The sequence below is a fragment of the Ceratotherium simum genome, chromosome 37 (genome assembly GCF_057802395.1).
Source record: "Ceratotherium simum simum isolate JZ-2026a chromosome 37, ASM5780239v1, whole genome shotgun sequence".
Classification (NCBI taxonomy): domain Eukaryota; kingdom Metazoa; phylum Chordata; class Mammalia; order Perissodactyla; family Rhinocerotidae; genus Ceratotherium; species Ceratotherium simum.
Genome location: NC_141936.1, coordinates 28,003,615 through 28,131,922, shown reverse-complemented (window position 1 = coordinate 28,131,922; position 128,308 = coordinate 28,003,615). Strand labels below are relative to the sequence as shown.

Genomic DNA, 128,308 nt, shown 5'->3' with positions numbered 1-128,308 from the left:
AGCAATATGTAAATATTATACTACACAATGACCAAGTGGGGTTTATCCCAGGAATGCAAGGTTGGTTCGATCTTCAAAATTCAGTCAGTGTAATCCACTATATTAATAATCCAAAGAAGAAAAACCACATGATCATATTAATCGATGTAGAAAAGCATTTGACAGCATTCAATATCCATTAATGATAGAAGCTCTCATCAAATTAGGAATAGAATGGAATCTCTTCTGACACAAACTCAAGACAAGGTTGACATAAGAAAAGCCATACTGTAGAAAAGAAAAACCCTATAGTAACTTTGAATGACCTCTGACAAACTAAGCCAGCTGGATATGCACCCTCCAGGAGATCTAACTGCTCTGTAGATTTTAGGACCCCTGCTTGTGCATGTACCTCCCAGCCATGTTAAGATGACAACTTTGTTCTTTTGAGTTCCTTAGGAATGTGATGACCCTCAAACAGAGAGTCATCATCAATGAAAACTGAAAGATCTGGTGTTGCACTCCCAGTCTGTAACACCAGAGGGTCAACATTCCTACCCCCCCCATAACACACTGGCCTATATAACTGCTGTAAGATTTTGTGCCCCTTTAAGATGGTTCTTTGAGACAGTAGTCGGCCTTCTTCTCCCTTGCTAGCAAGCTGTAATAAATTGCCCTTTATTTTCCACCATCTTGCGTCTTGACGATTGGCTTTTGTCTCACAGCGAGCAGATCGTACCCTTTGTGCGGTAACACTTCCACCTGATCAAGTGCATCTACTAAAAATATACTTTAAAAATCATACCTAATGTGAAAGGCTGAATGCTTCCCCTCTAAGGTCAGGAACAGATGTCCTGACCTTAGAGAATGAGATGAGAGAATGAGATGTCCATTCTTACCATTCCTATTCAATATTGTAGAGGAAGTCCTAGTAAGCACAATAAGAGAAAGAAAGGAGGGAAGGGAGGGAGAGAGGAAGAAAGAAAGAAGGAAATAAAGAGAAAAAAAGAAAAAGAAATGAAAGGCATACAGGTTAAAAAGAAAGAACACTGTCCCTATTCATGGATGACATTACTGTCTATGTAGAAAATCCCAAAGAATCTACCAAAAAACTCCTAGAATTTATAAGTGAGTTTAGCATACCATAGGATACAAGGTCAATAAACAACAATCAATTATATCGGCAATAAAAAATTGTAAACCAAAATTAAACTTCAATACAATTTACCGTAGCCGCCAAAAAAAAAAAAGAAACACTTAATTGTAAATATAACAAAACATATAGGATCTCTAAGTTTAGAACTACAAAATGCTGAAGAAATAAATCAAAGAGGATCTACATAAACTGAGACATTCCCATTCATGGGCTGAAGAGTCAACATATTAAAAATGGCAATTCCCTCCAAAGTGATTTATAGATTTACTGCAATTCCAATCAAAACCCCAGCAGGAATTTTTTGTAGATATAGACAGGTTGATTCAAAAATTTATATGGAAAGGAAAAAAAATTAGAATAGCCAAAACAATTTTGGAAAAGAAGAATAAAGTTAGAGGAATCCCATTATCTGATTTTAAGACTTTCTATAAAGTTACTATAACTAAGTCAAAGGGGGAGATACATAGATTAATGAAACAGCACAGAGTCTAGAAATAGACCCACACAAATACGGTCAATTCATTTTTGAAAAAAGTGCAAAGGCAATTCAATGAAAAAAATTGATACTCTTTTCAACAAGTGGTATTGGAAGGATTAGACATCTACATGCCAAAAAATGCACCTGAACATATATCTCACACCTTATAAAAAATTACTAAATGGAACATAGATCTAAATGAACAATGTAAAATATAAAATTCTTAAAAGAAAACATAGGAGAATATATTCATGACTTGAGTTTGAGCAAAGAGTTCTTAGATATGATACCAAATGCATGATCTATAAAAGAAAAACACTGACAAATTGGAATTCATCAAAATTAAAAACTTTTGCTCTACAAAACCCACTGTTAAGAGAATGGAAGAACCAGCTACAGATAGGGAGAAAATCTTTACAAATCACATATCCAACAAAGGACTTGTATCCATAGGGGAACAGCCAGAGCCTGGTGAGCTGGCACATTTCTGCATAGACCACATAGGCGGCTGAATCTTGACAGACAGCCTGTGACCCCTCTAGAACATGAGAGCATGGGAGACTTGTGAGGTGCTGCTACCAGGCCATTTCTTACTTGCTTCCCTATCTACCCAGGGGGTGTCATGAGACAGCTTCTCATCATTTCAGGGTTCTGATGGGGTATGAGGGTTTCTGCTTTGCCACCCTTAAGGCACACCTGCAGCTATAAAACTGATTAGCAGCGTCATGGGACAGAATCCTCAGCAACAGTGTCCCATCATTCTTGTGGCAGTCATTTGGCCTCTTTTGTTTCAGTGTCATCCTGCACAAAGGCACAGACAGCTGGCACCTCTCTATGTAAGCAATAAACTGAGTCCACAAAGGACTCCTTGTTTCTTTACTGGCTGAATCTGTCAGGCGGGCTTTGCCTTGTGTTTGACAGTATCGGAATATATAAAGAAATCTCACAGCTCAATACCAAGAAAATAAGCAACCCAACTAAAAAATGGGCAAAAGGTCTGAACAGACAATCCACCAAAGAAGATATGTGGAGGTCAAATAAGCACACGAGAAGCTGTTCGATATCATAAGACATTTGCATCAAATGCAAATTAAAACCACGAGATACCACTACACATCTATTAGAATGGCCGAAATAAAGAACACAAGTGCTAGAGAAGATGCAGAGCAACTGGAACTCTTACCTTGCTGGTGGGAAGGCAAAATGGTACGGGCATTCTGCAAAAACAGCTTGGCAGTTTCTTATGGAGTTAAAAGTACATTTACCTTCATGACCCAACAATTCCTCTTCTGGGTACTTAATCTCAGCAACCACAATGTCCTTAAGCAGGTGAAGGAACAAACTGTGGTACGTCCATACAGCAGAATACTAATTAGCACTAAAAAAGGAATGAGCTGTTAACTCACACGATGTGCGTGAATGAGTCTTAAATGCATTTGTGCTAAGAAGCCATTCTCAAAAGTTTACGTACTATTTGAGTCCATTTATGTGACAGTCTCAAAATGACAAAACTATAATAGAACAGATCAGTGGTTGTCAGGGGTTAGAGGTGCAGAGAGGGTGTGGCTATAAAGGGCATGAGGTACTTTTTTGGGGTAATGGAACTGTTCTGTATTCTGATTGTGGTGGTGCTTGCATGAATCTATATACATGCTAAAATTCAAAGAACCAAAAAGGCAATTTTACTGTATGTATGTATACCCAAAAAAGGTAAATTTGCTGTACGTTAATTTAAAAAATAAGATTTAAAAAGAAAGAGAAAAGTAAAAAAGAGCGAAAGGTGGACTGTTATTAAAAAAAAAAAAAAGGAAAAGAAAAAGGGGCCAGCCCCGTGGCCTAGCAGTTAAGTGCACGCACTCCACTGCTGGCAGCCCGGGTTTGGATCCTGGGTGCACACCAACGTACCGCTTGTCGGGCCATGCTGTGGTGGCGTCCCATATAAAGTGGAGGAAGAAGGGCACAGATTTTGGCCCAGGGCCAGTCTTCCTCAGCAAAAAGAGGAGGATTGGTGTGGATGTTAGCTCAGGGCTGATCTGCCTCACACACAAAAAAAAAGAGAGAGAGAGAGACTTAGGAGACAATACAAAAAAATGCAACTTGTGCACCTTGCTTGGATCTTGATTTGAACAAACCAACTACAAAAGGCATTCTTGATATAACCAAAACAAATTTAATGTCAATTTGGAACTGGTTAAATCTAAGTTTTTAAATTATGATAATGTCCTTGAGGTTATATACAAAAACCCTCATCGGTTGGCTATCTATTCCGAAATATATATGTGTGTGTGAACTAAAGTTAAGTCTGGTTTTGCTTTAAAATAACTGAGCAAAAAAAAGTGGGAGAGATAAACTGGCAAATGTTGAAGCTAGAGGTTCATTATACTATCTTCACTATTTTTGAGTATGTTTGAAGTTTTCTGTGATTTTTCTTAAAAATGGAAAATGGAACTTCAGAAATAGAGAACTTCTTTTCAACATTTATTATAAAGCAGTGGAAATCATAGGCCTACAGTTTGTTTCCATCTCAATGTCAAATCTTTCCAATGACTCCAAATAAATAAATGCTGTGTGTGCCAAAAATAATACTGACGTATGAAAAAAACCAGTCTCCTGGAAATCTTATACCTTGAGCAATAAACTACTAAAATTACTAGATTAGTAAAGATTTGCAGTTAAATTTTAAATAGCAAATCAAAACAGCTTCTTTTACATGTTGTCATTTTCAGTGACACCATCAAAGAAATAAAGGGCAAAAATAATTTTAAAGCAAGAATTATGATTCTAAAAATCTCAGCCAAAACCCAAAATTACTCAGGCTTTTTGATTCTCATTAATTATTTACACAGTGTGGCTTTCTTGCTGTGTTGGTCCAGTCTGTTCTTTTGAGCATTATTGTTATTTATTGTTTCTTGAGCAGTTAGCACTGCATGAGATACGGATGATAAATCCCCTCCCTAGGGGACAATCAAAGCCACACAAGCAAAACACTAAGACCAGCTATTTAAGAAATGAAAACCAAATGGGAGGTTAAGAAACACATTCTGAATTCCCTTTTTTCCTTTCAGCTTTAAGCCTATGATACAACAGATGCTTCTTTCGGGGGTGCAAAACCAGACTGTGGTTGGCAAGACAAAGACACTAACCGGCTTAGAAGAGACAGAAAACATCCCAGAGATCATTCCAAGAAAATATCCTACCTCGGAAAGCCTTTCACTTTCTGACATATAAAGATTACTGGAACCTATTCCTAGCTCTACGGACTGTAACAGCTCTGTCCATGTGTGTGAGGATGATTTAGGTCTGCCCAGCAGACTTTTCTCATCCATCTCTTCTTTTTTGTTTTTCCCTTTTTCTCCCCAAAGCAGAGACAGAAAACATCCCAGAGATCATTCCAAGAAAATATCCTACCTCGGAAAGCCTTTCACTTTCTGACATATAAAGATTACTGGAACCTATTCCTAGCTCTACGGACTGTAACAGCTCTGTCCATGTGTGTGAGGATGATTTAGGTCTGCCCAGCAGACTTTTCTCATCCATCTCTTCTTTTTTGTTTTTCCCTTTTTCTCCCCAAAGCCCCAGTAGATAGTTGTATGTCATAGTTGCACATCCTTCTAGTTGCTGTATGTGGGACGCGGCCTCAGCATGGCTGGAGAAGCAGTGCGTCAGTGCGCGCCCCGGATCTGAACCCGGGCCGCCAGTAGCGGAGCGCGTGCACTTAACCACTAAGCCACGGGGCCGGCTACCCATCCCTCTCTTTTGGTAATTCACTCCCTGCTTCAGAAGCTGCTTCCCCCAGTCCAAGTGTTCCTCATGGGACTGTCAATCACAGGGCACCTTTCCCCTCCCTTATAATGACATTGTGCTGAAAGACACAGGCCTGGAGCAGCCCAAGGTCATATTTACAGGCCCTGTAATGAAATTTCTCTGCAGTGTTCATTAGGCCAATTTGCAAAGAAAAGTAAAAATAAGTGACCACAGTGTAAGTTCTGGCAGTTCTAAACCGCAGAACCGGGCCCTTGAGACCCTAGTTCCTACAGTTCTTTAGACTATGTGAGCTACTCCACAATCCTTTAAAGCTAGTACTTTTGCTTAGGATGGTGTGAATTGGGTTTCTTTTGTCATTTGCACCTGAAGGAATCCTGAGAAGTTAAATAACTTGCCTAAGGTCCAATGGCTCCTAATGGTAGAGTCATCATTCAAACCCAGGTCTGTCCATCTCTACATAGTAGGCTGTTCCTACGATGTTAATTTACTTGTTATCCTACACGTGTTGTACTCCTAAAATCTAGTTTCCTTTAAGATTGAGAAAAACGGGAAAGGAACTGTGGGGGAGGTAGTCTGTGTAATCCTGTTCACTTCCAGGTAGTAGGAGGGAGGTGAAATCAGCAAATACAGTAAAATCTAATAAAAATTTATTTTATCCCATTTTGCATGGTATTTAATGCATATAAGCAAGAACTCAAGCTGGCAATCATACAAACTTCTACCCAAGAGCAAATCAAAACTCTGTTAATTCTAGGAAAGAAGGGTATCAAAGTATTTTCTCTTCCTTCTGCTCTATCCAGTTGCAACAGTTACATAAAAATGTTTCCCATTTTCCTATTTTAAATGATTACTTTATTTCTTTTATTGCACTTATCATGATTTGAAATTATCTTGTTTATTTACTTCTCACTCTATTTATTACAACTTATTTGTTTATTCACTTATTAGCAGGGATCTTGCCAGTTTCGTTTGCCATCATATTTTTGACAGCCTGGCTTAGAGAAGACACAAAGTATTTGTTAAATTAATTTGAAAAAGTACATTGTTCCAAAATAAAAGTCACTGTTTTGATATCTATAAAACCTACCAACATCTTGAAACTAAAGGTTGATGGATTATTCTGTGTTCTCCTATATACTAAACTGGGTTGGAAATCTGTTGAAAGCCCAGGTGTCAGTAGATGAGAGAAGCAACCACATTCTCTAGTTGGGGTTAGGCAAATGCTGCTTCCAAGGCTGTAGGTAGGGAGGCTTCCTGCCTCAGCTAGAGCAGCTCTGTATTCATCAGCATTTTGCAGGGACTCTCTGCATAGCTTTCGTTTGAAGAAAGGGTTCCATTGCTTACAGAGGCTTAGGGTAGGGTGGTAGAAACCACTCTTTCTGGAGAATTTGGAGCAAAAAACAGCTGAAATTATTTTGCATTCTAAATTATATTTATTTTTTCCTTTCAAAGTCAATGTGCTTTAAGTATTATTAGTGTTTTTATAGTACAATAAAATTATTTCTGCCTTAGTTTTAAAGATTTGAGCAATTATGCTTTTGAAGAATTTTAGGGATAAATGAGACACTAAGGCTTCTCGAATCAGCAAATCTTTGCCTTTTAGCTATATAAAAGTTAAACTTTATATTGGAGAATTTTAGAATTTTTGGATTTCTCCTCCCACTGAGTTAATCTTCTGTTTGCATTTGATTTCTTTCCCTATAGAAAGAGCATACAAAAACATGTTTAGTGTTTCCTCCCTTTCCAGGTTGCATTTTATCTTGAGTAGATTTAAAACCAGATTAGTTGTAATAGGATTCCAGGATGTGGGCAGACGTCTACTTGTCCCTGACGATCTCTCTTGCAATCAGTTCCTTCATTATTTCATTGGTACCACAGATTGGCTGAGCTGGGGCATCCTCATAAGCTCTGGATAAATCAAAAGATGATCAAATGAATAAATGAAAGATATTAGAAATTATAAGTTTTGTCTCACCAGGTAACTATTAAAGTATTCATTTATTTAAATCCAAACAATAAAAAAGTTCTTCATAAATTACTTTTTTTTCAGGATGGCATTCATCCTAGATTGGTATAATTATAAAATCCTATTAAGATATGGATCATCTGCCGTAGCTTTGTTTTAGTTTGCTTAAGAGACAACAAATTCAAAATAACTTTTATAAATATGTTTCATTTGATTTAATTTTGTAAAATTCAACACATATAATAGCATTCCAAAAAAGGCTGGTTTAGATTTAGAAAGGGATGGAATGTCTTAATTTCTTGTTATCTTTGTTTCTCCAAAAAGTTTAAATCCACTGGTTTTACAGAAAACAAAAGAAAAAAGAAAGTACATATTTTCTAACATCTTTTAGATTCCCATCACCTCTGCTGCCATCAGGGGTATAAACTGATGCTTCAGAAAATATTACTTCCCACAAAGTTAACAAGTAACTTATTTTTTGGAAATGCTTAATAGTCACTCCAGTAACGTACGAGGTTAAAATACTGAGTGGCTGAGTCCACTGCCACAAAAAAAAACACAAAAAAATGTTATCAGGAATTCACCTTTGGTAGCGATGACAGCAACCATGACACCGTACAGTTGTTTTTACCTGTTCTCACCTCATTTTATCCTCTTAGGTCTGGGATCAGGGAGGATAAATATGATCATTTTGCAGGTAAAGGAACTGAGGGGCAGAAAAGTTAATACATTTACTAATTAATGGTGGCTATTCAATGGTTACATAACAGATCACTGGCAGATTGGAATGAGAAGGTGGGTATCCTGGCACTTCGGCAAGTATCTTTTTTGTTATATCACAATATTGTCACTGGCCCAGGCATGCAGGACTCATTACTGAGCTCTGGACTTTCCTAGCAGACAAATGCAAAGGCATTTTTTTTTAAGCATAAAATCTGTTTTTTTTTTTTTAATTTAGTTTTTGAGACAAATTCAATGTGCCAGCTCTCTAGGAACATGACCCATTCTGCTTATTCTGCTCCATACTCATCATGGTACCGTGCAAACAGTAAGCACTCGGTCAATATTTACTGATTTGATTTACTGTATTACAAGGGAATTTTAGAGTCTCAATACCTACTCTCCGATGAAACTTGAAATCTAGAGACATTTGTGTTTCAAATATAATTCTTTGGAACAGATTCCATTGTTGACCACGAAATCCAGCCCCCGCATTTACTGGACCTACCTAGCGTTTCAGCCAACTTCAGCAATCTCAGAGCTGGACTTGGCTGGGCATTCTTTTTCACATTAAAGAAGTTCCAGTGGAGTAGGTAATGACAGAGACCAGTGGACCTTTCATAGGTTACTAATTAAAATCAGTCATCAACTAAAATTAACAGAGAAAGGCAGCAGAAGGAATGTTTAGCCACACAGTGATGAAGCTCTATATCTCTGCTCTTCCCAGCACGGCAGAGAAGTCCAGGAAAATGGCAAACCATAAGCCTCACTTCTCACAGGCCCCAAGCCTAGTGAGTGAGACTAAACAGACTCACATGCTCAAGACCAGTTATTTGAATAAAAACACACACACACAAAAACTCCCCAAAATGAAATGAAACAAAACAAAAAAGCAAAAAAAGTATCTCCTTTATCGGTGAAACCAAGACTCAGCAACGCGCCTGCACGCGCATACACACACACACACACACACACACACACACAATATGGCTTAATCTGAGGATTTAAGAAACACAATTAGAATGACTTTTTTCTATCAAATCAGAGTCTGCACACTGCATCCACATAGCGCCTAATGTGTCGGATTAGCTTTTTTGATATTATCTACTACTCTCTCTTTTGTTATAAAAAGTTTCTTCCCAGTGTCTTTGGGTAGAGAAACAGCAGTCTAGTTTAAAAGTTCATACAATCTTTGAACTAACAAGCTGGACAACAGGGGATTATTATTCCCCAAGGGAAATATAAGTCTCTCAAATTGAAACCAGGGATTTCAAAGAAGCCATGAAGCTACAATTTTTGCTTGCTACTGACCTGAAGGAATTGCCTCTGAGAAAAGAGACCAAGACTGAAGCTATACTCTGATCCTGGGCCCTGTAGATGGCCGACCCCTCCTCGCCTGCTATGCCTTTCTTAGAACCGAAACTAAACTAGACAAACACTGCACCACATGTCTACATTCCCAGCAGCAGTTGTAACAGCACAGTTAAGTAGAAAAACATAAACATCCATTATTTTACTTTCTCAGCATTGTGAATATTGTGAATAAGATGAGTTAATATTGTGAGTAAAACATGAAAATGCACAGGAAAAGTTCCACTGATGATTTAATTTGTGCTAGCACAACTCAGTGTTTACTTCTGGCTTCATGACTATACAAAGATAAAAGAAAATAAATCTGCTTCTGATTAAGGCCTATTTGAAGTAGTTCTGAAAGGATATACCAAAATCCAAGTCCAAGGATGGATAAAAAAAGAAAGCATTTAGCTCCTTCATGCCTGCATTCCCAAGGAAGGGAACAGCCCTCGTTGTTGCTGAGTTTGTAAAGATTGTAAATTATACACACCCTGTGATTTAAGTTTTCTGAGCCGCCCAATTGCTACAGAAAATTAGTTAATTATATCTATGATGGAGCTTCTGTTCTTAATCTAACTTCAATAAAATGTTTATTTTCCTCATTAAAGACTATCAAATGTTTTCAATTATGATGGCCAAAATGACAGATTTGAAAGTCACTTTGAATACTAGTTTGATCCTTTTTCCCTTTAGATACTCTGTATTTGGATTAAAATTAGAAAGTTTTTAGAAGCCCATACCATTCTCAGTCTCAGATTCAGAACTAAATTGGACTTCTCTCTATATAGCAAAAAGCTCCTTGGGAAAATACTGCTAAATAAGAGGAAAAATACATTTTCTAGAGTGATGAGGAGAACTGCCATGGGGAGATTATCAAGGGAAAAGACTATGGGAAGAGGGAAAGGAGAAATTTTGGAGATGGAGGAAGAAATAGGGAAGAGGATGCTGCCTATTGACAAACTAGGACTGCTTGGAACTAATGACAGGAATATTCATATGCGATACAATAAAAAAGGGTGCATTTAATTCCCTTTAATTTGAAGGAAATAAAAACTCTAGTCGGAGAAAATTAATACTTTTGATTTGTTTTTTAGAGCAAATAAATAATCAAAAATTTAAATATGACAACTCAGATCCTCTTCATATGCAGGTTAATTTTTCTGTAGTGTCATGTTTTTTCTTTAGTTTTAAAAAAGTGATATTTCCAAAGAAGACATATAAATTACCAACAGGTATGTGAAAAAAAATGCTCAGTGTCACTAATCATCAGGGAAATGCAAATCAAAACGACAATCAGATGTCATCTTACACCTGTCAGGATGGCTATTATCAAAAAAACAAAAGACAAGTGTTGGTGATGATATGGAGAAACTGGAACTCCTGCACGCTGTTGGAGGGAATGTAATCGGTGCAGCCGCTATGGAAAACAGTGTGGAGGTTCTTTAAAAAATTAAATAGAACTACCATATGATCCAGAAATCCCACTTCTAGATATTTATTCAAAAGAATTGAAATCAGGACCTCTAAATGATATTAGCACTCACACGTTTATTGCAGTATTATTCGCAGTAGCCAAGATGTGGAAACAACCTAAATGTCCATAGACAGGTGAATGGGTAAAGAAAATGTAGTATATACATACGATGGAATTCTATTCAACCTTAAAACAGAAGGAAATTCTGCAATCTGTGACAACTTGGATGAACCTTGAGGACATGCTGCTAAGTGAAATAAGTCAGTCATTGATTCCACCTATATGAGGTATCTAAAAGAGTCAAATTCACAGAATCAAACAGAAACGGTGGTTGCCAGCGGCTAAGGGGAGGGGGAAATAGGAAGTTACTTATCAATGGGCATAAAGTTTCAATTAAGGAAGACGAATGAGGTCCCGCCCCTGGCTTAGCGGTTAAGTGCGCACGCTCTGCTATTGGCGGCCCAGGTTTGGATCCTGGGTGCGCACTGACTCACCGCTTCTCCGGCCATGCTGAGGCCGCGTCCCACATACAGCAACTAGAAGGATGTGCAACTATGACATACAACTATCTACTGGGGCTTTGGGGGAAACATAACTAAATAAAAATTAAAAAAAAAAAGAATACTTTAAAAAAAAAAAAAAAGGAAGACGAATGAGCTCTAGACATCCACATACAACATTGTACCTATAGTTGACAATACTCTATGGTACACTCAAAAATTTTTGAAGAGCATAGATCTCATGTTAAGCGTTCTCACCACAGTAAAAATAAAATAAAATAATTAATAGTCAATGCGAATTAAAGGAAGAATGATAACTTATTTTTACCCATTAGATTAGCACAAAGTTTAAAAGGCAATAACTTTCATAGCTCAAGAGGATAAGTCATCCTCAGACATTGTTCATTTGAGTATGAGTTTCTACAAACTGGAGGAAGTAATCTGGCAATGTGTTAATATTTAAAATATGCATACTTTCCAACTAGCAATACTTCTTTTCGGACTCTGTCCTGTTGTAATCAAAAACATGTATCTAAGATAAATGTATATATAAAGGTTTTTGTTGCAGCATTGTTGTCATAGTAAAAAGCTAGAAATAACCTAAATAATTATGGTGAATCAATAAAATATTATTCAACTATAAAAAAAGTGCTCTTAGTCCTTCTGTATAATGATTCAAATAAAGCCAAGCGTCAAGCTTTAGTATATTGGTCTCTTCACTTTTCCATGAAAATGACAAAATCCTAGTGGTGAGCTGATAACATAAAGCCATTTCCATCCGTTTGAACACACTCTGCAGTCATTTGAAAAATGCAAAGATTTTGTACCTCCTTTCCCTCTATACTCAATGTACAAAGTACAGAAAAGAAATTTTTTTTCCTTCCCATCATCCTGGAGATGTAACACAATAGCCATACTCACTTTGCGACTGGGAACTCCGACATGTATCCCCAGCCTCCGTGGAGCTGTACAGTCATAAGCTACGCTGTTTTGTAACTCAGATGCCCTAGACGACCAAAAAAAAAAAGCAGAAAGGGACATTTGAAATGGACTTTCATGAGGTGCTTCACAATCAGGAAACAAACTATTGATGAGCGTTTAAATGCATACATTTTCAAACAATTAAAATTAGACATATTAGTTAACCAGAGAAAATTGGTATAAATTACATATGAAATAAATCTCAGGAGAATTTTCACATAATGAATATTTTCTTCATCAACTATACTTCTGGCTGGGTTTTTGTTAAGGCTAGAAACAAAATGTAGAACGCTTAGATTATTAGCTTTTGGCTACATTAGACCTGAAAAGGATACAGTAAAAACTTGAATTTGGTCTAATTTATTTAGATTCTCTATATGATCTAAGTTAACTGCATAATTATATAGCCATCTATTTCCTTTTGCCTTTGTAATGTCTTTTTTTCCTCCAAAGATGTCACTTCCTACCTGAAGGTTGCAATTCTGAATTTCAGTAACTGTGAAAAAAAATTTTTTTTAGGGTTTTCAGAAATAAACTGAAAGTAAAAGTGAAAACCTAAGGGCAGACTCTTCAAGTACCCACCATCATAGAGGAAACTCATTAAAGGTGATTTGGGAATTATTATTCCTGAATTATATGTGTATTAATATGAAGTACTTGAGAAATGTTCTTTTCTGATCTTATCACAGCAATCTTAATTATTCAAATCCATAAGATACCTGGTAGAGATTTTATTCATCTTAACATTTAATAAAATTTAGTTCAAAATTCTTTTCAACTTATTTTTCGGCAGTGGGAAACAGAAAGCAAAGGTAAGCATAGACACATTTTCCTATTTAAAATAATTTTTAATTCAAGCCAAAGGACAGGTGAGGATATTCCTAAGAATACAGTAACAATATAATGATTAACAGACAAGACTCATGGGGCAACAATATTTGGAATTCTATAAATTTTTGTGGTCGGTAAGTATTTTAGTGAAATATTTACTGGGCCATAACGAGTTGCTTCCGCCGCTTCAACGTGAAATACCAATATGTCTATCAACGTGGTGTTTTCAAAGAATGAGGTCAATAGATAGCCAAATATCTATTCTTCCAAAGATATGTTATCTAAAAATTTTTTTACACTTTTTCCAACCCGTCAAAGAACCTGCTATAAAGGTAAATGTAAAATGTCTCCCCCAAAAGTGTAAGTTCCTAGTAATTCCACATCCATCAATTGCAACCTGGCAACTTTATTAGCTTGGAATCATTACATAAAGCAATTTTTCTGCACATTTCCCCATTCCACTTCTGACTGAACTGAACGCAAGTTAATGAATAATGACAAGAATTTTTTCTAGGTTATTTTTGGGTTAATGAGATGTAAGAATGTTTGTTTTTTATAAAACAGAGGAAACCAAACCCACTTCCAGAATCTGATTTAAACTATGTTCTTGCATCTTAAAATATAGAATAGGGGTCTTTTTTCAATTAACTCATCTTTAATAACATTGCTAATCATCTTTAATACAAATGAAAGTCTTTGTAAAATTAATAGGACTTTTTTCCTTTCACTTAATGGAGCATGTGCAATTTTGATTAGACAGTCAATTCTTCAGAAATTTTTCTTAGATCTGGAAAACACCATAATAGAAAAATCCAATCCAACCTGCTCATTTCACAGATATTAAAATGTTGGCCCAGAGAGAATGAAATTTAATTATAGTTATTTAGCGAAAGAATTGGGGCTCTATCTCAGGTCTTGAAGTTTTACTCTTCCTTTTTGGTCTCACTATACTGCCACTCTTCAGATAATCTGAAATTAAACTATTACTTGAATGAACTAATCGGTCATCCTACTTCAGTCTGTTAATATTTTATTTTCAATGGCAAGCTAAAAGTTAAATACCAACTTGAGTAATTTTTAGCGCATTATAAATAGGCTTACTAGGACCTTTCAGCAATTTTTAAAAAGTTGGTTCTTACTGCTAGTTTTCGTTTACATAGCCTTCTTCCTTCGAGACCATCAAGGCTGAGACTAAAGTTAGAAGAATTCCATAACAGCCTGTGCAAACACCACATTGTAATTACTGTCACACGCATACCAATATTTCCCCACGGAAGCAGTAGCAGAGGCCAGACATTTCGCTTCACACAGCTGGAGACAGCTGTCCACAAAAGCTCTGGTTACACAAATGTGTGTTTTTAATTCTGCTAGCTTATGCTGCACCGTCTTGAGTTTAAAGGAAATGAAAGAAAAGAATGAGCACAGTAGAAGAGCATATTTTGAGTCAACTAGCATATCAAAAATTATATAATAAAAGATCTTTAGAGCAAAACAAAAGTGGAATTCCTGAGGTTTTTTTCCTCCAAAAAAGAGGCACATGTTAACCAAACAGCTTAAATTTAAAACCCACTATATTTCATTGCTAAGCAAACTTGTACTAAAAGATGCAAAAATAGATAAATACATAAATAACCTCTCATGTTTTAGATTAAAAAATTTAGGCCATTTAGGGAAACTTCTTTTTTTTTTTTTTTTTGTGAGGAAGATCAGCCCTGAGCTAACATCCATGCTAATCCTCCTCTTTTTGCTGAGGAAGACTGGCTCTGAGCTAACATCTATTGCCAATCCTCCTCGTTTTTTTTCCCCAAAGCCCCAGTACACACTTGTATGTCATAGTCGCACATCCTTCTAGTTGATGTATGTGGGACGCGGCCTCAGCATGGCCTGACAAGCCGTACGTTGGTGCGCGCCTGGGATCCGAACCCGGGCCGCCAGTAGCGGAGCGCGCGCACTGAACCACTAAGCCACAGGGCCGGCCCTAGGAAAACTTCTTGAAGAACAGCATGACTTTAATGGGTGAGCACCATCTTGTGGTACAGTCCTTTAGGTACAGGTGTTGGAAACCGATTTTCCTTCAGAATCTAAATCCATGAAGAATTTTTCTCTATTAATGAAATTAAGTATACACATTTCTCTCTTCTGCTTCTTTGTTGTGGAGTAAGGTAATAAAGTAACAAACTGGAGGGACAACATCAAAAATTTTACTTTTGTTTATTAGACATTATTATTTTATATTGCAAAGTATTTAATCTAGATCTGTAAAATGCAATAGGAGAATAACCGAATCAAAGCACTCAAAAGATCAAAGTCCAGTTCCCCCAGCCTCTTCTACCTCTCCCCACCCTCCCTCTTATCCTCTCAACAGCCGGTCCAGCACAGTCTCTAACTTGAACTGAATGGTCTGGAGCTGTCAATGTTAACATATCTATATACCTCCTTCTGCTGGCCACAGACAATCAACAGTGTTCTTGGAAATCATTCTGTGTAGTCCATCCTCAACTGTTCTCAACTGTTCTCACTTTGATCAAATTTTCCTGCGTTCCTGACTCTTGGCTCTCACATCTGGAACTTTTGAGTTTACATCTGGTCTCTTTGGTACCAATTCTCAAACCTCCTTCAGGAAACTGGCTTAGATTTGAAATACTGGCTTTCCATCTTGAGTAACCTCCAAAAATACACTCCATTGTAGGTTCAAGGCCCAGCTATGGTCAGCTGGCTCTATCTTCCTTCTGGAAATCCAGATAGAAACAGAGTTTTGAGCATTCGGCTGTGGAACTTATGAGTGAGACCTTCACTGTGGCTAATCAAAGGCATGGAAGTTAGTGACAAGAGGTGGCACAGCGAAACTCAAATTAGAAATTAAATGCACCCCATCTATGCAGTGGCAAGTCCAAAGCCATGACTGAGTTCTCCAAGGAAGGCTTTAGGGACCTTCTCAGAGGATACTGGCCCTGCCTCTACATCTGGTTACAGCAATTCTCAAACCACTAAACCAAACCTTTCAGCATCATCGTGGTGGGGACAGTTTGGGTAATTTCCATTTCTGGAAAAGAGCAGAAAAGGGGTCTAATAAGACCCAGGACCAGGCAAGACCAGGGTGCATCCAGTGGACCAGGAGCTCTGAGGGACAGACTCCTCACAGGTGTATCAACATAGCTACTGTGCTCATGAAAAATCCAACTGGCTGCCTCTCCCTTGGCTTTACCCCTCCCTGTTCTAGAAACAGACAAGGTGACTGGCATCTAATGATTCCAAAACCAAGCAGTGGGAAGGCTGGCGCCATACTTCTTCCACCTCTGTGTCTTAGCCTCTAATTCAGAACATGCTGAGTTACCTCAAAACTTTCTCCCCCTCCTTCTTTCCCTTCCTTTTTCTATGTCCCTTTCTATTCATTCACATCTAATCAGGCCAAATCTTTACTCGTTAATCAGCACAAAGTTCACACTCCCACCCCACACATCCAACTTTACTCACAGAAAATCTAAAGATGGAACAAACATGAAAAAGTGGGGAAATACTCTTCTAGACATTGAAAACAGATGAGTACATACTCCATGACAATCCCTGAAGCTGAGCTCTACACCCGCTTCTGGTTTAGTTCAAGGACATTATCTGTGATGCTTCATTTGGAAACAAGAGGGAATCTGACAAGCCTCAAGATACTTTTGCCCCCTCCCCCCATGATGGCGCATGTGAGAATTTATGCACTATTTACAGTGTGAGAGAATCAAGATGTCTAAGCCCAATTCTCTCATATGAGAGCTGTTTCTATGGGAATGCTGGGAGCTTCTAGAAGCTGAAGTTAGATGGGCTCATTTGGAATTCTTGCTTCAGTGCATTCAGCCAAGTCCACAGGTTTGAAGGAATTGATGCCTCCAAGAGTACATAATTTACTCTCTGGGGATAAAGAGATTAAATATTTACATATCCTTGGCATTGAGTTGGGTTTTACTACACAGATCTGGTCTTTGCACTTCACTGCAGACACTGCATCATGCTTTCAGAAATTATTCTCCAATGAATGGTAGCTAATAATTGTACCACACATTACTAGTGTGGTACAAAAAGTGAGGTGCTTTTTGTGAATCATCAATATGCTTGTAGCAGCATTTTAAAACATTTGTTAATAGTCACTAATAGATAATACAACAGCTAGCATTAAAAAAAAAGTCCCTGAAATTACTAAGTGGATCAGATACAGTCTCTTTCAGAGTTCTGAAAGGCAAAATTCTTAGAACCATAGAATTATGGAACTGGAAGATGCTTTGGAGAGGTTGTATTCCATTTACACAACACCAATAGTTGTACTCCACTAAATTATGACTCAAATATAAAATATAACAACTTAGGTTTGCTACCTGTTTTTATAGCTAATTAACCTCAAGGTCTTAAGAACTAGATATTCCCTTTCTGGAGGAAAGTAAGGAAGAAGTGTTATTTTTCACCTCTCCTAATCCTTTCCTAAAACTTTGTGCCCTTAGAATCAAGAACACATACTTCACAGGAAATAACTAAAGCTTGCATTAGAAAAGAACATTGACTTTTCACTTCATCATCTGTGGGTGAATTGTGGGGAAAAAAGGCCTATTCTAACTTTCTGGGTAGTAAAACTAGTGGATGGGTTAAGAGTGTAGGTCCCAGAGTGAGAATATTTTTGTGATCTTGTGCAAGTTACTTAACCTCTGTATGCCTCAATATCCTTATCCATAAAATGAGGATAAATATAATACTCACTATATAGAGACGTTGTGAAGAAAAAAAAAGTGGGACAATCCATTTAGCACAGTGCCTGGCACACAGAAAGTGTCAACGACAGACATTATCGTTATTTAATATCTGGATTTTACTATTTTATTGTCCATTCCATGGAAAATCATAAGACGACATCAACTACGGAGAGTATGGATGAAAAGAAATGAAAATCCTGTAACTATTGCTACTTTAGTTTTGTAGGACTCCATTCTAAAAAAAAATAAATAAATAAGTTTGTGAAACTCATCCAAATGGTCAGAAAGGCCCCAAACGTTCAAAATTCAAGGATAACAAAGAGAAAGGAAACTGAATAGATACATGACCATAAAATGACATTTGGCCAAGTATAATGTGACATTTAAAGGTCGTCTATTTCCATGCCACAACTGAAACCACTGTGTATCCAGCTCTAGAACAGGAGATGTCGGGGAGTACTGGTCACTCATCTCCTCTGATACATACCTAGATTGAATACGAAAATATTATTCAAAGATACTTATTTACATGAAACACGAAGACCAGAAGAAATATCTCAGAAATCTCAGAACATATACATTTACTTGGAAAACATACTACTACTCATACCAATAACAAACCTGTGGAAGCAGAATGCTACTGCCCCCTAGAGAAGTTTTAGTAAACTACCTTTGAAAGAAGGCAACAATAAAATGACATGCTTGAAAAGGATTAAAACTACTTTTTCTCTTTTTGCTATCAAAATACATACACACGTACATATATATACACAGACATATTATTAAATAAATAAATATTTTAGAATAAACTTTTTCTCTGATGGGAAAACAGTATACCAATTTTCTATTTCCTTCATGGTTAAATGTGAAATCACACTTAACATTCTGAGCTAGTCATCTTGTAATTTAACATGAAGTCCATAAACACAGGAAGTGTAGATTTCCAAGGGGATGGAAAATAAGTCTATTTGTTTCACTTTTTATAGTATCCAGAATAGAGCTAAAGGCCTGAGCGTTTTAATTAACAGTTTTGACGTAAAAGTGGTGGTGGCTGAATTTGTGAAGCAAATGACAATAATTCCACCTTGGGGACAGTTGGGAAAGTCACAGATACCAGTGGCATCACTCCCTTCACATTGTCAGAAGCCTGTAGTGTGTATTTCCAGATTTACACCCATCACATTACATTTGAGCACACAATGTGTAGAAGGCAATCAATATATATTTGCTCAGTGAAACAAAAAAGAATAAATCACGTTACGTCAGTATTTCTCAACAGGAGACTACCGGCATTTTGAGTGGGACAATTAGTTGCTATACAAAGCTCTCTCTGAATTACAGGACATTCAACAACACTGGGCTCCAGGGCCCCAAATACCAAATACCCCGCGCTGTGCACCCCTACTCTGATATTTCTAAATGCCTGGGGGAAGAGGGCAGTCACTGGGGATCACTGATATGTGTCAATCAGTCACGCATAAGTGAAAGGAAATATAAAGTATAACAACCCTGCTCTTCAGGAAATCACAATTTAGGCAAGTCATACTGTTTTTTAAAATGTTTTCTTGATTAAGTGTGTACATCATTTTTATAGATTCAGAATAACTGTTTTTAGATGTATTATGTCAACAAGAAAGTTAGGGTCTAAAGGAGTTTTTTCAGAATGGAAAAAGTTAACTTGATGAACATTTGGTAGCAAATAGTTCCCAAGATGACATGGAGTAAGTCCAGACTAGGAGCAAGAGGAGCAGTTGATAAAAACTCCCCTTATGGAACAAAATGGGGGAAGGCGTTATGTAAGGGAAAAAATAATCATAATGCTAACTTTAATGAGAGTTTACTTTGCCAGGCAATATTCTAAGCACTTTATGTGTATTAGCCCATCTAATCCTCACAGTAGCCCTACAGAGGTAGCTAATGATATTATTAATGTCTTACAAATAAGAAAATGCTTCTGAGAGAGAGAATACAGCTTGCCTAGATCACAGAGATTCAAGTAGGTGTTCTAGGATTTAAACCACACCTGAACATAACTTCTATAATGCTGGTCCTGAAAAGCTACCAAAGTGTTTCATCTCTCCCTTCCCCTTCACAAGTGTTTCAGCCAAGTCATTCTACTTAAAACCATGTCCAATATGTTCAAAGTAAGCACCTTTGCTGTGGACATCTTTTCCAAAAACATTTTCACTGCAAACATTTTCACCACGTAACTAATTGGACGTTAAGGCAATTTTGCGTAAAAGATAAAACAACTGATTGACAGTTTGGTTAAGATAAAATAACTGGGTGACAGTTTGGTTTCATTCCTCCATTGACATAGTACTTCCATGTTTATATTATTGTCAAATCATTAAACAGAAATCTCATTAAATTGGATTCAGGAGGCCAAAAGGGGGAGCTCTCATGCCCTAGGATGGTTGCAGAGCCCAGCAAGAAGAAAGACTTCCTTCTCTTGACCAGCAAGAAGCTCAGCCAATGAGAGACCATCACAACTCAGCCAATGAAAAGTCGCTACACATTCAACCCTCAATTCCTGCAACGGACTGTTTATTTCCAATAGCCCCCCAACTTCCTCTTCCCTTGCTGCTGGGGGACTTGCACCTTCTTGCAGTGGTTGCAGACCCGGAATTGTAATTCTTTGCTGATCCTAAATAAACCTGATTTTGCTGGAGAAATAACTGGCTATTTGTTTAAGGTCAACATTTTTGGTGGCTCATCCAGGGATCTAGGGAAAACCCCCGAGGACTCCACAGCAGGTAAGCAAACAGGTGCAGTTCCCACAAAAGAGCCCATTGAGCTCGCTGCTTTTCTCGTCAACCCTGGAGTTTGAGGGTAAGTGTTGCTCCTGGCTCTGAGCTTCCACCCTCTTTGCCTCTGAGGCGCTCCAGACTTTACTCAAGATATGGTTTAAGGTTTTGTCCTTTTCTGGTTAAGGCCTTGTTTGTTTGCAAAGTAGTTGGGTGGCATTTCCGCCTGACTCTTTAAATCAGGCTGTTCTTCTGAACTGTGCTGGCCTCAGTCCAATTCCTTTTAGAACTGGATTGTTCCCATACTTGGAACTGGTTAGCCTTTGGTGCAACTTTTGGACTGATCATTGGAACTGTGCCAGTCCAGCCTCCGGCCTGACTCCCTTGGGAGCAGACTGTCCCCTGGAACTGCACTGATCACCTTTGGTCCAATTCTTTTGGGAACCAGACTGTTCTTTGGAGCTACATTGTCCGTAGTGTCCGTAGGAACTGTGTTGATTTGACCTTTAGTCCGTCTTAATGAAATTGGACTGTTCTATCAGGCCTGGCTGGTATTAAGCCTACAGGCTGTTTGAGCTGTTCAAGCTGTTTCACTTGCAAGCTGTTTAAGAACTAAGGGCCCCGTACATGTGCATTTTTTAACTAAGTGGGCCAAACCAACCAAAAGTAGTCTGGAATTACAATGGCCATGAGGGGGAATTTTCATCTCCTCAAACTCCTTTCTCTTAAAACCAAACTGGAAGACTGTGGCTCTAAAATTAAGCAAAATGAGAGGTACATTTATTGTAATTGGTACCTGGAGGCTTCTAAACACACACAAAACTCTAAAATGCCTCACTACAAGATGCCATGTCTAAATTAACTGAAATAACTAAAAAACCAAAGGAGAACAAAATGGCTTCTGCAGCCTTATGGTTCCCTCTTCCTTCTCCTTTGTCTCAGGCACCATCTTGTTTGTCTTCCCAGAGTCCTTTGTCTTAGGCTCCACCCTGGCGGCCACCTTGTCTCACGCTCCACCCTGGCGGCCACCTGGTCTCACGCTCCACCCTGGCGGCCATCTTGTTCTCAGGGTCCACCCTGGCATCGCTTTCCTCCTTTCCCCTCTGTGAAAACCTGCCCCTTTAAAATCGGACCCTCTGAGGATTCAAATGCTAAACCCCTAATTACTATTTCTAAGTTAACTGAAGCAAATAAACAACTAGAAGGAACATTTTAACTAGCAATTATCCTAGAGTTTTGATAACAGACAAAAATACTCCAAAATTCCTAGGAGAAAGCTTGCTTTCTGTTTCTGTTTGTGGAAGATTCTTGGTAAATCACCCATCGTGTTCAAAAAGGGGGAAATGTGGAAATTAGCGAAAGAAACCTCAGCTAAATTGGAGTTGGGAAGACCTGTAGGGGGAGCTCTCACGCCCTATTGTACATCACCCATTACTCCAAATAGGAAAAGACGATGCTTGTATCTCCAGCGAGAAGTGCAACTGTTTTACTGCTGAAGGAAGTTTTCTCTCCCCTCCTGGCAGCAGCTCAGCCAATGAGAAGCCATTGCCACCCTAAACTGTTACTTTCCTCCAATGGAGTTTTGTTTAGAACAGCCCCTTCCTAGTCCTACTAATTGTCTTTAAGGTTTTGTTATATACCTGTAAGCTCTACCAGATCCTAAATTCTTCTAGTTTCCTTAAATATCTGGCTGCAACATTCCAAACTAACATTTCCAATATTTTACTGCCCTTGAAGTATCCTTGGAAGGGACTATACCAGGTCCTCCTCGTTACCCGGAGGGCAGCCAATCCTCAGGGACTGGAGCCTTGGGTACACATCTCACAGCTACAGGAGGCTCCACCTGACATCTGGTCCTGAACAAACACTGGAGACTCCAGATCAAATCGACTAGGAAGAGAAGCAGCCGACAGCCGAGGCAGACAGCTTTCCCAAGACGACTGGAGCAGGCTTGTGTACCTTTTTCTCACTGTTGCTTTTACTATATTTTCTTCCTCTCTTTCTTGGAAGGACAATGATCTTCTCCATTCCCCAATCCTCTGCAAAAAGGAGAAATCCCTCTGATTGCTGGATTTGCGATCAGAAACCTCAGTCTGTCCAAGACGTTAATGATCCCTTAGGAATTTCACTGGGATTCCAAATGCCGTTGTCTGTTTAAATTGTTCCACAGTCCTCCTTTATAATTAGGGTGCTAAGCCTGCCTAAACCTGTACCTTGTTTCAATTTAACCCAGCCTTGGGAGGGGAAGATATTCTGAATATTGTATGAAAGATATGGTGGGGCCACCAATGCAACTTGGGCCATCTATAAATTTCTTGATATATCTATATATTTAGGCAACCTCTCAGTATGTAACAACATAATGTCTGAGCCTTGGTTAGAATATGTTAATGCCTCTATGCCAATGAATGAGTCTATAGATACCCCCACTTATGTGGGAGCCTTATGTACACCCCTTGGTTATACTTTCACATGTGGAAGTTTTGGTAATGGCCTTTATGCTTAGGCAACTCATTGCCTTGACAGCTGGAGAATACAAGGACAGGGTGCCTTTGCTGTATTCCCTGTCCTACTCTCTCTACATAACCAGACAGAGGCCTCTCACTGGTCTGTCCCATTATACCTCTATAAACACTTTAAACAAGAACTTCCAGGAAGTGTGCATGATTCTGGGTTTGCCTCCGTGGGAAAAGCTTTCTTCCCACGGGTCAGAGTGAGTGCCAACAAACAAATGATCAGGAATCTCTCCCTGAAATAAGACAAGTTGGCTGAGTTGCCTGACTCCACAGCCAAAGCAATTTAAGCTCAGCAATAATTGCTTAACTCATTGGCCAAGGTAGTTTTGGATAATTGTATAGCCTTTGATTATCTACTTGCTGAGCAAGGAGGTGTCTGTGCAGTGGCAAACACCTCCTGTTGCACATGGATAAATGCCTCTGGGGAAGTAGAGACCCAATTACATAAGATGAGAGACCGAGCACATTGGCTACAAGTTTCACCTAATAATCCACTGTCTTTTGGTTTGTTCAGCTGGTTACCTTCAGGTCTAGGCTCCTGATTTAGAACCATCCTGCAAACCGGGCTTAGAGTATTGCTCTTAATCCTGCTTTGTATACTTATTGTAAAATTCTGTACTTATTGCCTGTCAAACCTTTGTAAAGATGATGTACCTAATAAGGTGATAGTTCAACAATTTGAAATGATTTCTGATGCTTAGGACCTTGGCCAACTATAGACTCTAAATAAGAAATTCCTGAGAGTTCTCTCTCCTAACCTTCCTTGTTACTCAAATGTGGCCTAAATGGTTTCCAACCACTATACACTTTCCCTCCAACGTGGAACACACAGTCAAGAAGTGTCTTTCCTGGCACCAAGGGACAAGACCATTATGTGCAGAGAACCTGACTGTTGATCAGCAACGCTTTTGGAGAAAGATCTTGATCAAAAGGAGGAAATGTGGAAATTAATACAATAAACCTCAACTAAATTGGAGTTGGGAAAGCCTATAGGGGGAGCCCTCATGCCTTATCATATATCGTCAATTACTCCAAACAGGAAGAGATGGATGGCTTGCATCTCTGGCAGGAAGTACAACTATTTTACCGCTGAAGGCAGATTTCTCTCTTCTCCTGGCAGCAGCCCAGCCAATGAGAAGCCATTGCCACCTTGAACCGTTACTCTCCTCCAATGGACTTTGGTTTAGAACAGCCTCTCCGTACTCCCCTTTTGCTCTATAAACTCAAGCCCCTTCCTTGTCTCTCCAGATTTGCCTATGGTTTGCCATAGCATGCACATCCTGAATTGCAGTTCTTTGCTGATCCCAAATAAACCCATTTTTGCTGGAGAAATAACTGGCTGTCTATTTGTTGAAGATTAACAGTATCATACCGGAATTTCTTTCTCCTGAAGGGGAGAAATAATTTTAGAATTTGAAAGTAGTCATCAAAACAGCCAACTAGGTGAATTAAATGACCCTTTAACACCTTTTACTTGCTCCATCTCTGATGGCACTGGAGCTGATTCTGGAAACACTGATCATTTGTCCCTATTGAATCAGATACCACCCTCCTTATGGGAAAAATCTCCAATTGATACTGGTAAAATTCATAGTGCACCTTCCATCAAGATTCAAACAGATCCCTCAAAACCTCTCTCCAGAATTAATACCTTATAAGCAAAGAAACCTTTCAAGGTACAAAGCCTGTAAGAGAAGATTACAAGGCTCAAGGCCTCATTATCCCATGTACTAGTTCTTGTAAATTCTTATTTTATCTGTGAGAAAACTCAATGGCAGAGGATGGAGATTCATCCAGGACCTCTGAACAATAAACAATAGTGTTATCCTTTGATGCCCTGTTGTTCCTAACCTTCATACGCTACTAACATCCATTTCCACTAGAAGCAAATTCTTTATGGTAACTGATTTATGTAGTGCACTCTTTAGCATTTCAGTTGATGAAGGTAGTCAATACCTTTTTGCCTTCACTTGGGAAGGAAAACAGTTCACCTGGACATTAATGCCTCAAGGCTTTACTGAGAGCACTTCTTATTCTTCACAAATCCTAAAGGCTGATCTGGATGATATAAGTTCCCTAGGGGTTCTACTTTCTTGCAATATGTGAATGATTTGCTTCTTTGCTCTCCCTCCCAAGCTCCCTCACAGGAAGACAGCATCCACTTGCTAAAGCTTTTAGCCTTAAAGGGACATAAGGTCACCAAGGAGAAATTGCAGTTTGCTGAAACCCAGGTGCCATATTTAGGGCACCTGATATCAGAATAAGGGCTACATCTAGATCCAGATAGGCTTCATGATGTCCTAAGTTTCCCAAAACCTAAAACTAAGTGCCAACTACAAGATTTTCCTGGGCTAGTTGGTTATTGCTAAAACTAGATTCCAATTTTCTCTCTTATGGCCAAACATCCCATATGTTTTGCTAAACAACAAGAACCCCAGCCCAATTTTATGGGAAGAATCAGACAACATAGCCTTAAGGCCTTAAAGAAGAATTTAATGAACCCACTTGCCCTTGGACATCCCAATTATTAGACTCCCTTTTTCTCTTTGTATATGAAAAGGAAGGGAATGCCCTTGGTGTACTCATCCCAAAACACAGGACCACCATCAACCCACAGGGCATTGTAGCCAGCAACTGGATCTTGTGGCATGAGGATACCTCCCCTTGCCTTAGAGCCATTACTACCACTGCCCTTTTGGTTAAGGCCACCAAAAAAATTGTTGTGGGATCCCCTTTAACAATTTTTGTACCTCATGCAGTAGAAGCCCTCCTGAATTCTCATCACACTAAACATATTTCAGCAAGCCACCCCATCTCTTATGAAATCCTTTTGTTAACTGCTCCTCAACTCTTTTAGCTGTAATAAACTTAACCCTGCTACTCTTCTCTTCTCTATTCCTGACAAAGTCCCTCACAACTGCTTAACACTGACAAATCACCTCCTGATTCCTCGTTATGATCTGCAGGAAACTCCTTTGGGTAACGCCGACTTCTCATGGTTTACTGATGATCCTTATTTAAAAGATGACAACGGCAAACACTGTGCTGGGTAGGCTATTGCCACTCCTTTTGATATTGTTGAGGAAGCACCTTCACCTAAGGCTACTTCAGCCCAACAGGCTGAATTATACGCTCTTACACAGGCTTGTACTTTAGCCAGGGGCAAAACTGCCAATATTTATACTGATAGCAGATATGCTTTTGGAGTTAAGTAGCTCATGATTTGGGAATGTTGTGGAAGCAACATGGCTTCCTCACTTCCAGCAGAAATAAAATTAAAAATGGCACCTATGTTCAGGAATTATTGGATGTTATACATTTACCTGCCACTTTAGCTATCATTAAGATCCTAGGGTATCCTAAACTTGACTCTCAGGAAGCTGAAGAAGATCACCTTGCTGACATTTCTTCAAGAAATGCAGCCCTTAGAGGAACCAACAAGAGCCAAGCCTCTGTTATCGTGCAAAGGGATATTTCCCCAGATGATGACTTAGAAAAACTGGCCAAACAATTGGCCCAAGAGGAAAAACAAGATTGGAAATTCAACAGTTCTTGGTTTGATAAAAAGAGAAAGCTCTGGTTTGTACTAAATAACAACCCAGTCCTACCAGACTCTAAAATTCCCACTCTTCACCACTGTACCTGCATTAACTCATTGGTCTACTGACAAAATGATAGCATTCATGATTCAATGTTGGTGAGGAAATATTAATGAAGGCACAAAAACTGTCTACCTCACTTTTCCCACTTGTCCAGAGTACAATCCAGGGAAGCTTGTTTGTACCACTTCTGGATATTTTAAACTGCCTAATGGACCATTCGAGGTTTGGCAAATGGATTTCATACAACTTCCCCCATCTCATGGATATAAATATATTTTAGTCCTGGTTTGTATGTTTTCTCACTGGACTAAAGCCTTCCCTTGCAGACAGGCTACTGCCTCTTCTGTGGCTAACATCCTTTTGGAAAGGATTATCTCTACCTGGGGAACTCTGCTCGAGCTACATAGTGATTGAGGAACTCATTTTACTGGTCAGGTACTCCAACCAGTCTGTGCTGTTTGGCTGGCTTTACAACACTTTCTCTGTGCTTACCACCCTCAATCCTCCGGTTTAGTCAAATGCACTAATGGCATTATTAAGATTCAACTGGTGAAATTTGTAGAGACCCTACAAATACCTTTGCCAAAAGCATTGCCATTGGTCCTTCTAAATCTCAGACCCACCCCCTTTAGAACTCACAAACTCTCGCCCTTTGAGAGTCACAGGATGCCCAATGCACTTGGCTCCAGCCTCTTCTGACCCACAGCTGATAAAAGGAGATATACTCCAATATTGCAAAGGCTAATTGCTTCTATTAAAAATAACCATGTTTTGGTAGAGCAATCTTTTCACAGTGCACTTCAGGGAGAGGAAGACCTTAAGCATCACACTTTGCAACCTGGAGATTTTGTCTGTTGGAAAAGACACCTTCAGAAGGACTCTCTTCAACCTCACTGGAAAGGCCCCTATGAAGTACTGTTAACTAAACCTTGTGCCACAAAACTCCAGGGAACAGACCTCTTGGATTCACATGACACACCTAAAGAAAGCACTAAACTCTGACTGGACCTGCATATCATCTGGTGACCTGAAAGTAAAGATTTCCCACAATTGAAGGAGACGACATCTGATGATACAGCTTGCCCAAGATGTCAGGACCAGGCCTGTTGGAATTTTGTCTGCCAAACCTTTGATGATGATAATGTTTCAGGTAATCTCCGATGCCTACGATCTTGATAACATATGGATTTTAGAAAAGAAAAATGCAAAGAGGTCTCCCTCTACCCCTCCTTGTTACTCAAATGTGGCCTCAATAGGTTTCCAATCTATGCACTTTTCTCCCATAGGACACTGAGTTCTTCCTTGCATAAAGGAAAGAAAAGCTGCGAAACCAGAAAAACCTGACTCTTGATCAGCAATGCCTTCAGAGAAAGACCTTGATCAAAAGGAGGAAATGTCAAATTAACAAACAGAAACCACTACACATCAAACTCTCAATTTCTCTCATGGACTCTTTGTTTCCAATAGTCCTCCCAACCTCCTTTTCCCCTCTATAAAAGAGTTTCTCCTCCCTTGCTGCTGGGGGACTTGCACGCGGCTCACCATGGCTGCAGACCCCGAATTGCAATTCTTTGATGATCCCAAATAAATCCATTTGTGCTGGAGAAATAACCAGCTGTCTATTTGTTTAAGGTCAACATTATTATATAAATCTTAGCTTCACATTTCCCATAGAACTTTGGAACGTCTATCAATGGACATGTGACAATATGCCCAGAACAGACAACATTGTAGAGGGCTTTCACAACACAATACAGAGCTCAGTTACAAATATGCCTCCTAGTATTTGGAAACTGATGCCTCTCAAAGAAGGAAGAAATTTTAGTGAAAAAGAAAAAGTGCAATGGATGCCGAGTGAGGAGATGATTCACAAGCAAAAAAAAAAAAAGTATAATAGTATGAATGGAAGACTTCAAAGACAAATGCTTAGGTACAATCCACAAAATAAAATCAGTTATTTGCACAGTATTGCCATGAATCTATACACATTTTAAATGTACTCAAATATTTTGTATTTCACAATAAAGTCTTCTTAATTTTGTTGTTCATTTTTCATTATGTCCTTTAAAATGTCCTTCTTTTATTTTTCATTATTTTACCCATTATGACAAAATTACCTTGCAGCCAATTAGTTATGTGGCAAAAATGTTTGCAGCAAAAATCCTTGTGGCAAATATGTCTACAGTAAAGCTGCTTATGGCGAAAGTACCTAGAACCTTAAAACTTTTCAAGTAGATTTCCAATTCCAGGTTTTTTGCTGTAAAATGTTTCAGCAATTTGATGACTGCATTGTTTATAAACTGTTCCTTCATTTAAGAAGAAACTAGAGGGTCTAAAATTGATTGGCATGGTTAGAGATTAAGGCCACTATATACTGAATTCTTCTGCACATACCTTTAACTTCCTGGTAAAACCCAACCTTAATTAAACACAATCATCCACCTTCTCTATGCTTGAACCTGGGCAGCTGAACTCTTCTAGTAAACTGATGCACAAAAAAGCAGAAAGCATCACTGTAAATTCATGGTCAATAACCTCATCTGAGCCCTCAATACTGCACGCAGGCTTACTATGTTTTTCTAGTTAGTTCAGTCTCTCACTCAGAAAGGGTATTTCAAACCTTCCTCACTCTCTTTGGACACCTACATGCCCTCTTCACTTCTATCTCTTTCAAGAACAGACTTTTCCTACTGTTATTTAAGGAAATGGAAGTCTTCAGAAGAGAGCTTTTGCAATTTTCTATCAACAGAGCTGACCTCCTGCCCATCCTTTCCTCTTTTCTTCCTGCTACAAAGGAGGAAGGACCTCTCCTCTCAGGGTGGGAAGGTCTATCTTTCCAGGTGCTTTGGCACCCACACCCTCACACTTTCTCAAATATCATACACAGCTAATCATCCTCTCCATATTTAACAATCTTTCCCTCTTTACTAAATCCTTTCTCTAGGTATTAAAATATTCTCCAGTATTCTCATCCTAATAATAACAAAAAATTGTTTGTTTCTTGTGCCCCAGTTACCACCCTTTCTCTCAACTACCATTCACAGCCAAACTCAGGAAAGAGTTGCCTGCCATCAGTATCTTTACTTCCTTGTTTCCATTCCCTCCTCTACTCACCCAGGCCTGGCACCACCCCCACACCAGTCCATCAATGGCTCTTATGAAATAACCTCCATGTCATTATGTCCAATGGGCACTCTTTGAACCATCTTATTTACCCTCTAAGCAGCATCTAGCCCCACTCCCTCCTACTTGAAGTCCTCTTTCTCTTGGCTTCTGTGACAACACTTGCCTGATTTGCTTTCTCTTTTCTGCCTGCCCATTCTCAGTTGTCTTTGTAAGCTCTTCCTTTCCTATTCTACCTTTAAATATTGTAATCTTTGTCAGGACTCTGTTCTAGGACCCCTTCTTGTCTTATTCTCTACCCTCTCTCCCTCAGTGACCTCATCCACTCTCATGGATTCTAACACCACCTATATTAAAATTACTCCATATTTATGTCTAGCCTAGACCCATTTCAGATGAGTAAACTGATATCATCTAATAGTAAACCATGACGACTAGCTTACCTGTATATGCACAACTGTTTTCCCAAAAGCTTTCTTTGTTTAACGTAGTTCCTCATTTCTTCAAATGTGAATTCACTGACTGAAATTCCCAACTCAGCAACCAACAGCCTTTCCTGTAACCCCCAAATTAGGTCTTGAACATTATTCTAATTACAAAAGTGATTTTTACCTGATTCCAATAATAATAAATTCTATAAATCATCTTTATAAAAATCCTAAAGATTAATTTATTTCTTAACTCTTTATAACAAATGGCTCCCATAGACATTTATAAGAATATTTTAACATATCTGTAATAATTCTCTAAAGCAAACCTTTATTTTTATGAGTGACTGTCTTTACTATATATAGATATCTATGTAATTTATTTAATGCTCTCATCTCTTTACTCATTTATGAGAAAGGAAATTTCAAAATTATTGATCTCTGCACACCACATATCCTAATATATCTGTGGAAACCAACATCTTAAAGTGCATAGTTTAAATTTTGCCTATTAGTGCAAAAGTATCCATAGTCAGTTTAATTCCATCTTGCTGGTGATTTTCATATTCTATGTCCATGCCAGTGTTCCCAGCCCTTGTCTCCAGTTTCATGTTTAGCTCATGCCATGGAGTCACTAGGCAGGTGCACCCTCTTATGTTGGCATGTGAGGCTCAACGATCACTCAGAAACCACACCCAAAACACAGATGTGAGGGCTGATCCTATGTGGCCAAAACTTTTCAGTCTGAACTTAACAGCTTTCCCCTTTGATTTTTTTTTTTTTAAGGCTACACCCTTTGTTTATTTATTTTTGTGAGGGAGATCAGCCTTGAGCTAACATCTACGCCAATCCTCCTCTTTTTGCGGAGGAAGACCGGCTCTGAGCTAACATCTATTGCCAATCCTCCTCTTTTTTTTCCCCCAAAGCCCCAGTAGATAGTTGTATGTCATAGTTGCACATCCTTCTAGTTGCTGTATGTGGGATGCCACCTCAGCATGGCCGGACAAGCGGTGGGTCAGTGCACGCCCAGGATCCGAACCCGGGCCGCCAGTAGCAGAGCGCACACTTAACCGCTAGCCATGGGGCCGGCCCCTCCCCTTTGATTCTTAAGTATTATTAAAAAAACCTGCCAAATGTCTTGGCTGATACTACCTTACAAAGAGGTAAGAATTCTTGACTTGTACTTAAGAAGCTAAAATCATTCCAAGAAAGAATCACAGAACTGAAATATCTATTTTCTCTAACTCACTTATAAGCTTTGATTGGATACCCCTGAGTTCAGTTATTTACTTATCTAGCCTACAAAACTCGTATTTTTATTTACGACTTTAAATTATACTCAAATGATTGGCTATATCACAAGTTTTGTATGCATAGGTTTATATAGTTCTCTATTATTCTATTGCAAGTCCATTATCTAATGGAAAGATAAAATCTTTAATACTTCTGACCTGTGGAAGCTCCTGCATGAGGTAATAGAAGCCTTTATTCTCTTCTCCAAGTAGGGCACTAGCTGGCAACCGTACATCTTCAAAGAATAATTCTACAGTATCCTAAGAGATCATATGATTAAGTACAGAATCATCTCATTTAAATCTCTCAATAACCCAATGAGGGGACTATTATTTCCACTTAAGAAAAAAACAAAACAAAAACAAAACAAACTGGAAGCCAAGTTGGAGTGGTTAATGAACACAATTTGCAAGTGGTAAACTAGGGATTCTAACCCAGGTCCATCTGATTCCAAATCTTGTGGCTTTCCCTCTGCAATACACTGTCATTCTAGCTCCAATTCTGTCCAGTCCTGTAGGTAGTGAGGACTAAGGATTTCTAATGCATATTAAGTAAAACATGTTTTTCTTTTTGGTAATGAAAAAAATAAAACATTTGCCAATTAACCAAAAAAAAATTTTCCATTCTTATTTCAAAATTTTCTTCAATCAATTTCATAAATAGAGGCCCTGTTATCATGCAGTTGATTTTGCCATTTCTAAAGCAGACATTTAAAATTCACTTCCATTGCTGACCACCAGAAGGAGACACAGTTTGCATAAATGCTGGAATAAATCTTCATTATCGTTTCTGAAAAGCATATTTTAGGAATTTAGCATAGGAAGGTATGATTGTACTATACGTAGTTCTATATATGAGGCATAATTGTGTAAACTCAATTATTTATAAATAATAATTTTTATTAATAATTGAGTAAGCTCAATTATTACCTGAATATGATTTATATTATGACTTACCTGGGCTTTTAGTCCCATTTTATGCAGCTTTTGTCCCTTGAGAAATCCTTTCATTCCATTTTCCACCAGAAAAACGCTAATGCCATGGATGGGAGAGTGATCTTCACTATTTGTGACTGCCACTACCATCACAACGTCACTTAGCCACCCATTAGTGATGAATACCTACAAAACCCCAAGTATATTGTGATGCGCCACAATAACTCAGGTCCACGTGCAGGTCATGACTGGGGGGAGGTATGTTCAAGAAGACAAAACCAGACAAGACAGGCTTCGTACGCTCTCTGTCCTCTGTCCAGGTAGCTGCAGTGTTGATTCACCACACGCGAGGTGATTACAGAGCCGGGGAAATACCCAGTGCTTCAGAGATGAAGCCTGTATGTTTTCTCTCCACTATTAGTATTGTAAATAAAAATAGTAATAACTAACAGATGTTATTATGCTCTTTTCAAATTAAAACAAAATTGTCTATAAAAGTTATAAACTGTATTTTAGAAAGAAGATGCAGATGAGCAAAAGGAATCTGCTCTAAACGCACTATACTATTAAAGTCTTTGTACTTTCAGACTTGACTTTGTACTTCAGATTTCAGTGTTTGAAAAGGCATAGTTTCGATTTTCATGATGGGTGGTCTACTTCTTTCCAAATGGTCTAAATAAGGAAGACACTGATTCAGGAGGGATAAAACAACAAACTAAATAAGAGATATTAGATTATCAAGTGATATTTATTCAGAAAACAAATATATCCAAAGCAAATATTAATACTTATCTTCTCGTTCTACATCTTTCCTGGGTCGTCTCAACCACTTCCATGGCTTTAGTTGCCATCTGTATGCTGATGACTCCAAATCTTTATCTAAGTCAAATTTCTTGCTAGGTTCCAGACCTTTATACCAACCTGCTTCTGGAGAGTTCCACCTGATACTCATGGGCAGAACATATTCCTTCCCACCTCTACCTAATCCTGAATATCAACCGATTTTCCCTATCTCAATGAACGGAGGCAATAAATCATGTCATCATCCTGCTTCATATTCAATTTGACATCTAGTTCTCTCTAATCCATTTCAACACTTTTTCATTCTACTCACTTCCTTTCACTTCCATTGCCATATCTTATTTAGGGCCCTCATCATTTATTGCTTAAGTTCCTACAAATGATCTCTCTGCAGCTCTGTTATCCATCATGATGTCAGAGAGATCTTTCTAAAATGCCATCTGATCACACCACTTTCACATTCTAAAATCTGTGAAGAGCTCCACATAAATACTAAACCTCATCAGGGCATATAAAACCCATCACAAACTGGCACTAGCTTACCAGTCCTGCTATCTCTTGCCCCACTTTTCCCTCATTCCCTTTCCTCAGGTCAGCTCTACTGAATTACTTGCTGTCCCTCATATTCCAAGGTCTTCCTTACCTATGGGTCTTTGGAAATCTTGTTTCCTTTACTTGGGAGGCCCTTTCCCAACTCTGCTAGGATGAATCCTACTCGTCCTGGACTAAGTTCAGACATCACCACTTCCAAAAAGTCTTCCCAAATTCCCCAGGCTGGGTTGAGTGCTCCCAAAGCACCTGAATTTACCATCATCTTAGCACTTATCAAATTGTACTCAAATGATCTATTTTTGTCTCTGTCCCTTTGAAATAGTAGAGGTATCAAATGGTGTTGGTTACACTTATCACCTAACATCCCTGCCCTTTATAAGAAGATTTATGCTCTAAGATCTATAGTGCTGATACTTACAAATAATGGGAAATGGGCCAATGATGTAGTGTTACCTACATGACAGCAAGCGAAGGCAGTGGTGGTGGCATGGTTATAAGTGACATAACAGTAAAAGATCCCCAACATCTCTCTGTACTAGGAGCTCCTTAAGGGCAGGGACCATTTCCTAGTCATACATCTATCCTCGGTGCTTAGAATAGTTTGGCATATAGGAGGCCTCAAGGATGTTTGTTGAATAAATGAGAAAAATATATTCCTCAAAAAAATTCTATACGTCATGGTTAAAATATTTTTCTACAGTGTTGCTTCATTATTCCACTCCAGCTCAAAAACCCTCCAGGTCTCTCAATGTCCTACCTTTCTAAGATAATAATGACCATTTGTGTGGCTGTCACAGGGGAGTTCCTGAAATGGTGCTTTTTTGTTTGTTTTCAATCTCTCAGCATCCAGGAATTAGTACCTGTATGCTCTAAATCCATGGTCTTGGACATGTATTAACTATAGATAACAAACAATGAGATGGGAAGGAAGAGAGGAGCAGTCTATAGGACAAAACCTGTTCACTTTAACACTCTGACACTCTGACTTTTAATAGGACTGGGATTATCCCTACCGAGGGACATCACTTTTTCTTTTTGGTATTTATTGCCTATAATATAAGCTCATTGTAGCTGTTGTATAGATAGCATATTGTTATAAAGAAAAAGAAAAAAATATTCATTTTCACTTAAATATTAATATGATCTTTTCACTTAATATAATTATTTTCCTATACCATAATAAAAACTTTGTGTCAAAATGGTGCATATTAGGTCATCTTATTGATGTACTATTTTTACTTACTTATTCCTTTTAAATATTTTGTCATTCCTAATAGAGTTTTAGAAATACAGTCAGTGGTACTTTCCTGCCTGGTCCCCATAGAAGACTGTGTGGAAATTAATGAAAGAAACCTTAACTAAATTGCAATCAGGAAGGTCTACAGGGGGAGCACTTATGCCCTATCACACATCATAAACTACAACAAACAGGAAGAGAGACACTTGTATCTTCAACAGGAAGTAAAACTGCTTTACAACTGAAGGAAGATTTCTCTCCCCACCTGGCAACAGCTCAACCAATGAGAAGTCATTGCCACCCTTACCTGTTACTTTCCCCCAATGAACTTTCTTTTAAAACAGCTCCTCTCTACTCCCCCTTTTGCTCTGTAAAAGCAGCCCCCTTCATTGTTTGCTGGATTTGCCTACGGTTCACCACAGCATGCACATTCTGAATTGCAATTCTTTTGGTTATTCCCAAATAAACTCATTTTGAGGATAAAATAACAGGTGAACTTGCTTTTTAAGTTGACAACTGTGACTGAGCAGATTGGGTCTGCTTAGAAAGCTGCCGTCAGGGGTGCATGTATCTTTACGCATTGGTGTTTTCACATTCTTTGGGTAAATACCCAGCTGTGGAATAGCTGGATCATATGGTAGTTCTATCCTTGATTTTTTGAGGCATCTCCATACTGTTTGCCATAGTGGCTGCACCAGTTTGCACTCTCACCAGCAGTGTATGAGAGTTCCCTTCTCTCCACATCCTCTCCAACACATGTTGTTTCCTGTCTTGTTAATTATAGCCATTCTGACGGGCGTGAGGTGATCATTGCAGCGTTATTCACAATAGCCAAGACTTGGAAGCAACCTAAGTGCCCATCAAGGGACGAATGGATAAAGAAGATGTGGTATATATACACAATGGAATACTACTCAGCCATAAGAAACGACGAAATCCAGCCATTTGTGACAACATGGATGGACATTGAGGGTATTATGCGAAGTGAAATAAGTCAGAGGGAGAAGGTCAAATACCGTACGATTTCCCTCATTAAGTAGTAGATAATAACAACAATAAACTAACACACAGAGACAGAGATTGGATTGGTGGTTACCAGAGGGGAAGGAGGGAGGGAGGAGGGCGAAAGGGATAATTCAGCACATGTGTGTGGTGATGGGTTGTAATTAGTATTTGGGTGGTGAACATGATGTAATCTATGCAGAAATAGAAGTATAATGATGTACACCTGAAATTTATACACTGTTATAAACCAATGTTACTGCAATAAAAAAAAAAAAAAGAAAGCTACAGTCATAAGAGAGTATGGTCCCCATTTCACTTTTGACCAAATTCTCTACTCTTCTGTCAAAACTAGCCCTCTGTGTGCAGAGTTAACTGATTATATATCAGAGTGAGCACTTGTTTATTATAATCTTCAGGATGAATAATTTAGACTAATATTTCTTTGTGTGTGTGTGTGTGAGGAAGATTAGCCTTGAGCTAATATCTGTTGCCAATCCTCCACTTTTTGCTGAGGAAGACTGGCCCTGGGCTAACACCTGTGCTCATCTTCCTCTACTTTATATGGGATGCTGCCACAGCATGGCTTGACAAGCAGTGCATCAGTTCACTCCCAGGATCCGAACCAGTGAACCCCAGGCCGCTGAAGGGGAGCATGAGCTCTTAACCGCTACGCCACAAGGCCAGGCCCTGGAGTAATATTTCTTAAAATATATTTGAAAAACACCAGTGACTCAAGAGAGTCTATAAAAAGAGAATTTCCAGGCCAGCCCCAGTGACCTAGAAGTTAAGTTTGGTGTGCTCTGCTTCAGTGGCCCAGGTTCAGTTCCCAGGCACGGATCTACACCACTCATCAGAGGCCATGCTGTGGTGGTGACTCACATACAAAGTAGAGGAAGATTGGCAATGGTTAGCTCAGGGTGAATCTTCCTCAACAAAAAAAAAAAATAAAGAGAATTTCCTAGGGCATAAGAGCTACTGTATCCAACTTTTAGAGGTTCACAATGCATATCAGCATATCAAAGAGTGAGAAGTTGTGCACATTTTCCAAATTTACTTGATACCACAGATACTGTTTTTCTGCATAATAACTATGAAATTAGATTATGGAATGGTCTTTAGAACTGGGCTGCCCAAAATGTGTTCTTCAGACCAGTGTCAGTCCACAGATGTTATTAGTCCCCAATAGCACAAGTGCAGAAATTGAGTGTTTAGAAAGTTGTACAGCAATTTGACAGTGCCACAGCATTTAAGCTTATGATTTAGTAAATGCAAAGGAATGAATCTAAAACTAATTAGAAAATTTTTAAAAATTTAAAAGAAAACAAACAAAACCTAGTCCTTCACCAGGCCTAGAAATACATTTTCAGGAAGACTTCCTTAGTGTAGGAAAAGAGCATCTTTTCTTCTCTTAGCACTCAGTCAACAGCAAATATTTATTGTGTATATACCAGACACAGTTTTAGGTAAAAAAGAAACCTCTGCCATCAGTGATATTAGATTCTAAGGGATATATTTATTCCTAAGCCCCTGTAACTTGAGGGGCTTTCCAATTGATGTGACTCAGAAGGACTGAAAGGCTCTCAAATTCTATCAAAGACATATTTCTCACCTAAGATCTTTTGAAACTCTTCTTGATATTTACAAGAAAGTCTTTCCCTCAATTTGTCATCAACATCAAGCTTGATAACGATTAACTATTGCTTATCCTGTATCTGGACAATATGAGCCTTACCTTCCCCTTTTCTGGTTTGATAAGGACTGTGTGGAAGCTAAAACATTTTCCGAGTCAGTGAGGGAGCAGGCAAAATGGAACACGGAAGAGGAACAGATCTCATGTAACAGAAGCGTTGCAAAATTCTTACTCTCTCCAAAGCAAAACAGCTCAATTTCTGTGTAAACTCAATTCCTTTGTGAATCCCTAGATCTCGTAGAATCAATAACGAGTAGTCTTTGAGAGGGTATTACCCAGGGCGTGACTGCAGGGAAGGGCTGGGGAAGCCCCTCTTCACACACCTTGCTCCCACTGAGAATCCAGTCACTTCCATGCTTTTTGGCATTTGTTCTCACTCCTTGCAAATCACTGTAAATGGAAAAAAGGATGAAAAATTCATTAATTGGTAAAAATTGAATTACGCAAATGTTGTTATGTAAGCACATATGTAATGTAATAATTCAAACTGGTTACACCATTCTAAAAATTGGTCTTTATCTAATATTAGGAATGTTCACATAAATGCACTGAAAAATCATGTCTGATGTTTTATATTCTAGACCATGCATACAAATGGATATATGATTAAGATTACACAAATTAGTCAGCCTTTATAGAGCATAACAAGGCCCAACTAGCATTCAAGACCCCCAAATTGGACTCAGATTACACTTCTAACAAGCCTGCTCTAAAAGTAGAATAGATTATTTTCCTAAATATAAAACAGACAAATATTCACAATTAAAATATGAAAAGTATAGACAATATTCCAGACAAAGGGGAAAAAGGATTTAAAAAATAATTTTACCTCCTGGAATGAACATTTTAAAAATACACCTTCCAGTATTTTTCTATGGAAACAGACACACACATATATATATATATTTATAAAATTGGAACCATACATATGATTTTGGTATCTTAATGTTATCTAATGTTTTTCTATAAGATAATTTTTATTAGCAGCATAGAATTTCATTGTATCAATTTATCATGATTTGATTTTTTAAAACAATCTCCTACTACTGAACACTTAGGTACCTTCCAATTTTCATAAACATCCTACAATGAATAGCACCATGTATAAATAGTCCACATCATGTATTACTGTGAAATTTTTCTGGTTCTTCTTCTTGTATATGCTCTTTATATTACATATCCCATGGCACTTTGTTTATCGCTTTCTGTTTCAGGCTGAATAGTGACCCTCAAAGAGAGCAGGTCCTAATCCCTGGAATGGGTCACTGTGACCTGATATGGAAGAAGGGTCTTGCAAATGTAATTAATTCAAAGATCTTGAGATAGGGAGGTTATCTTGGATTATCTGGATGGGCCCTAAATGCAATCACACATGTCCTTTTGAGAGAGAGGCAGAGGGAGATTACACAGACTGAAGATCAGGAGTAAGGTGACCATAGAGGCAGAGACTGAAGTGATGAGACCACATGGCAAGGAACGCTGGCAGCCACCAGCAGATGGGAGAGGCAAGGAATGGATTCTCCCGTAGGACCTCTGGAGGGGGTGTGGCCCTTGATTTGGGCCCATTGATACTGTTTTTGGACTTCTGGCCTTCAGAACTGTGAAAGAATAAATTTCCATTGGTTTAAGCCACCGACTTTGTGGTAACTTGTTCCAGAAGGTATAGGAAACAAACACACTTTCCTACAGCATTTCCCTGAATTTCAGTTATTAATAAAAAGACCTCCTCTTTCCTACTCACTCCACCCACCAGACTTGAGCCTTTTAAGGACACAGTGTATATCAAGATCATGTTTATATGCCCCTCACCTAGCACGTGCTTTGCACACAACAGCCACTCAATAAACACTAGTTGAATTACATTATTAAAAATGCCAAGTGTGCAGAAAAGAGTTAATACAGCAGGCTTCAGGCTGCTATCCTTGGAAATGTCTGATTACAAGGTTGGCTCCAGGCTGGCATCTGAGAATTTGGATTTCAGGAGAGTTCTCCCCATTCCCAGAACTGGTAAGAGTGGCTCACTGTGCCTCAACTGTTTGTACCAATAGTATGGTTTATGCTGAACACCTGCTTTCCTTCTGGCAATATCAACTTATGGTGCACACTAAGCAGAAGGCGCCTGTGTGACCAGCCTCCAATAAAACCATGGGCACTGAGTCCCTCAGAGTCTACCCTGGTGGGCAACATTCCACATGTGTTGTCACAACTTGTTGCTGAAGGAAGTAAGCAATCCTGTGCGATGCCATTGGGCAAGGACTCTTGGAAACTGCTCCTGGTTTTCTGCGGATTTCAATCCATGAGGCTTTTCCTTTTGCTGGTTTCTTTGTACCCTTTCACTGTACTAAATTATATCTGTGAGTACAATTATATGCTGAATCCTGGGACTCTTCCTAACAAAATACTGACCCTGAGGGGGGTCCTGAGGACACCCGGCATTAGAATCAAGGCCACCTATTTGAAAGACAAGTTAAATGACAAAAATCTGTGACTCAGTCTGTAGCCTGGTTTTCAGCAAAAGGATGGATGCTTATAGGAAACATTTTAAAGCTTCACACTGTTGTATTCTAATATAATTTTCACCATAAACCAGTATGAAGTATCAGGTACTAATACATGGTTTATTAAAATAATTCTTTTATACAGGGACATATCAAAGGTAACAAAGGTAATGACATAGCTCAGTTTGTGGATTTTTAAAAAAACTTTTGAATGGTAAATATTAAATAACAAAAATGGCTTTAAAATATACCACTTAGTTTTGCCAAGAATTCAGACCCTCCCAATAATCCCATTAAGTAAGCGTCATTGTCTCAATTTCACTGATACAGACATTGAGGCTCAGAGATTATGCCCACAATCACACAGCGAGTGTCAGAACATCAATCTGCTCTATGCGCTTGGTTAAAGTATTTCATTTCTCATTTTCTGTTTTCTCCTTACATAGGGCTCACAATACCTCTATATTTCATACAGGTTATCGGGATGGCCAAATAAGAAAACCAGCCTGAAAGCATATGAAATGTTCCAGGATCATGCAAATGTACTTAAGTGTACATCATGGGGTCTCCTGTGTGTGTGGCAGGGGAGGGCCAGCAAAGCCCTGGATCTTCTCCAGCGAGCTCAACCTCTTTCTGTGAAGGCCAGATCAAAGCAAGAACACAGGAAGGGCCATGCCACCTCTGAAGTCCCATCTTCTTTATTCTTCCCTCCCACATGCTTTCTCTCCACTTCTCACCATAATCCCTCAACACCCTAATCCTCTCCTTCCCGAGCAGCTTTCTCCACTCTCTCGGCCCCTTGGCTTGTCTCTCCAAATATCAGACTGATCTGCTATCCTTCCGCTCCTCTCAGCAACCTTCCAAAAAATCTGCCTCTTTTCTCCACCCTCATTCTCGGCTTACTTCTTAATTACATGTACCTAACCACAGATAAGGACAGAGAACTTAAATAAACAAAAATCCAAGAAGCCTCTGTGTGTGTGCAAGTTGGGGATAAATCAAACTCTCTCATTTATTCCGTGGCCTCTAGATAAGAGCTAATACTCAGTGGCTTGGAGCTGGAACATTCTGATCACAGAGCTAAGATGATGCAATCAGAATATTGGGCACTCAGCCAGTTATCTCAGAGAATTATCTTAAAAGCAAAGGAAGAAGATTAAATTCCTACTTCTTACAGGTCACAATTTTAGGCAAAAGAAGTAAAAAAGGCCTTTTATTTTGGCAAAATTTAGTATCAGTATTGGCTTGTAATTATAGATTTATATCTGGGAAAGATAAATACAATTTAAGCATACTGCCAAGTGACACTATAGAATATTAAGACATTTAAAAACAAATTGCACTGTCAAAAAAGAAAATTTAAAACATTAGGGCCTGACTTTTGCAGAAAGAAGTCTTGGCTTTTCAGTCACTCCTTCTGCCACGTCTTCAAGTTCTTCCTCTGCACTGCCTGTTCCCTGTTGGCCCGTAGGGCACTGCTCTCTTTACCTAAACCATTCCCTTACTGCGCCCGCCTGTCCAACTCCTGCCCCCCGTCTACACTGCCTTTCAGCACCCAACTCTGAAAAGGATCAGTCTGTGTTCTCAATACCCATCTCACTGCCTTCCATAGTGACTTCTGCCCCTCCTCTCCACGGAAGTCCCAATCAAAAGATCCCCAGGGGTCTGCCATGACCTTTTCTCGGTTCTCATCTCTGTGGCCTTGACATCACGAACTCCTCACTCCTGTCCTATTGCCTTTACAAACTCACTTCCCCTCGCGCTCATGACAGAGCACTTGTCAAGATGTCCTTCAAACTCAGTCCTTCTGTCTCTGTTGCTACACCCTGTACAGTTCCAAATGACACAAGACACCCGAGGTTTCCTCCTTGGTCTCCTTTCCATCTTTTCCCTTCGCTCTGTTCTTGCATGACTGGTCCCTTCTCATTCGTCAGGTCTCAGCTTAAACATAACCACTCTTCGGAGGCCTTCTCTGGTGCTCCTGTCTAAATTTGCTTTTTCCTTCCCCACCAAAAGCATGTGCACCATTAGTCTCTAGCATAGCACTTAGTTTCCTTCACAGTACCCATCATAATCTATAATTCAGAATATATCCCTTTGTGTCTTGTCGTTCTCCTCAATAAGCACAGGACCTGCAACTGTTTTATTGACTGTATACCTGGTACACTGAAGGCATTTACTAAGTAACCATCAAATGACTGAATAAATGATCTTACTCAGTCCCATAGCTTCAATTCCTGCTTGTATATGAATGGCTTTTAAAACCTACTGCCGCCCAGTCTGTCTCGAGTTCCAAATTCACCTTTTTAACAGCCTGCTGGCCATTTCAACATGCATGTCACACCACATCTGAAATTCATCACTCCCCAAATCCAACTCATATCCCACCATTTTATTTTCGTTACCCTGTGTTAATATCTCAGTTTTGTATAAAGCAAGTACTGAGAAAATACTTGCTGTTAGACCATTGCTTCCAAGACTTCAAAACCAATGGAATGCTGAGTTACCATCCAGCCCCTGACTCTGTCGTTGCTATGGCACCAACACATTTGCCCGCCGTCATCTGGGGGATGAAGTGCTGAATCAGTTCTTCTGAGCTGTAGTCTACAATATAGGGCATGACAATATGTGAATGAAGACTAAAACCTGGGCCTCTACAATTTGAATGTGCTCTTAGAAAGAAAAAAAGAAGAAAATTTAAAGCACAAAATAGTTTTCTTATGTTTTTAGTTTCTTTGATTTTTTTTTTTTTAATATTTTGTTTATTGCAGTAACATTGGTTTATAACATTGTATAAATTTCAGGTGTACATCATTATACTTCTATTTCTGCATAGATTACATCATGTTCACCACTCAAATACTAATTACAGCCCATCACCACACACATGTACCGAATTATTCCTTTCACCCTCCTCCCTCCCCCCTTCCCCTCTGGTAACCACCAATCCAATTTCTGTCTCTATGTGTTTGTTTATTGTTGTTATTATCTACTACTTAATGAAGGAAATCATACGGTATTTGACCTTCTCCATCTGACTTATTTCACTTTGCATTATACCCTCAATGTCCATCCATGTTGTCACAAATGGCTGGATTTCATCGTTTCTTATGGCTGAGTAGTATTCCATTGTGTATATATACCACAGCTTCTTTATTCATTCGTCCCTTGATGGGCACTTAGGTTGCTTCCAAGTCTTGGCTATTGTGAATAACGCTGCAATGAACACAGGTGTGCATGTATCTTTACGCACTGGTGTTTTCAAGTTCTTTGGATAAATACCCAACAGTGGAATAGCTGGATCATATGGTAGTTCTATGCTTGATTTTTTGAGGAATCTCCATACTGTTTTCCATAGTGGCTGCACCAGTTTGCACTCCCATCAGCAGTGTATGAGAGTTCCCTTCTCTCCACATCCTCTCCAACACATGTTGTTTCCTGTCTTGTTAATTATAGCCATTCTGACGGGCGTGAGGTGATATCTCATTGTAGTTTTGATTTCCATTTCCCTGATAGTTAGTGATTTTGAACATCTTTTCATGTGTCTGTTGGCCATCTGTATATCTTCTTTGGAGAAATGTCTGTTCAGGTCTTTTGCCCATTTTTTAATTGGGTTGGTAGTTTTTTTGTTGTTGACATGCATGAGTTCTTTATATATTTTGGAGATTAAGCCCTTATCAGAAGTATGGTTTGCAAATATCTTCTCCCAATTGTTAGGCTGTCTTTTCGTCTTGTTGATGGTTTCCTTTGCTGTGCAGAAGCTTTTTAGTTTGATGTAGTCCCATTTGTTTATTTTTTCTATTGTTTCTCTTGCCTGGTCAAACGTGGTGTTTGAAAAGATGTTGCTAAGACCGATGTCGAAGAGCGTACTGCCTATGTTTTCTTCTAGAAGTTTCACAGTTTCAGGTCTTACATTCAAGTCTTTAATCCATTTGGGGTTAACTTTTGTGTACGGTGTAAGGTAAGGGTCTACTTTCATTTTTTTGCATATGGCTATCCAGTTTTCCCAACACCATTTGTTGAAGAGACTTTCTTTTCCCCATTGTATGTTCTTGGCTCCTTTGTCAAAGATTAGCTGTCCATAGATGTGTGGGTTTATTTCAGGGCTTTCGATTCTATTCCATTGATCTGTGTGTCTGTTTTTGTGCCAGTACTATGCTGTTTTGGTTACTATAGCTTTGTAGTATATTTTGAAATCAGGGAGTGTGATACCTCCAGCTTTGTTCTTTTTCCTGAGGATTCCTTTAGCTATTCGGGGTCTTTTGTTGTTCCATATAAATTTTAGGATTCTTTGTTCTATTTCTGTGAAAAATGTTGTTGGAACTTTGATAGTGATTGCATTGAATCTATAGATGGCTTTAGGAAGTATGGACATCTTAACTATGTTAATTGTTCCAATCCAAGAGCACGGAATATCTTTCCATTTGTTTGTGTCTTCTTCAATTTCTTTCAGAAATGTTTTATAGTTTTTGGTGTACAGATCTTTCACCTCTTTGGTTAAGTTTATTCCTAGGTATTTTATTCTTTTTGTTGCAATTGTAAATGGGATGGTATTCTTAATTTCTCTTTCTGCTACTTCATTGTTAGTGTACAGAAATGCAACTTATTTTTGTATGTTGATTTTGTATCCTGCAACTTTAGCATATTCGTTTATTACTTCTAAAAGTTTTCTGGTGGATTCTTTAGGGTTTCCTATATATAAAATCATGTCATCTGCAAATAGTGACAGTTGCACTTCTTCCTTTCCAATTTTGGATCCCTTTTATTTCTTTCTCTTGCCTGATTGCTCTGGCTAGGACTTCCAGTACTATGTTAAATAGGAGTGGTGACAGTGGGCATCCTTGTCTGGTTCCTGTTCTTAGAGGGATGGCTTTCAGTTTTTCACCATTGAGGATGATATTAGCTGTGGGTTTCTCATATATGGTCTTTATTATGTTGAGATACTTTCCTTCTATACCCATTTTATTCAGAGTTCTTATCATAAATGGATGCTGTATCTTGTCAAATGCTTTCTCTGCATCTATTGAGATGATCATGTGATTTTTATTCTTCATTTTATTAATGTTTTGTATTACGTTGATTGATTTGCGAATGTTAAACCATCCCTGCATCCCTGGAATAAATCCCACTTGATCATGGTGTATAATCTTTTTAACGTATTTTTGTATGCGATTTGCTAGTATTTTGTTGAGGATTTTTGCATCAATGTTCATCAGTGATATTGGCCTGTAATTTTCTTTTTTTGTGTTGTCCTTGTCTGGTTTTGGTATCAGGGTAATGTCAGCTTCGTAGAATGAGTTAGGGAGCTTCCCCCCTCCTCAATTTTTTGGAAGAGTTTGAGAAGGATAGGTATTAAGTCTTCTTTGAATGTTTGGTAGAATTCACCAGGGAAGCCGTCTGGTCCTGGACTTTTATTTTTGGGGAGGTTTGTGATTACTGTTTCGATCTCCTTACTGGTGATTGGTCTATTCAAATTCTCTACTTCTTCTTGATTCAGTTTTGGAAGGTTGTATGATCTAAGAATTTATCCATTTCTTCCAGATTGTCGAATTGGTTGGCATATAGCTTTTCATAGTATTCTCTTATAATCTTTTGTATTTCTGAGGTGTCTGTTGTAACCTCTCCTCTTTCATTTCTCATTTTACTTATTTGTGCCTTCTCTCTTTTTTTCCTGGTGAGTCTAGCTAAAGATCTGTCAATTTTATTGATCTTTTCAAAGAACCAGCTCTTGGTTTTATTAATTTTTTCTATTGGTTTTTTGGTCTCTATTTCATTTATTTCTCCTCTGATTTTTATGATTTCCCTTCTTCTACTGATTTTGGGCTTATTTTGTTTTTCTTTTTCCAGTTCCTTTAGGTGCATTGTTAGATTGTTTATTTGAGATTTTTCTTGTTTGTTGCGATAGGCCTGTATTGCTATAAACTTTTCTCTTAGAACTGCTTTTGCTGTATCCCATAAATTCTGGCATGTCTTATTTTCATTTTCATTTGTCTCCAGGTATTTTTTGATTTCTTCGTTAGCCCAGTCATTGTTCAGTAGCATTTTGTTTAATCTCCACGTATTTGTGGGTTTTCTGATTTTCTTCCTATAGTTGATTTCTAGTTTCATACCATTGTGGTCAGAAAAGATGCTTGGTATTATTTCAATCTTCTTAAATTTATGGAGACTTGTTTTGTGGCCTAATATGTGATCGATCCTGGAGAATGTTCCATGTGCATTTGAAAAGAACGTGTATTCTTCGGTTTTTGGATGGAATGCTCTGTATATATCTACTAGGTCCATCTGTTCTAGTGTGTCGTTTAAGGCCAATGTTTCCTTATTGATCTTCTGTTTGGATGATCTATCTGTTGGTCTAAGTGGAGTGTTAAAGTCCCCTACTATTATTGTGTTACTGTCTATTTCTGTTTTTATGTCTGTTAATAATTGCTTTATATATTTAGGTGCACCTACATTGGGTGCATAGATATTTACAAGTGTTATATCCTCTTGTTGGATTGTTCCCTTGATCATTATGTAATGCCCTTCTTTGTCTCTTTTTACAGTTTTTGTTTTAAAGTCTATTTTGTCTGATATCAGTATTGCTACCCCAGCTTTCTTTTCATTGCCATTTGCGTGGAGTATCTTTTTCCATCCCTTCACTTTCAGTTTTTGTGAGTGTCTTTAGGTCTGAAGTGTGTCTCTTGTATGCAGCATATATATGGGTCTTGTTTTTTGATCCAGTCAGCCACCCTATGCCTTTTAATTGGAGCATTTAGTCCATTGAGGTTTAAAGTAGCTAGTGATAAGTATGTACTTACTGCCATTTTTTAACTTTTTTTTTTTCTCAGTGTTTTAGTAGTCCTTCTCTGTTCCTTTCTTCTTCTATACAGAATTGATGGTCACTTTAGTTTGACCTATGTCTGAAAGCTGTACTCTTTAACTCCCCTCCTCCCTCTTTTTATGTTTTTGATATCATATCTAACCTCTTTTTTGTGCATTTGTATCCATTACGTTCTAATCATGGAAATAGATAATTTTTCCTATTTGTGGTCTTCTCCTTTGCCCTTAAATCAGTCCCTTTAACGTTTCTTGTAGCACTGGTTTCTTGGTGACAAACTCCTTTAATTTTTGCTTATCTGGGAAAATTTTGATCTCTCCTTCCATTTTGAATGATAACCTTGCTGGGTAGAGTATTCTTGGCTGTAAGTTTTTTCCTTTTAGCACTTTAAATATATCATGCCATTCTCTTCTAGCCTGTAAGGTTTCTGCCGAGAAGTCAGCTGATAGCCTTATGGGGTTTCCTTTGTATGTAACTTGACATTCTCTTGTGGCTTTCAGGATTCTCTCTTTATCTTTAATTCTGGACATTTTGATTATGATGTGTCTTGGTGTGGGCCTCTTTGGGTTTATCTTGTTTGGGGCTCTCTGTGCCTCCTGTACCTGGATGTCTGTTTCCTTCCTTAGGTTAGGGAAGTTTTCATCTATTATTTCTTGAAATAGATTCTCTGCCCCCTTGTCTCGCTCTTCTCCTTCCGGGACACCTATAACACGGATGTTAGTGCGCTTGATGTTGTCCCAGAGGTCCCTTAGACTGTCCTCACTCTTTTTAATTCTTTTCTCTTTTACCTGTTCACCTTGGGTAATTTCTTCTAGTCTTTCGTCCAGCTCACAGATCCGTTCTTCTGTATCCTCTACTCTGCTTTTGAGACCCTCTAATGAATTTTTCATTTCCAGTATTGTATTCTTCATTTCTGATTGGTTCTTTTTATATCTTCCATTTCTTTGTTGACATTCTCACTGAGTTCATCTATTCTTCTCCCCAGATCAGTGAGCATCCTTAACACTCTTAGTTTGAACTCTCTGTTGGGTAGGTTGCTCATTTCTGTTTCACTTAGTTCCTTTTCTGGGGTTTTGTCCTGTTCCCTTACTTGGAATGTATTCTTTTGCCTCCTCATTTTGCCTCTTTCCCTGTGCTTGTGTCTGTGTATTAGGTAGGTCAGCTACGTCTCCTGCTCTTGGATAGGTGACCTTATGTAAGTGATGCCTTAGAAAGCTTCCAGTGTGCTTCCCTCAGTTCTCAATGTTCCAAGGGTGACCCCTATGTGGGCTACTTGTGTCCTTCTGTTGTGGCCTGTTTGCTGTCCCTGTAGGCACCCAGGGAGGCCAAGTTATGCTCCTGGTCAGCTGTTGTAATGCTCAGCTGCTTGTAGTTGTTGTGGGCCCTTCAGTCTCTTTATCAGGTGTGGGGAGCCCCAGCACAGTTGGCTGCAAGTTCTAATACCACATTTGTGTTGCAGTATTTATTTTAAGTGAGTGGGCCCCCAGCGTGGCAGGTTGTTAGGCTCAGGGCCTTACAATTGCTGTAAGCCTCTAGCCTATTAGGTCTCTTGTCAGCTCTCTGAGGATTGCAGCTGGGTGGGGCTGGCCTCAGGCACAGGAGCACCCAATCCTTTCAGGCTTTGGAAGGTGGCGCAAACCTCCTATGTGGGTCTTTGAAAAGCACAAGTCTTCTGCAGCTGACAAACCCTGCCGCCCACAGGTCCACACACACAGTCAACACAGTCCTGCCCCGTGTGCGTGCCCCGACCTTCCCAAGCGCACCCAGTCTCTCCCCGGCAGGAGCCCCACATGCTCCGCCACCGCCCCACACTCTCCACTCGCTCCTTGTGCACACCCTGCCCCGATCAAGTCAGCTCAGTTGCCAGGCTGCAGAGAATTCAGTCACCAATCTATGCAGGCCCACACGTTGCCTGAGGGCTTGTTGTTGGGTGGGGCCAGTCTCTAGGGTGGGCTGCCTGCCCTGGCTGAGCTGGATTAAATCGGTGCTCTAGTGGGTGGGGCAGACCCTGGGCTAGCTGGCCTCAGGGAGAACTCCAATGGCGTCTGTGTCAGCATGCTCACACCAGGCCACAACAATGGCCGCCGCCAATGTCCCAGCCCCCTGAGAGGTCTCACCCCTCACCAAGATGCACTCAGGGCCTATTAGGTGAGTCTCCTGTCACCAAAGCACTGTGCACCTTTCTTTCTGGTGATTTTAGGATGCTTTCTGAAACGGGTGAGTTTGCGTGCGGGCCCTTTAAGAGCCGGTTTTAGTTTCTTTGTGAACCGGGTTTTCTGGGGGTGCTCCCCAATGCTTTAGTAGCAGGCACAGTCAGATATTATGCTGCTGGTGTCGATTGTGCTGGGTCCACAAAATGCCCACAGCGGGGGCGCTCCCCGGCTCAGGGCCCCGCGCCTCCAGGGAGGGTGCGTACCTGTGAGCTGCTCCCGGCGGCCGTGACGCTGGCGGCTTGTGAAGGCGGCGTTTTTCCTCTCCAGAAGGGAGTCTCTGCCTCTTCCACCTCAGTTAGGATTGTCCGTTGTTGCAGGAGTTCCTCTCATCCAGTTTTCAGTTCTGTCTCAGGGGTAATTTTTCCACGAGTAGTTGTAAATTGGCTGTGTCCACGGGAGGAGGTGAGTTCAGAGTCTGCTTATGCCGCCATCTTGACTCCACCTTCTCTAGTTTCTTTGATTTTCAATTAAAAAAAACAAAATATTAAAGATCTTGTGTGACAAGATCACATTGTGTGATTATAGCCTGTCTCCCCCCAAAACGTCTGAAGTTCCTGAAGGTTTTCTCTCTTTGTTTTTACTATTCTTTTAATTTATGTCTCTAATGTAATAATGTACTCTAACAGAGCTCAATTAAGACTTATTTAGTGAATTAAAATATAAAACATTTAAAAATATTAATCACTTACGACTGTATTACCCCAACACAGCAACTATTTTCATCCTGGCAAATTACTTTGCCATAAGGATATTTTCTAATATAGCTGCAGTCATGGTGTAAATTTTGTACTTACCTGTTTTGTTTTTAAATTTTATGAGGGCTGGCCCCGTGGCTTAGTGGTTAAGTGCGCACACTCCGCTACTGGCGGCCCGGGTTCGGATCCCGGGCGCGCACCGACGCACCGCTTCTCAGGCCATGCTGAGGCCACGTCCCACATACAGCAACCAGAAGGATGTGCAACTGTGACATACAACTATCTACTGGAGCTTTGGGGAGAAAAAAAAAACAGGAGGAGGATTGGCAATAGATGTTAGCTCAGAGCTGGTCTTCCTCAGCAAAAAGAGGAGGATTAGCATGGATGTTAGCTCAGGGCTGATCTTCCTCACACACACACACACAAAAATTATATGAGATGAAAAATATCCTATTTTTTATTTTTATTTTTTTAGGATTTTTTTAATTGTGAAATTTTTGTTGTATATTATTATTTATCAGTCACCATATAAGTGCATCCCTCCATGCTTGTGCCCACCCCCCACCCCCCTAGCCCCTGGTAACCACCAAACAGTTCTGTCTGTGCGTGTGTTGGTTTATATTCCACATATGACTGAAATCATGCAATGTTTGTCTTTCTCTTTCTGGCTTATTTCACTTAACATAATACCCTCCAGGTCCATCCATGTTGTTGCAAATGGGACGATTTTGTCTTTCTTTATGGCTGAGTAGTATTCCATAGTATATATATATCATATCTTCTTTATCCACTCATCAGGCGAGGGACACTTGGGTTGCTTCCATGTCTTGGCTATAGTGAATAATGCTGCGATGAACATAGGGGTGCATAAACCTCTTTGGATTGTTGATTTCAGGTTTGTTGGATAGATACCCAGTAGTGGGATGGCTGGATCATAGGGCATCTCTATTTTTAATTCTTTGAGGAATCTCCATACCGTTTTCCATAGAGGCTGCACCAGTTTGCATTCCCACCAGCAGTGTATGAGGGTTCCCTTTTCTCCATAGCCTCTCCAGCATTTGTTGCTTTTTGTCTTGGTGATTATAGCCATTCTAATGGTGGTGAGGTGATATCTTAGTGTGGTTTTGATTTGTGTTTCCCTGATGACTAGTGATGTTGAGCACCTTTCATGTGCCTATCAGCCATCTGTATATCGTCTTTGGAGAAGTGTCTGTTCATTTCCTCTGCCCATTTTTTGATTGGGTTGTTTGTTTTTTTGTTATTTAGTTGTGTGAGTTCTTTATATATTATGGAGATTAATCCCTTGTCAGATATATGGTTTGCAAATATTTTTTCCCAGCTAGTGGGTGCCCTATACATTTTGATCCTGGTTTCATTTGCCTTGTAGAAGCTCTTTAATGTGATGAAGCCCCACTTGTTTATTTTTTCTTTTGTTTCCCTTGTCTGAGTAGACATGGAATTCAAGAAGATCCCTTTATGGCTGATGATGAGTAGTGTACTACCTATATTTTCCTCCAGGAGTTTTATAGTTTCAGGTCTCACCTTTAGGTCTTTGATCCATTTTGAGTTAATTTTTGTGTATGGTGAAAGAAGGTGGTCTACTTTCATTCTTTTGCAAGTGGCTGTCCTGTTTTCTCAGCACCATTTATTGAAGAGACTTTCCTTTCTCCACTGTGTGTCCTTAGCCCCTCTGTCAAAGATTAGCTGCAAAAAATCCTATTTTTTAAATCACAGTTGTCACAATAATATTCTTAAATAGCTGCAAAATATTACGAATTGCTTACATACTATAATTTACTTATTCATTCTCCCACTGTCAGACATTTAGATTGCTTCCAAAGTTGGGGGATTATGATCTAACATGACAATGATTACTGTACATAGCTGCTGTTTTTTCTATAGATTATTTTCTTAAAAAAAATTCCCCAAAGTGGCATCCTAGATCAAAGAGCAGTAGTATTTCCATTTTTTAAATGTATCCATATTTTTAATCCCCAAAGCATGTATTGTTCTAATTTAAATATCACCAATAGTATATGAGTATGTCACTTTCATACTTTCATACTTTCAGCAAACTTGTCAGCACTGGGTATTATGATTTTTCATTTTCACTAACTTTTGTAGATACACAAAATGATACCTCCAGGTTAATTTAATTTTTATTTGATTGGTAGTAAGGATGAAATTTTTTCATCTAAAAAAACCTACTTGCATTTCTTTTTTGATGAATTGGTTCAAATCTTTTGCCCATTTATCAACTGAAATCTTTCTTTGTTCTCATATATAAAACTTTTAGTATGTTTGACGGTAATATTTTTCCATTCTTCTGTTCTCTTTCAAATATCTTTTTAAAAGAGGAAAATTAACCAAATGGGTCAATTAGAAATGAAGCTATCTCCTTAATTTTCAACAGAACCTATTTTAGCAACTAAAAAAGGGATTTTCCTATCTTCCCACATTCAAAAAATGTGCAAGAGGATATGAGTGGTATAATCATTTTACAGTGAATTTTCAATCTTATACAAAGACTAGAAAACATTTTATTCATCATTTCAGAACAGTGAGCGGTGTGCTTACAAACAGGACTCAACTTCAAATGTCCCCATACTTACTGCTTCACCCAAACAACAGTGGCCCAGTACAAGTCCCCACCGATGCCTCCATGATGCTCTGCCACGTTGACACCGAGCAGTCCTTGTTTCCCACCTTTTCCCCAAAGCTCCCTACTCACTTCTCCAGCTTTCTCCCATCTGCAAATAGCAAACATTTTAAAATTAGAAAAACTTTCTTTCATGTTATTTAAATGGCGACAGTTTGAATTTATGAACGATGTTATGCTGGAATGCTCCCTTAATTTAAGGTAATTGTTGACAATTACCACACTCTCCTATCTGCCTCTGGCTCTTTTCCCATTCCTCCTTCTTCTTGTTCTCTTCCTTACTTCCTCGTACTTGCCACTTTCTTTCCCCGCCCCTACTCTTGACTATTTACTGGACCTGCACATTGCACCCACTGATATTCATGGGAGTGGTTTCTCTCAGCTGGTACTCTTAGGGTGCAAGTGTAGTTGTGCCATATGGTCATGGGGATTTGCCCAACCTGTCCTGTAAAGGCAACTGTCCTCTGCATATTTCCTTCAAGTGCTGAACGTGTGGAACGAGCACATATGAAGGCTGAAGAGCAGGCAAACTTATCACAGTTTAAGTGGAAACCCCAGAAGAGCAGAAGCATCTCACAGGACAGCTCTGTCAGACGAACTCCTGAAGACATTAGATTTTTGTAGGATTGTGCAACCTCTGCTTTTGTTCTTTAAAAATGAGAAGGAGGAAAGAGATGGCAAGCTGGAGATAGTTAAAGAATTTGAGAATTTTTGTGTTTTATTTTATTTTTTAAGTGGTAGTTAGATATAATTAATAAGATATGGGGTATTTGAAGATACTGATTATTTATTTATTTATTTATTTATTTATTTATTTATTTATTTATTTATTTATTTATTTATTTATTTTGTGAGGAAGATCAGCCCTCAGCTAACATCCATGCTAATCCTCCTCTTGTTTTGCTGAGGAAGACTGGCTCTGAGCTAACATCTATTTTCAGTCCTCCTCCTTTTTTTCCCCCAAAGCCCCAGGAGATAGTTGTATGTCATAGTTGCACATACTTCTAGTTGCTATATGTGGGACGCAGCCTCAGCATGGCCCGAGAAGCGGTGCGTCAGCGTGTGCCCGGGATCCGAACCCAGGTCGCCAATAGCGGAGCACGAGCACTTAACCGCTAAGCCACAGGGCCGGCCCTGAAGATAATGGTTAAAGGAAATACAGATACCTCAAGAAATTCTAAAAGAAAGAGTTTGATTATTGTGTGTTGCTTTGGTATATTTCGTGTATTGCCTAAAGTAGCTTTGGAAATATTTTATTATCAACCTGAAATTTGTCAACTTCTACAATTTTTACTTCAAGTCCTCATCAACAATTTTTCTGGAACAAAATTTAAAATTAGTAAAGAAATAAACAAAAAAGATTCACCTAGAGTTTAGTATACTACATTTCTTTTGTCTTTAAGAAGCTAGTTGCTTTTTACCAAAGATTAGTTAGGTATGGCATCAGAGTTTAGCTAGTGTTGATCATTCTTACAAAGAAAGTATTAATAAAAACTCAATGAAACCTATTTCAAAATAATTTTTTTTTTTTGTTGAGGAAGATCAGCCCCGAGCTAACATCCGATGCCAATTCTCCTCTTTTTTTGCTGAGGAAGACTGGCCCTGGGCTAACATCCATGCCCACCTTTCTCTACTTTACCTGGGATGCCATCACAGCATGACTTGACAAGTGGTGCATTGGCGTGCGCCCGGGATCTGAACCTGCAAAACCCGGGCTGCTGAGGCAGAGCATGTGCACTTAACCACTGCGCCACCGGGCCAGCCCTAAAATGATTTTTAAAAACCATCCTAATTGTAGTAAAGTATTGGCACTGAGTAAATTTTGGAAACATAGCAAAACCCTGTTTTAATAGAATTGCAGTTTTTTGGTCAGTAAAGTCTGTAAACAGTAATTAATTAGTTAATCAATAGATATCTCACCCAGTAATAAAAATACTTTGAGGTAGCCAATTGCCTACCAAGATTTCTGTTATGGTGTCCTTTTGAGCTTTTATGTATTTTAATTCATTCATAAAATAGAAAAAGAAAGAATATGAAATTGACTAATATTTTGCAGCCACTTAACCAGAGCTTTAAAAAATACTATTCTTAGATTGAGTTTCAAATTTTCAAATTTTCTTTTTTTAATTGAGGTGTAATTGACATATAAAATTATATTAGCTTCAGGTGTACAACATAATGATTTGGTATTTGTATATATTGTGAAATGATCACAATAAGTCTGGTTTAAACATCCATCCCCTTCCATAGTTACAAATTTTTTTTTTTCTTGTGATGAGGACTTTTAAGATCTACTCTCTTAGCAACTTTCAAATATACAATACAGTATAACTAACTATAGTCACCATGCTGTACATTACATCACCAGAACTTATTTATTTTATAACTGCAAGTTTGTACCTTTTGATCTCCTTCTTATTTTTGAATTGTACATTTTAAAAATAACTTATAAAGCTTTGAACTAGTTTAAGAGCCCTATAATCTTACTATATTATACTTAAGAGCAGTAAAAATGTTTAGAAAGCGCTAAACACAGTATTTTTTCTGCAGAACAACACACAGCATTCTAGGAAATGGCCCTTATTGTACTCCTAGCATACATGACTTTAAAGGAAAATGTGCCACTTACTCTGCGTGATGAGGAATCACTTCTTGAAAAATCTTCCTTACACTTTCCTGGAAAATGTCATGCACTGGAGAGAAGATTCTTCTAATTCCTATATCTGTTAATTTTTTAGCAGAAGGAGTTTCTAGATGTTCCTCCCCTCCAGAATGAGAACACCTTAAAATGTATATATATATTAAGAAAATTAAGTGAATTGTTACTCTTCATATCCAAATTAATGTCACTGAACAACATGGAAAAATCCTGATTTTTTTCCCCAGAGACACTTTAGAGGCAGGTACAAAGAGCCTGAAATTTGACAAACCTCTTCAAATGTGAGCACCCCTTTTGATAGGATCTACCTCACTTGGATGAGACTAAGAAGTAGTTTACCCTTATTCAACTCACTCTTCATGTCCAAATCCATAGAGAGGACATCATGCCTAGAACCAACCACATGTCTGAGTTGAGGGAAAATAGTGTTGTCACATGATGTGGATTAAATTATGTAAAATTTAAATATTACAATCGACGAATAGCGATAAGTTTTCACATCATGTACAATGTTTAAGATAAAGCATCCCCCTCAAATTAATATTTTATCCAGAATCATGCAATTTTAAATGGCGGGTGTATAAGATGTGAACTATGTTGATGTTATTGCTACATTACAGAGCCAAGCTGGCTGTCAATCAAAACCAGAATGCCCACCAATCTCTGGAAGGATCAGTATGGAATTATTCAAGAGATTCAGAAATCGACCCTTCCTTCCCCCTGACCCCACACTAAGCTTAAACCGAGACTGCTATGTAGTCCTTTAGTTCAATGGTCTTCAGATATCCCCCCTGGGGTAGTCTTGAAAAGACTTTGCAAATCCGTGTACCACTTTGTACATTTTCAAGCTCACATCCAAAAAACTTTTTATCTTACATTCAAATATTGCCAATGGATGTTTTTCTATTTCGCGTGAAATTCTGTTTGGGTTTCTCTCTTCTTTAGCTGAACCCTGCTTTTTTTTTTTTTTTTTTCCCAGTCTGTGTCCAGAAAAGATTTAGTCTTGTTTCTTAGCAATTAGGTTGTTTCAATCTTTTTTTGGTCCCTGAAATGGATTATTTTGTTCTAGTTTATGTATCTTTGCTTAATGCTACGGACTGAATTTTGTCCCCCCCAGATTCATACATTGAAGCTCTAACTCCCAGTGTGATTGTCTTTGGAGGTAGGGTTTTGAGGAGGTAATTACAGTTAAATGAGGTCATAAGGGTGGGGTCCCAATCTGAGAGAACTGGTGGCTTTATAAGAAGAGAGAGAGATCCATGCACAAGCACCAAGGAAAGGCCACGTGAGGACACAGGGAGAAGGCGGCCATCTACAAGCCGGGATGTGAGCCCTCACCAGGAATGGAATTGGCCGCACCTTGATCTTGGACTATCCAGCCTCCAGAAGGATGAGAAATACATTTCTGTTGTTTGTCACCCATGTGTGGTATTCTGTGATGGCAGCCTGAGCTGACTAATACACTTAATATACATTTTGTATCACTTTGCTTTAGGTTTAATTTTTATATGCACCTTTTAGTTGAGTTTTATTTAATACAATCTGAGATGTCTTTTAAGTGGTAACCTTCGGTTGTGAAGATTTCATACTACAATTTTTATAGCTGGTCTGCGTTTTGTCTTAGAAATATCTTCCTGGTTGCTACTCTGTCACCCAAATCATCATCTTTAACGGCTTCTTCATTCACTGAGTCAACAAATATTCTGAGTGCCTATTACTCACCAGGCCCTGTTCAGGTAACCTGGGATACACCAGCTAGCAAAGCGAAGACGCCTGTCTTCAGGCTTACGTTCTAGAAGGGGAGACTGAAAAATACTAAATGATAAGTAAAGAAGCAAATTATCTAAGTTAGAAGGTGATAAGCACTGTGGAAAAGGAGAGCAGGGGTCAGGGTGTGTGTCTGGGACGAGGCAGGGACAGAGGCTGCAGAATGAAATAGTGCAGTCAGGGTGGGTTAACTAGAAAAATGAGATTTGAGCAAATACTTAAAAATGACAGAGTTAACCAAGCAGATTTCTGGAGTAAAAGAATTTTAAGACAAGAATACCATTGGAACAAAGGCTGTAAGGCAGGATGGTATCTGACGTGTTCCAGAAAGAGCAAGGAGGCCAAGTGTGGATGCAGTGAACCGAACAATGAGAAGAGGAGCAGGGGAGGGAACAGGGAACCAGGACATGCAGGCGTCTTGGACACCACTGCGAAGTTACATCAAACAGACAAAAATTTACCTTATCCCATAATTGAAATGCTTGGTTCCAATTTCTTTCCGGTAGAAATAAAACTATAATGCACACATTTGTCCATACGGCTTTTCCATACTTGGGATTTTTCCTTAAGGAAAAAGTGTGCTGAGACTAGAAAACTGGGGCTCTAAGACACTAAAGCATTTGTCAAAATAATTAGTAAATAATAGAGCAAAATTTACATTCAAGTCTGCCCGAATCTTAAAGTTTTATATCCCTGTTATGTTAAGGAAACTTTCAGAATATTTCTAAGTAAAATACACCAAGACACAAGAAAGTGAAAGAAGTTCCAGAAAGAATAAAGACTTCTAGGTCTGTCAAAGGTGTTCCAGAGAGAATATGCAGAGTGAAGAAAAGCAGAACATTTGGCAGTGAGTTTGCTGGAACATCCATTTCTTACTTGAAAGACCAAGGAACCTCTACTGAATAAATGGGCCCTTTTTCTCTATGAAGACCAGAAAATCTGTACTGAATAAATTGACTACTGTTTTCCTAAGGCAATAAACTGCTACGAATCTAACAGGCTAAGCTTTAATTATTATTATTTTTCAAAACCTCATTTACTTTATAAGATGAAGACAGTCTCCACCAGAACCTTCAGCAACACTTGGAAGCTGGTTATAAACACACAATCTCGGCCTTCACCCCAGACCCACTGAATCAGAATCTGTTAACAACATTCTTAAGTGATTCATACACACATTAGAGTTTAAGAAGGCTGTTATAATAAAACTATAGTCCCTGACCTATTCACAGGGACCCTCAGGTCTTCCTTTTTCCAATATTCTCTATACAAGAGTAGATTTTCTTCCTGATGCATAAATGACAAGCAATAGGAGATACTGGAGTACATGAGGAAGCCATTTGGTTCAAAACTAATTCACCTGACCTGTTTTTCCAAAAGGGCCTGACGTGGCCTGTTGAGCATGCATTGTGCATCTGCTTTAAACATTTACTATGTCCCAAAGACAAGAATGCTGCCCTTCAAGATAAGGATGTAACTTCACCCTATATCAGCATTTCCTTAAGGATAAGCAGCTCTTCCTGGAACTAAAGATTAATTAACTACCTGCTGTGCTCACCTTGTGACCCTTGATGCTTGCTGTGCCAGCTAAGCATCACGTGACAGTAGTAAAAGGGATATTCCTATCACACATGAAGTGCCAAGAGGGCATATAACCACTCTGCACACCCCACTTCTTTGGTGTGCTTCTTTCCTTTGGGAAGGAAGGCCCGGGGCTATAGTCCTCAGATCTGGCTCATAATAAACGCACCCTAATTTTGATTTATAGATTGGTTATGGATTATTTGCATTGACAAGGGTTTCTCAGTAAATCTCCAGTTAGCGTCCTTGTCTGATGGGTCTCTCCTGTCCTCTCCCTGAACCTCTCGCCAGCGGCAGGCCATGCTCTCTCCAGTCTGCGAGGGGCGGGGGCCGCTCCCCAGCTCGCTGCCTTCAGCCTGGAACTGACCCAAGACGGGGCCCAGCTCTCCAGATGCGCGCGGGCGCCGCCGCCCACCCACGGGCCAGACGGCCGGACCGGGAGAGCGTGGCGACCCTGCGGCTCCCCGGGCGGTGGGTCCCCCGTCCGGCTCCCGGCCAGGCCGCCAGCCCACCCGTTGCCCGGGAGCTGGGGGTCCCGCCCGGCCGCAGGCGCAGGGACCGCGGGGAGGCGCGCGGCGGGGGCGGCCCTGGCGACTCCCCGGTGACCGGCGGGTGTGCGGTCCGCCCCGTGAGCGCCCAGCGGGGCGACGCCCGGCCGCGGCGTGGGGGTGTCCCCGGTGCAGTCGCCCCTCCGGAGTCTTACCCACCGGAGGCTCTAAAGGCGGAGCTGTGCCTTTTCCCTGCGGCCTTCTTACTGGTTTATCTCAGCGGGTCTTTCCTGAGCCGCCTTGAGAAACGGGGGTGAGCCGTGGACCCACACACAACCCACGACAACTTACACGAAGTTCGTGTTATAACTTCACATAGACAGCTCTACAAACACCATTTTCAAAGAATTGTGCCGGTATCATTCTTCTGTTGCGAAAATCAGTGGCCACTTCCTGGCAAAAAGATTAAAATATAGTCAGTATGCAAATAAAAACTTCAGTTCTCCAGTAGTAGTTGATTTGAGTTCATGTCTTGCCATATCCTTTTTCCTCCTTCGTCAGATACTGTTTGATAACCTACATTTCAGTTGAATGAAGTCTGAGCTACTGAGATTTATGGATTTGGTTTTTTGGTGGAAGGAAATGGCTGAAGTTTTTTGGACTCTATAGAGTCTGCAGAGCACATTTCTGCAGGACACGAAGGCATTCTAGTAGTGGAGGACAGCTACCAAGGGCCTGAAATGGTGCAACTGAAAAAGAGACATTTTGTGTTAGAAATCAAGAACTAACAACTAACAATGCAGAACATAAAAAAGAAGTTTAAAAAAGAAAGTGAATTCCAAGCAGAAGCATGTGAATAACACTAGTTGGCAGGAGGGCACAGGGCTCCATGCAGGCTTGCTAGGATTCTAGACTTGCTGGCTGGTGGTCTTACCTACCTGGACCATTAGGAGTCTGAGCCAGGGGATTCACTGGCTTCGTAGGACCAAACTCTTGGTTGTTCAAGATGATAATTGGCTGATCAAGTAACCTGTTACTATGGGGCAATAGGAGACACTTCTCTGCATGGTCTCGCTGAGCCACTGAAACTGAGGGTGATGATAAAACACTTGTTCCGTGTGCTCAGAGGGTCTGCAAATCACTCCAGCAGCAGCACTGGCTGAATCAGAACATCTGATGACGAGGTCCAGGATTCTGTATAGTTTACACATCTCACAAGTGTTTTGTGCTTTTTTTTTTTTGCAGTTAATTCACTTTATTTTTCTTGTGTGAAAACACTATGTGGAAGCCACAGCTGGAGCCTGGGGTCTCTGTGCGGAGACTCTGCTGTGGGTCTTTACTAGAAGGTCGGTGAATTCCTGATAGGGAGACTTGGTGAACACGGCCTCTTTCCAGAGGTGGTGGAGTGAGATAGCTGTAGATCTTGGAGAGGGCATCAAAGGTGGCCTTGGCAAAGTTGCCCAGAATGGCAGCACAGCCTCTGGCCTAGGCGTAGCAGTTGTCCATACAGGGCATCCTCAGGGGCTTTGTGGCCCAGGGGCCCACATGATGCCAGTGCCTCTGGGGGCATTGATGAGGCGCACTGGCACAGAGACACCAAGAGGTGTTTGTCACCTTTCAAGGGATGGTGTGGGGCTTGCTGATCTTGATCCCCCAGTGCCCTCACCACCCTGTGTCTATGGAAAGGTGGGCCAGGAGCATGGCCCTGTGCAGGGTGATGGCTGCCTCCTTGGAGCAATTAACACCCAGAGCAACATGGCCGCTGTCATCCCTGATAGTGACAAATGCCTTGAACTTGGTCCACGGGCCAGTGCAGGTTTGCTTTTGCAGGGGCCTAGTCTTCAAAATCTTGTCTTTGAGAGATGTCTCCTTGATAAGGGGAAGAGATAGAACTCTTCCAAGGACTTTACCTTCATGTCCTTCACCACACGTCCCAGCTCAGTGACAAGGAGCAGCCTCTTGTCCTCGGCCTTGCCTCAGCCAGCTCCTTGACCTCGAGCCCTGCCCTGACCATGGCCGTGACCCAGGCCAGGATGCTGTTGCTGAACCTCCTCATATAACACTCTGTAAGTGTTAGCTGATTTTATTCCCCTCCACTCACATACCCACAAGCCCTTTCAGGTCATGGTGACTTTTAATAATGGCCTTTTATCATCAATTTGACAAAAATTAAATTTTTTTGTAATTCAAAGAATTGTCTCTAATAGTGACAGTTCAGATAGAGAAGATCTGAAAAAGATCAAGTAAAATTCATTTACCCATCAACATAAATATGGCAGGTTGAGGCAGAACTCTAGGGGAGGTATTGGGGCAATCTAGCCTTTGTGGTGCTCTTCAAATCAAGTCCTGTGGGTGCCATGCCTCTGGTCTCTGAGTATCGCCAGGGGAGCCCACGCAGATGACAGAGGCAAGATTTCTCTCCTTAGAGATTTTAGGAATTACTGCCAAAGTCCTTAGGAAATACAGTAAAGTAAGAAACCACAAGACTTCTAGTTTCAGAGGAAGTGATTAGTGGTTTATGTAGAGATGGGTTTCATTATAACTTCCATTTATATAAAGAGATAGGAAGACAATATCTGTGTGTTTGACGATGTATTTTGCTGCTTTTTCTATGACACTTCAGTGATATATAAGCCTTTTTCCAATGGAAAATACTAAACGGTTGGTTTGCATACTTGCAATACTTCTTTGATTTGTAAGCTTTGATTGACCCCTTTGACGTATAGTCTTGTTATTTTGCATCTTTATCTCTTCTTTTCTTCAATGAACTTTTCTCTTTTTCTCTTTTTTTTTCAAAATTATAAGTTTCTTTGAGCACTTTGGGTTCAGCTTATCAATATTTCACCAAAATTATTGTTTTAACTTTTTATACAGGAATGATTTAAAATTTGTGAAAAAGTTGAAAATAGTACAATTAATTCCCATACGCCTTCTACTCAGATTCCCCAGTTAACATTTTGCCGAGTTTGCCACACACACGTATTTTTTTCTGAATCATTTGGGAATAAGTTGGATACATCATGCCCCTAGCCCCCTAGCATGTATTTCCTAAGAACAAAAGGGTTCTCTCAATAACTCTAGCACGGTTATCAAATGTAAAAACTTGACCCTGATATAATATTCTTAAATAATCTACAGTCCATATTCCAATTTCAACAAGTGTCCCCATAATATCCTTTCATTACAATGAAGTCTGTTAAACTAAAAACAGAGACTAGCCTTGAAAATTCCCTGAGCAGACCAAACCAGCTTAGTCGTACAGACAAAGCTTAATTTACATATCTTGCAAGGCTAATTTGACTCGGATCATTTCTTGCTTATACCTCTGGAAATCATAAGCAAAACTTGAACTGATTCCCCAGGTTGACATGAGGTAACCACTTACCAATTCCCTATCATTTAAGAAAATTGTAATATCATAACCAATCACTGTGAAGAACAGTTACTGTCTCCTTGCTGTTATATAAGCTGCATTATAACAATATACCCCTGAGCTTCTGAAGCCAGGTACCTGAGGGTTACTGTAAATATTCAATAAGAACAGGATTACCCTTCCACCTTGTTCCCAACACAGACACAGATGAAAAGAAATTAATCTTGTTAATTTGCTGTTTTCTTGTTTAGCCTGAGGGGTGACTCAAGGGTCACAAGCATTTATGAGCTTGTTCTGCAGAAGAGAAAGAATGCCTTCAATGAAGTTACTATCATCAGATAACCAGCCCCCCAAGCTGCCTGTTGAGACCAGAAGTCTGATTGCCCAAGGGCTTATCTGGAGGGAAAGAAACACAGATTTCCTCTTTGTTTCACCAAAACTCCTCCTCCCAAGCCCCTTAGCTCCATAACACCCTCTGCTTTTTTCTTTTGTGAAGGAAGATTTGAGAGAACCTATCCTCCTATCTTCTCATTTTGGCCAATCAGAATAAACCTTTCTCCACCTCCAAGCACCTTGGTGTCTCAGTGATTGGCTTACTGTGTATCAGGCACAAGAATTTGAGATTAAGAGCTAGGCATCACTTCCTTCCATATTTTGGTTTGAGTGGTCCTGGTTCTCAAACTGTCTTTTTGGTGTGTGTACAATAAACCTTTACTAATTACTACTTTGGTGACTCATTGGTTTGGTTTGTCTGTTTCTGAACTTTCTTCAAGTCCAGGCCAGGATATTTTGTTGCTAAGTCTCTCTAGTATCCTTTAACCTGACACAGTTCCTTCTTACTTTACCACTCATGACATCATTGACATTTTTTGAAGAGTAAAAGCCACGTATTTTGTAGAAATAACTTAGTTTGGGTTTTTTGAGGTTTCCTCGTGGCAGAATTGGTACATAAGTAATGTGATGTCCCTCTCAGTACATTGCATCAGAATTTCCCTGATGCTAGTTTGTCCCATTCTTGGTGAGGTTAACTTGAACCACCTTAATTTTAATTTCTTTATTTGGTTAAGATGGTGTCCACCAGGTTTCTCTGTTGTAAAGTTACTATGTTTCCTTTTGTGAAATAAGAGCAAATACGTTTCTGAGCACAGAGAGATTTGGGCTAAAATGAAATGAAATTTTAAACAAACTACCCAGATAGTTTAGGCAAATCACCCGATATTTCATGAACCCTTTCCATTTATATCTTCCTGGCAAGAAGAAGTCACATCTTTTACCCGAGAATTCTGTAAGGCATGCTTTTATTAACTGAAATGTCGATTAGGGTCAGAGTTGTTAGGGGACATTCCACTTAGTACCTATACCTTGAACTTGGATCTTTAGGAATTAGAAGAAGGGAAAGAAAGATCAGGACACTAGATGAGCATGGAACAAAATTAGGAAAGGCTTACAGAGAGAAAGGAAGGGCGATAAGAGAACCAATCTAACTGGAGGATGTATGTTGGGAAGATGTAGACATTCAGGTTCAGTAGACAGGTAGCGCCTGGGCAGCACCCAGGAAATAGGGCTGAGTGCACAGATTTAGGTGTGAGACTAGCACATTTGACTCCTGAGGGCTCCTCACCGGTTGTCTATTGTCACCGTGGGGATTAGGTGCAGGTGCCTGGAGAGAATGTGGCCCAGGTGTTGGCTGCATTGTAAGTATTCAGCTATTCTTGGCCAGTGTTTTTATTGTTATTGAATATCACACCAAGGAATTTAGATTTGGCGGGTAGGAGATAGCGTCCCCAAAGCCTAGGAGAGTGAAATTCATTTACTTATTCATTCATTCTCTATTTAAAAAATGCTTCCTGAGTTCCTCCCAATGATGAAGGGACAATGTTGTACAAGATAAAGTCCCTACTTCCAAAGAGCTTGAAATACAGTTATGAAAATAAGACTAAGATAATTTAAAATACAAGAGAGAGTGTGATAAATGTAGGAGTGAGGTAATGTTACCAAACCAAAGTGGGTTGGCCTCCTGGTGAGTTAAAAGACTCTCCACCCAGAAGTAGTTGTCACACGAAAAGAGCTTATTTGCAGCAAATAGGAAGCCATTTGGAATTATTTCCAAAGCTGTGACTGTCCCCAGCACAGGACAGCAGGGGCCTTTTATGTCAGATGGGGAATGAATATTGAAAAGAGAGAGGTGGGTATTTGCTTGCGCAGGTGCAGTTTGCTCATCTGCTCTGGCGTGGCTCTTGTGGGGCGGCGGTGGGGAGTGGCCTTGGTCTGACTCAGGGTGGTTGGTGATTGCATCTCTCAACATAACACACACAAAAAACAATTTGGAGATACAGTTAAATGCTTCCAAAATTTCCCTTGAGTTCCTCGGGGCAATTAGTCGGCGACAGTAACAGTAGTACCAAGGAGGGAGCTGACACTGTGGCGGGCCTACTTGATTTGCTTCTCTTCCCACTTTATTTTTACGCACAGTGGAAAAAACATGAGTGACAGCATTCGAAAGACCAAGACCGAGGTTGGAACCCTCGCTCTGAGTGACTTCATCTCTCCATGTCTCTGTCTCCTTATTTGTAAAATGGAGATATTAATAGTATCTACCTCACAGGATTGTTGTGAGGCTAAAGCAAGGCAAGATATGTACAACTTCCAGGCTGGCAGCAGTCGGAGCCCAGTACATATAACATCATGACATCATAAGGTTTTCTTTACCTTAATTCTTCTGAGAGGCCGTGGGCTTCCCTAGTTGCCAGGGCAACGAATAAAACCCACAGAACCTGACCCTCCCTTCTGATTTAGTTAGCTGTCATTCATTAGGAAAGGATTTGCAGCAGCTGCTCCTTCTAGTTTTCAGTATTGAGACCAATATCTTCATTGGACACTTGAGATAATCCTTGTGTTGTGGCCTGACCCCTGGGTGAGCAAGGGTTGCCAGCGTTCGCTTTAAGTCTCTACACTGTTCATTTCTTTCAGTTGCTGGTTTTTCCCATTTTAGAAAAAGCAAGAGAGAGAATGGCAACCTCCTTTACTAATCAACACTTCATAAGTGTTGTAATCAGTTTGTAATCAACATTAGGGATTTTTAAAGCTAATACGACAACAAGATAAGGTGTGAAAGTTTCATTTGTCCAGATTCTAAAACTGAGTAGTAATTCTGGCTAAACGTTCAGGTCTGGTAGAAGCAACTGCTGAGAATGTTGGTCTTCAGACTTTCCTCACCTTTGGGGAGCACAGTGTTCATTCTTCAAAGGAGAACACAAGATTCCAGACCTTGAAGGGACAGAGGGGTTGTCCCACTCCTTGGAAGCTTTAAAATTCATTTAGCTATGACGAGGAATATGGCAGTGTCACGGGATCACAGGTCAGACAGCAGGAAAGTGGAGGCAAGAAATTAAGAGATTATTTCATGATGAAAACAAGCAAGGGAAGGTGCGCCAAGGGCTCAGCTAGAATCTGCCAGATGCTGGGAAAACGCTCTGGCTTGCCTGCATTTCCTGCAGGCCCCTTTGTACACAGGCTGATTGGAACAGGCCAGCTACTAGGGGCACGGACTTAGTAGGTACAGCGTAACTTGTCTGCATCTCCACTCACTCACCTGTAAATGAAGAATACCAGTGCCTACATCATGGAGTGTGGGGAGAATTTTTCAGAAAATGGGCATCAAGTGGTTAGAACAATGACAGGATTGTAATAAGCACTCAATAAATCGTTATTATTATTGTCATCATTGAGAAATATCCATATTTTGGAACAAAAAAAGGCAGAGCAACTCCTAAAAACACTTTTTTTTAAAAAACTGCAAGTTCAAAGAAGAAAAGAAACTACCCCTCCTTCTCCAGTTGAAATATAAAAATTCTTAACCATTTGGAGTGTGTGAAGGAAAAAACAGCTCCTAACCATGTATAGCTCTCCCCTCTGACTCTTGCAGCACTTATTGGATGTTACACAAAGATACACCATCCAGTATGTTTAAAAACTGGTGTCTGTGTGTGCCATGCCTCTTAGAGGGGAGGGGTTTGAGGATGGGGATGCTCGGCGCTTCTGCTCTGATACCTGTGAGTCAGCGTCATGTCCACATGGTCCTTTCCCGGACTGAAGAAAATGCTGGCTCCTCTGATGACAGTCACTAGGTGTCTGCCTGTTTATAAACGTATAAAAACTGAGTAATTAGGAACTATTATTATTTTATGTCTGATTTGAAGAATATCTTGATGACACATTAAGAAAACTGAATCTAGAATTTGTTTTTCTGAATTTGTCTGAAATATGTATTTTTTTCCTTGGAGAGGACGAGTTTCAAAAGTAGTTGCTGTTATGTTTTGGAACATTTTCTTAAAACAAACAAACAAAAAGCAATTTAAGTATCTTTAGTCAACATAACCTTGACAGAAAATCTAATTGTCAGGATTAAGAGTGGATTTGTTTAAACCTCAAGCTTCAAACCCTGAACTGCTTCTAAATTGCTTCCCTCTGGGCCAGACCCATAATAAAAACATTAGTCACACACATTTTTAAACAATAAATTATTGCTCAAATGTAAAAAGGATTGTAAAATTTATATTTTAGGGCTGCTCTGTTCTTTATATTCATTTTATATAGAGCTCTTTAGAAGAAGTATATATGTCCTCTGTTGCAAAGCAAAACTGATCTAATCAGGTAGTTTTATATAAGTTTTAGAGCATTACAGTCTTAGACTAAAGAAGTCTAAGCAAGTGTACTGCTGTTACACGGATCCTGGACAGCGTCAGAGGGATGGTTACCAAGCCATTTTGCTTGTGTAAGATGGGATTATTCCTCTGCAAGGCTGATTTTTATTCCGGGTAAGATAAGCCATCATGGTAAGATTTCTCCAAGAATATATGTCCTTTGCCATAGTAACTGGACGTGCTCTCAATTTGACGCTTTTTCAGGCTTTATTTGAGTAGGTAAGTTTGGCATAATTTCCATTGAAACCTGAACATCAAGACAGACTGTATCTGCCAAAAACCCCTCTTAAATTGGCAAGATTGTTTCTGTAGGGTGCACTGCTTAGGTGATAGGCATTTTAATCAGAGGGAAAATATTTAGTCAAATTGATCTATAATTACAAGCTAATATTGCCGAGCGTCAGCTTATGGACTGAAACTATGTGGATCATGAATTACACTTTAATTCAAGAGCATTACTTATTTATCTATTTTTAATGAGCCATTCTGCACTTATCTCTGTCTGCTGGGAACTCCTTCAACTTTCCATGTGCCGTCTCAAATTTATCTGCATGCCCATCCATTCTTCCCTTCAATCTATGAGAAAGGGCATCTTTTCTGTTCAAGAAATTATCAGCCTTTTCTCCCTAAGCGTTTACTTCTCTGCGGACCCCCGCCCCCCCTTACTCTAGGTACACATAGTCATATAAACACACGTTTCCAACGATAGAGTGTAGTGCCATTTTATTAACTGGCAAAGAACTGTAGTGGTTTACAGAAATAGACAGGAGTCCCCCAATCTGCAACCACAGAAAATTTCTCCCATGGTTTATATTAGAATTTTTATATGTATATCTTTGATTGCTCTGAAATGTATTTTGGCATAATGGTACAATTTTTTCACAGAGGACTCACCATTTTTCCCAGCACCATTTAATGAATAATCCATCTTTTCTACTGATTTAAAATGCCACCTCTATCATTTGCATTCCCTTACATGTTTGGGTCTTTTTCTAGACTTTCTATTTCATTCATCTGATTCATCTTCTTGTCCCTTCATTCATTCATTCATTCATTCATTCAACAGATATTTATAGGGAGCCTTACACTTGCCTGCATGCCACACACTCTTCCAGGCGCCATAGCTAAAAATAAAAAAAACATGTTTCTTAATCCTGTGGAGCTTGTCTGTGGAAGCAGACAAGAAACAAATAAATATAAATCAGATGCTGATAGTACAATGGAGATAAGTCCTGTGTCTGTTCATGAGCTAATTATCCACTGTTTTAATTATTTCTAATTTTTATCTTGAAAAGGAGATGGGGGGCCAGAGGAGGGAGGGAGGGAGAGAGGGAGGGAGCAAGGGAGAGAGAGACAGAGAGCATGTTAAATAAAGAGATGCTATAGAAGACTGAATGGGCTTTATCTACTCTACCGAATACCATCTGTAGAACCCCGGGCAAGTTGCTTATCCTGGATCTCAGAGATCTCAACTGTGAAATGGGGACACTGCAGAGGATCGTTGTGAAGCTAAATGAAATGCTAGTAAACCACCTTGCTAAATGGTTAGTAAACATTTTCTTCTTAACCATCGCACATTTTGAGTAGCTGAAGCCCCCTACCAGTCAACTGTCTCTCTTTCAAAATGGAGTTTTCAGAACATAAGGCCTGGGTTGGGGTTGGGGCTTAGAAACGTTGAATGGATGAGGAAGACTTCATTGCTTTGGAGAAAAAATGTGAAAAAACAGCTCAGCCCTGCCTGAAAATCCAGGCACAGGCCTTCCTGGTTCCTGGTTCTTACAGTAGAAGAAAGAAGGAAGAAACGCGAAGGACTTTGGTGCCAGCCACTGGCACAGAGAAAGGGTGGATAAAGACAGCTACTGCCCATGCTGAGGCCGCATCCCACAGACAGCAACTAGAAAGATGTGCAGCTATGACATATATTTACGGGGGTTTTGGGGGAAAAAATAAATAAATAAATAAAATTATTAAAAAAAAAAAAAGACAGCTACTGGGAGCTTGCTGCTGCAATGCAAGAGGTAAATCCCGGCATCCTGGAAAACTTAACTACCAATGATCACAGAGCAGGAACAGCCCCAAAGCTTGCAGATGCCAGAAGAGGCACCATGTCCTTGTTGGCTATGCAAGGTTGTGCCAGCTCCCTGGACTCTCGCTGGTGGCTGAGGTCTGCAGGCAGGTGTGGTCTCAGTCACAGGCTGGGTGGAATCTACAGATTGAGGGTGGATATTGCCCCAGCTACTAGGCCTCGCTAAAAGAGAGAAACCAGAAGCAAGAAATACCAGGGATTTTCTTTGATTACCCAGAGGATGACAGTGGTTTTCCTTTATTACCCAGAAGGAGATAGGCACTAAATAACATTTGCATTGTGAATTTTCACCCAGCTACTCCTGGATGAAATACAGCTATCTATGCTATATATGTCACTTTGAAGCTACTGAAAATTCTTAGATTCTTAGCTTCCTGGATTGACAGTCAAAGAGTTGATAAACAGTGTTCCTTATTCTCAATTTAAAGGTATTTACCTTCTGAGATATTTAACAAACTATCTTTGTGATCTATAAAGCAAGCCATAAATTTGAAGCTCATTATGTTTGAAGGTTCACTCAATTAAATAAGATATATAAATAGAAAGATAGATAGATAGATAGACCTCGATCTGCTCCAAAGCTGTGTAAACTTGCTTTAGAGATCACCTTTCTGTTAGTGTGCTATTGCAAAATTAGAGCTATCCTAAAAGTATCCCAAGAGTTCAATAATTGAACTCCAGTGGTGAAAAATACGAGGTTTTTCTTTTTTAATTTTTAAAAGTTCTTTGAACTTCCCACTATGGAGGATAATTTGATCACGGAGGATCTTTGATCACAAATAATATATTTAAATTGCTGTCAAGTAAAGTCCCTTAAAAATACAATAGCAGCATATATTGTCTCTCCATTTAAAATTAGTATAATTTGGGGGTACTAAACATGGTCTTTTATATTAGGATTTATGAAACTAGGAACTAATTGCTTGTACTTTATTTCAAATAAGTATTTTTACTCAAAGTAACTACTGTTGTGAGTGGACCTTAACCTGTTTGGCCACACACAACCCTTAAGATTCTTTTTGTCAGACCACAGTAACTGTGGACAAGTTTGAGATGGGTTTCTTGCATCACAGATTTTCTTTAATCTCTTCTATAGTTTCAATTACAGCTTGTTCTTTTTAGTGTTACCTGCATAGCAGGAGAGCCAAGTTGCTTCTAGAGTATTTACCAGTACAAGTAGTCCAGAGAGATTAAGAGGAAAAGCATGGGCTCATCATTGTGGGATGCAGAAGTAACAAGCTGTGTGACTTTAGGGGAATCACTTACTCTTTCTGTGCCTCAGTTTCATCAAGTTGTCCTGCCTTCTGGGTCTCACCAGACATGGATATCAAACCCAGATGCCTTGCTAATTGGCGAAGTGAATATCAGAAATATGTTTTCACTGATAACACTAATGACTTAATCATCATACTCATTAACCAGATATCACTGGGATAATTAGTGGTGTTCAAGATATAATTAGCTGAAATATTTCAGAAATTCTTCTCAAACTTAGCCCCTCAAGATTGATCCTCAAATGGCCCTGTGTCCACCTATTGGATTTCTGATGACAACTATAAAGTTAATAGAATCTGCCTCTGGAATATTTTTGAGTCATCTTCAAGTGGACTTTTATACAAAGGTGATTAGCACACTTAAGAAGACAAAGAGCTGGTTTTTTTTTTTTTTTTTTTATCATATAGTATGAACTGTTTTGTGCTTGCTTGAAAACACATTTAATAAATATCTGTAGAATTTGGTCTGAGACTTGCTTTTACTATAATCTGCCATCAAAGTGTGGGGAAATGGACAACCCATCTCAAGTACTAGTGATTTTACTTCTAACATTTTTTAAACTTTGCTTTCTTTGCAGTCCCACTATCAAAAACTCTGTATTAGTTTGTATTCTATCTTTACTGACGCTTTATAACAGCATCTGCAGTGGGTTGAATTGTATCCCCCAAAAGATATGTCCAAGTCCTAACCCCTGGTACCTGTGAATGTGACTGTATTTGGGAAAACAGTCATTGCAGATGGAGTTAATTAAAGACCTCAAGAGGACATCATTCTTCATTCACTAGGTGGACCCTAAACCCAATGAAAAGTGTCTATATTAAAACAACAGTGAGATACCACAACATACTTACCAAAATGGCCAAAATCCAGAACACTGACATCACCAAGTGATGGTGAGGGTGTGGAGCAGCAGGAACTCTCATTCATTGCTGGTGGGAATGCAAAATGGTATAGCCACTTTGGAAGACAGTTTGACAGTTTCTTACAAAACTAAACATACTCTTACCATATGATCCAGCAATAGTGCTCTTTGGTATTTACCCAAAGGAGTTAAAAACTTATGTCCACACAAAAACCTGCACATGAATGTTTATAACACTTTTATTCATAATTTCTAAAACTTGGAAGCAACCAAGATCTCCTTCAGTACGTGAAATAAACTATGGTATATCCAGACAATAGAACATTGTTTAGTACTAAAGATAAATGAGCTATCAAGCCATGAAAACACATGGAGTATCCTTAAATGCATATTACTAAGTGAAAGAAGCCAATCTGCAGAGGCTACATACTGTAAGATTTCGACTACATGAAATGGCTAAACTATGGAGACAGTAAAATATCAGTGGTTGCCAGATATTGGGAGAGAGGAGAGGGCTGAATAGATGGAGCACAGAGAATCTTTAGGGCTGTGAGAATACTCTGTATGATACTATGATGATGGATACATGTCAATATACATTTGTCCAAACCCACAAATGTACAGCAGCAAGAGTGAACCCTAATGTAAACTATGGATTTGGGGTGATTATAATGTGTTAATGTAGGTTTGTCAAATGTACGACTTTGGTATAGGATGCTGATAATGGGGGAAGCTATGCATGTGTTGGGGCAGGGGTACATGGCGAATCTCTGTACTTTCCTCTCAATTTTGCTGTAAACCTAAAACTGCTCTAAAAAGTGTCTGTATAAGAAAAGGAGAAGACACACAGAGGAGAAAGCCATGTGACGACAGAAGCAGACATTGGAGTTCTGCAGCCCCAAGCCAAGGAACGCCAGGAGCCACCAGAAACTGGAAGAGACACAGCATGGATTCTCCCCAGAGCCTTCAGGGGAGCACCGCCATGCTGAAACCTCGATTTCAGACTTCTGGCCTTCAAAACCTTGAGAGAATACGTTTTTGTTTTAGGCCACCCAGTTTGTAGTGATTTGTTACAGCAGCCTTAGGAAATGAATACTGCATCTATTTTGAGACACTCTGCTTTCTGCTCTGTCAGCTGCAAGCAGCCCTCTGTTGACTTTGCTAACCAGAATCTATTCACCACTTTTTCCATTAACAGCATCCATGTTTTCCTTGGAGAACCTTCACTCTCCCACTTTGCACCTGGGGTTTTGGTGGGTGTGGTAGATTGTTTGCGTCAGTGGTCCCAGTTCATCATCCCCTTCTGCATCACAGCCTTTAATACGTAACTTTGGAGTTTTTCCTGTAAAATTGGAATTTATTTCCCCAACCTATGTGATTTCCTTTGGCCAATAGAACTACATAAAAGTGAATCAAGGCCTCAAGAAGCTTTGCATGTTTCTGATTTGTGCCCCTGCTATGCCATGGAAGGCCATGAGAGGGACAGAGCCTTCCTGGCCAAATGCCAGCAGACCCCAGGCGTGTGAGCAATAAATGATTATCATTGTAGGCCTTTGAAGCTCTGTGGGTGTTTGTTACACAGCATTACTGCAGCAATAAGTAAAGGATGTAATAGGATTGCCCTTCTCCTGCAGCCAAGAACATGTGACCTGGACCTAAGCACAGTGATTATTTCAGAGCTGCACATGTTAATCATATCTTCTGAAAAGAAACTCAATTCTGAGTTGGGAAGGAGAATCTCTTTCTGCTGAACTTGATGCTGATAGAAATCAAGGCTGGAGTTGCTGGGGATCATCATGACTTGGGAATAAAACCATCACAGGGGAAAGCTGAGTAATCAGGAGAGAGACTGAGTCTTGATGAACCCCTGGATCCAACTGTGCCTGGCTTTTTAGTTATGTGAGTCAGTAAATTCTCTTTTGCCGATAATCTAACTTGAATTGGGATTTTATCCCATTAAAAGAACTTAAATTTTTATCTGGAGCACATTGCTGCCAAGCGGTACTTCCTAAAATACCTTTTTGATTGTATCACTTTTAGAAAGCTATTGTGTTTCCTTATCTTTTAGATTAGTTCATCAAACAAGGCCTTCCTGGCATCTGGCTCTCAGTTTTTCATTAGGATGGATTTCTGACTCTTTTCTTCCTTATATTTTCCAGCCATTCGATGTGTTTTCTTGCCTTTCTGCTTTTGTTCATGTGGCTCCCTCTGCCTGGAAAGCCATCCTCTTCTGTATTAGTCAGGGCATAACTGCTGTAATAAACAACCCCAAAATTTCAGGGGCTCAATGCAATGAAAGTTTATTGTTTGCTTATATCACGGTTCTTAATGAAAATGGTGGTGGGGGAGGGGGTTGACTACATGCAGACATTTAGGTATTCAGACTTTTTCCGTTTTATAACACCAATATCTTTGACTTGTGGCCTCTGGGGTTGTTGAGAAAGAGGAAAAGAGTGAACCAAAAATCTAAAGGGCGACAGATGTTAGGGGCCAGTGCTGGAAGTAGCTTACATTCTTTTGACCCATGTTCCATGGGCCATAACTCGTCAAATGATCTCATGTGGCCTCACTCGGCTCCATCTGTATTGAGGAGGCTGGAAAATATTTTCTCCCTCTCTGCTCAGGAGGAAACAGAAATTGTTGGTGACCATAGAGTCCTGACTCTGCCATATCTGCTGTCTCCATCTGGTAAAATCCTCCCAATAGAAGGTGATTTTCCATATTCTCATTTTAAAAATTTGATTTGTAGAGTGAATTCTCTGTGTGTTTACCTTATTTTCCTTTTAGGTTGATTCAGTCCATCAGGACCATGTGTAAGCACACATTTGTGAATTCCACAGATGCAGAGGTGAACCTGACCTGCACCCTGCCCACAAGCGCTCCCTGTCTTGGGATAGATATCAACAATTATTATCTGATGTAAAAGGCACAGTGATAAAGGAGTTTAGGACTTGCTGATGAAGCATGGAGGAAATGGTTTCTTGATGGTGGGGACCACGTGTTATTTGTCTGTGTATCTTCATGAGCTCAAAGGACATGTAGAGGGCATCTCACGTGTGCTCAACACACATGATATTTGATGAGTGAGTACACGTGGGTAAGTGAGCGAACAAGGGAAGGGTGAATGTGTTCCTAAGGACTTCAAGACATACAGAGGAAGAGTGCAGAGGGACCTATGAAGATGGGGGTTTTATTTTTTATAATTAAATATCAAACAAAAAATATACAAAAAGATTAAATTACAGCTTTAGGCATATACAGAAGGTAAAATGCTGAAAAATCTGAAAGATTATTGGCAAAGTACCTCCATCTGTAACCTGTAAAGAGGTAAATTTGTGAAGAGGTAAAAACTTGTTCACAAAATTGTATTTCTGTGAGTACAGAATTGTACTTTTTATGATTTTGACTTTATACTCAACCTATTCAGTTAGAATGTTTAATTTCAGTCGGTAGGGGGATTTAACAACTTAAAGTCTTAAATAACTACCAGGATGAAATGAAATGTAGTTGTTGCCTGGAAATTCTACCTCCTACATGAAATTTTGAGAGATTTCTGATCTCTCATTTCCCTACCAAAAGCTTTTATTCACGGTGAATGAATATTAGAGTCACTCGAGGAACATTTTCAAAATAACCTGCTCCCATATCAGATTTCATGACTCAATCACTGACAGGTAGAGCCCTAACTGAGAACCAGTGGTTTAGTGCACCCACCTCCTAAAAATTCTCTTCCTGTACTAGTTTCCTATTGCCAGTATAGTAAATCACCATGAATGTAGTGGCTTCAAACAACACAAATTGGTTATGTTACAGTTCTGGGGGTCAGACATCTGAAACCAGTTCACCGGGCTAAAATCAACAGTGTCAGCAGGCCTGTGTTCCTTCTGGAGCATCTAGGGAAGGGTCGTTTTCTTGCGTTTTTCATCCTCTAGAGGTTGCCTGCATTTCTTGGCTCATGGTCCCTTCTCCAATCACTCCAACATCTGCTTCTGTCTTCACATCTACCAATGACTCTGATCTCCCAGCTCCCTCTTGTAAGGACCCTTATGATTACGTTGGGACCACCTGGAATCCAGAATCCACAATCCTTAATTAAATTATATCCTCAAGGTTCCATTTGGCCATGTAAATGAGCATATTCACAGGTTCTATGGATGAGGACATGGACATCTTTGGAAAGCTATTATTCTGCCAACCACATTTCCTTCATGTGTAATTTTTAAAATATGAGAATTCATTTAGACTTGCAAGGAGTAAATGAGAAATGCATGTGAATAAAACATTTGGCATAGGATCTGACAGAGTCAGCAGCAAAGAAATGTTAGCTATTATACTTTTAAAATATCTTTTTTAACAGAATTTTGATGAGTGCAGCATCGTCTTGTCTTATTCACTGCCACATGTGTCTTGCATACGTTAAGCGGTCAATGAATACTTACTACATGAGAGAATGCATACTGAATATCTACAGTGAGTGCATATTAACTTTCCTTTATATTCCATAATCACATGAGCCAATTCCTCATAATAAACCTCTCTCTCTCTTGCACTATATCTATCTATCTATCTATCTATCTATCTATCTATCTATCTATCTATCTATCTATCTATCTATCTATCTATCTTCTATTGGTTCTGTTTCTCTGGAGAATCCTGACTAATGTATACTGAAAATTTAGAATTTAGTCAGAATCCTGGTGGTACTTGCTTCATTTATGGTCAGTTGAAACTCAATGAGTAGGGGAGGCTACGAGTGTGCCCTCTTATTTCATGCTCCCTGCTTGCATGGTCTTTCTTTTGATTTCAGTCAAGAGTAAAGCAGCAATTAGAGCTGTAGAAAGTAAATAATGCAGATTTTGTTTCTGAATATGAAGCTAGAGAATTTCTTATTGGAAAGATCCAATAATTAGAGTTAAGTAATTCAATTCCCTGAAACATATTTCTAAGGAGGGTGGATGCTTGTGAAGAAACCCATTCATGCCTAATTCAGTTTTCCTGCTCCATCTAGAATCGTTGCAATTATACCAGTGGTCTAATTCTTGATATTAGCAGGAAAGTGACATTAACTCTGACAGCTCTAAAATGTCTGAATTTGTAAATAAAGGAGCACAATCATGCACTGGCTGGCACTATAGTCCAGAGAGAAATTCCCTGCTGTACATGGCTCTCACAAGGGGAGAAAACAGGAGGCTGGAGGAGTAGGAGTGTGTTCTCTTCTTCCACATCTTGCCCAGCCAATACTAGATACGTACTCCTTATGATTCTGTGATATAGTACTGTCTCCATAACTTCCCCCATTTTTCTTTTTTACCTACCCCTGTTAGTTTTGAGGAGTGGATTCTCAATGTATATACTAGTTCTGGGTTAAAGTAAAAAGATATATGAAACTGGAAAATGGAGTAGCAGATGGCTTTTCATTTTGTCGATCATCTCTACCTTCCAGGTAGAGAGAAGAGCAGGTGCAAAGCCTGGAGGGAGAACAACTTGAGAGGTTGGTGTGTTTGGACTATAATGCAGTGAGTGGGTGGGAGAGTGGCGTGAGATGGGGGGAGGTAGTGGCAATCTGGGGCCAGGTCATGCAGGGCATTGGTGCCCGGGGTAAGGATTTGGGATTTCATTTTAGCATCAAAAAGAAGCCATGAGGAGGGAGCGTGGTTTAAGCAGGGAAGTGGAATGACTGTTTACATTTGTGGAGAAGGGATTGGTGTGTGGTTCTATGGAGCCCAGTTAGGAGGTTCCTGGGCTCTTCTGGGGAAGAGATGATGGTCACCTGGAAATAGACGTGGTAGTGAGATGGAAGGACGTGAATAGATTCTCAGTACATATTTTTTGGAGATAGAATTGGCAGAGCTTGCCAACTGTCTTAGTCCATTCAGGTTACTATAACAAAATACTATGGACTGGGTAGCTTATAAACAACAGAAATTTATTTCTCACAGTCCTGGAGGTTGGAAGTCCAAGATCAGGGTGCCAGCACGGTCAGGTGAGGTCTCTCTTCCGGGTTGCAGACTCCTCATTGTATCCTCACATGGTGGAAGCGACAAGAGAGCTCTCTGGAGCCTCATTTATAAGGGCACTAATCCAACTCATGAAGCCTCCACCTTCACAACCTAAGCACCTCCCCAAGGTCCCACCTCCTAACACCATCATATTGGGCATTTGGATTTCAACATATGAATTTGGAGGGGGACACAAACATTCAGACCATATCATCAACAGATTGGAGGTGGGGGTAATATTTCACCTGAATATTGAAGAGAGAAGATATGGCTCATTAGCTGGTTGGAAATATGGTCACTTTATAGTCATGAAATAGATTGTGGAAAAATCTGTCATTTCTTGCCACTTCTGCTCTGAACTGTTGAGCTTATCTCTGATGTGGATTCTAAGTCTGTGAGACTGGTTCAATGAACCATTCTACTCTTTTAAATAACATGTGACATTAGCTAATCAACAGTCCTGGGATTAGTGTTCTCTTTACACAGGAAGGAAATGATTCTCTCATGTTATAAACCCCCAGTGATTTAATGCAGGAATGGAAGATATAAAACGGAGAGTAAGCAGGGAGGGAGAGTGGGGAGAGGGTGGCTGAGCCAGAGGTCAGTGAGTCGGGTCTATAGAAGCCCAGCTTTTTCACTAAGTTATACAGGAATCCAGTATGGTAATGTGATTGCTGACTTTGAACTAGTGGGATGATGGTTTCACTCCAGTAAAGAATATGTCTTTTCAAAATATTGTCTAAGTGTAAGCAATTTGAGGAATAATTTTAGATGGAGGTATTTAGAATCTTCTAGAGTTTAGATCATCTGAAGACTCTGAGACAGAGATTTGTGTGAAGGAAGTTTGTCAGGGAATGCCCTAGGGATTCACTCTTCCAGGAGTATTCAGTGCAATTCTCCACTGGGGCTTTGCCATAAACTCCACATGACATCTTTTCCCACAACTGAAACTTCTAATAATATTGGATCTGCTAAGTCATACAGCCTATGTGGCCAGTGGCAGAGCCTTTTCCTCCAGCCTCTCTCAAAGTTGGCAGCTTTTTTTTTTGTCATTGGTATAGAAGTCAAAATAGTATCCCAGGTATGGAATATACTGTCTCTTTGGAGAGTGTATCTCCCACCCTCCGGGACATGTGTTTTATTTGCCATTTCTTGCTCATCTGACTGATTAACATGATGTCATTTTTGTGGTAGAATGAAGTGATGGGTGGAATATCCAGATCGTCTGGGTCCCTTCAGACTCTCTTATGGCAGAGAAGGAGAGACTTAACATAGCCTTGAGGTAAGACAATAAATGTGTACTATTCTGTTCCAAGAGAATGAAAACTGTTGGTAATCGTCCTTCTTTTTTTTTGGGGGGGGGAGGAAGACCAGCCCTGAGCTAATATCCAATGCCAATCATCCTCTTTTTTGCTGAGGAACATTGGCCCTGGGCTAACATCCATGCCCATCTTCCTCTACTTTATACGGCACACCGCCACAGCATGGCTTGACAAGCCGTGTGTCGGTGTGCACCCAGGATCCAAACCTGCACACGCCCGGCCGCCCCAGCAGAGCTCGTGCACTTAACCTCTGCGCCACTGGGCGGGCCTGGTAATCGTCCTTCTTGATAGGGATGGAAAACAATATATTTGCCAGATCATTGGCTGTATACCATGTGTATATTTGTGGTAGTTCACTGTCTTTCTCTAGCATCCACCTGACTTTTGTAGGAGCCAGACTGCTGAAATAAATGGAGATATGACTGGAACCACCACTCTTGCACCCTTTGGTTCTTTAAAGGTGGCAGAAATCATTGCCTTGGGATGTATATTGTTTTTGATCCACTATCTTGGCTGGGGCATGATGGGGCAGTTTCAGAGGCTCCTACTTGGTTTTCCCCACTGTTGGAGGTTGAATTGTGTCCCTCTCCACTCCAAAATCCATATATTGAAGTCTTAACACCTAGTACCTCAGAATGTTACCTTGTTTGGGAATAGGGGCAATAGGGTCACTGCAGATGTAATTAGTTAAGAATATGGTGGATCCCTAATCCACTCTGACTGGTGTCCTTATAAGAAGACAGACACATGTAGAAGGGATATGAAGCTAAGAGACAAAGGGAGAAAACAGCCTCTACAAGCCAAGGAGATAGGCCTGGAACAGATCCTTTCCTCATATCCCTCAGAAGGAACCAACCCTGTTGACACCTCTAGAACTGAGACAATAAATTTATGTTGTTTAAGCCAACCAGATTGTGGTATTTTGTTAAGGCAGTCCTAGGAAACTAATACGCTCACTACAATAGCTCTTATATCACAGGCCAGGGAACAAGTGTGGGGGTTCTGGAAAATTCCAAGTAAGTGCATTTCTATTATGAATTCAAGGAATGACCACTGGCTGAGTCCATGGACCTAGTGGATCCACTGTGAGCCAGATCTGGGCTAGGTCTCTATTTATTTTCTGGACCCGATATAGCACACCACTAATCAAGGGGCCATGTTAGTGCTTTGGGTCGCTTGGTATCAGTGTCAATAATCCTCAATTATCTGAGCAAATGGCCATAGGTGCTTGAGAGGAGAATGGAGGAACCATTACTGCATATTTCGCTGTGGTGTTTCAGGGTTGTTTTTCCAGCGTCTCCTCAATCACTGTGTAGTGAATCTGAAAAGTAGCTCATGCCTGGAAATTGAGCAAGGGTTTATCCTGACTTTATTTTATGGCCGCTGCCCTCAGGCTCCTGATCATCGTTTCTTGATTTAGATTTTTTGGATTGAGCAATACCATGCTGGCTGCTCATCTATCATTCTCCTAGGGAAGTTATATTCTGTTAACCTTCTCCATAGCTCTATGTGGGTCAGGTCTCTCTGGTCGCTCATGAGGATATTTGTGCCCGTCTTGATTCTCATGGTTAAGTGCTCCCATCTGGCCTTTATTATTCTAGGATCCTAACTTCTTCATTCCTATGAAGGAGCCCAACTCTATAACAGCATCTCTTGCTGTTAACCTTGCCTCTAGTAGATAGACATCATTGAACTTAATGTGCCGATGACCATCTGAATGCTCATTCTTTATCATTTTGGTAAATAGAATATCTTTTAGCATACTCATCTGTTGGATATTTCAGCCTTACATAATATGTCCACTTTAGCTTGCCAATTTCTGAGCCTTTTGATCCCTTTTCCCACTGTCTGCCACATCAGTCTGGCATTTCTAGTTCACTTAACGTGGGCAAATGCTTTCTCCAAGCTTCCTTGAAGCATCCTGGCAGCATATTACCTCCATTTCCTGGGGTACTTTGTAGGGTGTTAAGTCTTTATCATGGGAGAGTGCTCCCATATTGATAAACTCTCCCTTATCCAACTTTCTGTTCTATTCTTCTTGGTCCATCACTATCAGAGTCCAATCCCATATGTGTTCTCATGACCCCTGTCAGTACATATTGGCTTGGTCCTGCAGCTCCTTTGGGGTGTAATTCCATTCCTATACTAGTAGGCTTAGCACTTCCTCCACCAGATTATATGTTGTGACTTAACCCTAGTTGTTGTTCTTGTGGCCAGAGAGGATGTGCATAGATCTTGAGGGAGGTACATATTGTCTTTCAAGGCAAAGGCCTCTGCACCATCCCCAAGTCATCAGAGAGTGCTGGTCTTTAAGAGAGAAGAGTGAGCCACTTCTGTGGGCCCAGAGCACTCAGGAGGATTTGGGATTAAAGATTTTTGAGTGCATCAGACCAAAGGTCCTTATCCCATGCTTCAGGGTCCCAGTCCTTTCCAATCAGGGAAACTGTCAGACTTGCCATGATTGAGAATTCAGTCTTCTCTGGAGCTCTGATACCCTTGTAATTAAGCCCTGGGCCTAATCTTCAGTCTTTCCTCTCTCTGTCTAGAGGAGATGAAAATCTCTTTATATGTTGCTAAGGATGCCCTCTGGTTTATACATTTATCCTTTAATTGAGAAATATTCACCCTTAACCTTGTGTTGTCTTTCTCTGATAGATCTACCCCTCACTCCTGTTATGGGATGAATCGTGCCCCCGCCCCCGACTCCAATTCATCTGATGAAGTCCTAAATCCCAGTACCTCAGAATATGACATTATTTGGAAGAAGGACCATTATCGATGTAATTAATTAAGATAAGGTCATTAGGGTTGACCCTAATTCAACATGACTGGTATAGTTTTAAAAAGGGGAAATTTGGACACACACACTCACAGGGAGAACACCACTTGAAGATGAAGGCAGAGATCAAGGTGATGCTTCTATGAGCCAAGGGACACCAAAGATTGCTGGCAAACCACCAGAAGCTAGGCAGAAGCAAGGGACAACCTCTCTCATAGTCCTCAGAAGGCATCAACCTGCTGATACCTTGATTTTGGTCTTCAGCCTCCAGAACGGGAGGTAAATTTCTAATGTTTATGGTACTTTGTTAAGCAGCCATAGCAAACTAACACACCCCCAAAACTATCTAGTCTATAGGCTTAATAGTTACCATTTCCCCTGAAATTCTCAAATGCCTCAAATTTTGTCCCTTCCAGCACACTCCCTTTAATCAATAATCCATCATAGTTCACCACCCATGGCATTTTTAAACAACTGCACTGGCACAGCATGCCAAGGGATATTCCTGCTTCTCCTACCTCCAGTGATGTGATCCTTATTTCCAGTTGGATGGCATGTGATTGTGGAAATTAATAAAAGAAACCTTAATTAAATTGGAGTTTGGGGGCTGGCCCCGTGGCTTAGTGGTTCAGTGTACGCGCTCCGCTGCTGGCAGCCCCGGTTCGGATCCCGGGCGCGCACCGACGCACCGCTTCTCCGGCCATGCTGAGGCCGCGTCCCACATACAACAACTAGAAGGATGAGCAACTATGACATGCAACTATCTACTGGGGCTTTGGGGGAAAAAATGAATACATAAAATTATAAAAAAAAAAAAAAATTGGAGTTTGGAAAGCCTGTAGATGGAGCTCTCACACCCTATCACACATCATCAATTACACCAAACAGGGAGAGAGACACTTGCGTCTTGAGCAGGAAGTAAAACTACTTTACTACTGAAGGAAGATTTCTCTCTCTACCCAGCTATAGCCCAGCCAATGAGAAAGGCCACAGCTCAGCCAATGAGAAGCTGTTGGCACCCTGAACTGTTACTTTCCCCTAATGGACTTTCCTTTAGAACAGCCCCTCCCTACTCCCCCCTTTTTCTCTCTAAGGCAGCCCCCTTTCCTTGTTTGCTGGATTTGCCTATGGTTTGCCATAGCATGCACATCGCGAGTTGCAATTCTTTTGGCTATTCCCAAATAAACTCGTTTTGAGGCTTTTCAAGTCCACATGATCCAGCTCCAAAATTTCATCTTAGAATTTGCTTCTTCAGTCTACATCTGGAACCAATGGTCTTAGGTTGAATACCTTAGAAAAGACTGTGAGGGGCCAGCTGGGTGGCGCAGTGGTTAAGTGCACGTGCTGTGCTGCTGCGGCCGGGGGTTCGCAGGTTCGTATCCTGGGTGCGCACCGACACACCGCTTGTCAAGCCATGCTGTGGCGGCGTCCCGTTTAAAGTGGAGGAAGATGGGCACAGATGTTAGCCCAGAGCCAATCTTCCTGGGCTAAAAAAAAAAAAAATAGGAGGATTGGCACTGGATGTTAGCTCAGGGCTGATCTTCCTCACACACACAAAAAAAGAGGGAAAGAAAAGACTTTGAGATGGAGATTAGCATATCAGAAGTTTTTGGGGAGTGCTTTCAGGATCAATACCTGTGAGGAGTGAAGAAAATAAGATTGGGCAGAGGTAGGAGTTAAACTGTAACGCAGTTGCACAAAGGACTTAGCCAGTCCCACAGGGAGATCTGGAGAGGGGACAACCTTTAGCGTTGTTCTGAGTTGAGACAAGGGTGCCAGGCCCTTGTTGAGCAACATTGACTTGGTATTGGATGTGGGCTGCTGCTAGAGGTGGGGCTGAAAGCCGTCAGCTCCCAACACTTCCAGAAGCTGGGGGAAGAGTGCCTCCATCCTGAATGGGAATCTGGCCATCACACAGCGTCCATTACTCTTTCCGTTATAAAGCACATAGAAATACTAGATAAAGTATAACCAACATCCTTTGTATGCATAGTGAGACGTTTGGTATGTACCTGGGGACATAAGTCAGCTTCTTTCTCTTTCTCCTCATGAAAATCACACAAAAGCAACAGGGAGAACAACTACTCACAAACTAATCTCATAAATTAGGAGATGAGGACTTTCACAGACCTTAACATAACTACAAAATCTCCATAAAGCATCTGCAATCTGATAGAAACCTCAAAAAAAGAAGTGACAAAAAGTGCATAGAGTGGTGAGAGGGCTCAGTAGCAATGGATCTAAGAAGGTACTTGCAGAAGTATATTTCTAAATGGAGGCTTAACCTGAAATGCAAGAGATATAGCCCTTGCTTACAACCACCAAGTGCAAGATGCTATTGGGCAAGCCACAAAAATACGCTTCCTTACCTTCTGAAGGTAAGGAGCTCACTCTTGAGTGTCAAATCTTTCCCTTTTGTTTGCAAAAATAGAGTCGGATACGGTGTGAATAGGGTTGAAATCAAGCAGAAGCTTATGGTAAAAAGTGAAAAGAAGCATGGGAGAGAACGAGTGCCCAGTGGCAGCAGATCTGGGATTGTCCCAGGAAAAAGACACTTCCTAAGGTGAGGGATCCACTCTGAGAAAAGAAAATGTTTCCTGTTTGCAAAAATGGGTTGGCAGCTGGGCTGTTTGCAGAAGATCTGCATGAAGCTTTTGTTTTGCATTTTTAAAATGGACTTTGTTATTTAGAGCAGTTTTGCTTTCACAGAAAAATTGAGCAGAAAGTGCGGAGTTCTCACATACCTCCTGCTCCCACACACGCACAGCCTCCCCCACTAGCAACATCCCAGCACCAGAGCGGTACATTTGTTACAGTTGATGACTCTACATTAACACATCATTATCACCCAAAGTCCATAGAGAACCTTAGGGTTCCCTCTTGGTACTGTACATTCTATGGATTTTGACAAATGTATAATGACATGTGTCCATCATTATAGTATCATATAAGGTATTTTCACTACCCTATAAAAATCTGCCTATTTATTCCTCCCCACCTCCTAACCCCTGGCAACCACTTGTCTTTTTATTGTGTCCATGGTTTTCCCCTTTCCAGAATGTCATATAGTTGGAATCTTATAGTATGTAGCCTTTTCACATTGGCTTCTTTCACTTAACAATATGCATTTAAGGTTCCTTCATATCTTTTAATGGCTTGATTGCTCTTTTATTTTTAGAGATGAATAATATTCCTAGTTGTCTGGATCTACCACAATATTTATCCATTCACCTACTGAAGGGCATCTTGGTTACTTCCAAGTTTTGGCAATTATGAATAAAGCTGCTATAAACATCCATATGCAGGTTTTTGTGTGGACACAGGTTTCAACTCCTTTAGGTAAATACCAAGGAGAGCAATTGCTGGATCATGTGGTAAGAGAATGCTTAGTTTTGTAAGAAACCATCAAACTGTCTTTTAAAGGGGCTGTACCATTTTGCATTCCCACCAGCCATGAATGAGATTTCATTTTACTCTATCCTCACCAGTATTCGGTGATGTCAGTGTTTTGGATTTTGGTCATTCTAATAGGCGTGTAGTGGTATCTCATTGTTGACTTAATTTGCAATTACCTATTGATATATAATGCTGAGCATCTTTTCATATGCTTATTTTCCATCTGTATATCTTCTACGGTTAGGTGTCTATTTGGGTCTTTGGCCCACTTTTAAATTGGTTTGTTTTCTTTTTTTTTTGTGAGGAGATCAGCCCTGTGCTAACATCTGCCAATCCTCCTCTTTTATGGCTGAGGAAAACTGGCCCTGGGCTAACATCCGTGCCCATCTTCCTCCACTTTATATGGGATGCTGCCACAGCATGGCTTGCCAAACAGTGTGTCAGTGCACGCCCCGGATCTGAACCGGCGAACCCTGGGCCACCGCAGCGGAGCGAGCACACTTAACCACTTGTGCCACCAAGCTGGCCCCTGTTTGTTTTCTTATTGTTGAGTTTTAAGTGTTCTTTTTATGTCTTAGATAACAATCCCTTATCAGATGTGTCTTTTGCAAGCATTTTCTCCCAGCCTCTGCCTTGTCTTCTCATTCTCTTGACAGTGTCTTTTTTTTTTTTTTGTGAGGAAGATCAGCCCTGAGCTAACATCCATGCTAATCCTCCTCTTTTTGCTGAGGAAGACCTGCTCTGAGCTAACATCTATTGCCAATCCTCCTCCTTTTTCTCCCCAAAGCCCCAGTAGATAGTTATACGTCATAGTTGCACATCCTTCTAGTTGCTGTATGTGGGACATGGCCTCAGCATGGCCAGAGAAGCGGTGCGTTGGTGCACGCCCGGGATCCGAACCCGGGCCGCCAGCAGCGGAGCACGCACACTTAACCGCGAAGCCACTGGGTCGGCCCGGACAGTGTCTTTTGCAGAGTATAAGTTTTTAACTTTAATGAAGCCTAGCTTATCAATTATTTCTTTCATGGATTGTGCCTTTGGTATTGTATCTAAAAAGTCACCACCATACCCAAGGTCACCTGGATTTTTCCCTATGTTATCTTCTGGGAGTTTTGTACTTTTGTGTTTTACATTTAGGTCTGTGATCCATTTAGAATTAATTTTTCTGGTGGATGTAAGGTCTGTGTCTAGATTCGTCTTTCTGAACATGGATATTCCATTGTTCCATACCACTTTTTGAAAGACTGTCTTTTCTGCATTGTATTGCCTTTGTTTCTTTGTCAAGGATGAGTCGACTATAGTTATGTCAGTCTGTTTCTGAGCTCTCTATTCTGTTCCATTGATCTATTTCTCTATCCTTTCACTAATACCACACTGTCTTGATTATTGTAGCTTTATAGTGAGTCTTGAAGTTGGGTAGTGTCAGTCCACCAACTTTGTTCTTCTTCAATATTGTGTTGGCTTCTCCATATGGGCTTTAGAATAAGCTTACTTATATCTACACAATAATTTGCTGGGATTCTGATTAGAATTGCTTTGAATCTATAGATTAAATTGGGAAAAACTGACATCTTGACAATATTGAGTCTTTCTATCCATGAACATTGATGATCTCTTCATTATTTAGTTCTTCTTTGATTTCTTTTGTCAGAGTTTTGTAGTTTTCCTCATATATTTCTTGTACATATTTTCTTAAATTTATACCTAAGTATTTCATTTTTTGAGTGCTAATGTAAATGGTACTGTGTTTTTAATTTCAAATTCCACTTGTTCATTGCAGTTGATTTTTGTACACTAACTTCATATTTTTGTGATTTTGCTGTAATTGCTTATTAGTTCCAGGAGATTTTTTTGTTGTTATTGATTCTTTTGGGTATTGTACATAGATGATCATGCTGTCTGGGAACAAAGACATTTTCATTTCTTCCTTCCCAATCTATATAACTTTTATTTCCTTTTCTTGTCTTATTGCATTAGCTAAGACTTCTGGTACAATGTTGAAAAGGACTGATAAGAGGGGACATCCTTACCTTGTTCTTGATCTTAGTAAGACACTTTGAGTTTCTCATCATTAAGCATGATGTTAGCTGTAGGTTTTGGTAGATGTTCTTTATCAAGTTACAAAGTTCCCCTGTATTCCTAGTTTGTGAAGAGTTTTTGCCATGAATGGGTGTTGGACTGCATGCAGTTTTGATTAGAGAATCATATTTAATATTACAAAGGAAAACAATTAGAAAGATAATATTATTGACCAAAATTGACTGGTGAAAGAGAGAGGTTAGGGAATGGTTAGAGAAAACAGACTAATTTTGTCATCGTTTGTAGGAGGGACTTAATAGAGGATTAATGGGCTTTATGTTATGGTGTAATTATGACAATAATCACTAAAACAAAAATATAAAACTTCCTAGGTAATAAAATAACTATGTAGAAAAATCACTCCTATATAGTAAAAGACTTAGGAAAAAATAAGATAAATTGATTCACATATTTAAATTGGTTTATCTCATCTACTAATTTTTGAAGAAGTTTCCTGATTACTTTAGAAAGTGAAATTAACTGTTGTAGTGTGGTGTTTATATTCAAGTGTCTATGAAGCAGTCATGAAATTTATTAATATATGAAGTCATAAGAATGCTTAATATATTCCAAAGGTTTTCTTCTAATTTTCTCTGTATATACTAAAAAGTCTTGGACAAAGAGCAACAGACATTGATGAATTCTCAGTAAATTCTCAGTAAAATAGGGATTGATGGATATTTCTTCAAAATCATAAAATATTCTATCTCAGCCCTCAAATCATGATTATTGGGAGGCACTAAAGCTGTTTCATTTCATGTCCAAATAAGACAAGAAAGCTTTCAAGTAGGATATGTAAGGGCAAGACTCTTGCTTCATCTGTAATGAGAAAATCTGGATAATCAGGTTTTTGTCTGGATAAACAGACAAGAAAATCCTATTGACTTTTAGAGCTTTTGAAGAGCTGTGGACACAAAGACGACTAAGTAAACTGAACTTCGGAGAGGGATGAGCCTGATAGGGGCTCAGGGTGGCACATCAGAGAGACCTGTAACCATTTTCACCCCTAGAGGCAATTGCCTTTGGAGACAGGTGGGCGAGGAACTCTACTAGGACAAGGAGGAACCAGCTGAACTTTTCATGGCTGTACATAAGCTAGTATGGAGCACTGGAAATTGTGGGAGCCCCAACTCAGAGCTAATCATTCCTGTCCAATTTTCCACCATGGACTTTTGCTAAGGAAGCAGCAGTAGCACTAAGCAGATTATACACTCTCGGTGGTATTACCCAACAGAGCCAAAATGTGAGGCAGAGAGGCATCTCTTTTGGGATCAAAGAATTGCAATTTGCGGAGCACAGATTTGAGTAGCAACCCAAACAGTGTCCTGATAGGAAATAAGAGGTAGGGGCTTTTAAAGACAAAAGAGGGAGGTTTGCATGACAGACAATGTTAATTGGGGTTGGTGGCAGAAAGCGAATCTTGGCTAAACATAATTGATTGCTAAGGCTAGCTAGAGATATGTAAAAGTCTATCAATGTGATGAGTTGCAGGTCTCATGCTGCAGTCTCTGAATTTTTGTGTTTTCACTCAGTTCAGAAGTTTCTGTTCTGCCCGGTGAGGATGTGCCTGAGACCCATTTCATTAATGGCTTCTGAGCTCCATTTTAAATCCCTTAGACATAAGTGACTCCATTTTGTTTCACATTTCACAATGGGAAGTTCAAATTATTATGACCTCTAAGGAAGATAACTTGGTAATAATTTCAAAATCACGAATGCCTATACCTTTTGACCCAGTAATACAGTTTTTGGGAATTTATCCTATAGCTATGTTTGCATACCTGCTAAATGATCTAGACATAAATCATTCTTTGCATCATAGTTTGTAATAGAAGAAAGTGTAAATATTACAAATATAAGGAATGGATTAGCTAGATTATACTCAGTCATTCAATAAAATACGACATGGCTGTATAAAAATGAGGAAGCACTTTACGTACAAATATCTTTCAATCTCCAAGATATATTGTTAAATGAAAAAAAAAGGCAAGGTAGAGGATAATGTGTACCATATGCTACCTTTTGAGTAAACAGAGGGAGATAATTAGAATATATTTTATATTTGATTGTACAAGTATAGAGAAAATCTGGAAAGATATACAAGAAACAGCAGTTGTTACCTGTGGTTTTTTTTTGGGGGGAGAGGTAGTGTTGGGAACTAGGTGGGTGGCAGATTGGGGTAAAAGAGGGAATTTTCATGGCTTACTTCAAATTTTGTGTGCTATATCAATGTATGATGTTTTTAAAATTTAAATTAAAGTTCATAGTTGTGTTTATAAGAAAGTCAGAGAAAGCCCAGCTGTGAAAAGTGAAGAGGAAAACGAACAGCACACCAAGTGGGAATTGGAAATTTAGTTGCCTTTGGAGGCAAGAAGGGATCTTCCCTGATCTTGGTGATTAAGGGCTTGAGTTTAAGTGATTATCCAAAAGGTGAAGTGCAGAAACTGGGACTTGCATTAAATTGGAACCCTTAAAGGGCTACACGCTAAGGGAAAAGACAAAGAAAAAATTCTGCCGTTGCTGAGAGTGGATCTTTATTTTCTTTTACTATTATTTTTTATTGAGGTAACATTGATTTATAACACTGTATAAATTTCAGGTGTACATCATTATATTTCACTTTCTGTATGGACTACACTGTGTTTCCCACCAAAAGTCTAGTTTCCATTCATCACTGTAACATGTGCCCCTTTACCCCTTTCGACCTCCCCCAACCCTTTCCCCCTAGTAACCACCAATCTGTTCTCTGCATCTATGTGTTTGTTTATCTTCCATATATGAGTGAAATCATACAGTATTTGTCTTTCTCTGCCTGACTTATTTTGCTTAGCATAATACCCTCAAGGTCCATCCATGTTGTCACAAATGGCAAATTTCATCTTTTTTTATGGCTGAGTAGTATTCCATTGTGTATACATACAACATCTCCTTTATCCGTTCATCCATTGATGGGCCATTAGGTGGTTTCCTAGTCTTGACTATCGTGAATAATGCTGCAATGAACATAAGGGTGCATATATCTTTTCTTTTTTTCTTTAAATTATAATTTTATTTATTTATTTCTTTTTCCCCAAAGCCCCAGTAGATAGTTGTATGTCATAGTTGCACATCCTTCTAGTTGCTGTATGTGGGACACGGCCTCAGCATGGCCGGAGAAGCGGTGCGTAGGTGCGCGCCCAGGACTCGAACCCAGGCCTCCAGCAGCGGAGCGTGCGCACCTAACCACTAAGCCATGGGGCTTGCCCCTGCATATATCTTTTCAAATTAGTGTTTTCACGTTCTTTGGATAAATTCCCAGAAGTGGAATAGTTGGATCGTATGGCAATTCTACTCTTAATTTTTTGAGGGATCTCCATACTGTTTTCCTTAGTGACTGCCCCTATTTACATTCCCACCAGCAGTGTACAAGTGTTCCCTTTTCTCCACATCCTCTCCAACACTTGTTATTTCTTGTCTTTTTAATAATAGCCATTATGACAGGCATGAGGTGATATCTCATTGTGGTTTTGATTTGCATTTCCCTAATAACTAGTGATGTTGAATATCTTTTCATGTACCTGTTGGCCATCTGTATATCTTTTTAGGAAAAATATCTATTCAGATCATCTGCCCATTTTTTAATTGGGTTGTTTTTTTTTCTTATCGTTGAGTTGTGTGAGTCCTTTCTATACTTTAGATATTAACACGTTATCAGATATATGATTTGCAAGTATCTTCTCCCAATTGGTAAGTTGTCTTTTCATTATATTGATGGTTACCTTTGCTGTGCAGAAGCTTCTTAGTTTGATATAGTCCCATTTGTTATTTTTTGTTTGTTTGTTTCCCTTGCCTGAGGAGACATATCCAAAAAGATACTGCTAAGACCAATGTCAAAGAACATACTGCCTATATTTTCTTCTGGAAGTCTTATAGTTTCAGGTCTTATATTCAAATTTTTAATCCCTTTTGAGTTAAATTTTGTGTATGGTGTAAGATAGTGGTCCAGTTTCATTCTTTTGCATGTGACCCTCTAGTTTTCCCAACACTATTTATTGAAGACATTTTCCTTTCTCCATGTATGTTCTTGGCACCTTTGTTGAAAATTAGCTGTCTATAAATGTGTGGGTTTGTTTCTGGGCTCTCAATTCCGTTCCTTTGATCTGTGTGCCTTTGTGTTAGTACCATGCTGTTTGGGTTACTATAGCTTTTAGTGTATTTTGAAATCAAGGAATGTGATACCTCCAACTTTGTCCTTTTTTCTCAGGATTGCTTTAGCTATTTGGAGTCTTTTGTTATTCCACATAAATTTTAGGATTCTTTGTTCTATTTCTGTGAAAAATGTCATGGGGATTTTGATAGGGATTGCATTGAATCTGTAGATTCAATGGCTTTAGCAAGTATGGACATTTTAACTATGTTAATTCTTAATATCCATGAGCATGAAATATCTTTCCATTTCTTTATGTCTTGTTTGATTTCTTTCAACAATGTCTGATAGTTTTCAGTGTACAGATCTTTCACCTCCTTGGTTAAGTTTATTCCTAGGTGTTTTATTCTTTTTATTGTGATTGTAAATGGGGTTGTATTCCTGATTTCTCTTTCTACTAGTTCACTGTTAGTGTATAGAAGTGCAACTTAATTTTGTATGTTGATTTTGTACTCTGTGGCTTTACTGTATTCTTTTATTATTTCTAATAGTTTTTTTTATGGATTCTCTAGGGTCATCCACAAATAGTGACATTTTCACTTCTTCCTTTCCAATTTGGATACATTCTGTTTCTTTTTCTTGCCTGATTGCTCTGGCTAGAACTTCCAATACTTTGTTAAATATGAGTGGTGAGAGTGGGCATCCTTGTCTTGTTCTTGTTCTTAGGGGGATAGCTTTCAGTTTTTGACTATTGAGTATGATGTTAGCTGTGGGTTTGTCATATATGGCCTTTATTATGTTGAGGTATTTTCCTTTCATACCCATTTTATTCAGAGTTTTAGTCATAAATGGATGTTGTATCTTGTCAAATGTTTTCTCTGCATCTATTGAGATGATCATGTGATTTTTTTATTCTTTATTTGTTAATGTGGGGTATCACATTGATTGGTTTGTGGATGTTGAACCATCCCTGCATCCCTGAAATAAATCCCACTTAATCCTGGTGTATGATGCTTCTAATGTATTGTACTTGATTTGCTAATATTTTGTAGAGGATTTTTGCATCTAGGTTAATTAGCAATATTGGCCTGTAATTTTCTTTTTTTGCATCATCCTTGTCTGGTTTTGGTATCAGGGTAATGTTGGCCTTGTAAAATGAGTTAGGAAGCATCCTCTCCTCTTCACTTTTTTGGAAAGGTTTGAGAAGGATAGGTATTAACTCTTTTTTGAATGTTTGGTAGAATTCCCCAGAGAAGTCATCTGGTCCCAAAATTTGGTTTTTGGGAGGTTTTTGATCTTCTTACTAATGTTTCAATCTCCTTACTAGTGTTAGGTTTATTCAGATTCTCTATTTCTTCTTCATTCAGTTTTGGAAGGCTGTGTGATTCTAGAAATTGATCCATTTCTTCTAGGTTATTTACTTTGTTGGCATATAGCTTTTCATGGTATTATCTTATAATTCTTTGTATTTCTGTGGTAGCCATTGTAATTTCTCCTCTTGTTTCTTTCTTTTTTTTTTAAGGAAGATCAGCCCTGAGCGAACATCCATGCTAATCCTCCTCTTTTTGCTGAGGAAGACCGGCTCTGAGCTAACATCTATTGCCAATCCTCCTCCTTTTTTTTTCCCCAAAGCCCCAGTGGATAGTTGTACGTCGTAGTTGCACATCCTTGTAGTTGCTGTATGTGGGACGCGGCCTCAGCATGGCCAGAGAAGCGGTGCTTCTGCCCTCGCCCGGGATCTGAACCTGGGCTGCCAGTAGCAGAGTGCATGCACTTAACCGCTAAGCCACGGGGCCGGCCCCTCCACTTGTTTCTGATATTATTTATTTGAGCCTTCTCTCTTTTTTTTCTTAGTGAGTCTAACTAAGGTTTGTCAGTTTTATTTATCCTTTCAAAGAACCAGTTCTTAGATTCATTGATCCTTGCTGTTGTCTTTAGTCTCTATTTCATTTATTTCTGCTTTTATTTTTATCATTTCCTTCCTTCTACTGATTTTGGGCATAATTTGTTCTTCTTTTTCTAGTTCCTTTAGGCATAATGTTAGTTTGTTTCTTTGAGATTTTTCTCGTTTCTTAAGGTTCGACTGTATTGCTATAAACTTCCCCCTTAGTACTGCTTTTGCTGCATCCCGTATATTTTGGTATGTTGTGTTTTCATTTTCATTTGTCCCCAGGTTTTTTTGATTTCTTCTTTGATTTCATCAGTGATCCAATAGTTGTTCAGTAGCATGTTGTTTAGTCTCCACGTATCTGTGACTTTTCCAGCTTTCTTCTTGTAGTTTCATCCCATTGTGGTTGGAAAATATGTTTGATATGATTTCAACCTTCTTAATTTTATTGAGACTTGTTTTGTTTCACAACATATGGTCTATCTTTGAGAATAATATGTGTGCAATTGAGAAAAATGTGTATTCTGCTGCTTTTGGATGGAATGTTCTATACGTATCTATTAAGTTCATCTGGTCTAATTGTTTCATTTAGGGTCAATGTTTCCTTGTGACTTTCTGTGTGGATGATCTATCCATTGATGTAAGTGGGGTATTAAAGTCTCCTACTATTATTGTGTTGCTGTCAATATCTCCCTTTAGGTATGTTAATAATTGCTTTATATACTGTGGTGCTCCTATGTCAGGTGCATATCTATTAATAAATGTTATGTCTTCTGGGTGGATTGTTGCCTTTATCATTATACAATGTCCATCTTTGCCTCTTGTTACCCTTTTTGCCTTGAAGTCTATTTCATCTGATGTAAGTATGGCTACACCTGCTTTCTTTTGTTTGCCATTTGCTTGGAGTATCATCTTCCATCCCTTCACTCCGAGCCTATGTTTGTGTTTAGAACTGAGATGCATCTCCTTGCCTCCTTGAGGCAACATATTGTTAGGTCTGGTTTTTTAATCCATCGAGCTAGTATGTGTCTTTTGATTGGTGAATTCAATCCATTTACATTTAGTGTTATTACTGAATATATGGGAACTTAATACTGCCATTTTATCTTTTGTATTCTGCTTGCTCTAATTTCCATTGTTTCTTTTTCCTTGTGTTTCTGTCGGCCATTTCAGTTTGCTGGTTTTCTGCAATTTGTTTCTCAGTTTCCTCTTTTTTTATTTTTGGTGACCCTATTCTGAATTTTTGTTTTGTAGTTACCACGTGGTTTGTATAAAAAGTCTCACAGATAACATAGTCCTTTTTCTGCTGACAGCCTCTTATCTTCATTTGGCTTTGTATGTTCTATCCTTTTCCTTTTCCCCTTCTATGTTTTTATTGTCACAAATTATCCTTGTCTGTATTGTGAGTTTGTTACCAAACTGAAGTGGTTATAGTTATTTTTAATGCTTCCTTTCCCTTTAACCTTTATGTTATAATTAAGTGTATACTATCCTATTCTGATACAGATATGCAATTTTCTGATTCTTTCTGTCTGTTTATCACCTTGCTCAAAGCTTGTGTACCTTTGCATTTTTGTTTCAGGTAAGAGAGCTCCTTTCAACCTTTCTTGTAAGGCAGGTCTAAAGGAGGTGAACTCCCTCAGCTTTTGTCTGCCTGGGAAAGCCTTTATTTCTCCTTCGTATCTGAAAGATAACTTTGCTGGATAGAATATTCTTGGCTGACAGTTTTTATCTTTCAATATTTTCAATACACCTTTCCACTCTCTCCTGGTCTGTAGGGTTTCTGCTGAGAAATCTGCTACAGGAGGTTCACTTGTAGGTTGTTTTCTTTTTCTCCCTGGTTGCTTTTAATATTCTTTCTTTGTTGTTGATTTTTGACAGTTTTATTATCATGTGTTTTGGAGAATGTCTTTTTGCCTTTAGATAATTGGATATTCTGTTAGCTTCATGGATTTTTTATATCTGCTTCCTTCCCCAGGTTTGGGAAGTTCTCAGCTATTATTTCCTTAAATAAGCTCTCTGCTCCTTTCTCCCTCTCTTCTCCTTCTGGGATACTCATTTACTCTTATGTTGCCCCTTTTAATGGCTTTGGATAATTCTCATAGAATTTCTACATTTTTTTTTTGAAGTCTTAGTTCTCTCTTCTTTTCTACCTGCATCATTTCTAAGTTTCTGTCTTTGAGCTCATAATTCTCTCTTCCATATTATCTGCTCTATTTCCAGTGCTTTCTAATGCATTCTTCATCTCATTTACTAAGTTCTTCAGTTCCAGAATTTCTGTTTGGTTCTTTTTTAGAGTTTCAATCTCTTTGGTAAAGTATTCCTTCTGTTCATTGATTTTATTCCTGAGCTCATTGAACTGCCTTTCTGAGTTTTCTTGTAGTTCCTTGAGTTTCTTCATGACGGCTATTTTGAATTCTTTATCAGTGAGATCACAATCTTCCATGACTTTATGTTTGGTTTCTGGAGAATTGTTTTCTTTCTGTAATGTCGTGGTACCATGGATTTTGTGGGGCTTGCTGAGTCATTCCTCTTCCAGTACATTTGCTGTAGCAAACACATTTTTTATTTAGGTGTATCTTTGTTTTGATTCAAATTTTTCAATTGCTTGGAGATTAGAGGCCTTTCTGTTGTTTTTCAGTAGGTGGAGCTATATAGTGCTAGATTTGGTTTCTCTTCCCTGAGCTGCCTCTGGCTATATTTGAGGATCTGTATGTTCCACCCTCTACCCCCTCTATTTGGTGTGTCCTAGTACTCTCATTGTTGCTGTCTGCACTTCTGGGGGTCGCTGATGTCTGTTGCTGGTGTCACTGTGGTCGCTGGCTTTGCTGCTGGGGACACAGGGATGGCTGATGCCTCAGCAGCGTTCAGGATCACGTGGTAGGAAGCTCTGCTGCAGTGGCGGGGAGAAGGGGAGGGTAGGAGGGAGCCTGGTACATGGGGCACCATCTCAGCTTTTGCCTTTTACTTTGTGGTCACAGGTACTGCTGAGGCTGGGGTGTAGGAGTCCTGTGCACACCTTCTTCACTCTACCAGGCTCTGAGTGAGGCCGGGGGCCTGGGATCGTGGGGCTCCACTTCTGCTGCTGCTCCAGTTCCCGTGGCCACAGGTGCCACTGCAGCAAGCTGGCTGGAGTTGTATGCATGCCTCTGCTGCTGCCCGCCCAGTTCTCTGGAGCTGGAGGGAGGGCGGGGAGGCTGGCTCAGCTGCTGCAGCTGGGGATCCAGGATCCTGGGCTCTACCTCTGCTGTTCCCCCATTTAGTCTCCTCTATGTGCTCCAATTCACCCCCCTTTGTATGTACCACTGTGTGGATCTTTGAAGCATCCTGGTGTGTTGTGCAATGTAGACTTGTTGGGTTATGGATGTTTTATTCTCTGTAGATTGAAAGGGAGAGAAAAAAGGATCCTCTCATGCCGCCAAGATAATGACATCTTGAGGGTAGATCTGAAAAGTTCTCATCACAAGAAAAAACATTTGTAACTATGTGTGGCGATGGATGTTAACTAGACTTATTGTGGTGATCATTTCACAATATATACATATATCAAATCATTCTGTTATACATCTGAAACTAATATAATGTTATATGTCCAATTATAGCTCAATAGAAAAGAAAAAAGTCTGCTCATAAGCACAGGCAGGTAGGTGATAAGGAAGATTATGTATCTCAGTCTGGGCTCTGGGTGTGGGAAAAATACTCCCCTAAGGATTTATAACTATTGGCTTGACCTCATTTGGGTTTAGGTTTCAAATATGCACCCACAAAAATGGCAAAAATTTAAAAGAATAAGACAAGGTTGCCCATTATCGCCACTATTATTTAACACTGTACTAGAGACAAGAGAAAAATAACAATATACATAAAAATTGAAAAGGAGGGAGAGACTAATTATAGATAATATTATTGTATAACTAGAAATCCAAGAGAATCAACTATAGCAACTGATCTATACAATACAATAGTAAGGTAGCAGTGTAAAAAATAGCGTACAGAAATGCATAATTTTCCTATATATGAAAAATAAGTGGTTTGAAGAAATAGTAGAAAAAATATTTTGCACAGGTAGAAAGAAGATACAAATAAATGAAAGATATCTTACGGAATGTAAATGATTTCAGCTTGCCAGTTGAAAGACAGACAGCATTTGGTTGGATTAAAACTGTTGACAAACACAGTAGTAACAGTAAACTCCTAAAACAAACAACCAAACAAACAAATTTAGCTATACACTGTTTATGAGAGATGCCTAAAATGTAAGAACCTAGAAAGTTTGAAGTAAAAAAATAATCAAATATATTAGGTAAGAGTTAAGCAGTAGACAGCTAGTGTAGCTATACCAGAATGAGACATAGCAGACTAAGGGAAAAATTAAGAATAAAAGAGCCATTTAATAAAATCCAAGGCCAATCATGATAAAAACATTCATAAACTAGAAGTAGAAGAGAACATCTTAAACCCAATAAAATTAACAGCAAATATTACAATGAATGTCAAAACCTCACAAGTATCCCCTTTAATTTCCTTTCTAATATTACTTACATTTAAAATTGAATTCTAGTAATTAGAGCGTTAAATTGGGATAAGAAATAAAAGTTATCAAGATTGAATGGGAAGTATAAAATTTGTTATTATTAGCAGATACAGGTCACCTATACCTATAAATCTGAAAGAATCTTGGGATAAATTGCTAGAAATAAGATCTCATAAAGTTTACTGTATATGAGATCAATATTAAAAATTCAGTTGCTTTCCTGTTTATCAGCAACATTTAGAAAATGTGAATGTGGCAGAGGTGACTGTGTAGCAGACCAAGCCTCTGGTCTTCATTGTCAAGGTCGTACATTAAGTAACCTTCAGTTCACTGAAGAATGGACACCAGTCATGCCACCCTGAGGAGACTTCATGAGTGGAGGATATAAAACCTGAAGGGCCTCGATACTGACCGCTTCCCTGAGCTGAGCTGTTCTCGCACACTCAGTTTTGTCATTTGTGACCACATGTGTCCCCAAGTGGTGATCTTTGGAAATGAGAAAAACCAGGCCTGGGAGTCACCAGCCTTTGTCTGTGTTGTTGTCATGTGTGCTGTGTTGTCGGCTGTTATGTATTCTCTCTTCACTTCAAGCTAAGTAATGTTGGTGCTGGATGAAGTCAATTATGTCTTGTGAGTTTCATTGCCAGTCCACAACCAAGATTACTACTGGTGGTGGAGAAGAGTGGGTGCTTCTCCCGGAATTATTTTATAAATTTAATAAAATTCCCATCAAAGCAAAATTCTACAATATATGTGAAATAGCAAAAGAACAAGAAGAACCAAGACAGTTCTGAAGAAGGACGAGATGGGGAGGAGGCTTACAAAGCCATATTCATTAAGAAAGTGAATTACTAATGAGGAGATAAACAAATAGATCAACAGAATAACTAGAGATCCCAAAAATGTACTTTCCCATTTATGGAAATTTAATGTATGACAGAGATGACGTTAAAAAGTAGTGTGAAAATGGGTGAATTGTTCAATAAATGGTGCTGGGAACAATTCCTTGTCTATATGGAAAGATAAAACAAATTCTTAGCTCATACCCTATCCCAAAACCTATTTCAGGTGTAAAGGAAAGCTACAATACATTTAAAAGAGAAAAGAGGAGAGTATCTTTATGATCTCCAACTAAAGAAAATTCTCTTAAAAAATTTTTAAAACCTTTAAAGGAAAGGATTGATAAATCTGATTTAGTTAAAATTGAGAAATTCTATATGTTAAAAGACAAACTGAATTATTATTTATAATATAAAAAATACTTCCACAAATCAATAAGAAAATGTCAAACAGCTCTCTCAAAAATAGACAGTGAGGGGCTGGCCTGGTGGCCTAGCGGTTAAGTGCGCGCACTCAGCTTCAGTGGCCCGGAGTTTGCAGGTTCGGATCCCGGGTGCACACAGATGCACTGCTTATCAAGCCATGCTGTGGCGGCATCCCATATAAAGTAGAGGATGATGGGTACGGATGTTTGCCCAGGGCCAATATTCCTCAGCAAAAAGAGGAGGATTGGGAGCAGATGTTAGTTCAGGGCTAATCTTCCTCACACACAAAAAAACAAAAAGAAAAACAAGAACCATACAGTGAGTGTGAATAGGCAATTCATAGGAGAGGAAAAACCAAATGACAATAAATACATGAAAAGATTATCAAGCTCACCATTAATCAGAAAACTACTAATTAAAACTTAACATGATACCATTTCAAACCCTACAAATTGGCAAACGTTATAAATACGAAAATACCAAGTGTTGAACAAAGAGAATTTGCAAACACTGATAGTGAGGTGATCAATGGTTATACTGTCTTTGGAAGTGCCGTGTGACAATGCTTCATCAAGCTGAGGATGATTCCACTCCTCGATGTGGATCCTCCAGGAGTGGTTCTCAAAGTGTGTTCTCTGGACCTGCAGCATCAGTGTCATCTGGGAACTCTTTAGAAATGCAAATTCTAGATCCCTACCCGTGACCTACTGGATTAGAAGCAATGCTGGGGACGGGGACATCAACAGTGTTTTAACCACCCTCCGTGTGATACTGATGCACAGTGAAGGCTGAGATCCACCACTCTAGAGAAAAATCACACATATCCATGAAAAGCATCTACAAGAATGTTTATTGTTGAATTGTTTATAATAGTAGAAAAATGAGAAGTATCCTAAATATCCATTAGTATAGAATAGTGTACAATTAACGTAATAATGAAAAAATACATAATGTAAAAATGTAAAAATAAATTCAGTCATAGTCCTATAATAGAATACTGTACTAGAGTTAAAATGGATAAACTAGAAATATATGTATTGTATGTATTTGTGTGTTTTAATATCACATTAAAGAGAGAGTAATTTTATGTATAAAATGGATCACATGGGGTGACATGGTGGGGACCCAGGCAAATTGGGAATCCATGCCCCATCCAAAGGGGACAACCTCTACTCAGGGCTGGACCACTGTTACCGTGCAGAAATGCTTACCGTATTGCAGACCTTTCAATTTTTCAAGCTCAGTCAAAAATTAGAATTTTTATATGAAATACTCTAATATTTGAATATTTGTAAGTAATTAAAAAGAAATCTACTATGCAGATCTAACAAAGTGGGATTGGAGCTAGCTTCAGTTAGTGGGTTACTAATTTGTTTCCTCTTCTATAATAGAGATACGTCAGCTCTGAGGCATTAAAAGTTTATGATGATTCCGTCTGATTTCAGGTTTGCCTTGTTGTCTTATAGCTACATTCGCATTTATTGGATCACGTTATGCCTGTAGTGTTTTAAGGATGATAATGGACAACGCCCTCCGGGTTGTGTATAGCTGATTACAATGCTTCAATAATGCTGGGCATTAAGTTCAAAGGGAAGAATTGTGGTGTGTAAGAGCGGAAGGGTGTAGACAAGGGCAGGATGTTGTTTTCTTGTATTGTTTTATATGACTATTCAGAGTGGTAATTAAGTGCTTCATGTAACATTAATGAGTACCTATAACTGTGTAATGATAAATTCTGGCTTCCCTATATCTGTGGAACATCTGGGGGACTGCTAATAAGGCTTTTACTTTCCTTAAGGCTTTAGTTTTTCCTGATGGAATGAACCACGTCTTGGCTGTCCTATCCAGGCACTTGGCTCTGTCCCAGATTCATTGATATTTGTTCAATTAATAAATGAGTTAACAAATAAGTAAACTATTACATAAAATGAAGAGTGTAGTCTAAAGTTATGCTGTCTGTCACAGCCTCCAGAGTTTACATGCTGTGATACATAACACTATGATAATATTTCTCACCTGTCTGCACAGCCAGACTGACACTTAGAAGATGCATTTTAGAATAAAACCAGAAGATGGCAATAGAGTAACATAAATCTCAACACTGGAGGCACTCTATATAGCTTTACGTAGCCTTTGTCTTTCAAGATACTCGTATTAACCAGTTCTCCAAACTTTTGTCTCCCAATTCCTGCAAATAGCTTGTTATGCAAGTTGGCTCAAAAGTGTACTTTCCAATAAATAAATAAAGCCAATAAAAACAAAACCCCACATAGTATCAGCATTCTCTTGCTGTGTGCAACAGAATATTCAGGAATCTTTCTAGCCAGGTAAGTTCTCATTTCAGTAACTTTGTGGGAACACAAAAAAGTGAAGACTGTCCAGACGAAGTGCCACACCCCAGAATAATCAAGACAGTTGCGTGTAATTGCTTTCAGCCCTAATTTCTGTTGTGTAATATGACATAATGGTTAAGTACTTTGACTTGCTGAAAGATTTGGGTTCAATCCTGATTTTACCATTCACAAGCTCTGTGATCCTGGGTGAGTTTTTCTTTCTGAGACTTAATTTCCTCTTCTGTAACACAGGAGTAATAATAGCTGTTATCTTGTGGTGACGTTGTCAAGATTAGATGAACTGATGCATTTAGCTCAGTATCTGACATATAATAAGAAGCTAAGAAATGTTAGCTACTATTCTTGCAACTGAATTTGGATGAAAGAAATTTGCGTTGTAATTAGTTTTGAAAGGATACTAACCCTTGGATTGTGTCAGAATATTTTTTTGTTGCTTGTTAAGTATGTAATTAAACAAAATAAAAGAGAAGTAAAAATGTCCAGGAACAGCACACACATTTCTATTTACAGTGGATATTAGCTACTGCCTTGATGTCAGAGCTAAGTGGAGCCTGGTGTTTTATTTAGAGTGTTTCTTTCTTTTCCACAGGTACATTATCTTTAACACTGCGCATTCAATCTCTTCTAATCAGTTTGTCAAGTAAATACAGGCTTATTTCCGCTCATTGATGATGCTATAAGAGCTTTACAGAGCAAGACTATGTGAAGCGATCTTATTTGGGTCAGTGATGGTAGTAAAAATATCAATAAACCAGAGTCTTTCCATTGCTGGACCTGAGCTATCTGGTGCTTAGTAAGAGCATATGAAGTTTTGTGTTTTAATTTGCATAAAATAACAAACTGTATTCAGAGCAGCAGAGGGGCTCCAACCTCTAACTTGAAAGAGAGAGAGAGACAGAGACAGAGACACAGAGAGGCAGAGAGAGAGAGAAATACCATTAAGGATAACTTGCCTTCACAGAAGTCTGTGAGCCTGTAGAGAAAAACCAGCATCATAACTGATAATTTCTTTCATAGCAGTTAAAAGCAGAGATGAGAGTCAGCGAACGTAGTACATAGAATTGTCCTGTTCACTGTCTTTATAGACATGATGTTAGCCTTCTACTGTCATTTTTTTCTCTTTGAAGTCCAGATAGTACCAATAATTGATGCTAAGCACTTTTGGTTTAAATACCGAAGTTCCACCAAGCCAGTTCTCATTTCTGGCTGCACATTAGCAGTACCTGAGGCTTTTAAAAATGCCAAAGCCAGGGTCTCGTTCCAGATCTCTTAAATCAGAATTTCTGTGAGCAAGAACACAAATTACTTTTAAAAAAATGTTTCCCAGGTGATTCTAATATGCATCCAGGGTTGAGAACAACTGTGCTAAGTATTATGGAGTTAGCATTTCTCCCTTGGCCCTGGACAACCTTTTATTAATTCTTGTCCTCTTTTCTCTAGCTCTCTTGCGAATGTGTCCCACTCTCCTCAGCTTTCCCTCCTTTCCCTCAGACCTGCCTCTGCTTAACCAGATTCAGTTCATCTGAGGGGATTTCCTCAGCTTCTCGCCTCTCCACTCCCCAATGTACCTACACGTCGCAAATCCAGTTCTCTCCCCTTGTCTCAAAGGCAGAAGTGTCTTTTTTTCCAAGGCTTTCTCCTCCACCTTAAACTCTCCCACTTCCTGCAAGACCATGCCCGTTCAGTTATCCTATCTTGTCTTGAGTTTTCAGTTCAAGCTCTACAAACTTTTGAGTGTCTCCTATGTGCCAGGTGCTAGGACTTCAAAGGAGAATGAAATAGTCAGTGAGTCCAGTCAAGAAGGGGAGACAGAAATATAGACCTAATTATACTGTGTTGTGATTTACACAACAAGGGAAATAGGTAAAGAGCACGGAAGTGATAAAAAAGGAAGATGATTGCCAAGTTTTCTGCACCTAATTCCTCCTATGCTGAAAAAAAATGTCTGTTTTGTGTATCCTAAAGGGCCATCACTTTCCCCTGATTCTTAAATTAATTGTCCTTTTTTTCTATGACTTTTCTTTCATTGCCAAGTTTCTTGAAAGGGTAACTTACATTTGAGCCATCCCTGGATGTCTGGTGGTTAAGATTCGACACTCTCACCACCGAGAGAGACGGGAACCACACCACCCATCTGGTCTGTTGTCATATCATGGTGGCTGTGTGTTGCTGTGATGCTGAAAGCTATGCCAGTGGGATTTCAAATACCAGCAGGGTCACCTGTGGTGGACAGGTTTCAGTGGAGTTTCCAGACTAGGAAGAAGGATGTGGCCACCCACTTCCAAAAAATTGGCTGTGAAAACCCCTGTGAATAGCAGCGGAGCACTGTCTGATAGAGCGCCAGAAGGTGAGAGGATGGCGCGGAAAGACCAGGCAGGGTTCTGCTCTGCTGTCCACAGGGTCACTAAAAGTCAGAATTGACTCCATGGCACTAACAACAACAAAATTACAATCCATGTCTTTAGTTCCTCACATAATTCTTAGCTTTCTTTCGTTCTAGCATTTGTTTTTCCTACTAACATTTTCTAGCTCATCAATAACTCGCATTTCAATAACCTGAATTCTCAACAGTATCACATGCATTGAAACTTTCCCTTCTTCTGGTTCTGTAACATTACATTCCCTCCATCCACCCCTGACCTCTCCCAGAAGGCTTTTGTCTATCTCCTATTTAGGTTCTTCTTCTCACCCATTAAATAGGTGCCCTTAAATATTCTGGATCTCAAATTTCTGTCTTTTTTCTGTGCATTCCCTTCCTTAAAGATCCCATCAAATTTTCACTTCCATCTAGAAACGCAATCTAAATATGGATTAGCACCTTGAGGGTAGGAATAGTCTTCTTCTTTTTTTAAAATCCCCAGTACTAAGTATATTTAAGAGCATCCAGATCAGTTCAGTCTGACAATCTCCCAAGGTTCGGTTATTTCTAATTGTCTGCTCATTATCTCTACATGTTCTCAAAAATTTAATTTGTCCTAAACTGATCTTTGAATTACTTCTGCTACATTAATCTATTCATTTTTCCATCAAATATTGATTGCCTGTCCACCAGGCACCATGTTAGCCACTAGGGATACATACTCTGGTGAACAGAGACGATGTGGTCCCTTTTCTCGTGAAGATCACCCTCTAAGGGGGTTCCTGATTTATTATAATATTGCTACCATTTTTCATACATCTAGGCCTACAAGGTTAAAATAATAACTTCTTCTCATTCATTGAACGGGTCCTTAATATTTTTCCTTCCCAATGGCTCCAGTACAGCTGGGTCATTGTGATAGTTTCCCAACGCCCTTCAGTTTCTCCTTGTTCTAAAAATATTCTTAGAACCTCCCTCTGAACATTTTACCTTTCTGTTCAAACACCTTCAGTGGTTTCCATGCCACTTCTCTGCTCAAACACTTTCAGAAGTCACTGAAATATGGCTATTATGCCGGGTCCTTCCCAAGAAGGCCCCTCTTCTCTTGCCAGCATTCTTTTGTGATGCTGTCTTTCATATACATCCCCACTCCAACCAGACTGGTCTTGCTGCTCTTTGAACATACATTTCACTTTCTTACCTCTGGACCTTTGCTCTTGCCATGTGTTCTGCAAGATACGCCCTTCTCTCCTTTTCTTATTCATTGGAACTCAAGCCACTTTTAACAGCTCGGCTCAAATAGTTCAGTTCTTTCTGACCTCCTTCATCTCTCCTCAACAAAGTCTCCTCTACTTGGGAATCATTATAAGGATTTGTTGTTATCATTGTTTTTTTCCTAGTGCTTTGTCATCATCTCCTATCACATCCATCACATATAATCTGCACTTATTTTTTCTGGTGGCAGTATTAATATATAAGGCAAATAGCTCCCATTTAAGCTACTTTTTCTACAGGACGTGTCCCTTTATTGTCCAAATTCACCAAATTGTTTCCTACCAATAGGTTTTTCTCTACTCTCTTATGAGAGGAAAAAAGCAAAGAGTATATATCACTCATCAAGAAACTGAGTCAGAACTCAGTATATGAATTATTTTAAAAATATTAATTATTCATAAAGTCAGAAAGAATTGCATTATGGCTTATAACATCCCATGTTAGTCAATTAATTGTAGTTTCAGTTTACCTATTTCCACTTGAAATTGGTAGATATTAAGAAGCCAATATGTACATCAAAACGTTTAGGAATAAAGGAGCATAGTGTCTGCACTTATTCCCTTGTGTGTGTGCATGAGAGGGAGTGATGGAGTGAATGTGGAAAAATGTTAATGATTGTGAATATAGCGAAGGATACATGGGAGTTCTTTGTCCTATCCTTGCAACTTTTCTGTACGTTTGAAATTGTTTCATGATAAAATTAAAAAAAACAATCTAGGATGTGAATATATTTCCTTCAACTCTTTGTGTTGAGCATAATGGTCAAATAAATTCCCCTAAATGTCAACAAATACAATTTAAAAATCAAATCATTTAAACGCTTAAAATTTTTAAAATCCTTTAACACACTTTATGTACACACATCCTAACTCGAAAGAACAATAAAACATGTTTCTTCATCTTTAAAAATAATTTGGATAGATAATTCTTGTAGTTTTGTATCACAAATAAATGTTTTCCAACAAATACAGAACGCCTACTCTGTGCCGGGCACTGTCCGAGGTGCTGAACGCAGTCCCTTCCCTCATGGAGCGTATTTTCTGTGGGTGGGAGAGCGGTGCTGAGACAATAAATAAACAAATGGTGGTATATCTGAAGATGCTAAGGTCTAAAGGGATAAGTGAAGCAGAAAAAAAAGGACAGGTTGTCAGGGTCGGTGATAGGGTTCATCTGAGCAGAGTTTCAGGGGAAGGAAGGAAGTGAGCCAAGAATGTAACCAGCAGAGGAGCTGTCCGGGGAATAAGAGATATAAAGGCCTTATATGCTTACCATGCTCAGGAAGCAGCCAGGGGACTGGAGTAGCAAGAAGATAGTGTGAAAGAGGGTGGGTGATTAAGGGACGGAGTGAGAGATGTAGTAGGAACAGGATAATGATGAAAGTCTTATAGGACATCGTAAGGTCGTTGACTTTTACTCCAAGTGAGTTGGAAATGGTTTGAAGGGCTTTGAGCATGGAGTGAGATAATCTCGCTTATGTTTAAAAAGGATAATTACAGCCGTGTTGTGAAGAACGTATTGTAAGATGGACAAGATTGGAAGTTGGTAGATGAATTCAGAGGCTATTGCTATAATCCCGCTGAGTTATGGTAGCTTGAAAACCAGGGTGTGAGCAATAAAGGTGGAATGAGGAGAGGTCAGAATTTGAGTCTATTCTGAAGATAGAGTTGACATGATTTGTTTTAGATTGGATATGGGAGTGGGAGAAAGCAACAAATCAAGGATGATTCCAAGGCTTTTCATTGAGATGGAGAACAATATGTAAGGAAGAGGTTTTGGAAGGGGAAATCAGAATTTCATTTTTGGATACGTTATGTTTGAGATAACTATGAGATATCCGAATGAAGAGGTTGACCAGGAACTTACACATATGAGCCTGGAGTTCAGGGGAGAAAACTAGGCTGGAGAATTAACTTGGGAGTTGTCAGCATATAGATGGTATTTGAAGATATGAGACTGGATGGGATCCCCTAGGAAGTGAGTGAAGAGAAAAACAGATGACAGAACTTAGGAAAACAAAAGGACTTTCAGGAGACAGGAGGAAACCCAGGAAAGTGTGGAGTTCTGAAGAAAGAGTTTCAAGGAGGAGGAAGGGATCAACTTCATGAGTGATCAATTAAGTGGAGGACTGAGCATTTAGCGAGGAGATGGGGGTAAATCATTGCTTTGATCAGATCAGCTTTGGTGGAGTGGTGGGAGTGAAAAACCAGTGGGTTCAAGAAGAAAAATTAGAGGGAAGGAATTGATGACAATGAGTGGAGACAATGCTTTCAAGGATTTTCTTTGTAACGGGGAGCAGAGAATTGGGGAAAAGCTGGAGGGAGCAGTGGGGTCAAGAGAGTTTTTTTTAAAACATAGGAGATATTACAATAAATGAATATATTGAAGGAAGTGGTCAAGTAGAGAGAGAAAATTAACAACTGCTAGGCGTGGAGGGATTGTAGAAGCTATTTCCTTGAGGAGGCAAGACGGAATCCATGCACAAGTGAATAAGGTGGCCACAGCCAGCTTTTCCATAGTAACTGGAGGGAAGGCAGAGTATGTGGGCACAGATGGTTGTAGGCTGGTAGAGGGGTGGGGAGAGCTTATGGAAGCTCCCCTCTGGTTTATTCTATTCTCTCAGTGAAATAGGAAGCAAGGATGTGCTCTGAGAGAAAGAGGAGGCAGGAAGTGTTGGATATTTAAGAGGAGAGGAGAAAGTGAAATAATCATCCAGAAGAGTGAGAAAGTAAATGCCATAGTATTACTAGACTAAGGGCACGTAAGGCCATGAATTTAAATTGATACCAGTCACCAAGGCTGTTCTTCAAGCCACTGTTAACTGTGCAGGTGTCATAAAAAAGGCTGAAAGATGGATTTTACCAAGGCTGAGGTTTGACCACGTGAGCACTACATACAACAAAAGAGGCAAGGGAATTGAAGAAGTATGCAGGGTTGTGATTATAATTGTGGACCATGGAAGCTAAACTAGATTAAGTGTGTAGTGAGGATGTAAAAGGCTGAGAGACAGTGGAGAATCAAATGGAAATAAGATCAGTGCTTTGCAGAGTTGTTGGGGTCAAGCTACTAAACGGGATGAGGTAGGAGGTTAGGAAAGTGGTATCGTGTCTGAATTTGAGATTTTGGAGTGTGTGCACTTATTGGTAACGGCAGTGTCTGGGAGCATGACTACGTGAGTAGGTGGATGAGGTAGGGTCAGAGGACAAGATCGTTGGAGTAGAAAGGGACATAACACCGTGAAGTCAGAACATTGGAAGGAGCATTTGCATGGGTATTTGATCCTCAGTACTTGTGAAGGTGAGTGGCTTGGGGCTCTGTAGATGACTACAGCAAGGAGGGACTGCAGCTGACGCGGCTTCATGGCGGGAACTTCAAAGCTGGAGTGTTCCAGGGTGGAGGGAGAAAGAATGTTCTGGAAGTGACTCACCTCATCATCAGACATTGTGTATATGAGATGTGGAAAGAAAATAGGCACTACTTGCAGAGAAAACAGAGTTCTCAGGGTAAGGCCAAATTTCGGTTAGAGAAGGAAGATGAAGGAAACTTAAAGAGATTGAGAATATACTTTCTCTGTCTATCTTTAAACTGTTCAATGAATTTTCCTTTAAGAGATTAATAATTGTTCGTTCTACCACAAACCATCTGTTTTAAGAACGTTGGTGCCCATCATTACTACATTAACTGGAGATAAAATATTTATGAAGTAATCTATATTTTCCTTATGAAGCATAGATTTTTGGTAATAGAAAATTCAGTTGACTGCTCTAATGAAGTGTAATATAAGGCATATTGAACCAATTAATCTAGAAGGCTGATGTAAGAACAAGATTTTTTTGTAGCCAGTCAGATGTTCTGAGCATAATTATATGAACAGAAAAGGAACAGTATTACTTAGGATAAGACAGGAATAGTAGCATCACTTCTGGTAAATAGGTGCCTCAACTAAAAGTAAATCAACTTTTTTTCCTACCAAATGAGGATAAACATTTATAATCACATGGATTGATTTTCAAATGAAACATCTGAAGAATAATGATTCATTTGGATTCTAAAAACTGAATTTGTTACACACAACCACTTGGATGGACCTCAAGGGAATTATTCTGCGTGAAAAATGCCAATCCTGTATGATTCCATTTTTATGACTTTCTTGAAATAACACAATTATAGAGATGGAGAATAGATTAACAGTTAGGGATCTGGGGGAAGAGTGAGTATGGTTATAAAGGGGTAGCAAGAGGAAGCCTGTGGTTATGAGATAGTTTTGTATTTTGATTGTGGTGGTCATGAAGCTACACTTGTGATAAAGTTGCATAGAACCAAGCATGCACACATGCATACACATGAGTGCATGTATAACTGGTGACATCTGAGTAAGCTCTGCAAACCGTACTAATGTCAACTTCCCAGTTTTGTTATTGTACAACAGTTATGCACCATGTCAATAACGGAGGAGGCAGAATGAAGGATTCATGGCACTTCCCTGTATATTTATTTACAACTTCATGAGAATCTACAAAAAAAAAAGTTTAGAAAAGTCCTGCTAGATCTCCCAAGAAACACACACACAAAAAAAACAAACAAAAATATCACAGGAACCAATGGTTGCATAATTTAGAAATGCAATAGTGAATTGTGGAGGAAGAATGGTATGAGCTTTAAAAGTGACACTTCGAGAAGTCTTTCCTGTTTTAATGCCTTGTTTAACACAAACAATTGGTATTCCTACTGACTTTACAATATTTAGCAGACTAAGAAATTACTGTTAATGTTTTCCACATGTTGGTCCAATCAGCCATGATTATCTAGCTTTTCTTTGCTACACCCCTGACAGAATTCTCCTTGGAAACTGGTTCCATGAACTGTACGTGTCTATGCAGGAGGATTGTTGAGGCTTCCTTTTAGTAGAGGATGATCATGATGTACTCCATTGTTTCCATTTTTGCCTTGGCTCTTTGGAAGTTTGGAGCTAATATATAAGAAACACAAACATTTAAGTGCAAGAACAAAAGGAATTACTTTCGTACGTAAGTAAATGAATAAGATAAAGATTTTTAAAATGTCATTAGAAATCAAGGAGGAGTACACTGTGGCTTGCCCTGACTTTGGTCTTCTGTGGCCCTCTTTGTTTTGCTTTTTCAGTAATTAATCCCACTTGGTTGCCTCCTCTAATGCACATGCGACGTTAGTCAGCTTAGTTCTGCTTTCTCAGAACAACCTGCCTCTGCTGAACCCTTTCAACTAGCAGAGTCTCTCTCTTATAGGATAAGTTCTGTCTCTGTAGTTCCACTAATTACATGGGGGAGAAATGGGGAAGGATGGCTACAGCAGGTCCTAGGAAGGAACCGAGGTTTCTTAAGGCAGTGCATTGCTCTGTCGTTGGCAAGACTATGTTCCAGGGTTTGATAGATTCTGTTTATTTAAATTTTCACAATCACAGGATTCAGAAGGGAAGATCTGAAGATACAGAGCCTGCTCAAATTCCTACAGCTGGTTAGAGGTGGATCCAGGGCTCCACAGTCCGCTCTAGGGCTCTTTTCACATGTATCATGAGGTTGAAAGACGAATTGTTCCTGTAAAAGAACATTGCTGACATTAGCAAGTTGTGTAATAATTTTTAAATGAAAGGAATAATTATACTTCGAAATTTAATTGTAGTAAAATTAGTCCTTGAAAATGTGCTGCAGTAATGGGGAGATATATATATATATTTTTCTATTTGTATATTTTAAAAATATTCCATTTCTCTAAGCATCAGTATATGTAGTCTTTCACTATAAAATGTTTCCTAGGCACTTATGGGTAGCAGATGATAACAATGATTTACATTTATCCAGTGGTTATGCAGTTTCTCAAATATTTTCATATGATATTCATAACAACCAAGTCAAATAATCAGAATTGGTTTTACCATCATTTTGTGGCTTAGAAAATTGGCCATGGCCAGAAGCAGTGACAATGCTAGAATGAGAACTCAAGTCTTCTTCTTTTTTTTTTTTTTGTGAGGAAGATCAGCCCTGAGCTAACATCCATGCTAATCCTCCTCTCTTTTTTGCTGAGGAAGACCGGCTCTGAGCTAACATCTATGGCTAATCCTCCTTCTTTTTTTCCCCCAAGCCCCCGTAGATAGTTGTATGTCATAGTTGCACATCCTCCTAGTTGCTGTATGTGGGACGTGGCCTCAGCATGGCCGGACAAGCGGTGCGTGGGTGTGCGCCCGGGATCCGAACCCGGGCCGCCAGCAGCAGAGCATGTGCACTTAACCGCTAAGCCACGGGGCCGGCCCAGAACTCAAGTCTTCTGATGTTTAGCACTTTTCTTACTAAATCAAAGTGCTTCTCAAGTCAGCAAATGTTGTGTAAAGACCTGTGAAGGAGCAGGCTGTATCTTCATGCTTGCTGCCATCCCGATTCGAGGCCTGGCACATCTTAAAGGCAGGATGATGCAACCCAGGGTAAACGTGCACTATTACTTCAATTCATGGAGCAAGATGTTATTCAAAATATAAAAATATTATTTTAGAAAAGATTTTATGAAAAATTACATCAAGTATTCAGACGCTATACAGGACTATTCAATGACAGTAGGATTCTAGCTTCTGTCTGAGGGATACTAATCTGTCTGTGATCATATCTGATAAATTAGGTGACAGGGCTTGCCAGAAGCTCCTTTGCATGAGGACCCAGGAACCTTCTGGGATAACTCATTGAGGAAAAATGGAGCTGTGCACCATGTATTTGATTAAGTAAGAAAGAAAGCCTTGATTCCTGGTTCTCCAGAGGTGGTGGGAAGGGTGGTTCTGAACACTGAATGGTGCCTGTCACTTGGTTTGGTTCCTTGTCCCAGCCCCACTAAAGGAACGCATGTGCCCTGGACTGCAGCTGGCGCTTGTCACACTGTTGTACAATCTAGGAAAAGGCACCTCCTTTGGGCAGATGCAGTCCCAGGAGCACAAGGCTCGGTGACTCAGCAAGATGATGTAGCCTTTGTGGGAAGAAAAAGTCCTCGTCCTCCAGGGAGCTGTAGCCCCTCACCAGTGGCTTGGCCAGCATTGCAGGGGCTAACAGCCTCTGCTCCACTCTTCATTTGGGCACACATTGTACACTCTTATGCAGTTCCCTGTCCATGCCCTATTTAGGAAGGTATAAAATCGTACCTTAACAAAAACTAATTTCATTTAAGTTGTAAAATATTGACCATATCAGCAGCAGTGTGTAGGGACCCTTTAATAGAACTTAACTTAAAGGGAGGGTGGCATGTGGTGCCCAGCAGACCTGGCCAAATGCAGCAGGTGCACGGTGGCAAATCATGGGTGTCCAACACACATACTGGTGCCCAATGGGTACCTGTGAAAAATGGCAAGTACACAGCAGATTTGGTAGTATTCAGCAGGTGCCACCAAGCTAAGGCGCGTTGTGGTTGGTACTGGGTGCTCAGTAAGGCAGTGGTGAAGCTTGGCAGGAAAGACATGCATGAGCATCTGTGAAACAGCCCTAAGCACTTCCAGAAACACTTGCTCGGGGCAGAGTGAGGGCGGTCCCCTACGTAGGAGCCTGGAGGACTTGCCTTAAGAAGGTGGTGATGGGGGCAGAGGAAACATTAGTGAAATTTGGGTTTTTGCTGTTATTGTCTGCCTATCTGTTCCTACAATCTGGTGGGAAGCCTGGAGTAACTCATCTTACACAAATAAAACATTAGAGACACACTACTTAATGCAGCTCATTCTTAATTTTTTGTTTGAGGTCAAACATTAAAAAGATTTTAGAAAAAAAATGTGGCCTAGTGTTATTGCGATAGAAATGTTATACTTTTTTTTTCTGGGAAAGAAAATTTGATAGGCTTTTGTACTTTTGTATAAGCTACATCCAAATAATCCTACAATTAATTCTTAATATAAGAAGGAACGATCCTCCACACCCCATAAATAACTTTAATAAAAGCAAGCTAGCTGAACAGGTGCGAATTGGCAAGGAAGTGATGGGGGTGGAAATCATTGCATAAATGATGCACAAATTATAGATTTTAGAATTTAACTGGCTGACCGAATTCAATGAAGAGGAAAATGACTTTTTGGGAAGTGAGAAAACCATTTAGAAAAGTTCTCTTGGTGTTTGGTTTAGTAATTAATTTTGCAGAGATGGCATGCCTCAGTACAAAGGCAGTGGTATGGGTGCACAGCCATCATTGACTTTTTATGTGAAGATGCAGGATAACATGGAATTATAGTGCAAAAATAACTGTTTTTGAGTGGGCTGTTCTTGAGGGGTACATGCAAGAAACAGCTTTATTCAGCCTCACTGCTCTCCTTTAGAGCCTCTCTGTGAAATATCTTCCCTCTTGGATCAAATCCTCCATCACTTATGATGAATTTTCCAATCACTCTTATGCAATAAAAACATTTCTGTTATTTTCAGTCAGAGTGTTAACGCATTTCTTAAAAGCAGATGCAACACTCTTCCCAAGAAAAGTTCTACTACATATAATTTTCTCTATCTCATTACATAAAACAAGAGTGGTCGAGTTAAACGGACTAGGAGGTTGGAAGTTGTGAAAAATGGTCCTTTCATTTGTTGACTTTGTCCCCTGCCTGATGGAGTATGCACTGGATGAGGGGAATCTTTCTGACGGAGACCGTCTCTGGTTATAAATTATTTAATGGCTGTCCTGTTCCAAAATAACACTATTAAAAGAGAGCCACCAATGCATTTGCTTTACATAATTAGAACTTGCAAGGTGAGATAATAAGTGTCAGTAATTGAGTAAATTGGGACTTTTTCCTTGGAGGAGGAGAGCTTTGACCCTACTTTTTGAACCATGTTAATTCCACTTCCACTCGCCTCCACTTCAAAGGCTTGAGTCATTGCAATGACATTCTCCCAGAGCTGCCCCTCCTACAAGCTCACCTCTACTGTCCCCCGCACCACAGGGAGGCGCTAGAGACCAGCTCGAAGTCCTCCCGTCTGCAGGCAGGCCCTTCTAACGGCTTTCTAGGTATTTGTTAGGAGGCCAATTCTTATATTTTCTTTTCCAAAATTGTTTTATCTGTGTCAGTATAGTAACACGCATCCTCAGGACGCCAGACAACCAGGTGACTCCCTAAATGTGGATGAGTGATTAGGGTAAAAGCCACGATAGTACGAGCCCTAATATCTTTAACATTAAATTCTGAAGGGACCTTTCAGGGAGAATTCACCACAAATATTTAAAGAAAAGTTACCCGGAGAAATCAGAGATGTTTGCTGTGGTATATATTGCCTTTTAGGCAATATTTTTTTCTGGGAAAGAAAATCTGATAGGAATTTGAAAGAAAATTTTGAACTTTTGTACAAGCCACATCTAAATAATCCTACAATTAATTCTTTTTTTTTGGTCATCCATTTATTTATTCAACATCTATTGAGTTATCCCTAAGATTTGAAAGTGAAAGTTGAGTTCAATTTTATTCTCTTAGGGGGTCACCTTCCCAGTCAGAAAATTGAGGTTTTTTTTTTTTTAGGATTTAATCCTACAATTAATTCTTGATATAAGAAGGGATGATCCTCCACACCCCATAAATAACTTTAATAAAAGTGAGATAGCTGAACAGGTGCAAATTGACAAGGAGGTGATGGGGGGGTCATTGCATAAGTGATGCACAAATATATAGGCTAATATATATATATACATTAGCTGAAGCAAAACTTAGAATAGAGCAGTAAGCCACGCACGGTCATCAGAACAGTAGCTTACACTCAGAGAGTAACCACCATACATGCCAAATGCAGGCACAGTCACCTAATGCACAAGGCTGTCCGATCCCCACCGTTCCTGGGAAGGTGGTCTTATCCCTGTTTTTATAGAAAAGGAAACAGAAATTCAGCAACATCAAGCGGCTTGCCTGTAATCTCGTATCTAAATCTTCCCGGCTTTTTAGCCCATAACCTTCTATCACGACAGCCTGCCCGAAGAGCAAAACCAATGCAAATCACTTTCCTCAGTACTTTACAAAACGGTAAGCTAGCCCTTGTTTATTCAACAGATATTTAATTGATAATTGTATATTCCACCTCGTTCCAAAGAGGATGAGAAAGCTTATCAAAGCAAATAGAGTCAACACAACAGGCTATAAAAGAGAAAGGAAAACTAGGTACAGCGAAAATCAAAGCGAAATAGGTGAATCAAGAGGGAGAAAGTTGCTATAAAACATGTACGGATGCTGTCCTGCAAGTGTGGACCCCGAGACTGGCAGAATAAGGAGAATCCTTCTGCCTTTCGTCACAGTGTTAAGTCACACATTTCCAGTATTTCACACATGTTCTTTTTTTTTTTTTTTTAGCTTATTTGTTTATTGCAGTAACATTGGTTTATAACATTGCAAAAATTTCAGGTGTACATCATTGTACTTCTATTTCTGCAATGAGATATCACCTCACGCCCGTCAGAATGGCTATAATTAACAAGACAGGAAACAACATGTGTTGGAGAGGATGTGGAGAGAAGGGAACTCTCATACACTGCTGGTGGGAGTGCAAACTGGTGCAGCCACTATGGAAAACAGTATGGAGATTCCTCAAAAAAGCAAGGATAGAACTACCATATGATCCAGCTATTCCACTATTGGGTATTTATCCAAAGAACTTGAAAACACCAATTTGCAAAGGTACATGCACCCCTGTGTTCATTGCAGCCTTATTCACAATAGCCAAGACTTGGAAGCACACATGTTCTTTAATTTTATTCTTTACCTTCATAATTGAATATCCAGTCAACCAACACACGAGTGTGGAATTGAGGCTGATTTGCTGCTTTGGTGGACTCAATGATTTCCGCCTTTGTTGACTTGTTTTACGGAAGTTTATGGAACCTATGAATCTTATCACTATCATAAACACTTTCAGTTGTCAATTTTGAACTAGTTTTTATAGTTATGTACAAAATGCAATAGATATTCAAATAATTCCAGAAAGACAGAGGTGTGGCCAGTCCACTGCACAAACCCAGATAGCGTTGCTGGCCCAACGTGGACAGTTAGTGGGTGGGAAATGGCACGAAAGACTTGGAAGCAGCCATTTGACTGGATGCCAAAAAAAAGTTTAATTTAGCATATGAGAAGTGGTTACAGAAAGTCGCTGAAAAGTGTTCAAAAGAAGAAGTTGTACAAAAGTTGACCCTCAGAGACTCCTACACAGAAACTCATGTCATAGAGTGCTTCCTGCACAGATGCTAGAGGTGGGTTGCAAATGTATTCAACAGATCACAGAGAAAAACAAATTAGTTATAGCTTTACAGAGCCATGAAATTGGGGAGAAAATCCATTGTCCAGGTCAACTTTCCCTGGTTCTGAGAGAGGTTTTTTTCCTACGTGATATGAATACTTAATTTCTCTCCCTTTGAGAATCAAGAGGTTGCCATTTGGGAAAAATATCTTCAATGTATGTAATTGTTTCTTGTTCTCCACAACCTCCCCAATAAAGTACAGAAATTCATCAAATGACAACATTGACCTCTAAGCCTGTCCAAGATTCCGGAAACAACTTTGTGTCAGGCACAGAATTTTGTTTGTACTCAAGTTTAGCGTATGTAGTTCAAGAGAAAAATAACACACAAGGAAGGGATGGTGCCACAATCACGGAAAGAATGGCATGGGATTTTAATTTCAATTCTCATTATGTATAGGTTATTATAAAGGGATTTTCAAATGTCAGTTTGGTCTCTGAAGTAAGGAAACCCACAATAAGAGTCCATTTTATTATTGTTACTCCGTTGAGGGTCTCCATATTTTCAATTATATTATTACGAAATTTCTCATTTGATTTTTTTTTCAGTTGGAACAGGAAAAAATTAGATTTTTGGTTGTTTAGAAAACTTTAGCTAATTCTCTTTCTATCTGGGTTTAGAAAACTCAGCAAATAATAAGTGTTAAACTCTTTGTCTAGAGCCATGTGAATTTCAAGGGAAATTAAATCTGTTTCTGATTTAGTTATACTTTACTCATTGAAATAGTCTTTGATAGAAAATGCTTGATGTCCAGAAACCTCGTGAACCATTTTATCATCTTTTTTGTTTGATCCAGCAGGTTGATTTTCATGAGTAGCAAATAAAGTTTATGTCTGGAAAGATGAAACCACAAAGTCTTTCAATATAGTTATTAGAGTTTATACCACCAATCTTTCTAAATACATTTGATATGGCTTACAATAAAAGCACTTTCGATAGGGCAGTTAAAAATAAAGGTAAAAATTGAGATAAAAAGAGGTAAAGAAAAGAAAAAAAATAATTATATGGGGAGAATTGTAAAAGTGTATTTGTTCCGAGCTTCCTGGCCACCAAGATGAAAGGCAAATCCAATGTTTTCCTAGGAAGAGGGCTGACACTCTGCTCGGCCCTCATCTTGGATGGTGCACGCATCACATCTCGAGAGCAGGAGCCAAGCAGAGAAACCAACAAGCTGGAAACACCTAGTTTAGCAATAGTCCCCAAAATAAAGGAAAACTTGAGCTGTCGTGCAAAGTGTCTCCTAACAGAAATGGTTTCATCCCTGTCTTTGAAATTGGGAGAAAATTCCTTTTTTTTTTTTTTTCATATAAACAACTAAAGGAAACTGGGTAATTTGGCAATTTGTGTGGAAGTTTTCATTAAATATCTATTTATTTTTATTTGGATACCCATTCCTTTTAAAACCTAAACTTCCTCTAATTGTTTTCTTTTTTGGCAAGTAAAGTATTTGTCTTTTAAAAATGTTTTTGTTACTGAGTCTTCCTTTTGACATTGGTTCTACTGCCATTATGTTGATTTAAAAATTAAAAGAAATTTTTATTCTGTCTTTACTTGCTAATTACAGAACCAATGTACTCGTATTATGAAAAGTCAATAATTCCTACGTAAAATAAAGAAAATAAAGAAAACATGCAAGCAAACAGAAATCTCATAGTTATACCTGTCTATACGTAACCATCAATAACACCTTGGTATCTTTCTCAACCTTTTGAGTGTGTGTGTATATTTTGTAGCATAAAGTTTTGTTGTGTTTTATTTGCTAAAACTAATGGAATTTGAATTTTAATATTGAGACAATCAGAGATGCACTGATTTTACTGGATTAAATATTGGTAGATCTTATTTGCCACATGATGTTCAGAGGCTACAACTCAAGGAATTTGACAGATAAACTCATTTTTTTTTTTTTTTTGGTTTATTGTGGTAACATTGGTTTATAACATTGTATAAATTTCAGATGCACATCATTATGCTTCTATTTCTGCATGGATTACATCATGTTCTCATGTTCACAGCCCAAATACTAATTACAATCCATCACCACACACATGAACCTAATTATCCCTTTCACCCTCCTCCCTCCCCCCCTTCCCCTCTGGTAACCACAAATCCAATCTCTGTCTCTATGTGTTTGTTTGTTGTTATTATCTACTACTTAATGAGTGAGATCATACAGTATTTGACCTTCTCCCTCTGACTTATTTCACTTTGCATAATACCCTCAATGTCCATCCATGTGGTCACAAAAGGCTGAATTTCATCTTTTCTTATGGCTGAGTAGTATTCCATTGTGTATAAATACCACATCCTCTTTATCCATTCTTCCCTTGATGGGCACTTAGCTTGCTACCACGTCTTGACTATTGTGAATAATGCTGCAATGAATAGAGGGGTGCATGTACCTTTACGCATTGGTGTTTTCACGTTCTTTGGATAAATACCCAACAGTGGAATAGCTGGATCATATGGTAGTTCTATGCTTGATTTTTTGAGGAATCTCCATACTGTTTTCCATAGTGGCTGCACCAGTTTGCACTCCCACCAGCAGTGTATGAGAGTTCCCTTCTCTCCACAACCTCTCCAACACTTGTTGTTTCCTGTCTTGTTAATTATAGTCATTCTGACGGGCGAGAGGTGATATCTCATTGTAGTTTTGATTTGCATTTCCCTGATAATTAATGATGCTGAACATCTTTTCATGTGCCTGGTCGCCATCTGTATATCTTCTTTGGAGAAATGTCTGTTCAGGTCTTTTGCCCATTTTTTAATTGGGTTGTTAGTTTTTTTGTTGTTGAGATGCATGAGTTCTTTATATATTTTGGAGATTAAGCCCTTATCAGATATATGGTTTGCAAATGTCTTCTCCCAATTTGTTAGGTTGTCTTTTCATTTTGTTGATGGTTTCCTTTGCTGTGCAGAAGCTTTTTAGTTTGATGTAGTCCCATTTGTTTATTTTTTCTATCATATCTCTTGCCTGGTCAGACATGGTGCTTGAAAATATGTTGGTAAGACCGTGGTTGAAGAGCGTACTGCCTATGTTTTCTTCTAGAAGTTTCATGGTTTCAGGTCTTACATTCAACTCTTTAATCCATTTTGAGTTAATTTTTGTGTATGGTGTAAGGTAATGGTCTATTTTCATTTTTTTGCATATGGCTATCCAGTTTTCCCAACACCATTTGTTGAAGAGACTTTCTTTTCTCCGTTGTATGTTCTTGGCTCCTTTGTCAAAGATTAGCTGTCCATAGACGCGTGGGTTTGTTTCTGGGCTTTAGATTCTATTCTATTGATCTGTGTGTCTGTTTTTGTGCCAGTACCATGCTGTTTTGGTTATTATAGCATTGTAGAATATTTTGAAGTCAAGGAGTGTGATACCTCCAGCTTTGTTCTTTTTCCTGAGGATTCCTTTAGCTATTTGGGGTCTTTTGTTGTTCCATATAAATTTTAGGATTCTTTGTTCTATTTCTGTGAAAAATGTTGTTGGAACTCTGATAGAGATTGCATTGAATCTATAGATTGCTTTAGGAAGTATAGACATCTTAATTATGTTAATTCTTCCAATCCAAGAGAATGGAATATCTTTCCATTTCTTTGTGTCTTCTTCAATTTCTTTCAGCAGTGATTTATAGTTTTCAGTGTACAGATCTTTCACCTCTTTGGTTAAGTTTATTCCTAGGTATTTTAGTCTTTTTGTTGTAATTGTAAATGGGACTGTCTTCTTAATTTCTCTTTCTGCTACTTCGTTGTTAGTGTATAGATATGCAACTAATTTTTGTATGTTGATTTTGTATCCTGCAACTTTACCGTATTCGTTTATTACTTCTAAAAGTTTTTTGGTGGATTCTTTAGGGTTTTCTATATATAAAATCGTGTCATCTGCAAATAGTGACAATTTCACTTCTTCCTTTCCAATTTGGATCCATTTTATCTCTTTTTCTTGCCTCATTGCTCTGGCTAGGACTTCCAATACTATGTTAAATAGGAGTGGTGAGAGTGGGCATCCTCGTCTGGTTCCTGTTCTTAGAGGGATAGCTTTCAGTTTTTCACCATTGAAGATAATATTAGCTGTGGGTTTGTCATATATGGCCTTTATTATGTTGAGGTACTTTCCTTCTATACCCATTTTATTCAGAGTTTTTCTCATAAATGGATGCTGTATCTTGTCAAATGCTTTCTCTGCATCTATTGAGATGATCATGTGATTTTTATTCTTCATTTTATTAATGTGATTTATCACCTTGATTGATTTGCGAATGTTGAACCATTCCTGTGTCCCTGGAATAAATCCCATCTGATCATGGTGTATAATCTTTTTAATATATTGTTGTATGCGATTTGCTAGTATTTTGTTGAGGATTTTTGCATCGATGTTCATCAGTGATTCATCAGCCTGTAATTTTCTTTTTTTGTGTTGTCCTTGTCTGGTTTTGGTATCAGGGTAATGTCAGCTTCGTAGAATGAGTTAGGGAGCTTCCCCCCTCCTCAATTTTTTGGAAGAGTTTGAGAAGGATAGGTATTAAGTCTTCTTTGAATGTTTGGTAGAATTCACCAGGGAAGCCGTCTGGTCGTGGACTTTTATTTTTGGGGAGGTTTTTGATTACAGTTTTGATCTCCTTACTGGTGATTGGTCTATTCAAATTCTCTATTTCTTCTTGATCCAGTTTTGGAAGATTGTATGATTTAAGAATTTATCCATTTCTTCCAGATTGTCAAATTGGTTCACATATAGCTTTTCATAGTATTCTCTTATAATCTTTTGTATTTCTGAGGTGTCCGTTGTAATTTCTCCTCTTTCATTTGTGATTTTACTTTTATTTGAGCCTTCTCTCTTTTTTTCTTGGTGAATCTAGCTAAAAGTTTGCCAATTTTGTTTATCTTCGCAAAGAATCAGGTCTTGGTTTTGTTAATATTTTCTATTGTTTTTTTAGTCTCTATTTCATTTATTTCTGCTCTGATTTTTATTATTTCCCTTCTTCTACTGATTTGGGGCTTTGTTTGTTCTTCTTTTTCTTGTTCCTTTAGGTGCATTGTTAGATTGTTTATTTGAGATTTTTCTTGTTTGTTGAGATAGGCCTGTATTGCTATAAACTTTTCTCTTAGAACTGCTTTTGCTGTATCCCATAAATTCTGGTATGTCATATTTTCATTTTCATTTGTCTCCAAGTATTTTTTGATTTCTCCTTTGATTTCTTCATTGACCCAATCATTGCACAGTAGCATTCTGTTTAATCTCCACATATTTGTGGCTTTTCTGATTTTCTTCCTATAGTTGATTTCTAGTTTCATACTGTTGTGGTCAGAAAAGATGCTTGGTATTATTTCAATCTTCTTAAATTTATGGAGACTTGTTTTGTGGCCTAACATGTGATCAATCCTGGAGAATGTTCCATGTGCATTTGAAAAGAATGTGTATTCTTCAGTTTTTGGATGGAACGCTCTGTATATATCTACTAGGTCCATCTCTTCTAGTGTGTCATTTAAAGCCAAGGTTTCCCTATTGATCTTTTGTTTGGATGATCTATCCGTTGGTGTAAATGAAGTGTTAAAGTCCCCTACTATTATTGTGTTACTGTCTATTTCTCTTTTTATATCTGTTAATAATTGCTTTATATATTTAGGTGCTCCTGTGTTGGGTGCATAGATATTTACAAGTGTTATGTCCTCTTGTTGGATTGTTCCCTTGATCATTAAGTAATGCCCTTCTTTGTCTCTTTTTACAGTTTTTGCTTTAAAGTCTATTTTGTCTGATATAAGTATTGCTACCCCAGCTTTCTTTTCATTGCCATTGGCATGGAGTATGTTTTTCCATCCCTTCACTTTCAGTTTGTGAGTGTCTTTAGGTCTGAAGTGTGTCTCTTGTATGCAGCATATATATGGGTCTTGTTTTTTGATCCAGTCAGCCACCCTATGCCTTTTAATTGGAGCATTTAGTCCATTAACGTTTAAAGTATCTATTGGATAAGTATGTACTTACTGTCATTTTTTAACTTTTTTTCTTGGTGTTTTAGTAGTTCTTCTCTGTTCTTTTCTTATTCTCTTGCTCTCTTCCCTTGCAGTTTGATGGCTTTCTTTAGTATTATGTTTGGGTTCCTTTCTCTTAGCTTTTTGTGTATTTATTATAGGCTTCTGGTTTGTGATTACCATGCGGTTCATATATAGTAACCTACATATATGGCAGTCTATATTAAGTTGATAGTCTCTTTAATTTGACCTCTGACAGATAAACTCTGAACTCACATATTGGTCAGGGGAAATAAAGCAATGATTTGGATTACTTATCTATAGGGAAGAAACTGTTTTTCAAATTCAAAGCATGAAATAACCGGGTTAACCTATTCTGAGTTTTTTCTCAACTTTCTCTGGTCTTCCCTGGTCGTTCTGTCCCCAGCCCTCCTCTTCCCTTTGTGCTCCCCATTCCGTCTCTCTTACTTTATATTTCTCTATAGCGTTATCGTCTTCTAACTTGCCATATTATTTACTTATATATTTGGTTACTTATCTGTTTTCCTGCCAACAGAATGTAAATCCATGAAGACTGCTGTTTTTTCATGTTTGGTTCACTGGTGTGGTGTCTAGATAGATAGAGTAGGGCCTAATTGAATAATTTGGAAATGTGATCATTTCAATATTGTCTTCATAATATTTGACATTATTGAAATAGACTGATCTGATGAAGAAAACTCCCTAGACTCTCGGGAGCAGCAAATTCATGGCATGCGTACCATTACTTCCCCTCCTATCTTATGGCAGACTTCACAACAGTTCTCTCAATGCTAGTCAATCACTACCTTCTTCCATATTGAACTCGTGCACAGCCACGTAGTCCTGGTTAAAAAAGTGTTCCAGAAAAACACTACCAATCAAAAAGAGTGTACCCATTTGCCGTCTGGTTCTAGAAGGTGGATACATACTTCGGGGCTATCTTACCTGTAATTGTAGAAATTTTCATTTATTAATATATTCTTCTGTTCATTAATTCATTACCTCATTCACTAAGCTTTTATTGAGTACCTATTGGGTTTGATTACTAATGTAAACATTCAGGATACAAATGTCAGTAGGATATCTTTCTTATCTTCAGGATTAAGGGAATGGAAGACGTTAGGAATAGTTTCATTCATCCATTAATTCATGCTTTTTAAAAATATTTATTTAGTGCCAACCATGTGTCAGGCACTGTTCTAGGTTCTAGGGATACAGATAAATTATGAGGCAAACAATTATGCTATATTATAAAAATGATAATAGGTACAAGGTGCTATAGGCACACACTGGTGGATGTTCATGGGTGGATGAAGTGAGGAAAGATCAATGGAAGAGGTGATGCCTGAGCAAAGTCTTGGAAGATGTAAAATAATTTTTCTGAATAGGAACTGTCATAACAACTTCAAGAGGCGATGATTATAATAATTGCCACCAATTCGTTTATTTAGCCCTTACAATAAATAGCCCTGACATAGGCACTTTATCTATGTTGTCTTATTTAATTCTCACAGCAAGCCTTCCTAAGAATTCTATTTTATGTGAGATATAATCAAAGTTATCCATCTAGGATGTGACAGAACAGATTGAAACCCAAGTCTGAGCTCTTACCCACTACACCATTCAGCATGATGAGAAGGAAGAGTAATTAAGAAGAAACACCAGGACAGAAAACTGAAAAAGTTCCTAAAATGTCCTGTATGTCGTGATGATCTTTGAACTAGGCAATGGGGAGTTATTAAAGATTTAATCCAATACTTGTATAAACCCAGAGGACAGTACTGAAGAAACCGGGAAAAATATCTGAGTACTTGCCACACGCCAAATAATTCACATTCTCAATTTATTTTAATTCATAAAACAATCCTTTTAAATGCCATTTTATAGAAGATAAACTTGAGATTTGCAAGGGTTAGGTAGTTGCCCCGTGGTCACACAGCTCAGAAGTGATAGCAGAAGAGTTCAAACATAAGCTTGCCTCTAAAGCACGTGCTCTCATTCTTCCTGAGAAAGTCTGCTGACGATGGAGGAAAAGTAAGCATGAGTATATGTGTGCCATTTGGACATCTCTGCTGAATGATAGTTCAAGCTGAACTTCACCAGTTGTCATCAAATGATTACCACTAACTACACTTTTATACGTGTTATGGGTTGTCTTTAACATTTTTTTTAAATTATAAGAATATTTTCCCCAAATATATTTTTACTTATCATTTTTAAACTCACATTGTTTTATTGCACCACTGGGCATTATTGATTATCTATGCTATTCTAATGGCATTATACTTATTCTTACCCTACACCATGAATATTATGAGATGAGCTGGTTTTCTCCTTCACAGTTTGGAGGAAGATAAGAGGAAAGGATCATCTTTTTTGTCTTTTCAAGCATAGAAAGAAAAACCTAACCTATTTGCTACCTGGAATTCTTCTCTGGCACCTACGTGATGACTGACAAAGGAATTTAATTGCTTTTATTTTTTAAAAGTTCAAGTGGATTAGGAGCATTTCTAGTACTTCTTGGAGTATTTCTGGGCGAATTCAAGATCTGTCCCTGCAAAGTCTGAGCTTTATTCTTCTCAGCAGGTCCACCCCTGCATTTGCAGGCCTGGGGCAAGAGCTCAAATAGAGGTCCACTTACCAAGAATTTAAATATTTAAAACTTATCAAATTAACAAACTGTAACATAAGAAATGCTCTGGTGTCCTCCCTTGGCAAATATGGCTTCATAATAACTTGGAAGATCAGGTTAGAATTCTTGGACTCCTTGGCAATGTGGTGGCCTGCCATCCTTCAATTCCCACCCCCAGCACCATCCTGCACTGCAGAGGCCTTGTGGTTAACTCCATTCTTACTTTGAACAACAGAAAATGGAAACAGCTGCTTTGGCCACCCCTTGGTCTTTGGTTTGCACACACCTGTGGCAGTCTTCCCTGAGGAGGGTAGACCTAGAAGAATCCCACCCAGGTCTTGGAAGAGAGTTTGGGGCCATGTGGGCAGTGAAGTCTGGGGCCCTGGGTATCCAGAGTGTGGTCTAGGAGTGGGGACACGAGCTCCGGAAGTGGCATGCTCTATTTCTGGGTAGACTCCTTGGCTCCGGGGCTGTGTGCCTAGAGGAGGACCAGAGTGGGGCCCTTTAAGTGTAGGGGTCCAGGGCATGGACCACGTTTGCCCTGGCCAACAGGGATTGTGCTTCTCAGTTTTGCTCAGAGCAGCTCTGGCCGATCCCGTTGTAGGAGCCGGCAGGTGAAGGCCCAGGCAGGGATAGCTAGTAGTTCTTCCTACCAGTGTTAATGATCAACTAGGAAAATTATCTTCTATGAAGTTTCTGGAAAGATTCTCAGGAGGCATTTGGAACCACATCACCCTTCCTTTTGCACTGACTCTTCTTAGCCCGGGGCTCACACATCAAACTGTAAGGAGTGAGATCTTTGCCTGAATTATTCCATCATTTTGCTCTTTCCCAGCTTCAGTTATCTTGATAATTCAAGGGAGCATAACTCTTTAGTCTGGTCTCCAGATACTGGTTGTTTAATCTCCTGTTTTCTTTTGGGATATAGACTTGGTTTTCTGAATAAATCCGCAGATTCACGGTTTTCTCTAGACTTAGAATTTAAAGGAAGATATTCTTTCTCCATCCGATTAAGCTCTAAGTCATATTTGCCACTGTGGAAAAGGACATGTAAGCACAGTTGGAAAAAGATGTATTAATAGTTCTGTTTGATATAATGTTTCTTGAGAACTATTACCACGAAGTCTAAAAATAAAATTTTATTTCCCCAATTTAATAATCATTGTTTATTTCATTCATAGAGGAGAATAAATTAAGTTCCCGTGTGCTGTTTCAAATATACTTTGAGGCAAAAAATTAATGTGCAGTATTCCATTTTTGTCAGGACGGTAACTTGAAGATAGTTAAAGAACAAACTTGAAAACATTTGCTTATGCAGCGGAGGCTTTCGAAAGTTATTTTTAAAGACGGGGGAATTAAGCACCTGTCGTTTTTGCCAGCTGGTGTAGATGTTAGAAATTACTGTCACTCTTCCACCGGCGACTCTATTTTGCACCTGCTCCTACGTGAGTTATGGGCATTTCACACATGGCAGTTTAATAAGGTCAGGTCCCATGACGTGTTCTAGATGGTAACCCCCTGAGAGTTAAAGCCGTTTCATAAGGTCTTGAGGGAAAAACGTGAAACATGAAGTTTGAAACTAAAAATTTAGTACCTTGTAGACATCACATTTTTCTAATCGAAAAATGTTAAAGGAGTGTAGAAGATGAGAAATTTAGTCACATATCCCAAAACAAAAAATGAGCCTTTTATGGTTGGACTATTTGTACCAGTCAACTTCTCTACATGGTGACACTTGTAATTTTTTAAAAATATTTTTTATTGCCTGATGTAACAACCAAATATAAACATATATTGAAACCTACATTGTTCAATATGCTATTCATGAACCGCATGTGGTTACTTAAATTAATTAAAGTGAGATACGGTTAAAAATTCAATTCCACAGTCACATTAGCCACATTTCAAGTGCTCAGTAGCCACGCATAGCTAGCGGTTACCAAATAAGACAGTGTAGACATAGATTTCCATTTTTACTGAAAGTTCTATTGGACAGTGCTGTGTGGAATGTCCAATTCCTGGTCTCAGGCACACTTGGCCTTAAAGATCTTGAGGCCATAGTGAATTTTCTTTAAAAGAATGGTTGTAATGTCCCAACATCATCTTGGCTACAAAAGCATAGGTCAGAGTTGAAGATGGTGGCTACTGGAATCTGAGTGACATTTGCTAAAGAAAGAAGGAGCATGTTGACCTAAAGTGCCCAACATTGGGGAAAAAGTCGTTTCAGCTTCCAAAAATGTATAGGCAGGAAGGTGCTTCTTAGAGATTTTATAATCCCATATATTACAGATTTCTTTTAAGAGAGGGGGAGAGCTCTCTATCACCTCATGTCTTCTAAATATTCAACTACTAACTTGCCAGTTCTGCCTTTGTTCTAAAGAAAAGTGAAACGTGATAGCATTATGACATGATAAAGTAAGTTTACACTATGATCTTTTCTATCAATTAGTCTTACCATTTAGGACAGGTATTAAAAGGTTGAACCAAGATTTTGGGACATGGATGTGCCAAGTAGAAGGGATCACAGCAGGAGAGAGAGTATTAATAGACAGGATCCTGAGTCCTTGAGTAACAATCTCATCCTCAGAGAGGTTTTTTTAGGTAACAGCTGAAAGGTCATTTGAAATTTCATCCTTGAAGACATTCAGTGAGAAGGATCACGGGCTTATTAGAATTTTCTAATAGGCCAGATTGTCACTAGAAGTGAACTAGGTCAAGCCATGTACACAAAGATTTACACAAAACGGAAGAAAACTGCTTTTATCTTAAATTGCCTGGATAGTTCACACTAAAACTTCTCAGATCCCATCTGAATTTCCTCAGTTCTCTATTTCACTTTTTCAATAATATATGATTATCATTATTATTCAATTTGTTACTGCTAAGCAGACTGTAATGATTTTAAAGTTTACAATTCTATATATTAGCAAAAGAATTGAGGTTTTAAAAATTATTTTCTGTAAGCAAGAGGATAAAAACACAAGGCAACCTGAACATTCCAGACTGACCAAAATTATTTATTGATTTATTATTTTAAGGATGTTCATGACCCATGGTGGAACATAAAGAGTGGTACTTGGATGTAAGATTGTCAGCAGGAGACACTTGGTTTGTGTGGTGTGAATACAATTCAGAGAGATACATAACATATATAAAAATTCAGGGAGTCCTTCAGTCTAGAACGGTCCACAGTGTTTTTCTAAATGATGGTAAACAGATCTGGACGGTTGGTCATGGGTGTTATTAAAATGAGTTTCCAGCCAGTCTTCGTAAACAATGCATGATCTGTAAAGGAAAAGGAAAATGAGTTAGATGTTGATCGCATCTTTTTAGAAAGAAAACTGAGGAGGAAGTAATGTGAATGTAAAAGAAGAAAAAGCACACAATGAACCAGCACTTCCAAATTAAGCCGTATCCTAGTTGAAAAAACCTGGTTGCACGTGCTTAACTTTGGATTGTGAAAACGTGGTTTTTCTAGAGCAGTAATTGTTAAAAAGTACATCAGTTACTCAAAGAACTTAGGCCCATGCTTT

General features: G+C 39.2%; 2 protein-coding genes and 1 pseudogene across 2 annotated transcripts in view; all 3 read right to left on the bottom strand.

Annotated features, from left to right (window-relative positions):
• Positions 1 to 7,043: 7,043 nt before the first annotated feature.
• ACADL (acyl-CoA dehydrogenase long chain) lies at positions 7,044 to 58,762 on the bottom strand. Its single transcript, XM_087424513.1, is given in 14 exon segments — positions 7,044 to 7,286; positions 12,313 to 12,360; positions 12,362 to 12,397; positions 14,462 to 14,589; positions 30,362 to 30,390; positions 30,393 to 30,474; positions 31,798 to 31,899; positions 32,596 to 32,760; positions 38,183 to 38,249; positions 42,865 to 43,029; positions 52,695 to 52,832; positions 55,371 to 55,523; positions 57,123 to 57,192; positions 58,726 to 58,762. Coding segments are annotated over 14 exon segments (1,311 nt in total). The 3' UTR covers positions 7,044 to 7,195.
• A 1,751-nt stretch (positions 58,763 to 60,513) lies between these two features.
• On the bottom strand, positions 60,514 to 66,676 carry LOC147912321 (small ribosomal subunit protein uS5 pseudogene; annotated as a pseudogene).
• A 61,102-nt stretch (positions 66,677 to 127,778) lies between these two features.
• MYL1 (myosin light chain 1) overlaps positions 127,779 to 128,308 on the bottom strand; it is an 11,533-nt gene continuing 11,003 nt past the window's right edge. Inside the window, exon 8 of the mRNA XM_087424536.1 lies at positions 127,779 to 128,060. The gene's annotated coding sequence lies outside the window, so the exon portion shown is untranslated. The remainder of the gene's footprint in view (positions 128,061 to 128,308) is intronic.